The sequence below is a fragment of the Stegastes partitus genome, unplaced genomic scaffold, assembly GCF_000690725.1.
Source record: "Stegastes partitus isolate 25-593 unplaced genomic scaffold, Stegastes_partitus-1.0.2 Scaffold19, whole genome shotgun sequence".
Taxonomy (NCBI): Eukaryota; Metazoa; Chordata; class Actinopteri; family Pomacentridae; genus Stegastes; species Stegastes partitus.
The window spans coordinates 110,053-250,883 of NW_007577750.1; the positions used below are offsets into that span (position 1 = coordinate 110,053).

General features: G+C 40.0%; 13 protein-coding genes across 15 annotated transcripts in view; 7 read left to right on the forward strand and 6 right to left on the reverse strand.

Annotated features, from left to right (window-relative positions):
* Positions 1-8,402, reverse strand: part of rasa3 (RAS p21 protein activator 3) — a 55,950-nt gene extending 47,548 nt beyond the window's left edge. Inside the window, exon 1 of the mRNA XM_008292435.1 lies at positions 8,187-8,402. Coding sequence (XP_008290657.1) covers positions 8,187-8,241 — 55 coding nt within the window. The 5' untranslated portion in view covers positions 8,242-8,402. The remainder of the gene's footprint in view (positions 1-8,186) is intronic.
* Positions 8,403-21,818: 13,416 nt separating this feature from the next.
* On the forward strand, positions 21,819-38,121 carry tpp2 (tripeptidyl peptidase 2). Of its 2 annotated transcripts, XM_008292473.1 has the most exons (29): positions 21,819-22,030; positions 22,964-23,092; positions 23,233-23,328; positions 23,704-23,808; positions 23,945-24,069; positions 24,197-24,360; positions 24,532-24,686; positions 24,791-24,867; positions 24,959-25,086; positions 25,882-26,130; positions 26,243-26,358; positions 26,490-26,661; positions 26,760-26,917; positions 27,002-27,078; positions 27,178-27,284; positions 27,871-28,025; positions 28,645-28,761; positions 28,871-28,971; positions 29,051-29,147; positions 29,268-29,405; positions 29,576-29,820; positions 30,286-30,364; positions 31,718-31,756; positions 32,194-32,345; positions 32,447-32,543; positions 32,705-32,835; positions 33,392-33,641; positions 34,253-34,372; positions 34,515-38,121. In XM_008292473.1, exons 1-29 carry the CDS (start codon positions 21,866-21,868, stop codon positions 34,602-34,604), a joined length of 3,834 nt encoding a protein of 1,277 aa, XP_008290695.1. In that variant the 5' UTR covers positions 21,819-21,865; the 3' UTR covers positions 34,605-38,121. The 2 variants fall into 2 exon arrangements, with proteins under 2 accessions (XP_008290695.1, XP_008290703.1); XM_008292481.1 differs by lacking the exon at positions 31,718-31,756.
* A 1,090-nt stretch (positions 38,122-39,211) lies between these two features.
* On the reverse strand, positions 39,212-47,875 carry mettl21ca (methyltransferase 21C, AARS1 lysine a). The gene is made up of 7 exons (XM_008292494.1): positions 47,751-47,875; positions 47,523-47,674; positions 44,915-45,032; positions 44,136-44,840; positions 41,727-41,875; positions 41,519-41,636; positions 39,212-39,772 (listed from the first exon to the last, which is right to left on the reverse strand). The coding sequence occupies exons 1-7, from the start codon at positions 47,866-47,868 to the stop codon at positions 39,390-39,392; spliced, it is 1,743 nt and encodes a 580-aa protein (XP_008290716.1). The 5' UTR covers positions 47,869-47,875; the 3' UTR covers positions 39,212-39,389.
* Positions 47,876-49,946: 2,071 nt separating this feature from the next.
* mettl21e (methyltransferase like 21e) lies at positions 49,947-54,668 on the reverse strand. The gene is made up of 5 exons (XM_008292505.1): positions 54,261-54,668; positions 52,488-52,645; positions 52,276-52,393; positions 52,063-52,160; positions 49,947-51,890 (listed from the first exon to the last, which is right to left on the reverse strand). The coding sequence occupies exons 1-5, from the start codon at positions 54,310-54,312 to the stop codon at positions 51,564-51,566; spliced, it is 753 nt and encodes a 250-aa protein (XP_008290727.1). The 5' UTR covers positions 54,313-54,668; the 3' UTR covers positions 49,947-51,563.
* Positions 54,669-54,918: 250 nt separating this feature from the next.
* On the reverse strand, positions 54,919-64,571 carry ercc5 (excision repair cross-complementation group 5). The gene is made up of 15 exons (XM_008292568.1): positions 64,333-64,571; positions 64,008-64,183; positions 63,750-63,865; positions 63,432-63,533; positions 63,065-63,122; positions 62,551-62,694; positions 62,270-62,480; positions 61,027-61,974; positions 60,654-60,937; positions 59,410-59,529; positions 58,197-58,410; positions 57,312-57,456; positions 56,791-56,991; positions 56,634-56,718; positions 54,919-55,662 (listed from the first exon to the last, which is right to left on the reverse strand). The coding sequence occupies exons 1-15, from the start codon at positions 64,418-64,420 to the stop codon at positions 55,135-55,137; spliced, it is 3,420 nt and encodes a 1,139-aa protein (XP_008290790.1). The 5' UTR covers positions 64,421-64,571; the 3' UTR covers positions 54,919-55,134.
* On the forward strand, positions 62,847-84,308 carry mrpl16 (mitochondrial ribosomal protein L16). 2 transcript variants are annotated; one of them, XM_008292523.1, is made up of 6 exons: positions 62,847-62,858; positions 80,162-80,339; positions 81,757-81,828; positions 82,212-82,360; positions 82,713-83,006; positions 83,823-84,308. In XM_008292523.1, exons 2-6 carry the CDS (start codon positions 80,270-80,272, stop codon positions 84,012-84,014), a joined length of 777 nt encoding a protein of 258 aa, XP_008290745.1. In that variant the 5' UTR covers positions 62,847-62,858; positions 80,162-80,269; the 3' UTR covers positions 84,015-84,308. The 2 variants fall into 2 exon arrangements, with proteins under 2 accessions (XP_008290745.1, XP_008290737.1); XM_008292515.1 differs by lacking the exon at positions 62,847-62,858 and having other exon boundaries at positions 80,103-80,339.
* On the forward strand, positions 64,819-69,841 carry blzf1 (basic leucine zipper nuclear factor 1). The gene is made up of 7 exons (XM_008292556.1): positions 64,819-65,136; positions 65,460-65,543; positions 66,574-67,034; positions 67,392-67,591; positions 67,855-67,983; positions 68,320-68,572; positions 68,695-69,841. Exons 2-7 carry the CDS (start codon positions 65,525-65,527, stop codon positions 68,878-68,880), a joined length of 1,248 nt encoding a protein of 415 aa, XP_008290778.1. The 5' UTR covers positions 64,819-65,136; positions 65,460-65,524; the 3' UTR covers positions 68,881-69,841.
* Positions 69,892-71,707, reverse strand: trmt10c (tRNA methyltransferase 10C, mitochondrial RNase P subunit). The gene has a single exon (XM_008292545.1). It carries the CDS (start codon positions 71,526-71,528, stop codon positions 69,978-69,980), a length of 1,551 nt encoding a protein of 516 aa, XP_008290767.1. The 5' UTR covers positions 71,529-71,707; the 3' UTR covers positions 69,892-69,977.
* txnl4b (thioredoxin-like 4B) lies at positions 71,983-75,296 on the forward strand. The gene is made up of 3 exons (XM_008292534.1): positions 71,983-72,172; positions 72,274-72,425; positions 74,134-75,296. Exons 1-3 carry the CDS (start codon positions 72,041-72,043, stop codon positions 74,297-74,299), a joined length of 450 nt encoding a protein of 149 aa, XP_008290756.1. The 5' UTR covers positions 71,983-72,040; the 3' UTR covers positions 74,300-75,296.
* An 838-nt stretch (positions 84,309-85,146) lies between the features above and the next one.
* cenpq (centromere protein Q) lies at positions 85,147-89,373 on the forward strand. The gene is made up of 8 exons (XM_008292593.1): positions 85,147-85,517; positions 85,614-85,674; positions 85,792-85,903; positions 86,114-86,182; positions 87,181-87,310; positions 87,416-87,535; positions 88,330-88,404; positions 88,815-89,373. The coding sequence occupies exons 1-8, from the start codon at positions 85,419-85,421 to the stop codon at positions 88,971-88,973; spliced, it is 825 nt and encodes a 274-aa protein (XP_008290815.1). The 5' UTR covers positions 85,147-85,418; the 3' UTR covers positions 88,974-89,373.
* Positions 89,313-93,433, reverse strand: LOC103365204 (C3a anaphylatoxin chemotactic receptor). The gene is made up of 3 exons (XM_008292580.1): positions 93,345-93,433; positions 92,245-92,376; positions 89,313-91,530 (listed from the first exon to the last, which is right to left on the reverse strand). Exons 2-3 carry the CDS (start codon positions 92,368-92,370, stop codon positions 90,589-90,591), a joined length of 1,068 nt encoding a protein of 355 aa, XP_008290802.1. The 5' UTR covers positions 92,371-92,376; positions 93,345-93,433; the 3' UTR covers positions 89,313-90,588.
* A 16,570-nt stretch (positions 93,434-110,003) lies between these two features.
* On the forward strand, positions 110,004-116,871 carry LOC103365221 (ephrin-B2a-like). Its single transcript, XM_008292604.1, has 5 exons — positions 110,004-110,110; positions 110,891-111,174; positions 112,312-112,404; positions 115,045-115,161; positions 116,510-116,871. The coding sequence occupies exons 1-5, from the start codon at positions 110,004-110,006 to the stop codon at positions 116,869-116,871; spliced, it is 963 nt and encodes a 320-aa protein (XP_008290826.1).
* A 10,676-nt stretch (positions 116,872-127,547) lies between these two features.
* The window catches only part of gpc5a (glypican 5a), a 134,763-nt gene continuing 121,479 nt past the window's right edge, over positions 127,548-140,831 (forward strand). The window contains exons 1-2 of the mRNA XM_008292615.1: positions 127,548-127,735; positions 130,466-130,627. Coding sequence (XP_008290837.1) covers positions 127,585-127,735; positions 130,466-130,627 — 313 coding nt within the window. The 5' untranslated portion in view covers positions 127,548-127,584. The remainder of the gene's footprint in view (positions 127,736-130,465; positions 130,628-140,831) is intronic.

Sequence of the window (140,831 nt, forward strand, 5' to 3'; positions counted from 1 at the left end):
TATATTATCCCACTGTTAATGCTCGGCCCCTTTGATGTTTCTTAGGTAGAGAGTCAAATCAAGAACCGAAACTAAAACTGTGAGGCATTACTGTCTTTCCGAAAATGACTAAACACGAAAACATTACACCCGCGCGCACACACACACACATACAAACAGACAGGCCTTTCTCAGAGGATATTCACAGCGGAGGCTTTGATCCTGCAGTAAAATATTCCTTTGTCACCTAAACTAGGGCTGCATTTACTTCATATCACCTCATTTCCTAATCAGGTTTTTTTGTTTTATTATCTGATTACGCATTCAGATCTCATTGATACATTTTGGGACACATGTGAGAGACAGATTAAAACACAAATGGATAAAATCAGGACAGCAGACAAAAACATATGCTGACTTTTAGTTCCTGCCATGGGCCAAACTACTACCAGCATTTCCTATAGTGTGACTCAACTTCCGTCTGACCCAGCCGACCTACAGACAACCACATATTTTAAACTTAAACCAAAAATCAGTAGTGGGCTGTAAGGAAAGTTTGTCGTATTGGCACATTTGGAATTTGAGGTCACCCTTAAAGAGCTATTCACTTGAGAAATGAAAAGAAGCATCTGTAATCCAGTAAAAACACCTGAAAAAAGAGTAACTTTCTTTCAAACAATTAGAACATTATCTTACACCTCAGTGCTCCACACACCAACATAAGATTTCCATTTAAATTTAAAGATACAACTCAAGTAACTTCTCAAGACACTCGGGTTGTTTTTTTTTTCAGACAATGTAAAGCACACAGACAGCATTAGACAGCCACGCCCAATTATGAGTAAACTCATCTTTATGAGTAAACAAACGGGAGTGCCCCTTTAGAGTAGCTCATAACTGCCAAGAAAGAAAAAAGTCCCTAAATGCAAAGAGAAGCAAATGTTACATCAGGACATTAATTGCAATAATCCAAGGCAAAGCCCAGCTTAGAGACTAAAGTAAACCAATGATCAAAAGTAAGCCATAGCATCACCAAGGGGTAGCCACATTCACCGCCATGAACCGGCTCTGTCACTCATGTTCAAACCCACAATCACTGAAAACCTCTAACCTCTAGAAACCCTGATTTCATGCTAAAACTTCCACTCCGCTTCTTTCTTTTCAGCATCAAAACCTCAACCTCTCAAAGGCTTTAAAGGGGGTCAGCGCCACTGCAGCGTGATCCACTTCTCCGCTGTCCACAGACGAAAATCGCTGCAGGTAAATGTTTAAAACAGAAGTTTGCTGGGACATCACTGAATGTATATAATCGGTTATGTTTACACCTTTGATATTGAGCAGCCAAATCCTATATTTTTATGACTGCACCATAAGTTTAGATGCCGATGATTATGTGGGCCATCACACTTGGAAGCAAATATCTAGAAAACTTAGTTTGACAGATTTAGTATTTGTAAAAAGTAGGACCTATTCTCTGGATTTCAACCAATCTAGTCAGCGCTAAATGATTTTTAACGACAGTGAGTCAGCAACTACAATAATAAATTACTTTTTTTATTAAAATAAATTCATTTTCAGTCCATCAGCTGATTAATCAGTGGATTGCTCCATTGCTACTTTAAACACAGAAGTATATATCAAACCTGAAAGAAATGGCTAGAGCTGCAACAATTAATAGATGAGTTGTCAAGTATTAAATTTAGCACCAGCTTTTTTCATGATCACTTTTTAGAGGGAAAAAATAAATTCACTGATTCCAGCCTCTTAAATGTAAACTTCTTGGTTTCTTTCCTCGATGGAACTAAACAGTTTTTGGGGGTTGTGTACGAAGCAAGGCATTTAAAAACATTATCTTGGGGTTTCGGAGACACGATTGACTTGCTTATCTTTGAGACCAAACACAATGAAAACATTCATTAATCTGGTTGTGTTAGTGTCTAGCCTTATGATGTGTCCTATTTACGAGCTGGTTAAGCTAATCAGCTAATCACAACATCAGCATCTACTGCTGACTGTACCAGTGTCACACTTCTAAATGCAATGTCACTAATCATCCACTAATTATAAATAAACCTGCAGTGAAACCAGCTGAGCGGTTCCATCCAGAAGTTTCCACACAACAACAACATTTGCTGGAACAGCATCTGGACAAACACCATGGAAAAACAGGAGTTTATGGTTAAAGACTTTCTGTTCTGTACACAACCGTCTGTGTGATAGAAGACGGTGTTCGGTTACTGATCAAACTCCCTCTTTGTCCAATGCGGCCGAGAGCTAATGTTCACACAGATCCGTTAGTCTCAATGGAAAACTTGAGCTAAACAAAAACACACAACCACCACCATGCACACACACACATACACCCACCTTGATATGTAGTGAAGTTACACTGTGTTGAGAATGAAACTAAATGAAACTTAAAATAAGCTCACATCAGGGACAGAAAGTTTTCAGGATGTGGTTTCAATCTGACACACCAGTGTAGTGTCATGATCTCAAAGGCGAGAGCTGGTTTCACGATTTTCTATGGCCTTTCATCCATTTATGAAATTGTCACATTACTCGAAAACGAGAAAAAACAATTAAAGACGTACAATAACAGCTACATACACTGACAAACAGTCCTGGCCTGCACAATGCTGAGAAGATATGATATCTTTTGCAAGCACAGGAAAGGGAGAGTGGGTTGGGTGGAAGTCACTGCATGTGGCAAGTTGACATTGCTGGTGTTGCCAGAGGAGGGAAACACTGTTGCAAAACCTGATTTTATCAGCATGTGTATGCAACCACTTGCAATTGTTAAACTCTTTCTTTTCGTCATTTTCACACAACACAGAAACAACACGGGCTCTGCTTCTCAAACTTCTTGAGTTTCTCCCTTTTCTGCGGTACAGTCTGGTGAATGTTTCCGTGCTCATGTCATTGTTAGCAGGTAGAGGTCGTCCCAGCCGACTTCTCCCACGGGGCACCTGAAGGACACGCTGAAGGAGCGGCACTCTGGTCCTGTATTTACCGCTGCTGACCCTGCATGCTGGGCCTACTTCCCCCACTATTCCTAGTACTGTGCTCTCATGGAGGAACACGCCGCTGTACCCAACCCGGATTATTCCACCAGTCTAAAGTCGCCTGGACCGAAACACGGCCTGCGTCTAAACAGTCAACATGCATGTTTACAGTAAACCACTTCCCAGAGAGCTCGCCTTCTAGGACAAAATGGACAACTTGGCGTATATGTAAACGTCTATAGGGACACAATGTGATAACAGACACAAGCTACAAAGGTGAGAAACCCTTCACCTAAATAAGAGTCCTCCACGGAGATGATTTCTAACCCCTCCCTTTCCCCACCGCTCCACGTCTCCTATTCAGTCTGGACAGGAGGAAGTTTGGGAACCTCTGTTGGCCAGCTGTCAAGGGAAGGCCTCTGTCACTGCAGCTTTTTCCCTCCCAGGCTCGCCCAGGCCCAAGTCATCCACTCTGAGCTGCTTGTATTCAGCCACCCACTCATGTTTCCTGGACCCCCAACACTTGAGCACAATATGTAATCTAGTGTTTCTTCCACTGTGGTTCGCTCTGCACTGAACGCTATTTTCAATACATCCAAAATTACACTTGTATTGTTACAACACCATTAAACAGTAACAACGCGATGCTGTGCCAACACTATAAAGCCTATAAAAACAGTTCAGGTTGAGCAGCTTATGAGGAGGAACTGGTGCGAGACAGCGCTGACCTGATGACTTATCCTTGGCCAAATCGCCGAAAATCACTGCACTCTGCAAGGGTCTAAAACTTTCACTTGGAATTAAACCGCAAATTGTAAATATACGAGACAAAACCGCGGCGGCAAAATCTAAATGTTTACACTTACGACACATTAGTTCATACCTTGTATGTATCTGACGTGAAACAATACAAAATACACTTCCTGTAATCCCTGAACGTGCAGTTTTCCCTTTTATTTAACCACAAGTAGCTTTGAAGCTGCTGTAATCATTATTTTTATTTTGGGAATGGATCAAAATGATTAGGGCTCACCCTGTAGTTTCTCCTCTTCTCTATGGTGTTTTTTGGTGCTTTTCAGCTACCTTTTGGTTTTGGTTTCGCAGCCATTTGAGAACGTTTCCAGTGAAAAAAAAACACACTGAAAAGTCCCTAAAAACTCCATCAAAAAGAATATAGTTAAAGTAGTGACCAGCTGGAGATCATAGATGAGCATTTAGCAGCTTAAAAGACGGACATTATTCAAAGAATGTACACACAACTCCAAATAAATGTGAATGGTGCTGCATATCTGTTGGATGTGTGGTGCAAATAGGAAACTCTTTGCTAACAAGTTTGCCACATCCACTTAAATGAAGTCAAATATGTGGTTTACGGCCTTTTATGGTGCCTAAAGGCAGCAATTACGGCAGGTTTAAGGGTGGTTATTTCATACAGTCTGACAGCCTCATACTGTATACATTCTGCATCTGCTTCTTCTAACTTGTAATTTAATCCCTACAATGTTTACACAGCCCTTGTAATGTGCATTTCCTCAAAATTCAGTCTGACTTCATGGGTATCATGTTGTTAACAGAGGTCTAACTAACATCGTGTATAAGATGATGGGATTTGCATAATATTTTAAATCATGCAGGTTGTTTTTATATGTTTGCTAGCTTGAAGTCTTTTTTTACTGCCTTTGTTGGTGCAATGGTACATTTGTTGAGGCTTTATGAGCTGCCGGCTTGTGCGCCGTCAAACAAACAAAAGAGAGACCCATCAGTGCTACTGGTGGCCAAAACCTCCAAGGGGTACCTTGAAGTTCGGTGGGTTTGTAATCACCTGACCTTCTGACAGCGGCTTTTAAGGCAATTTGGTTTCATGCATTTCTTGAAAAGGGTTCACGGTAACCCACGGCGAGATATCATTTCATGTGTTTCATGTGTTTGTCGAATGATGTTTCAAGCGGCAACAGCGCAGCCAAATGCACATATGTTGTTGTTAATTAGTGCAAAGTCCCGACTCCAGCTGTGCCACTGAGAATTCCCATCTCTCCGAGCGCTGATAGACGAAGCACAGCCTGCTCCTGTATGTGAGACACCACCTCTGTCCCTCGCACTGCGTCTCCCTACATCTGCTTTGTATTAGCTTGTTGCCATGCAGGAAAAAACACAATTCTTTTTGTAGTCTATTCCAGCCAATCAGGAAGTGAATTGGGGGTAGTTTCCTGTTTCCTGTGTTCCCCAGACAGTGCGGACTCGGGCCCAGTAGCCCCGTTCAGTTTCCGACATTCATGTGTTCGTCCAGGAAGCCGAGAAGAGTCATCACCTGGCAGAGCGTTGCGATAATAAGTCCTCTCTCTTTCTCGCTCTTTTTCTCGAATCCAAATATGTGACAGATTTTTAGCTCTGAGTCATCAGCCAACCGCAGTCTCATGCCAAAGGACAAGACTTTGATGAAAACAATGTGATGCAAGCATTGCACAGACATTATTGCGAGCAGAGCACCATGGGGATCAGACTGACAGCGAGTACGACTGCTGCTAGGTAACAGTGCAGCATACAGAAAGTGAGGAAACTCAGAGTCTTGGAAGTGATGGCAACAGAAATGTTCTTAGTAGTCATGACGTACCGATAAGACTTATTTTTCCAGGTAACGTAAAGGCATTGTCCATGTGGAGGAATGCAACGTTTACTCAACTAGAAACTTCTGTTATTCATATTTCAACTTCAGACTTCTGCTTTATGACATTTCAGAGGCTGAGATTGTACATTTCAGTCCTCCACTACAACTTCAATGGGTTAGTCTTTCACTTACTCATTTCAGACACACTAAATTCTACAACAATCAGTTTGACATCTAACCAGAAGGGTAAAACAGCGTGAGTGCAAAATGCAATGAATTATATACATGTAAACATTGGGAGGGTTTCGCAATAAATCAATGACTATTATAACGTACAACGATAAAAAAAAACGGAAGAATGTCAAGTCAGACATTTTCAGATGCCTCATTTTGTCCAATCAACAGTCAAAAACCCAAAGCTATTCAGTGTATAACACCATCAAACAAATATAAATAGAAAATGTTCATATTTGAGAGGATGAAAACAGCATTTTCGCTAAAAGAAAAAAAAAGACTTCTTAAATGAATGGACTGTGATAATAGTTGCAGATTATTTTTTATTGCTCAAGCTAATGTTGCATCTTTGCTTGTTACTGTACAAAATAACATTTTATACCCAATAAAGACAGAGAACAGAGCATATACGAACCCTGACCAACTAAAAGTAAAACACTGCTTACCCATTATTATACTAATAATAATTCAGTAACGCAATGTAATATAATTGTGACTAGCACTGACTTTGGATACTTTTCTGTCGTGTTATGTAACATTTCAGTACATTACAATGAGGTAGTGCTACAGCATCTCGGAAAGACGGTCCTCCAGTCATTCAACCTTTATTCACATGAACTCAGATCTGCTGGCTGACTGAACGTTCATTCAGAAAGGGCAGCAAACTAATGAGGCCTTTGTGATTTAAACATTACAACCGTCCCTGGAGTCTCAGCATATTATCCGACTGCATGAGGCCGGACTATTTGATAAACTCTACTTGGGTCGGCTCAAGCTGACTCTGCAGCCAATTCCAACAGCAGGTGAGAGGAGCTTAAAAATACAACCTCACTTAGGAGATCAGCTCGCCCTGGGGAAAAAAAAACTGTGGCGACTGCAGTGTTTTACTGTCCAATGCTGAATGGCATCAACATGCAGCCCTACAGCTTCTACGTGTGTTTGTTGTCATGTTTTTTTTTTCCTCTGCTCATCCTTTCTGTCGCATGTTTGGAGTCAAAACAAACCACACAGCACAGCCAGAATGAACTGGGTGCCAGATGTCAGTGAAAAGGAAGGGAGACAGTTCCAAATGTGCCATATTGACCCGAGATAGCAGTTGGAGCACACAGAGGAAGCGATTGTCTGCTCCGAATGGTTTGAAGGGAAAAAAAATAAAAAATACAAACACGTTGTCAAACAGGTCAGACTGCAGCATTTTAGACATTCACACTGATTACACTTGAAACAGATTTCATCTGCACTTTTGATAATCGGTGGAATCTCCACATGATTCTTTGACTTCTCGGGAAGAATCGTAAGCTTTAGTTGATTCTATATGAATAAAAAATGAAAAACAAACTACTCAGAGTTGTCACTGGGAAGCCGTGATTGATATCTTTTTTGTGACTTTTGTCCACCAAATTGATTATCAGACAAGAAAACAATGTGAAGATAGATCAATAATGAAAATAATGTACATGGCAAGAGCAACTGTGTCACTAAAAAGCACTACTATCCTGTCCTGTCCTCTTTTTACTATAGAAGTATATGTACAGTTAGATGCAGTTACCATTATGTAATGAAAACAATCTTACATGAATGAGATTAAAAGGTGAATTAACTTCTTGCACAGGCATAAGAATTTCTGAATTACATTGTTTTAAAAAAAACAAAAAAAACAATGTCCCCTCCAGCAAGGCCTTGCAAACTGTACTCAGCCTCCTCATGGCTCCATTCACAAGACATGCATGCACGACATGCCTCCTACAAACCAGGGGTACCCACTGGAGACTGGAGCTACACATCTAAATATAGAAATCTGGGCTAACAATCAATAGCTAGACAGTCATGCATGAAGCTTTTTTGGAGGAGGTGGGGTAAGAGGAGGGGTAGTACAGAGGGAGAAAAGAGGGGGGGGGGGGGGGGTGCAATAACATGCTGCAGTTAAGGTGCAATAAAGGTTTATGTAGAGAAAAAAGCATCTGGATATGTGCAGATGTGGAGCCTTTATACCGCACAACAGCCTGCTAGGACTCAGTCTGCATGTGTAGACCTCTAAAAACACATGATCTGGATCCGATTGCCAGCTGCCAAATTCCCACAATCTCCACACAAGGCTTTGAATCTCTCGATTTCTGTGCCCCCCGTATTTTTTTTGTTTTGTTTAGTTTTGTTTTTGTAATTTGCGGTCTGAATCTGTGCGCTGAGAGGGAAGCGTGTGATTTGAATTACAATAATAAGGCAGAACAACACAGCTCTGGGTGCCTCCAGCCTCCTGCCCCTACACTTGCATGCCTGCTTTGCCCGTTAACATGGAGCCATCCATTGAGGCGCTCACACTTAAGGGGGGGTAGGGATTTTTTTTTTTTCTTTTTTTCTCTTACCTATTTTTATTTTAACGCTCTGGAAAACCCGGAGACCTTCCTCTTCTACCGCCATGCTTTCACTGCGGCTCTTTCTCTTGTGGCGACTAAATGAAGACGCTCCCCCACGGTGGTCGGTTCTGGCCTCTCCAGCGCACGGATATTCCAGGGGTTTTGCACATCTAGGCTCTCGCGACCACTGCTGCTGCTGGCTGGTTGAGATCAAGCGAGCGGATTCAGTTTCAGTCCCGCAGCGGCAGCAGCAGCGCCAGTGGAGGTGTGGCTCCGAGCAACACCGCCCACACCGGGGTATGGAGTGTGATCCGTGCCCTGATCGGGGCCCCGGGCATGGAGGAGGAGGTACCATTGAAGAAACTGCACTGCAGACAGACTGTAATAATGATTAAAAAAAAAAAAAAAAGTTAAATGATTGCACTGTACACACACTCAAGTGTCTTAAGTGACTTTGGAGGGGGGCGCATTATCATCACAATTATTTATTTATTTATTTTTTGCTTATGTAAAAAAATGTGCAATATTTATACTTGTGTCAATATTTCCATTCATGAAAGAATCTGTGCAATGCCACTGGCATGTGCAATACTGTGTTTTCTACAATAAGTACTAATGTGTATCTTGGTTTATTGTTATTTTTTACATTTGTGGTACATTTAACATCTAACCCTTACCCTAAATGTTTGCACTATCTTTGCTGCTTTAACTTTGCAAACAGGGCAAAAACAAACAAAAAATAGACCAGTAGAAGGCGGCTCAGTCAACACAGAAGGAGAAAGAGCTGGGAGACAAAAGTGGAGAAATAAAGCTAAACATAGTAAAAAGATTATTCAAAGTAAATTAGTACAGCAATAGACTGTTGCTGCCATGCTGCACCACAGAGCAACACAGGAAATCATTCCTGCCTATTGCAATCAAACTGATAAATTCCACACTTTAAATATGATACTGGACACGTTTTTTTTTGCACAAATCTTCAAACAATCTGCACCTTAACTGTATATCTGTGTAAATATGTTTTTTTTGGAAGTTGATATTTTTTGTACTTTGACATTTATTTATTTTATATTACCTTTTATGTATCTTTTTATTCTTTATTTTTTATTTTACTCTTATTATATTTCTATCTTTATTCTTGGGCGGTAAACGTGCATGTAACGAAAAAGAATTTACCCTCGGGGATAAATAAAGTATTTCTGATTCTGATTCAGCTCACCTTGTACGTATTCATATGTAAATTTACTATGTCATATATGTACATATCCATGTCGATTCATCATGCATGGTGTATTGTCTCTCTGAGACTTTTACTATTATATTTTTATTTTATAAGGCTTACTGTACTTTTTGTAATTCTTGTCCTGCTTCTTTTTTGTCTTATCTGTATACTGGTGCTGAAACATGTGAATTTCCCTGGTGAGGGATCAATAAAGTCTATCTTAGCACCGGCTTAAATAATTAAACATGCAAGTAAGGGAAACAACAAAGGGAATAATAATAAATTAAAAAAAGAGGATAAAGCCATAAACACAAGGCTAAATATAATAATAATAGTAAATAAGTAAAATAAATAAGTAAATAAATAAAGGGTAGAAGAGAATGAAAATGAACAATAAAATAAATGCAGTAAAAAAAAAATCTAAATCAAAATATCAAAATGACAACAAATAAATAAATACAGGGTGAGTCAGAGCAGAACTACGAAGAAAGTTTGGCCCAACTTTGTCTCCTTAAAATTTTGTTCCTACACTACTCAACTGCATTCTTAACTACATTTTGAAGAGGAAAAAAATTTGTTTTAAAATAATTTGTGATCTGGTGGGAAAGGCACCCAGTTTGAAAGAGTGACAAAGTTTGCATTAGGAGGATAAAGGTGGTGGCAAGAGCTGAAATCAGTCACTCATTCCCTACTCCCTACTTCCTATATAGAGACTAATAAATAGTGAACTAAACAGGGAGCTCCTATATAAAAGTAACACTTTCAGACGCTACTCGAGTCTTGCCGTTATTAATTACTTCACTGCTGACGCTGAATTAAAACATATCAGAGCGTTTGTGGTTGTGGGAGTGAACAGACTGGCATTGTTGTGCTAAATTTATATTATAGTAAACGTACTTTCCAACATTAACAAAGGAAAATAATTTTTTTCTTTGTTTGTGTTGTCAAGCATAGCTTTGGTTCCATTAAGCATACTAATACAAATTCTTATTATTAATTTTAACAGGCTCTCTCGTCCGTCTGCCATTCTCCTTCACTGCAATGCATGACATATTGATTAGTTAGTGGCCAACTAACTTGCATTGTGGGATATTTTGAGTGCGCTATATAGGGTGTAACAATTCTAACTTAACATTAGGACAGCACTACAAAATGGAGAACAAACGATATAGTGAGTAGTGACTGATTTCAGACACAGCTCAAGGGTTTTCATCCCGTCTCAGGATTAAGTTTTCTTTTTAGTTGCTGTTTACTTTTCCCTCGCATTGCGGTTAGTCTGAGCCACAAAAATGATGTAGTTACTTTGACTAGGTGTGTGAACTAGAAGCCGGACTTTCTCTCTAAAGACCAGGGTTCATGTTCCTTCTCAGAATTAAGTTTTGTTTTCTGTCACTGCTTACTTTTCGTATCTTTTCTGATTCTGCACCCTTCATCAGACACTTTTATATGTGAGAAGCTTAGCTACACACAGAAATTATTTGGTTAGGTTAAAGAAAAATGTTTTGGTTAAAATAAAACCCTTTCACTCCATGTTTGAAGCTTCTCCTCCATTTTCTGGGTTATCAAGACCCGCCCCGTCTCATACATGATGTTTGGCTAAAAGGAGCAGCAGTGAAGCATTAAAATGCATGGCAAAAATATGCTGATCAGAAAAGTAATTTGGATAAGTTACAAACAGTCAAACAGAAAGTATGTTTTCCTCAAAATATAATTGAGTTTGGAATAGCCAGGCATTCTTTGCATAAGCTTGACTTGACAAAACCTAAACCCTAAACTCAATGTAATGGGTATCACAACAGTGGATGTCAACATAACCCAGGTTTCCTTCATGACGCTCTATGTGTGCTCCAGTAAAAAGGGGTGTTTGCCGTGTAAATGGAGCGATAGCATGCTGCCTGCTTCAGTCAAGTGGAACAGGTTGTTATGCAATGGAGAGCTATGTTGAATATAAACAGTTATTACGGTAAAAAGCCCTGTTACTACAAATAATGCATGAAAGAAATGCTGGTAGGAAACTGTTAATTACTTAGGTTAATATATTAATTTTCCCACTCAGTGCACTCTCATTGCCTGCTGCTTATTTCTAACATGACAGCTGCTCATTAGAACTGTTAAACGTCATACATTTGAACATGATGACACAGAATTACATTGAGGTCTGACACTGTTCCATAACAAATACATGGGAGTCAGTATAGTTTTTGGCCAAATTAACATTAAAAAAAAAAAAAAAAGTTTGATAAATAGCAGTAGACTAAAACAGTTTTAAATCTGTGATCTATTAACTGCAATAGCAGCAGTGTAAAACAGACTTGGCAGCAAATCAGATCTAAACACAAAAGCATGTTTATGTATTTTCTTCATTATCAGTTCAATGCATGTAAGTTACCATGGCAATGCAGAACAGACTTGGAAAAGAGGTGGTGAATAGGTGGTGCTTCTCATAATTTAAATCCTTAACTAAATTTCAATCTTAAATTCTGTACAGAACCTCCTCAGCAGGAGCAGGCTAGATGTTTTGCATAAATTCTCAATAATGATCTAGCACAGGGGTGTCCAATCCTGGTCCTCGAGGGCCACAGACCTGCATGTTTTAGATGTTTCCTTCTTCCAACACACCTGATTCAAATGATCAGGCTCGTTATCAGGATTCTGCAGAGCTTGATGATGAGCTGATCATTTGAATCAGGTGTGTTGGAAGAGAGAAACATCTAAAACAGGGGTGTCGAACTGCGGTCCTCGAGGGCCGCAATCCTGCATGTTTTAGATGTTTCCCTCTTCCAACACACCTGAAGTCAGAAGTCTGATAACGATCCTGATCATGTGAATCAGGTGTGTTGGAAGAAGGACACATTTAAAACATGCAGGATTGCGGCCCTCGAGGACCGGATGTCAACACCCCTGATCTAAAACATGCAGGACTGCGACCCTTGAGGACCAGGATTGGACACCCCTGATCTAGTAGGTAAAAAGATCGAGACCTTTGTGACACTGAAAACTCTAAATATACCACATTATGTGATGACAAGCCGGATGGAAGGAGGAGGGACACATTGGTGAATAGTGGAAAAGGTGGTTTTTATTACAAAAACAGGGAGGGAGAGTGACGGGTGAGCCCAGAGGCAGGGGGGTGATCCAGAGGGGAAGGTTGGTGCAGGAGATGCCGCAGGGAGTAGGTGCAGGTGCTCGGGACGCAGACGCTGTAGCCAGGTGAGGGAGGGGATCCGAGGGATCAGTGCTGCGGCTCGTGAGGGGAAGGACGACTGTGCTCGGAGTGGTGCACTGCTGCTGAGCGGGTGGAACTTGTGACAGGAATCCAGTGGAGGTGATAGCTGGAGAGATGGAGGAAAACACATGATTGGGACTGCGCTTGCACAGAAAAACTCGAGACTACAAAACTCTAGTACACGACTGAGAGCTGGCCTAGACACCCCGTGAGAGGAGTTCAATCTTCTGGCACTGGGAAGCAGGAGACGCCAGGCTTTAACCAGTGCTTGATTGCCAATTGGCCGCAGGTGCGTAATCACCTCCACTGGTCGGAGCTCACTCAGCCTGCAAACACAAAGCACACAACACCTACACCAAGCACAGCCGGAAGTGACATATAAAATAATAGTGTTCCAACCAGGAACACCATACACTAACCTATTAATATTGCTTTGTAGTACACCCCTCTGGATTATTTCAACCTAGTGAATTTCCTAATAATGTGGCTTCTGTGATTTCAAGGGGGATGCTGACTTTGTATTCTTCATCTTCATTGTAGTAATTTAGTGAAACTAGGACTTGTACAAAACAGTGTATGAACAGCATAAACTGTGGAAACTGTTATGAGCTCCCAGTAACTTTTTAAAAAACTTGACTTTTACTGATGAAACCATGGATTCAATCTAGGGATCGAACAATAATAAGCCGCGTTAGTCATCAAATCAGATTCTCAGCATTCTTCAGATCATTTTTTATTTTAAATTATTATTACAAACTGTTTCCTGATAAAACGAAGTCATTTAAAAATGCACTACTTTGGCTCTGATGCAGCCGTCTTTTTTGATCTAGTTACCACTCTGTGATCTTGAGCAATGTCCTGCCAGCAGCACTATCTAAATGTCACAAGTAATAGCACACTGAAGGATAAATGCTGAAAGGTTCACTTTTAATTAAACACAAGTAAAACATGAATAAACAAAAGCATTTCAATAAAGTTTTGTGCTCTATTGTGATTGGTGGCTATGGTTAGGGTGGGTTGGGATGACTGGTTGTTACGCTTAGGGTACATTGGGTCAGACTGCAAAGCTGACCTAATCCAGCACAACCTTTAGGAACAACTTGCCATCTTATCGGCCTTTAAGTCTTTTAAGTTTAGTCTCACAGTGGATTTTAACCCCTTGCAGGCCACCCGGTGCCCTAACACATATGCTGTAACAGGAACAAATGTTTGCCCTCTTGAACAAGGTCCTGTAATATGTTTTTTTTAACCATTTTGGATTTTGGTGACATGCAGGCTGTATAGCAAAATGAGTGAAGAACAGGACAGAAACACTTAGAAGGAAGATTTAGTTGCAAAGTATCATCAGTTAAGGAAATATTTCAGCTACAAAAAAAAAATCATGTTACCAAAAATAAATCTGTTGGCAGTGTCTTGTAATTGTTGCCTCCATACAAGGCAACACAACCTATTTGTTGCACCATATAAATCAGTGCCATAAATCTCTGTATAATGAGGGCAAAGCCAGAGCTGATGGTCATCCAAAGAAAATATCTTTCAAAAGCTTTTGCCAGTGCTAAACTATGTGAGAAAGATTACAAACAGCTTTTATCAGCCTATATAGCTATCCGCTACAAAATCTCCCCAATCACTGTAGAATAAGAAAGTCTTTCCAAACACAGTTAATGAGGTCATCTGTTGAAAATATTTGTTCATATTGCAATACATATTGCAGATAAACAAAATATCACAATGCCCTAAAGAGCAGTGTGCTACATGCAACTTTATATTTCTTAACTGTGCAGAAGCAATTAATTCATCAGAACACATGCCAAGTACCATCTAGTGTCAGACCCAGTGGCCAAAGACAAAATTCCCTCAAAACTGGCAGCAAAAAATTAGCTGTGGCACTACTTCTCTCTCTGCTGCTTGGCATTAATCAGCCCTCATACATTTCTTACAGCATCATGAGAATGGCAAGTCTCTGAATTGTCAATTACTAACACAAAATGATGAATGATTTAAAATATAAAATATCAGCTGCTCGCAAAGATAGGTCACGATACTTTTATACGTCAGTATTTTATGTGTTCCTTTCTCCCTCGCTGAGTTTTGTTTATGCATCATCTCAGAGAGTGAACGTCACATCAAACAGACTGCAGACAGTAAAAGCAACAAAACAGCTTTATGCCTTTAGCTATTTCTGTAGAGCAAATTATTTTTCATTGCTCCCATGAGCTGAGCTTTATGGGCTGTAAACACCAGAGATCAGCTTTATTTTCATTACAACTGTGCTGTATGGACACTGCCAGACTGCCATGGTAACACAGGTGGACGTGATAATATGCTGTCACGTGTGAAACACAATGAGAATTTACGATTTTCACAGAGCCAATCAAGAGATATCATCTTCAGCTACGGTCCACTTTATTTCCTGCAGCTAAATTTGGATCGAGTCAGGTTTTTTTTTTTTTTGTTTTTTTACAGAATGAGCAGACATGAACAAGGAAGAAGGTCCCTTGCTACCTAAACATCAACATGAGTGTTTGTAGGGAACTTAAATTGTTAATTTGTTTGGTCATCTGTTGTTTTTCTGTTATCAATGAACAAAAACAACAGTGAGTAACAACATAAGCCATCTTATTTTCATATTTTGCATTAATTAATTAATTAATTATGTTACTGTATCTGTATATTGTACACTGAATTTGAATGCTGATTTTGATTTGAATTTTGATTTTGATTTGATTTGATTTGATTTGATTTGAATTTTGAATGTTGCTGTTTTGCTGCTGATTTTATGTTGGTGCTGTGTTGTTTTTTTGGTGTAGCAATTTCCCTGAGGTCTTGTACCGAAGGGATTAATAAAGTTTTATTCTATTCTATTCTATTCTAATTGTCTTTGCAATCGATAGAAATTGTTTTGCTCAGGAGGGGGTAGTTCAAGTGTGCAAATTTTCCCTACTTTTTTATTTTTTATTTTTTATTTTATTTAACCTTTATTTAACCAGACGAGTCCCATTGAGATTGACATCTCTTTTACATCTCTTACATCTCTTTGGCCAGGGCTGGCCAAGAGGGCAGCAACAAGGGTTACAACAAAACAACACAAAAAATTAAATAAATTAAAGGAGGAATCAACCTCAGGCAAATATCTTTGGTTTCTTTCTGACAAAGTTCTCCAGAATGCTGTTAATTTATCGGAATCACCTCCAAACTCCTATCACTATCCTGGTGACAGACAGAAAACAAAGTGAATGGAAACATAACCTCCATTGTCAGTGTAATTACAGAGCTATGGTGAGAAAATTTTGAGTCAGCCACAGCAAGCCTGGGCAGAGTAAGTAAGTGGTCCCTGTTTTCTTATTGACATTGATCTTAGGTCAAATTAACAGATGGAAGAACGAACGAGGTATCCGCTTGCCCAGTTGAAGAGAAGTCTGGACAGGATTTAAGATCCATTCAGGGGAAAGGTGCATCATCAGCTCACCCTCAAGCCTATTGGACCACGCCCCTGACATCACTGTACGCACGTTCCTCAAAATAGCCCGACTCTGGCCTGGAACGCTCTACAAACCCTGCAGCCCAATACAGCATGTGGGGCTGAAGAACAGTCGGACAGACTCTCTACCAGGAACCGCTGCAGTGCTTCTGTGTTGGGATTAGCTGTGATTCCTTTAGAAAAGCTCTAAATCTAATTAGGCTACACGTCTCATCGTCCCTGTTAGTGTGTTCAAGAACAGAAACTACACACATGACCTTACAATGCTGCCTTGCACTTGGACTTTAAATGTTGTGCTACTTATACCTCAATACCAGACTCTTTACTCAGCAGCAGTATTTGACTTCTTTATTTTCTAGCTACTTCACAGGTTCAGTGGTGGAAATTAGCTTTCTACAGTTACTGATATAAATGCACTTGCTTGGTCAGCTGAGGCCTCTTGTCAGTCCCTTTCATACATCTATAAGGTGTTAGCTGTTCCACCAAACAGACATTTCACCTCTAAACTCCGTAAAGAAAATACGGTAAAAATTTGAGAACAAAAAATGACCACAGATTAACATTGATGTAGCCTAAAGATCCGCTCCCACGGCATGCTTTGTTTGTCATGCGTATTTGTAGGCAAATTAAAAACTACTGCATGTAGTACCACTGTATCTATTGGCAAAATCTAGGATACGTCATCTTTGGAGGCAACATCAAATTTCAAGCTACGCTCAGGAGCCATAAGACAGTGAATGGCCAATCAAAATTGACAACTTGTGTCATATGTGGCGTGATGTTTCTCTCATTTTTTGTTACATGCTGTAACTTTATTTGTTCTTTCGTCTCCAATTAATCATCTCATGACCCCTCAGATTTATCTTGGGACTGTTTAAAGGGGCCATACCGCGAGATTGGGAGCCACTAGACTAAACTGCTTAACTGCATATAAAGTATTTAAAAGTACAACAGCAAACTTCTACTTCCATGATGATATGTGAGTATTATACTAATAATAACAATACAAGTAACATGCTGTATGATAATATAATTTTTTGAACAGAATGAATACTTTCACCTTGTTGTAATAATAAGATTTTCATTTCTTAATACTAAATACAATTAAAAATTAAAGCTGCAAGCAGCGTTGGTCGGGTCCTCGGTCTGTATTGCAACCTCTTGCCCGTCTGACCTCCATTTTGACAATTTATTCCCCTTCACTAGACTTTGACCTACAAATAGACAATTTTCATAGTCTCTCTTCTCAGCCTCAGACTGTCAGTGAGTCACATGACCAGCTGCACTGAGCTGCCAATCAGGATTAAAGCTGCAGGTGATGATGTTATGATGAGTCATCATTCTTCATGCCCCTGGCTGAGACAGTTACATTTTTACTCAGTTTCTCTCTCCCATACAGCCACAATTTTGACCAAATATGTGTAAAAACAGCGTATTTTTGTGGTAAATCTTGTTTGAAAGCCCTCAATGTCATTTTTTAAAGTTGTAGGACCTTTAGTTTTTTGTGTAGATGACCAACTGACACAGCATGTCTGGATATGTACCATAGACAGCCATACAAAGTATGAGCCGAGGCTGCGACAGCTCATCAACTTTAGCGACTCGTCATTCGGAAACCGGTTGAGAAACGTCAAATCCCTTCAGCACTTTTGCTCATCATGGCCTTCTCTGTCTCCTGTGTGATTTTCAAGCTGACACCATTTATGATGTCAGACAAGTTAATTTTTTTCAAACAGATGGTTTCATTCTTTTTTTTTTTTTTACTTTGAAAGGCAAATTGCGGACTTCCTGTTTGAAATAGGTCAGGGGTGTCAGCATGAGATTTGTGGGTCTCATTGAGACAAATGCTTTGGTCTTGGTTTGATCTCTGTACAACATTCCTACTGGCTGCTAGGGTCGTTTTAGTGTGGTTTTTGTACCTAGGGGGCGCTAGAGAGCCCATTTTGGGTTATTTTTTTTCATTTTATTAAATTTTTCAGCAAGTCGGAGGTGCGTACCAATTTTGGTGAGTTTTTGAGCGTGTTTCTGGGGGTCTAATTAAGGTTTTAGTGTTCATCAGGCAAATAAGAAGAAAGAAAGAAACGATTCTTGCTGCAGCAAGAAGGGGTCCTCGGACCCTAATCATGTTATCCTACATTGTTATAGAATAAACTACCCGGCATTATCTAAAGCAGTTAAAATTATTCCTAATTTTTTGACTGCGACTGCAAAGCGATGCTCACACATGCATATTATTTGGAAATGGGACACTGCCAAATGAGCATGTTTGCTTTTTGATGCTTATATTTTATCTTGTAAGCTTGACTTGTATTGGACTTTCACTTAACCAAGAGTTCTGCCTTTTTCCACCACTGACTAAATGTGCATGCTGTGCTTCAGGGTGTATTATCAGTGACGCAGTTACCGGCATGCTTTGAGTGTGTTTGACTATCACCTCAATAACTCTGTGGCTATTTTCATAGATAATTACCGTGGTGTTACCCACATTGTATGAATAAACTCTCAAGACAAGTTTATGTTGAAGGAAAGCTTGCGTGCGAACATTTATGCCACATCCTGTCAGCTGCATGTTTGTACAGTTGGTAGCAAGAGAGATGAGTGATTTGGGCTCCAACTTAATTTATAGCGCACATTTAGCACAGGATTTGCATCGAGAACTCTCTTCTTTCCTGTAAAGTTTCATTTGCAGATGTAATGCCAGTCAAATCAGCATAATACAAGAGCACAATGCAAGAGTCAAAGGTTGCCGCTGCCATGACATAACAAGCAAAGTAGTATCATATCTGCAAACAAAACCAAGAGAAGCAGAATGCAGTACTTTGTCGCTGAATGCATGGCATCACATAGGGAAATAAAGCTTTAAAGATGTTTATAACGTGCATTTATTTCAGTTCAGCTGAAGTGGCTACGCCCTGTGGTAAACCACAAGTGTGTGTGTGTGTGTGTGTGTGTAACTGCAAGTGTGTGAGGGTCTGTTAATAGTATAAAACAGACTAAGACAAGCCCCTCGCATTTGGTAAAAACAAAAAAAAAGAACAAAGATTTAAAAATATGTCCTATTAGTGTCAAATCAAACAATGATTGTGTGAAAGTGTGCATATGTCTCTTTATATATGTGTATTTTTGTACTTATATTTGCACTGCTTTTTATGTGTAAATTTCTTCTGTCTAGCATGTATGTATCTCTGTGTGTACTGCTGCTGACAACACTGTGAATTTATCCACTGCGAAATAAATAAAGGCATATCTTACGTGATCTTATGTCTCTTTGTGTATACGTGACAATGCAGAGCCATTGGCAGAAAGAGGAAGAGAAGGCAGATGCTGATTATAAGCAGATTAGTGAAAGGATGCTTGCTGTTGGTTTATTATGCACAAGTCAGCCATCAGAGCAGGGTTTGAGGGCGTTGGCACACTTAAAATAACTGCGCGTGTACAACTAACCCCTCCCCATTGTGGTTTGTGCTTTTTTTGTAGTACAAGCACTCGCTGCAACCTACAGTGTGGATAAGTATATGGATTTGATATATGTGAGACTGAGCTGAACAGATGGCGATTGACATGTGCAAAGTTAATCCTGGTATTATGGAGAAGACAAATAAAAACTCTCTGAAAACAGAATGAAACAATTTCGAACGTATGCAATGTGTTATGTCTGAGGCAGACTAATAAAACTTTAATTTGGAGTCTCTAGATGCAAAGTTATATAATAAATCAAACTCACGTGAGCAGCACCTCTTTGCTGATCATATTGGCTATTTCTGATAAATTGTTTTCACTTTCCTCCCTTCTCTGCATTGCATCTGTAGAAAATAGTACAGGGGAAACAAAAAAAAGAAAAAACTAATGAGCAACACATGCGGAAATACTACTGTCTCCATCCTTTCAGTTAAACCAGTGATTCAAACACAAGCTTATTGTTCATCTGCCACAGTTTCTGACAGGAAATAAGGATTTTCTGGAGTCAGAGGTGATGTTCAGTTTAGGTATTAACAGAAAAATACAAGCTAACAAGGAGCAGTACACTGTAGAGGATAAGTGTACCGAGCAAAGTCAACCTGAGATAGAAGTCAGATGCACAGGACTGCCAAAATACGCCCAAAACCAGCAAATGGCAGTTGTTTAGGTGATAAATCTGTGTCCTAAAAATGTAAGCTATCCTGACACTGAGAAAACATCCTTGTTTATGTTTAATTGCCTTACCATCCAAACAATTTACAGAGTTTTAGTGGTGTCTTTTTTTCATAAAGCAGCATGTAATCAGTAGAATCATGAGCTCTAGAATCAAAAGTAGCACATAGCGTAACTATATTTTCAGCTTGTGGCTGGTGCGAGCAACTTTTCCTCAAAGGCTGGATGTGTGCATTAGGACTGGATTTCACAATCCTGTTTAAAGGGTAAATGTTTTGAAACTATTGTGTTGTTTCTTGTTGCTTTACAAAACTCTTTCATTTTTAGTTGCATCAGCAGCAGCAGCAGCAGCAGCACTGTCAAGCTTTTGCCATGAATGAATTCAGTGCAACTTGCAGCAACCATGCAACTATCAGTACTATAGCACCACCCAGTGAACACTTAGTAGACAGTGAAGCCAGGAGGTACAGGATAAATGTAATAGGTCCTGTAAACCCATACAGGTGGTGTCACTTATTCTATCTGAGAGCTTGGCTTGGGTTGAAACTGGATGCTAAGAAAAAGGTAATATTACCTAACCCAAATAATGACAAAAAGTGTATTTTTCCCCAATCAAAAGTCAACAGTCATGCAAAAGAAATTCAATTCAAGTAAAGCTTTTTGCATGCTGTTACACCTCTGAGATTTCATCGAATTAGTCCACCTGTGTGGGTGTGCATTACCACCTTTATACAGATATAGCACATTTACAACAATACATATTGACTGATGTTACTAATTTTCCAAACAAATCCAATATTATTCATTATATACACTTGCCTGATTAATTTAAACTTCAAAGTTAAGACCCTACCAAATGAAAAATAATGCAAATGTACCGTACCATCTTAAATATCAGGGTTAAAAAGCGACAATATTGTGTACTATGCCAGCCACTTGCCTCGCTAATTTGAAAATTAACGTTAGATTCTACAAACATACACATGGAAAACCCATGACATCCCATGACTTCTTATGAGCAAATCTTTCTCAGACACTAAGGTGAAATGAGCAAACATCTTGGCTTTGATTGTGTGATATGCAGAGTGGATCCTAGAAGTACTTATTATCTTGTGATGATTTTCCAATATGCTTATAGTTCTTGACGGTGAAAGACAGCACAGGTGACAGTAATTGACAAAAACACTGCAAATGTTGGTACACTCACACCTGCTAATTCCCTCTACTGACAAATAAATCAGATATCGACACAAGGTCCCACAAACTGATAAAATGTAGTAACTTTATCCTGTCTATGTTTGTGGTGTTGAAGGGTCCTCATCTCCAAATTAATTTCAATTTGAATACATTTCCAAAAATCAGCTGGTACATGGTGTACCAAAGAATCCAGCTGTTAGACGAAACAGGTGTGATCAACAAAATAATGAGGTCATTCATTAGAGCACTTCAAGTATTGTGTGGAACCGATTTTTTAAAGACTAGTTGTTTCGTGTAAAGGTTACAGGGAGGTTGTGGCAGGGCAAATAACTGCAGCACTGCCCCTTTAAAGAGCTCTCCTCCCCGTCTCTCCCACCGTGTTGCTCTCTTCCCCATTTCGCTGCTTTGTTTTCATTGTCGCTCTTTTGATCATGGCTGCTCATTCTACCGAGGAACCGTTCCCCTTCCACGGGCTGCTTCCCAAAAAAGAAACCGGCGCCGCCTCTTACCTCACCAGGTTCCCCGAGTATGATGGCCGAGGGGTGCTCATCGCCATCCTCGACACCGGCGTGGATCCCGGGGCCCCCGGCATGCAGGTAAATCCGACCGGCTGCCTCGTGTTAGCTACGACCTAGTCGGTGGAAGCTAGTAAAAGCTAAAGGCCCGACTCGTTTACACGAACTGAACGCAGTCATCTAGCGGAATCAGTTAGCTAGCTAGCTTGCTAACACCCGCAGACAGACACACTAATAATGTCATTTAGGTTTATAGCTTTTATGACAACCAATTAAAGACAAAGTAGTTAACAACAAGTGTTTCCTCCTGCTGTCAAATTGTGGTTCGGTGCTAAACTAGCGGACAGTTAACTAACTTAACGTTAGCTATTAATTTGGCATACATGCTAGTACGATAGCCGGGAAGCTAACAGCTGAATTTGTTTTCCTTCAGTCTCTCCAGTGTTTACAGTTTGTCTCGTCACTCTGTTAGCATTAATAACGGGTTGAATGTTGCGACTCGGTTTGTAGTAGCTAGCTAAAATGATGTGCGGTTAGTTAATTGTTAGGTAAGTGAACCGTAACTACACTTTAACTGCCAAGTCACACTGGGATAAAGTTAGTTAGCGAGCTACACAGCACTAAAAAGGTTAACAAGAATCTGCCCGTTTTCATACAGATATGTCCTTGTCGCGGGGTTAGGTGGCACGTCTTCATACTAAATTGAGGTCAACCATTTATTTTTAATCTTGTCACCTTGCTTCAGTCATGCTGTGAAGGGCGGACACTGAATCTGACTCCTTAATTGTGAGTAAACAAATCCGTTTACGGGGAGACATTGCTGTTACAAGGCTTTGGAAGCCTTTTTGCCTTTAGAATGGTTTGTACATCACCAGATTTAAAATGACAGGCTGTGCTATTATCAGTTCACAATGCCTGCAGTCCTCCCCTGGTCAGTATAAGTTACTGAATATGTACTCTGCATCTGTTCTAGGCAAAATTACCTGATCGCTTTCTGTATTACTGCTTCTTTAGGTCACAACAGAGGGGAAGCCAAAGATTGTCGACATCATTGATACAACAGGCAGCGGTGACGTGAACATGACCACGATGGCCGAACCTAAAGATGGGACAATCGCCGCCCTCTCTGGCAGAACACTTAAGGTTGGTAGAAACCTTTTGATGTTCAGACTTGTAAAAAGAAATGAACAGCTGTCATATTCTGTTGCAGGTATTGCCCTACATCTGAAGTAATTTTGTAGTGATGTGTTATCTGCCTCACTGTGTCTTTTTATGTCTCCCAGATCCCTCCTGCCTGGGTCAATCCATCAGGGAAGTATCGCATTGGAGTTAAAAATGGCTATGAGTTCTTCCCTAAGGCTCTTAAAGAAAGAATACAGGTAGGAAGACATGGCAGTATTACTGTACTAGGTCTGCCATAGTTTTGATTGTGCATTGCACAGAGCTTACTGCTCTGTTGACATCTGCACAGTGCGAAATGCACAGAGACTGATATCCCATAAACAAGCTCATCCATGATAAGAGCTACGTAAAACTGACTTGCGATCACATAAAGATTTGAAAAGTATGGTTGTATGTTATGTTAATGGCTCCTCCTCACTAATGTTTTGGTACCACTTAAAAGAGATTTATTCTTGATAAGTTAAAAAAAAAAAAAGTGTGTACTGAATATTGCCAAAATCCTGTTGGTAAAATAAATTGAAATCTGTTGTAAGTTTCTGGATTTTAAGAGATACTTTATTATGGTCTTCTAGAAAGAGCGAAAGGAGAAGATGTGGGATCCACCACACAGAGCAGCACTTGCTGAGGTCTGTCGCAAGACAGAAGAGTTTGACCTCACTCATCCTACACCTTCACAGGTCAGACCTACAAACTTGAGTTCTTAATGTACTCATCATTGTTCCCCCTCAGTTCCCAGTAATTTACTGAATCTGGACAGGATTTTTCTGTGCTTTCTGTCTCACTTGTATCATTCAACCTGTTTGCTCTCTACAGATTGAGAAGTTGCAGAAAGAAGAGTTGCAGAGTCAGTCCGAGCTGCTAGCATCACTAGAAAAGAAGTACAGCGATCCTGGTCCTGTGTATGACTGTGTGCTTTGGCATGATGGCATCACATGGAAGTAAGCCCTGCCCTCTTTATAGCCTCTTTAGTCATTAAGTTTTTTACCTTTCCTCTTCACTATGTGCTACAGTTCACCATTTATATATTCATTGTTCATACTGTCCATTTCTGTTTGTTTCTGTCAGGGCTGTCGTCGACACTTCAGAGTGTGGAGAACTGTCCCAGTGCACTGTACTGAGCTCATACAGAGAGACACAAGAGTATGCCACGTTAGGAAATGCTGAGATGCTTAACTACTCTGTTAATATTTATGATGAGGGAAACACACTCTGCATTGTCACCAGTGGAGGTAAGGAACTAAAACACAAAATCCATCCTATCTGCAAAGAAGTGTTCATATGATTCAGTCAGTCATGTGCTCTTCTAGAGTGCATTATTGCAGATTCGGAAGTTAAGGCTGCATAATGTGTAGACGTCCAGAGTGTAGTCTCAAATATAACCTCCTTGTGTGCTTTCAAAGGCGCTCATGGGACACATGTGGCAAGCATTGCAGCAGGTTACTTCCCAGAGGAACCTGAGCGTAATGGTGTTTCCCCTGGTGCCCAAATTCTGGCTGTGAAGATTGGAGACACCCGCCTCAGCACCATGGAGACAGGCACAGGACTCATTCGCGCGGTACACTCCCCAAAGTCTCTGTCAAATGTAGATTAACTAACAGGCTGTCACTTCTCCTGTATTTTTTTACACTACTTATTTCTTTATATCTCTGTCATTTTAAGATGATCGAAGTAATCAACTACAAGTGTGACCTGGTCAATTATAGCTATGGGGAAGCCACTCACTGGCCCAATTCAGGGTAAGCATTGTGACAGGGTATTTGATTATGAAGGTTCTATCATTTGTTGTTGCACACTGTGACTGATTGTCATCATCAATCTGTCTTTCAGGAGGATTTGTGAAGTGATCACAGAAGCTGTGCAGAAACACAATGTGATATTTGTTTCAAGTGCGGGGAACAATGGTCCCTGCCTGTCCACAGTCGGCTGCCCAGGAGGAACCACCAGCAGTGTCATAGGTACCTGTTTCGATTAAACACAGCTTGAATTGGAGGAAAATTGAAAAAGATATTAATTTATTAATTGGAACTTTATTTACACTCCAAGTACATTTAGGTATGAAGGCCTCATTTACAATGTAGCAGAGTAGGACAATAAAAGATGTTGGTACACAAATAACAAACTTAGGTAGCCATAAAATAATAAAGAGTAAAGTTAGTAAAATAATAAAAACACTAATTAGAGCATTTTAGTTTTAAAAACAAACAAATGAGTTAACTAAAACAAGAGCAGCTGGAAGGAGGATAAAATGAAATAAAAATTGAAAACAAAGATTTCCCCGAAGGTTAACAGTGAGTCAAGCTTTAGATCATTCTGTATGTTATTCCAGGTTACAGGACCACAGTCAGTAAAACAGATTTTCCAAGCTCAGTAAAAACAACCTGCATCTGAAAAACATTCTTTATCATTTTTTCCCCCTAAATCTCCAATCAAGTGCTCAAACTGCATCAACCTAAAGTTCCAAAAAAACACACAACACCAACATTATTATAACTTCTAAATTTTTTCAGCCATGGCGCCACTGGGGTAGAGCTGGAAGTATACTTTATATTGTTCACAGCAGTAAAGATATAAACACACTAGCTTGAGGAACCTTGGCCATTGTGATGCAAAATATTGTAATTAGCATGTTTTTTATAAATGAAAATTCCAATAACACTGAATGTAACAAAGTTATACATTATTTAGCTCTAATATAGATGTATTCATTTTCTTTACATGTCGCCTTACTTCCTGCTTCCTTCTCTACGTAGGTGTTGGAGCATATGTGACTCCCGATATGATGGTGGCAGAGTATTCCCTGAGGGAGAAGCTGCCTCCCAACCAGTACACCTGGTCGTCCAGGGGCCCCAGTACTGATGGGGCTCTGGGGGTCAGCATCAGTGCTCCTGGCGGTGCCATTGCATCTGTACCCAACTGGACCCTTCGTGGTACCCAGCTAATGAACGGCACTTCCATGTCATCCCCCAATGCCTGTGGAGGCATTGCACTTGTCTTGTCAGGTGTGTCCAGGTTCACGGACTCGTACTAGACTCGGGAATATATTGCATGCATGAAAGTGTGTTTGAATGAACATCTGATGCCATTGTGGGATTTTTTTTTTCTTTGATAAAGGACTGAAACAGAATGGGATCACTCCCTCTGTTCCTGCTGTGAGGAGAGCATTGGAAAACACAGCTCTGAAGGTCGATGACATTGAGGTGTTTGCACAGGGCCATGGAATAATCCAGGTAACGTTACTACAGCTGCTTTCATTGATACATTTCCTTTTTTTTGTCTTATGTTGTATTTATTATAAGTATTCAAGTATTAGTTACATTTTGAGTGCCATCCAGTAATCTGCATCCTGTCTTCTTCTCAGGTGGACAGGGCTTTAGACTACCTCACTCAGCATGCCTCTTTACCCACGAGTCACCTGGGCTTCTCAGTAAGCGTGGGAACTCAGAGAGGCATCTACCTCAGGGATCCAGGCCAGATTCTTGCACCTTCAGATCATGGAGTAGGCATTGAACCCATCTTCCCAGAGAACACAGGTACAAGTTAGCTTTTGTTTGTCTTAACTGCATTTTATTTTGGTATGTGTGTAATTTTTTTTCCCATTTACACCATCTGTCTTCTTCATCCACCACAGGAAACTCTGAGCGAATCTCTTTGCAGTTACACTTGGCGCTCACATGTGCCGCCCCGTGGGTCCAGTGCCCCTCCCATCTAGAGCTGATGAACCAGTGTCGTCATGTCAACGTCCGCATCGACCCTGTGGGGCTGAGGGAGGGAGTGCACTACACAGAGGTGGGGATAAATAAGAGAAAGAGGAAAAAAGATGGAACTAATTAATGTTATTTTTTAAATCTTCACTGTGATTGTGTTTTTCAGGTGTGCGGGTATGATACAGCGGCACCTAGCTGTGGCCCACTATTCAGAGTCCCAATTACAGTCATTATCCCAGCCAAGTAAGTTCTCAAACTGAGTGTTTTTGTATTTCTGAGAGGTTTGCATGAGTGTGTTTTTGTGTGTATCAAGCAGCTGTTTTTTTTTTTACCTTCTGGTAGAGTGACAGATAGTCGTAATCAGGAAGTGTGCTTCTCAGACGTCCACTTCAGACCGGGCCAGATCAGACGCCACTTCATCACTGTTCCTCAGGGAGCCTCCTGGGCAGGTCAGTGTCTCTTTGTGGGATACTTGCAGTGGAAAGGTGGGAATGTGACAGCTTTCATGCAAGGTATTGGTGATCAGTCACAGATAGTATGACTGATGAGGATATGTGTTTGCTAAAGGCGTCCTAGTGTTGGATTTTATTAATTTGATGTCACATTAGGTTATGTGTATGAGTCAACAGTGTTCTGAAACATTATACATAGCATTCTTAATGTTAATGTGGTCGGGAGCATAAGGTCTGGCTGGTGTAGTAGTAGTAAGCTAGTCACTGAGGGTATCTTCTGCAAACCCCACAGTGAATAGATTTTCCTAATACCTTGGTGCCTGAGATTTTTTAGCTGTCAACCGGCCCATAAATCAGAACTGAAAAGATGTAATTCGAAATCACATATATGTTAAAGTTACATGCTATTAAGAAGTAGCTTGACATAATCAAAATGTGACCTTTTAATTTTTAACTTTTTCTCTTTGTCTCTTCTTCCTCCACATTCCAATGTCTCCTCTTGCTTTTCCCCCATCATCTACATTCTCTCTTCTCCTTGTTCCCCTGTTTTGTACCCCTCTCTGTTCACGTCTCTTTCCTCCAGAAATCACACTGACCTCTCATTCAGGAGATGTGTCGTCAAAGTTTGTTCTTCACGCAGTGCACCTGGTCAAGCAGAGAGCCTACAGAGCTAATGAGTTCTACAAGTTCTCCTCACTGTTGGAAAGAGGCTCACTAACCGAAGCTTTCCCCGTTCTGGTATGCGTATTTCGTTTCATTTCACAATATACAGCTTTTGAAATGATTATAAGGTTACTGTGAGCACTGTTTTCTTTTTTTTCCTTTGCGGTTTTTGGTGAAGCTGTACTTTATCTTCTTGAGATTGTAATGAACAGCCCGTTTGGAGATGACTGTTTTCTCGTCATCTCACAATTCTTTCTTCTTTAAGGTATTAATTAAGGCAAATTAAGTGATTTTTTAATATATTTTTTTTTGGAGTCACCATTATTTTTAGCATAAACTGTATTTGTAAAGTCAACAAATGATCCGAATCAAATTAATTGTTCTAAGTTACTGAGACACTTTTTTCATGTCTTTTAGAAGATGTAAATATTCACTTACTCAGTTTTGCAAAGAATACAGCAGATAGTCTAATAATTACTTTCAAATCTATACGTTTTTTTTGGCTGGGATTTTGCAGGAATGTCATTCTGAAAACGTACCTTAAACAAACCCGGTTTCATCTTTAGTTCTCTACTAGGTGCCATTGATAAGTGCCAGGAATGGAAGTCATTAGCTGCATACATATAAAAGCTGCATGTGTAAAACAAATGTTAGAATGACCGCTTATTCTTTGTTTGTCTCTTGTCTCCTCCAGTCGGGTAGAGTAGTAGAATTTTGCATTGCACGCTGGTGGGCGAGCCTGGGTGAAGTCACGGTGGACTACAGCATCTCATTCCATGGACTCAACACCTCTCCTTCACCGCTGCACATAGTACGAAAAGCACAGGCATACAGATTAGCAATAGCAGAAAAGAAGCTACTGCAATCCAGACTGTATGTACCGTGTTCTGTTTTTTTCACTCTCATTTGTCTCTGCGTAGCATGCTTCAGAGGGAGTGACGAGTTTCGATGTGTCATCGCCGCTGAGATATGAGGAGGTGTCCCCGACTATCACCCTCAAGTCATGGGTTCAGCCCTTGAGGTGAGTGCATGTGAACATGTGGTCTTACAATTATAGAAGATTTTAGTTCCTTGTTTAATCCTTGATGTTGTTGTTGTAGGCCCTTAAGCTCAAAGATAAAAGCCTTGGGAGTGAGAGATGTTCTGCCTAACAACAGACAACTTTACGAGATTGTCCTCACCTACAGCTTTCACCAGGTACTGCAAAGCCACCTGCACAACTCGTGAGAAGAAAGCTTCTCTTCAGATTTGTTTTTTTGTTTGTTTTTTTTTAACATTTTTGTGTGCATGTGAAATCTTCTTTGGTTCTGTCCTCAGCCTAAAACTGGAGAGGTTACACCCAGCTGTCCAATGCTGTGTGAGCTGCTGTATGAGTCTGAGTTTGACAGTCAGCTCTGGATGCTGTTTGATCAGAACAAGAGACTGCTGGGCTCAGGGGATGCTTACCCACACCAGGTACGCTTAGCCACATGAAAGAGTTGACCCTTCGATTGCATATGTTTTCATATTAGTAGCTGGTGAATACTGTCAGCGAGTGGAGTGTGAATAAAAAGAAGGATGAGACATTTCTGGTGTACACACAGTGAGCTAACAATCCCCCCCCCCCCTCAATTTTACCTCTCCAGTATTCTCTGAAGCTGGAAAAGGGAGACTACACTGTACGTCTGCAGGTTCGCCACGAGCAGTCCACTGAGCTGGAGCGCCTTAAAGACCTGCCGTTCGTGGTTTCTCACCGTTTATCCACCACCCTCAGTCTGGATGTGTACGAGACACATCGCGCTGCCCTCATGTCCAAGAAGAAGGCAAACTCTGTCACCTTGTGCCCGGGGGCTACCCAGCCTTTCTACGTCACGGCCCTGCCAGATGACAAGTGAGTATATCTATCAAAATGATTTTCTTTTGTATTGCATAGTCTTTAATTTACAAAAAAAATTGCCTTACTCAACTGGTATGAGGTTTCCCCCTAATTGCACAAAAGGAGAAGCAAAAAAGTATTTTTAGTTTACTGCCAGACAGGAGACAGATTGAATTTGTTTTGAGATAAAGATTGCATCTGAGGCAAATAGAAAAAAATTGGATCATTGATCAATTGCAAGGCAGAGGTATTTTGGAGTTACGCTGGGAATGAGCGATGTTTACTCGTTTCTCAATGTATTCTCCTGAGACACTTATACCCCAATAATCCACTATAGCTAAACCACTGAAAAAGATAATCTTTATTTATCAAAAAACAATCTTCGAATATATGTTTTGCTATATAAATGATGTCAAATGTGTGATAGTTGTCTTTATGCTCTCTGTTGCTGTCTCTCTCCCATTGCTTCTCCCTTTTCAGGATCCCCAAGGGAACGAGTCCAGGATGCTACCTATCAGGTTCTCTCGTTGTACCCAAGAGCGAGTATGGCAAGAAAGCTGTGAGTGCCTCTTTTTTTTTTTTTTCTTAATCCCTATACTGCAGAGCAGTGGTCAGTTCTACTCATCAGGACCTAAAGTTGTGCTGGTTTTCACATTTGCCAAATCGGTGAATTTTACACATTGTCATGTTAATGCAGAACGCATCACGATTACTTTGGCCTTGTCAATCATGAAAAATCTGACATTGAGTCTTTAACTTTGTAATGCCAGAAGTACTCATGGTCCTGACAATTGGACAAGACCGGTAGTTGGCTACTCTCAGTTTTTTACTTTTTAAAATTCTCTGAAATGTATCACTCATCAGCTTCAGACCGAAGCTGGTCAGTCGGGTCTGTTGCTTGTTAAACTGACTGCTGTCCTCTTACTTAATGCATGACCCTTCATATTCTTTTTTTCTCATTTGCCGTTGTCCATGCTTCTGTTTCAGTCCAGAAAAAAAACAGCTGACGTTGCGAATGACAGATCAAACACACACTGGATCTGATTTTGCTGTTGTGTGATTAGATGAGTAATAGAGCAATATTAGAGCATATCTTTGGTTGTTAACATGGTGAAGTTGAAACTTCTAGACCACGTTTTTATTATTGGACTTCAGGATCAAAATTTGGAAAAAATATGAATTGAAAAAGATAAAGCAATCTTTTAGTTTATATTCTGTCTATTTTTTTGTCTCATGAGACTTGTTACAAGAAGCTTGAACAGTATTTGCTGTTTACTTTAGGGCCAAAGGGACGTGTTTGCCAAAAAAACACAAATGAGTAAAATGTCTGTAAAAGTCAACAACCAAAATCAAACATTTACTTTTATATGCACTACAATGGCAAATGTTTTATTTCCAGAACCTAAACTTGATGTCTTCCTGGCCTGTAAGGGCCACATCACTAAAGAGCTGCTTCTGTATTCACTTCTTCATATTTTTCTTGTGTGTTTGTGGCTTTGCTCTGTGGGTCCAATGCAAAGACCTTTCATTTATTCTTCAGCAGCTATTGACAAATTGACATTTTTCACTTCGTGAAGAAGTGTGCATTGTTTGAGCTCTATACACACAACAGTTTTATTAACCTTAAGGCAAATTTTCACTCTGAATCAAGTGATTATTTTCTTTTTTTTTCTCACACAAAGTGTCCTTGGAAAAAAAGTAGATTAAATTTGTTTGATGTGAAATCTGAGCTTGTCAGCAACAAGGATTACTCCACTGTTTATCACTGTACCGTGTGTTTAATAGGTGACAGGTAGGTAGGTAGACTCTCCGAGTTTCTGAGTGAGGATGAACAATAAAATGAACAAAGAGAGAATCCTTTTTGGTGTGTTTGTGTTGTCTCTTCCTTACTGTGTGTTATTCTGACCACCAGGGGCAGGCCTCTGCAAAACGACAAGGAAAGTTTAAAAAGGTACTGGATGAGCTAGAAACACTGTACAACAGAGCGTCCACTGCTCTCCTACCATCAGGAAATGGCTTATTCTTTACCTTAAGATGGGATTTGTAATATCTGCATTAATCATGTCAAAGCATGTCGATATTTCTGTACTGAAATATGCAACAGTCTTATCGTAATCGTTATTCACTTTGATGGAGGAGTTAAAGTTTTCTGGTGGTCAGTAAAATTACAAATTTATCTATAAATACAACATAACTTGATAATGAGCACTACTTTAAGCTTTTATAAATGGATAATAAACAACTTTGGTGTCTTAGGACATGACATTGTTAGGAAGAGGGTGAGCATTTGGGATGCTGATACAGAGTAGTGAAAGCGCCCATAGCTTTAGTTAATTATGTCAGTTACTGGATTTTGACTTTGACTATTTATTGTGTGTGTTTCTTTAGGATATTGTTCCAGTCATCTATCACTTAATTCCTGCTCCCAACAAAACAAAGAATGGAGGGAAGGAGAAAGACAAAGAAGGAGACAAAGAGAAAGACGTCAAAGAGGAATTTGCCGAAGCCATGAGAGATTTGAAGATTCAGTGGATGACAAAGTGAGCACAGTTTCTCATCCGTCTTGTTCTGCAACAAATTTTTTGCTTTGCCTTATTTTTCTTAATTTCTCTGTCAACCATCTGTTATCTGTGCTGTTCAGGTTGGACTCCAGCTCCATCTATGATGAACTGATGGAAAATTACTCTGATTACCTTCCACTACATGTGCAAAGACTACACCAGCTGGACTCAGAAAAGGTAATGGTACACACCAGCGGGACAAAAGGGAAATGGAGGAAGCTCTGTCAGCATGAAATACTGGGAGAATTACAAGTGTTTTATTCTGGGCAGAAGTTGGAGTCTGAATTATGCAACCATCTTTGCTCACAGTCCTTTCTCCTGATCCTGTTTTTGTCAAGGAGCGTGTAAAACGTCTCAGAGAGGTGGGGTCGGCGGCAGACATCGTCATCTCACACATCGACCAAACAGCCTTGGCTGTTTACTTCACCATGAAGACAGACCCACGGCCGGAAGCTGCTTCTATCAAGACGTATGTCGCACTGAAAGACAACATTAATAGCTGAACAATGTTTGTTTATAAAGGATTCTGTATCATAATGAAGCATGAACTCCTAAATACAGTGGTAGGGTTTCCCTCAGTAGTTTTTATGCGATCCTGACACATCTCCCCTCGTGATTAAAAAAAAAAAAGAATATTTGACAGCCAATATAATAGCAACAGTGATTGGAGTGGCGTTTTGTGAAAGAAGAAATAATGGACTCTGTCTCTTACAAAGGAAAAGTTGAATTTATGAGCAGCGAACACACCTGTACTCAGTGTCAGTCCGCACCAAAATTTATGTGGCATGATGTTAGCAAACGCTAGATAACTGCTGCATAACTGACATTTGTGAGTTATTTTGAAGACTATGTGACTCCTGTCTACATTTGTTACTACAATTTAGCATTAAGCAACATTGAGTAATTGCTACTTGTGACCGCAGTGGTAACTGTTCAGGAAAAGTCTTAGTCACATTTGAAACAGATTCTATTTTCTGTATGAATTCAAGCCCCTAATTTTAACTTGTCTTAAATTTGTGTTTCAGTGACATGGAGAAGCAGAAGTCATCTCTGCTGGATGCTCTGTGCAGGAAGGGCTGTGCTCTGGCTGACCAGCTCCTGCTGCCTCCTGCATCACAGGACGGCGCCAGTGCTGTTGCCACGGGACAAACAGCAGCAGAGGAGGTTGTGGAGCAGGTGGCCAGCAGCTCTGACGACACCCTGCAGAATGTAGCCAAAGCACTCACGGATGTGTTTTGGGAGGTGCAGAAGTGGGCGGAGCTAACTGACTCCAAGGTAAGGAAAACGTTGTCAGAAAATGAAGAAAACTAAGTTGATAGTAAGCTGTAAGCATGCTGATATATATATATATGGATGTTCCAGTCTGACAGTATTCTTTATATATGTTACTGTCAACAAATACCACAGAAACTGTGTTTGATCCCATTACTTTTCTAAATTTCCATCCTTATCTGTGACTGTCAGCCTCAGGCTCATTTGTTCCTGCTGAAGACAATTCTGGATAAAAAATGTTAAATATATCACTTTTTAAAGTTTTTATTATTATTATTATTATTATTATTATTATTATTATTGTTTATAATAATAAATACTGCTGAGAAATGTAGGTTTAAGTAAACTTTAATGAAGCAGGAGTAAATGGTTCATTTGTTGAGGGCTGTTGTCACCCACTGATTCATACACATTGGTTGCAGTAGATTTACATCTGCTGGATGGTTTAATGATTTTTCATCAGTTTAAAAAAAAAATTATAATCAGTTAAATGGACCATAATTTTTGATGGTCTATTTCTTGGATTTGGTAGATGGTTTGTATGTTGTAATAAAGCTCTCTGTTAGTTCAGTAAACCTTATATATGTTTGTTCTGTGTCTTTTCCTTTGTTCAGGTGTTGATGTTTTCATATAAGCATGCTCTGGTGAACAAGATGTATGGCCGAGCCTTAAAATATGCGTCAAAGATGGTGGAGGAGAAGCCCAGCAAAGAGAACATGAAGAACTGCATCCAGGTATGAGAACAACAATGGTTCATATCTGTTTGACATAATGTTAGATTTCTTTAGATATTTTTGACTCCTTACTTTGCAAAAGCTATGTCGCTTTTTCCATTGAAATCATCTCTTATTTCTTGTTTTGTTTTGTTTTTTTTAGCTCATGCGTCACCTCCGATGGACACACTGCGCTACCTTCAGTGAGAACTGGCTACCTGTCATGTACCCCACAGACTACACACCGTTCTAGACGCAAACAAACAAACACACACACACGTGCATGCATAGGCAGCATGGCGACACACGGTCCATTACGTGGTAACTTTGATATCATGTCCCTCAGGGTCACATGGTCTATGCATCTGACCAACCAGCTGCCTCCTGAGACTTTTTGTTGTTTTGTTTTGTTTTTCAAATACAAACGTGGGTGAACACCAAAATAAAGGATAGCACCGAGTTAAAATGGTTTATTGCACTTGACACCTTGTGAAGTGGAGGAGGTTTGTTCAGAGGTTACCTGTAAATGTCTTGCTGAGTGTCACAGCTCTCTGTCTCAGCTGTTCATTTGAATGTTGCCAACAGAAAAACAATAGTCAGTTAAAATGTTTAACGCTCTAAACTCACCGAGACTAGTTGACACTGTAGCGGTGGTGTCTTTGTTCGGTGTTGTCCTTTATTTTGTTGTCATCTACTAATTTGTAGGCTTTTACATCCACCCATGCTCAACTGTCCAGAATCCATATCATATAAATAACTGTAAATACTGTAAAAAAGGGCCAGTGTGGACTCCAGTGATGCATCCCAAGTCTTTAAAAAGTAACTGTGACCCCACTTATGAAAACGGCAGAAAACTCAAAGCTAGTCATTATGATACTGCAGTGAGAAGACAGGAGGACTGGCTGCTGCAAGATGTTCTGACATAGGAGGCCATGCCGAGTCTGCCTGATCCCTGAATTAAAAGGGACAGAACGTGATCTCCTTTTTCTTTCTTTTAAAAAAAAAAAAAATTCCCAGCCAGGCGGGGTTGATAAAGTTTAGTCTTGTCTGTCTCACGTCACAAAACAGTGTTGAGGTGCCTTTCTACATGTACCTTACATTTTCCGATGGGATGAAAAACAGCGCAAGGGTTTAGATCGCAGGAAGCTGCGCAGTCAGTTGTGTCCGGCAACAGTCTGGTTGACTGTTGACTTGCAGTCATTTCACCTATCGATCTTCGGTGTCGAATGTGGTTTCAAAGCTCAAAACCGGCAGCATGATGTGTCCGTGCACTGTATGCAGGCCGTCAGTGACTTGTTGGGTAACAGGAAGCCGCACTTTGTTGGCTCCCTCTTACTTCCAGAGGTGTTGGCCACCTGCTTCACGCTGCAGTTACCTGAGCGGCACGCTTGACGACCACCTAACAGACCTCACTAACATAATGATGCAGTTGTGGGCAGCAGTGAGATGTTCAGGTCAGATTTCACAGCCCAGTGTTCACACAGTATTAGAGATGTTTCTGTGCAGCATTCAGAATGTTGCACTTGTACACAGTGTCATAAAAAGAAAAAAATGTACATACACACGTAACATACAGAATATTAAGATGCAATAGGTATATAATACAAATATTATTCTAATTGATGTATTTTGCATATATGCATGTCTTCTAGGATGTAAGGAAAAATACTTTTATGTGGAAGCAGATTTTAGTTTGTTTCAATTTGAAAGATTTTTAATCTGAGGCGAGATACTGACAATAATCCACTGTTATTTTCATGGGTGTGTGTTTGTGAATGACTTTACATGTACTCGTGAGCATATTTTCTGTACGTGAACATTTTTCCCAACAGAAATGAAACATTTAGATGGGGGAGGGGTGGGTTCTTCAGATACCTTATTTGCTTTAGAGGACCGCGCAAGTGTTTTTGCCTGTTTTCACTCATTTAACACAAATCACATACACTTTACATCACAGCTATTGTTTAACGTGTTATGGGATTTTTTTTTTTTTTTTAATGACTGATCCATATGTGCAGGAAGCCATAATCATTGTTTCTTTTATGTGTTTGCAAGATCTCAGTTTAAATTTCTGGCCAATACCAAGTCTTGTCAACATGGCACCTATTATCACATTGAAAATCAACAGCCAAGTGTTTGATTCAAGAATCAGGTTTGTTGTTGTAGTTGCAGCTTGATCCTGAGAGAGCCGGTTTCAAAGGTCTGGTTACTTCCAGATTTCTTTCATTCTTAAACCTGTCAATCATGGTAACAGTTTTAGAATAGCAAAAGGCTGTATATAACTTTGTTCCATATGTTTTCTCATATGTGGCTATTTCCCAAAACCTGTGAAAAGGCTTTGATGTGTATAATCTGTGGTGTTTTCCCTGTATTTCTAGTTTTTGGAAATTCATGAAAGACAATCGCTGTACAGAATCAAAGGTAAAATGTAAAGATAATGCATGGTTTGCAATTGAGGAGTTAAAACTTTCAAAAGCACCTGTTTGGTCCTATAAAGTACTTCACCTGACTCTTTAACAAATGGGGACGACATAATCAGTTTTTATCTTTTTTATATTCATGATTTTTCTCACTTTTAAATCGATAAAGCAAAAAGTGTGATTTTCTGTCTCATCTGTATCGTTATCAGTTTAACCAAAGAATGATTTTTAGTGTTAAGCTGGTTTAAGTGTCAGCAGAAGCGTGAGGGCATAACAAATTTGAATAGAAGAAGAAAATAGGTTCTTCTCCAAGGATGAGATATCAATGTGGCTCTAGTTATCAGTTTCATCTTACACTGGTGTTGTTTTAAGCCCTCTCACCAGTGGAAGGTCCATGCTCAAGAATGTAAAAGCAGCTGCTTTGCAAGCCTCCCGTCCTCATGGGAGTAAAGAGTCTTTTCTTGGAGTGAAACGGGGTGTCACAACTCGTGTTTACTCGGGGGTAAGAGCTCCCTGTGTTTCTCGTATCACTTTCGGTTGCAGCCCCAGCACAAGCCTCTCCAGGTGCGCAGGGGTTTGCTGGGATTAATCGAGTTTCGACAGAATTTGTGCACTTCTTTTGTTTTTTTCTTTTTCTTCCTCCTTGCTGTGTTTGGGTTTTTGTTCAGACAGATCTATCTCCAGTACACGTTGCCAATGACAGTCTCTCCGAAAATGGCCTTAACTTTCACCACGGGACTTTTGCCGTCCACTTCTGGCACCAAACAGACTTCTCATATCTGTCGCTCTCGCTCTGCTGGTGTCAGGAAAGACTTCAGAAATTGCTTCTTATGGATGTTGAGTGTTTATATTTATAGTCATAAAATCTAGTAAATGCCAATATTTTAAAGAATGTTGCGAGAATAAGGTTGTATGCTCTTAGTATTATTTTATACCCATTCTTCCACAGTGACGTGGGAAAGACCCAAACTGCTGTCACACTATTTTGTGGTCACATGGAATTAAGTCACAAACCAGAAACAGGACACTGAATAAAAATGATTTGGAAGAATTAAAGTGTTCACGGGTCGTCACTTGTACGTACGGCGGATAAGATTTTTAGGAGTCAACCCATCTGACTGCAATTTCTGTGCTTTGTTGTGTCTTGTAAAATAAATTGCACATTGTGTGTTGCAAGATAGTGACTGGTCAAGAACATGCTGAGACAAAGGGTTTTCTTTAAAGTTATTATTTATACCTGTGTGTAGATATAAAAATGTTAAAAAAAAAAAAAAAAATTCACATGCCAAAAATTGACAGACATTTCATAACGGACACAGACTCAGTGAGATACGGTTACATTAGATTTTTTTTTATATTTTCCCACAGTCCAATGTTTCTTGTTCAGATGGCTCATTTCATCCCACCAGCTGTATTTTATTTACTGTCATATATATATAGCAAAGAAAAACTTAAAATCCTCACATTTGAGAACCTGGAGCCACCAGAGGTTTATCATCTGTGCTTGACAGAAACAGCCTTCTATAAAAATTCATTTCCTGGTAATCAAATGATTCGCTGTTCAGTTGTGTACTGACATCATTCATATGACTCAAATAAACAACAAACAGTGAAGGATGACGAGCAGCCAAATGGCACATCACACTTAACTGCAGGATCCTTCCTTCGATTAAAATCATCTACACAGAAAGCCTAAATCTAGACAACAGCTAAACTAAAACTGGTTTTGTGCTGCCCTCCTTGGCGCTGGAACCTATCCCAGCTGACTTAGGACAAAGGCAGGAAACACCCTGGACAGGTCACCAGTCTATCACAGGGCTACACTTAGAGACAGACAACCAAGCACACTCACATTCACACCTACGGACAATTTAGAATCACCAATTAACCTCAGCATGTTTTTGGACTGTGTGGGAGGAAGCCAGAGAGCCCAGAGAGAACCCACGCTGCACGGGGAGAACATGCAAACACCACGCAGAAAGATCCCGGTGTCCTCTCTGCAAAACATTTTTCAAAAAAAACATCTTCAATGCAGGTAGCATATCTATTAAGCAGAACTTCTCTACTGTCAGATATTAATTGCTCTAACCCTATTCAGGACTTTTGGGGTCTTTTGGACCCCAGGTCATTTGGTTTAGGTGACGGGTATTGTTTTTTATTTTTGAAGATTTTTTTTAAGTAAAAAAGAGGGACATTTGTCATGCATTTAGAACCAAAAATACACCAACTTATCAGAACATTGATTTAACATAGTAAATAAGTCTTTAATGAATACCAACTAATATTTTGCACATATTCTTTCTTGGAGTCCAATGGACCCCGGAAGACCTTCTATATATGGCAACATGAAAGTCCTGAATAGGGTTAAAAATGTTTTCTGTCTCCTACATTCGCAACTGCCCGAACCTGTCCACCTTCAAATCACTCACCAAAACTCATCTCTACAAAAATACTTTTAATGTGTGATTGTTTCTAAATGCACTTAATGCTTTTTGCTTTCTGCCGTTGTTTTTTTTTTTGCATGTTGTTTTTATTTCTTGTTGTTTTTATTCACTGTGCAGCGTCTTTAAGCGTTTGGAAAATCGCTTTATAAACAAAATGTATTATTGCTGTTATTATTACTTTCTGCACGTTGCCATGAAGATCTTCATCTCTTCGTCTTCAGCCAGTAGACTCGTGTGAAAGGCCTTTTTAAAGTTATCAGTGAAAGTCAGATCAGTCACAAACCTTACTCTGTTGGCCCAGATAATAGTGGTTCCTGGTTTGCAGAAATGCTTCATGGTGGCCAGGAGCTCATCCAGGAAGTCATGATGGTAGACCACATCAGCAGCCAGCACGTAGTCGTACCTGTAGACAGATGAAGGGTGGGTGCTCTCCAAGTCGTAGCCCCAGGACAGAGTTGCCACCTGGGGAGTGTATCTGCAGCCCTTGGTGTTCCTCATCACGTTGGCCCGGAGGTTACTCAGCACGTCTGGTAAGTCTGTAGCTGTGACTGAAGCTCCTTTGGATGCAGAAATACGACGGTGGTCACCACCAACACTACAGTAGGACAGTTAGCCTGTGGGGCCCCTTTTGCAACTTTTACTCCCACAAAATGGCATAATGTTACTGCTGCAGCTAATGACCAGACCCTAATGTATGACTCTCTTTTGTAGTGTTTGATATGTATGCAGATTGGGATGCGTGGTCCCCTAAACAGGACTGTATCTTTTGGATCCTGACTGGAGCAGCTCCCAAATCCAGTAGATGCATAAGGGGACTAGAGGGATGCAAAAACCTGCTCAGCTCGACCTACAGGGCAGCTGTACGGGGACTGGTTTAGACACAGACACTTAACCTGATCTGCACACACACATCCATCCATCCATTATCTATACACTGCTTAATCCTCACTAGGGTCGTGGGGAGCTGAGGCCTATCCCAGCTGACTTAGGGTGAAGGCAGGGGACACCCTGGACAGGTCGCCAGTCTATCGCAGGGCCACACTTAGAGACAAACAACCAAGGACACTCACATTCACACTTACGGACAATTTAGAATCACCAATTAACCTCAGCATGTTTTTGGACTGTGGGAGGAAGCCGGAGAACCCGGAGAGAACCCACGCTGCACGGGGAGAACATGCAAACTCCACGCAGAAAGATTCCAGTGCCCCCACCGGGACGCGAACTGGCAACCTTCTTGCTGCGAGGCAACAGTGGTCACCAACTGCGCCACCCTGCAACCCTTGCACACACACAGTATTCCTTTAATTAGCAGCATTGGGGCACTGTTTGACAGTCCTTTGGGTTTCAGGTAAGGTATGCTTTAGCAGTGAGGATTTCTTTTAGGCGACGCATTGGAACTCTTATACTGAAAGTCCTTTTTGGGTTACAATAATTTCTTGAAATTCTCACATGTCCTCAGAATGTGTATTTCAATTACTCAGTTCAAAATACTGCAAAGATTCCTCAGTTTACCATGACTATGTAACTCCTGGTTGTAGCCTTGTTCTGAACAGGCTGCATTTGCTTTAAATAAAGCTGAGCTGCTGCTGTCCACGCCAATTTCAGGAAGAATACTCTCTCTGCATCTGTGATGGACAGCACAGAGCAAAACAGTCGACTGCAAGGCTAGCATAGTTGAGGGAGAACTTCCTATTGTCCCACCTTTTTTACACCTACGCGTTTATAAGATGCAAAACACAATAACAGTGGATTTTCACCATGTAGGACTCAAACATCGTAGACAACATTGTAGTTTGCCTCACTCAGCTTAGTTTCGTCAAGTGCTAAACTTCCTTTATTAACCGAGTAGGGTTGTAACACATCGATTAGACAGAAAAGGTTTCTGTCATTTTCTATATGATCAGAAATTGTGAGAATCATTCGCTATCCGAAGAGAAACAACTAAATCTAAAATGTATTGATAATATGCATTGGAAAATAAACAAAATAACTGATATTTCAAATTGGATATATGGCATGTTTGACTGTTATTTTTTATATTTTATATTTATATTTGCATCCTCTATTTTTTGGTTTCTTTTTTCTATGTTATTGTTGCACTAACCAACCAGAACAAATTCCTCATATTGTGTAAACTATACCTGGCAATAAACCTGTTTCTGATTCTGATTCTGACATTTTTAACATCCACTCACGTGCCGCATATTAGCACTTCCTTTTTTCACTATATTTAGTATATGTGTTGGCAGTAAAGGCCCTTTGTGCCCTACTTTGTGGTCCGTGCCATGATAACTGCTCACCCAGCAGACTGGCCACGATGGTCACCAGTCCTGTTCCTGCTCCAAGCTCCAGCACCGTCCTCCCCTGCAGGTCCACTAAGTGTCTGTTGTTATCCAGGAAGGAGCATAAAGCCAACGCCTGCAGGCCAGACAAAAAGAAAAGATAGTCAGGTGAGGTTTTGCAACATTTGATCATTTTTAAAAAGTATTTGCTCTCAGAAACACTCACAGCTGGCCACATCACTGCTCCGTAGGAGTCTATGGATTCAGAAATTGCAATCTCCTGCCCTACGTAATGATAGATGTCTCTACCAAAGCTGCTGATGTGGGTGGGAGTCCAGTCCAGCGGTACAGTTGTGTGTTTCATGGACTCCTGTCCTGTGGAAAGAAACAGAAATGAGCTGCAACTCAGTCAACCACAGTAAAGAAAACAAAATATGAGATGTCATACAGTTACATTTCCCATTGTAGGATCAAACATGCTTAACTTTAAAGGTAAATAAATTAGTAGTTAAACACAGAGGTGAGAAGTAACAAAGTACAAATACTTCATTACTGTACTTAAGTAGATTTTGCAGGTATCTGTACATTACTTGAGTGTTAATTTTTCTGACGACTTTTTACTTTTACTCCCTACATTTGAACACAAATATCTGTACTTTCTACTCCTTACACTCTCAAAACTGGCTCGTTACTTGTTTCAACCTCTGCGGATGACGACATGACGTAAAAGATGTAACAACAAACATCTTTATCTTTTCCAGCAGTGTGCAATTTGTCACTGAAGCTCAGCGCAGCCCTGCCTGCCTCAGCTGCCTGCGAGAGGCTTTTTAGCACTGCGGGACTGATTTTCAGACCCAAAAGGGCATGTCTTCCTTCTAAGAACTTTGAGAACCAGTTTCTACTGAGGCTCAATAAAAGATTTTGGTTGTCTTGAAGAGATAAGTGTTTCCATGTTGATTATGATGTTTAATGTTAATAATGTTGCTGAAAGGGAAAACTGTCCAGTGATGTTTTTCTCTGTACCAGCACTGTGCAGGTTCTTAAAGGATGAAAATAATCCTATTTTGTCTGCTTAAAACTTTTTTTCATTTTGCAAAGTTATCAAAAGAGGCATTGCATATTATTGAAGCTAAATATTCATTTTTACTTTTTACTTTGTACTTAAGAAAATTTCTGAACCTGTACTTTGTTACTTTGTTTGTTGTTGAGTATTTTTGCCATCTGTAGTTAAACATCAGTACAGGTAAAAATGTGGCATCGTTGGACCAAATATTCTCATATGTGGACCAAATATTCTCACTGCAATGAAAAAAATATGACTGTCTCTTGTCCTTCAGTTTAATTCAGTTCAGAAGCTCTACACCAATGGGCGCAATGCATCAGCCATCTGGTTTCAGTGAAAGTTTGAAACAATTTTGGCTTCACCACCTTTTGGCCTTGACATGCGTGTCTCATATGTCGCATCTCAGATTTAGTCATCCCACTAGTTTTGCCAGTGCCATTTAAAGTCATGAAGCTGTTATTTCACTTAAGAGACCAACCACAAGACAGCACGGACAGCTGAAACTGACCGATTTAAAGACTGCAAGAAAACAATTGCTGTGCCAGTTAGTTCCCCTAAATGTATTTTGCTGTCGCTTAGTGGTTAATTGAATTTCCCTTCTGGGATAAATAAAGTATTTTTCATTTCATTTCATTTCATTTTATTATCTTGTTATGCAAATAGTAATGGGAGGTTGGCAAGGTTTTCGGGCAGCTGCCTTTAGATTTTTAAGCACAACATTTACACAATGGAAATTCATTTTGCCAGTGTTGTCTAAATACTAAAAACGCAACTATGAATCTGCCTTCATGCTTCTGCTTCTGTGAGGCTTAGTTATAGTGCTGCTTTGAACTAACTTCTAATATCAACATGCTGCATGGCATCACTGAAAATGTAGACATATTGTGACATAATGTAACGTTAAGCAGTTATAATGTTCACTGTCTTAGTTTAGCATTTGCATGCTAATATTTGCCATCTAGCAATACACTCAATTTTTAGTTGAGACCAATGTAAATCTTATCAATTTTGTAGAAATGACGTGAACAAAGTGTTGGATGAATTTACAATTTTGATCTTGATGCATCTTTGAAGTATTTCCAAAAGTGAGTGGAAATTATTTTTGTGCCAGATTTTCTGAGATTTCATCCAGCACTTGTTGATACAGTTCACCTGTGGAGGGTTCATCATCTGGGAACCATGAACGTTTGTACAAAATGTCATGCCAATAGTTGTTGGGATCACAGATTGTATACAGTCTGTGTAGAGGATCAACACACTGACATCCAAAGAGTCTTGAAAAATAAATAAAAATTCAACATCAATAACTTGTTATAATTAGTTTCCTTGTTTCTATGAATATTTTTCATTACAACTACTTTGAATTAAAGAAGTAGTTCCTATGACATCTCAAAAACTCTCTTCATGTCTGTTTAATTTGAAGCAAAGTAAAGAAAATGTCTTTTTGGGGGCATATTGGGTGAATTAACCCTTTAAGTAGAAGCAAATTGGACTTTTATGCTTGCAATAGGCAGACGCAAATACATGTGTTGATTCACAAATGTGCATCTTTGCTGTTAAATGGAGGATCACCTGCTATGTCTTCTTGTCCTGAATCTGTGTCCTCTGGTTCATCCTCATCCTCTTCATAGTCATCATTTCTGAGGGCCACCATCTTCTCCATTTCTTCCTTTTTATCCCTTTTTTCAGCCTCTAACATGTCAGACTCCCGTGTTATGCCGCTATTATTTTCTTTTCCTTCACATTTTTGTTCACAGTCGAGCTCAGCCTTGTTGTGTTGTTGCTCCACACGCCTTTCTTCACTCCTTTCATCCTCAGAATCACCACTCTTTTCTTCCTCCTCCTTTCTCAGGAGATCCTGGATTCCTAAGCCTGCATCATCTTCTCTCTCTTCTTCTCTGCATGTTGCCATGAAGATCTTCATCTCTCCATCTTCAGCCAGTAGACTCGTGTGAAAGGCCTTTTTAAAGTTCTCAGTGAAAGTCAGATCAGTCATAAACCTAATCTTGTTGGCCCAGATAATAGTGGTTCCTGGTTTGCAGAAATGCTTCATGGTGGCCAGGAGCTCGTCCAGGAAGTCATGATGGTAGACCACATCAGCAGCCAGCACGTAGTCGTACCTGTAGACAGATGAAGGGTGGGTGCTCTCCAGGTTGTAGCCCCAGGACAGAGCTGCCACCTGGGGAGTGTGTCTGCAGAGGTTCCTGGTGTTTCTGCACAGGTTGACTCTCAGGTTGTTTAGATACTCTGGGAGGTCTGTGGCTGTGACCCAGGCACCTGAGGACAGTGGGAAAAACTGTTATAACCTTGCAGGTTTGTATTTAAACACAGGTTTGTCTCCTCGTACATACCGAGGAGTGATGCTACAACAGACACCAGCCCAGTTCCTGCTCCGATCTCCAGGACTGTTTTGTCCACAAGACTTGGCTGTTTACGGTGAGTGTCGAGGTAGTGACAGAGGGCCGAAGCCTGAGGACAACCAAGAGTATTGTTACAGTGAGTGTATACACCCAGCACTGTGACATTTAGTCACTGTTATCTTTATGGTGAAGATTAAGGTTTGTAATGTCTCAGTTGCTTGTACTTCAGATGTGAGGAGCTCAATGAAGATAAATAGCCATGTCAGCCATTCATCATCATGTCTAAAGTAAAAATCTGCGAGGACTCAAAATTTTAAAATCTATAAAGAAGACCTCCTAAAATAGCAGTTAAACTAATTGCAGACAAATATATACTACTACTATAAAAATGTGAAATACTGCAATGCATTTTAAACACAGGCCATTATTACATATAATTTTTAATTGATTACAGCCACTTTTTTGTATTTTTTTCTAAAGTCTAGTTTTATTTATCAATACCAATTGTTTTTGTTGCCATTATATTTCATAGTGACACTTCTCATGATGAAATTAGAGTACAGTTATTCATATAATTGACTCTCCTCTCACACAGAGTGAGGCACAAGCAGATTTCATTGCATTAACTATTCCAAATGGTTTGCCTGTCATTATATGTTATACTAATTTAATGTCATATATATATATATATATATACAGCAGTTCAGATTCTTATTAGTCACACATTACTATCAGTCAGATGTTTGATGGGTCCCAAATTCAATCTGCAACAACCCCAAACATACATTCAAAGTCATGAAGAACTATATTTAGCAATATGGAGAACAAGCAGTCCTGCAACACATCATATGGCCCCCACACAGCCCTGATCTCATCATTATGGAATCAGTTTGAGATTACATATGGAGACACTCAAAGACAATAAATCTACAGAAGAACTGTGGCAAGTTTTCTAAGATGCTTGGAAAAATCTATCTGCCAAGTATCTGAAATACTATCTGTGTAGATTCTCAGTCATACAGGTCATGGTAATCCTAAGAGCTGTAGTGAAAGGCAAATGGACCTCTATTTTTGGTCCTTGATGTTTCATGATGCTCCGTATCTCATCCAAGAGGCTTTTTCAGTTCAACCTGATGCCTACCACCCGCTGGAGCATAAGCAGGGTGTTATCAGAACCTTACAGCACTGGTTGAGAATTCTTGCTGGTGACTACTGCTTTTTTTCTGAGGTTTTGGCTTTTTCTTTGATGGCTATTCTAACTTGGTCTGTTCCAGAAAAACAAGGCAACATTGACCAGGGAAGAAAAGAGCAACAAGCGGAATAACATTGTCGTTCCCTATGTAGCTGGACTGTCTGAGAAATTTTGAAGGATTTTCCCCAGACACAATGAACTGCACATCAAACCCAACAACACTCTAAGACAAATCTGGTTCACCCTTAGGACAAAACAGGCAAACACAAGCTGAGCAACGCTGTATACTTCAATGCAGTAAGGAGTGCACAAACTTGTATGTAGGGGAGACTAAAGAACTGCTCAGGACAGGAAAGCAGCTCATCAGAACAAAACTCAGCAGTCCACCTGAATCCAAAGGATAACGGACACTCTTTTGAGGACAGCAATGTTCACATTATGGACAGACAGTTTGAGAGGAGTGAAGGAAGCCATCTATATTAAATCGGAACAGCAACATCTCATTAGAGATGGGATCTATGACACCAATTATCGGGTACATATAATGCAGTCTTGAGATCTCTCCTGAGAAAGTTTCCCCACCACTAACATCATGACTCATCCCTCATCTGGTAGTTTCAGAACAATTCACACCTCGAGGCATGTGAGTCTTGGTACCCCTGGGGTTTGGGGGATACAAGACATAGCTGGGACTCCCCATGAGTCAGTTAGAACTGGAGAAACCTCTTGGAGAGCCAAAAAGAAAAGTCCAGTTGCCCTTTACTGATGATCTCAGCATTACCTAAAATACTGAATGCATGAAGTTAACTGATAAACTAAAAATACTCATGGGATTATTTTTGAAAGCTTCCTCACTTTACGCTCAGAGCCTAAAACCTTTCCAGTACTGCATGTGGAGTTAAAATGGAAGTTCATTGCAATCAGGAACCACTGTCTTTTTCCTGAGCTTTCGACTCATAACCTCCATCTGCTGATTGGAGTTTGCTGAGTTGTCATGACATGATTTCATCCCTGACTTCACTTTTCAGATTCCTCAGCAGTGTTGGCTCAAAAATTAAACAAAAGAAATACAAATCGTGGCTTGCTTAAAATGTTATAACAGCTACTGAGCTCATATGTCAACTCCATCTAACGGGATGACAAAGACCATGTAATGTGGTTGAAAGCTTATATTTGTCAAAATATTGTAAAAATGCTGGTCAATGTATGTAGCAAGCTGTCTGATATGATAAAGAAAGTGTCATTATATAGCTTTGAGTTTTCAGAGGTCTTGTTTGCATTAGTAAACAGAGAAGTCCTTCAAAGTAAAAGAGTACTGACACTTTCCTGGTGCACAGGTCCTTTCCTGAATATTTTGCAAAAATTAATAGATAGAAAGTTTCAAATCTCAGAAACAGTGCTACTCACCGCTGGCCAAATCATGCCTGCAAACGAGTCAAGACCCTCTTCGATCATGATCTCCTGGCCGACATAGTTGTACACCTCTTTACCCACTCTGTAGTAGAAACATGGAGCCCAGGCTGGAGTTTGTTGCTTCACGGCAGCTGAATCCTCTGTTTCTGTATCATTTGAAACATATACATGTCAGATGTGTACAATCAGAGTCAAACGTGGAACTGCAATAGTTCGTCTTACCCTTTTCCTCCTCTTCATCTTCGTCTTCTTCACTCCTGTCAACCTCCTCCTCCTCCTCCTCCTCCTCTTCATCCATCATTAAAGTTTCCTCCAAAAGGCATTTATACAGAGTATCCATACTAAATGCTCTATAATGTTGGACAGGCAGATATTTGCAATTAAAATGGGTGGAGAAAAAAAGGAAGAAAGAAAAAAAGAAAAACTGTGTTAAGTGCATTAAAAATTAAAATTCATTTATAGATTCTTTTGCTAAATCATTATTAAAGCAAGAATACAGGAATAGAAAGGAGGCATATAGGATTATATACTATATAAGATGTTCTATTCATTTATTTTGATATTTTGTAACTTCCTACTGTGATTTCAGCTTTTTCTCTCCACAGTGTTGTTCTGTTATATTTCCTTGTTTGCATGCATTTTTCCATAAAGGTAGCACAATAAAAACATGCACAAACTCACGTAAAGAATATGTAAAGATTGCATATTTCCAAAATCTATATTGTCATTATTTGGTTAAAAATTCAGTTTACAAGCACTTCCCTCCTTATTTTAGCAGATATAGTAAAAACTTCAAGTTCAGACTCACCACATGTGACCTTTGATCCACCTGCTGCTGCTTTACTTTTCAGTAAAAGATCTCGACAGCGATCTAACTTCATCTGGCGACCTCCGGCTGCGAGGTTATAGAGACTCAGCATCCTGCTGGACACACCCATCATCATCACAAGGGCATGAGGGTATTTTTAGAGCCTGTTCCCCTGAGAAATAAACACAAGCAAGATATGGGAGCACAGCGCACGTAGGTACCAACACGCACAACAAAGATGAGTCGTGGACAGAGCCAGAAGGAGAGAGAGAGAATGACGGGAATCTTATGATATCAACAGCTATGCATCTTTGCTTCCAGTTGTTGCTTATGGACTTCTGTGCTGGTTGCTTTGCAGAAGCCTACACGGTCTGTAACCTCCTACTGGATATGATATGAAATCATGCTTGCATAAACTTGATTTTGAAGTAATTCTGCTGCAACAATCTTGAACTGTTCATGATTTGGACACGACTGTGGGTTGAAATGAGTCCACATGTTGCACATTATGCTGGTAATGCATCAGTTATCCTTAGTAGTCTACAAATAGTCTGGGGACTGTACAGGGAAACGGAGGGATATAAGCCGGATTGAAATGCAGGCCGGTATATGATTTGTGTTTGGCCTGAAAGCCTCTTGGCAGAGAGCTGCTGGATGTGAGCGTTAAACAGTTTAAAACCTAAAAGCCTCACTGGCTTCAAAACACTTATGAAGTAGTTATTGCCTGTATATGTGCATTTAGTAAAACATTTATACCACAAGCTAATTGTGTGATTGTGCATCACAAAGCTTTTATTAAATGCTTAAAATAGGAGATTAAGGGCAAGTGTCACCTTGATTTTAATCACTATTAAGCAAGTGCCACTTCTTCTGCAATTCTTGAGAGGAGAGCCCATCAAAAGTCTATTTACAAATGACTCACTCAGTCTGGAACGTGTCTGTGTTGTGCTTACTTGCTCTCTTTTCCTGCAATGACCTCGATTGCTTTACCAGAAATGGGAAGTAACAGGATCGTGCCAGCATGCAGCCCCCGTGTATCAAGCCCCTGTGAAAAGAAGGGAGCTACAGTAACATAAAACTCAATTAGACCTCTCTCAGTTACATTTCAGCAGCCTCCAACCATGAAGTATCAGCCCCCAGTTTCAGGTATCGTCAATCTAAATTCACTCACATCACAAACCTTGAAATCCATCCAGGACCCCAAGGTGCCTTGACACGTTAATGAGGAACAAGCAGTGGTTAGGTCATTGTGGTCAGCTGTGCTTCTGATGTGAAGTGGCCTTATTTGGAGAAAAAGCTGGGAGTTTTTAAGCCTGATGACAGGTAGCATATTAGCAGTGTCTCTCAGTGGAAGGTTATTTGTCATTACGAAGCTGTTGAAAGAGCGACCAAGTTAGCTGATACTTCTCCAAAGCCACAGACAACTTTCAGCTGTTGAGGATTTGTTTGTCTTGACAATGGTGGTGACATTCACTTTGGTATCCTCTCTTGTTCCTCTTTAATCCAGCTTTTCACGGCTCCTCTCATTCTGTAGCCAAACAACACATATCCTCCACGCAAGCAAACAGACGAGGAAGGATGAGACAGAAAATGACCCTGAAAATGTTGAATCATAAATTAGATATCAGATTTAATAGGTCACATTAATAGCAAGTAACTCTAACTTACTCCTTCCAAGATAATCAAAATAACTGGTGAGCTTCCAAAACATGAGACCTTTGTGTGGGACACCAGTGTTCGTGTTACTGAATATGGATGTGACCTCCTTAGAATGTTTTGCTGGTGAAATGTTCCTTAAGGAAGTTTTATCTAAGTGTAAATAAAAATAGCAACAACAATAAGTTATATGTTACAAAGAAGGTATGTGTTTAAAGAATTTGTTGTGGTTAAAGTTTTAAATATGCAGTTTGATTATTATCTTTATGCACTGGTAAATTTGGTTTAGACTATCTTGCTATAATGTTTGGGCTCATCATGCATGCCACAACTTGTAAGCATAATAAACATTGACTTACGGTTTAGTTAAAGCACACCTTTTTGTGCTTTTATATTGTGTTGCTGTCTCAGCTATTAAATGCTTTAATAAAATAAAATTTAAAAAACATAATTTAATAGCCTAGTCTATTTTCAAGCAGTCATCTTGTTAAGCTTTAATGTTAAACCTGCAGTAACTGCTTGTTTTGGGCACTTAGGGACAGTGGGTGAACTACATTGACTTAACATCACTATTTAAGTTGACAACTCATAAACAGATGCTATATACATCCAGCAGCTGCTGAGCAACAACATCATTCACATTAGTCATGTAAACACAATATTTACCTTCTTTTTTGCTCCATATTTGGCTTTTTTATCAGCTACATACTCCACTATGTTCACCAGCTAACTGTGGTTTCCTGCTGTCAACTGATGGACAAGTAGTCCACAGAGGATTTTTAGAGATTTTAGGTTGAAAATGACATCATGAGAACAGTCAGAGTGAACCAGAATGGCAAAGTTGCTGAAACTGAATGATCGGCTGAAACTCAACACAAAGATTCGTAACAGTGACTCAAGTGATAATTCTCTGGAGCTGAAGGTTCATGACAATGACAGTGACACTGCTTTCACATTGTTATTTGATACATTATATGAATATCAATTATGGCAGCTTAAAGAAATCAGAAAATGAAAATCTTTAGATGTATGAAAAATTGCAAAATGTGGCAGTTTTTAAACAATTACCATAAACTGTAAAGTCTGGCATGAGGGTCGCACTTCTGTTGTCATCGTCCCCTGAGGATTTATCGTAAGAGAACCAGCCTGATTGTAACTTTATAGGCAAGCCTTTCAAAACTGACTGCGATACTGACACAAATGTTTCTTCAGTCTCAGTGCTGAAACTGGCACTTCTGGCTGTAATAAAACCTGAACGTGTTGAACATGTGAAGTCACACAGCAACAGACTTATTTAAAATCTACTCTGTCATCAGAAATCCAGTGGAAAAATCCAGAGCCACATTTGACCACATTATAGTGTTGTGAGCGCACTCAACCAAAAACAACAAAGTGAGCCAAGAGCTCAAGTGAGCATGTTGTTGATGGATGACATCCAATTAGGAAGAAAAAACACAGAACATGACCCTCCAGTGGTGATTCTTGACTATTTTACATATTTGGCCTGATTGTCAAGTCACTGACACACAAACACACAACAAATATGCAGAATTCTCAGTGTGTTCAGCAGTTCAGGCAGCAGCCTCTATTTGGTCTTTTGTCCACTTGTCCTTCCTCCAGGCCCGGTACAATTTGATACTCAGACTAGGGAGGTCATACAGCTCCTCCACGTGGAAATGCTGCCGGAAGCGATCCACAAAGCTGTTTTCTGGGTCCAAGCGGAAACGCATGGCCCAAAGGATCTGAGTGTTTTCCTGGCACAGGTGGTCAAAGGTGTCCATCAGCTCTTTCAGGTAAGGGTGAGCGTACACCACGTCAGCTGCCAGTATGTAGTCGAAACAATGTGTGGCCCGAGGGAAACGCTGATGCACCTCCTGACCCCAGATAAGCTCAGTGACCTGGAAACAGAGATAAGCATTAAACCAATAAATCACATCCAGAAGTGACACATTCTTAAGGTGTTTTATTTTTTTGTTTTTTTTGTAGAACACAACGGATTTTGCATGTTTTTCCAGTCATTGATTATATTCCATTTGTTATCAAACCTGTAGTTTGAAATATAAAACCTACCAGAGGGATGTACTTGCATCGGTCCTTGGTGTTGCGCAATACATTGTACTGGAGGTTCCCCAACACATCTGGGAGGTCAGTGGAGGTCACCTTAGCACCTGGAGAGAGAGACAGTGCAGCTGAGCTTATGATTAAATGAGATATAAACAGCAAAAAGAAAATAATTAACAGATAAAAATCAAAGTTAATCACTGGATTATTTAGTTTTAGTACCTAACAGGCTGGACACAATGGTGACGAGTCCAGTTCCAGCTCCCAGTTCGATAACATTTTTGTCAATCAGGTTGTATTTGTCTCGGTTGGTCTCTAAGAAATGACACAGCACAATTGCCTGTTTGGGGGATATAAGTTTGTAGTTCAGTGACAGGGCTCACAATTAAGAAGATGCACTGCAGCTGAATATTAAAAATGGAATTTAGACACACTGAAGGCCAGAGCACAGCTCCATAGAGGTCTGTGGACTCTTTGATGCGGATCTCCATATCAGAAAAGATGTATCCCTCCCAGGTCTCCGTGCCGATGAGAGACGGGGAGAAACGCCGAGCCATTATGGCCTTGGCTAGCTCTGCATCCACAGCAGCGCCTGCATCCACAGGACAGACAGACAGACAGTGTATTAAAACAAAAATCCACTTTTATTTTATTTTCTTTTTTTTAAGTGTGATGTTGCATATTGAGCAAGTAAAATGCAGAACCTATAATACCAAGAAGTGTAATTAATCACAACAATGGTTCAGTTTTATATAGGAAAGCCACTTACAATCCCTAGGAGGCACGTCTAAATGGCAATAAGCTGTAAATAATGTTATCAGCACCTGTCACTTTTTTGTGATGACAAGTTTTGCTGTGAAAAACTTTGTTAAGACCCAATAAACATCATTTACCAAAATGACTCACAGTGTCATGGTCTCCAGCAAATAATAGTTTTGTCAAAGATTGGAATGTTTTTTTCTGGTATTTTCTGAGATTCTGTGTTTGTTGGTGAAAGTCAACTATTTCTCTTTGCCACGCCCAGATTTTTTGCAGAATGAGATTTCTCCCTGCCTCATTATTTTAAGACCTTTCTCACTGATGCTGCAGCAACATAAACAGCACCTTCCTCTAACCCTTGATTGTCTTGTTTTACTTTAAAAAGCCATTGATTTGATGCAGTTGGTTGTCATCTGACCTCCATTTATTTATACTTATTCTAGTTTTAAGCACTAATTATATAATTCACTGCCTAAATGGTCACTATTTAAAAAAAAAAAAAAAAAAAGATATAATAAAAAAGAAACTCCTAAATCATGCTGAATCCTAAATCATTTTGAAAAAGATGTTTGTGGCACTGAGCAGTGCCGTAAACATTTTTACCAACTCTGATTTAAAGACAGTTGCTTCATTTGCGCTAGAACTACAATAGTTCCAATGAGATGTCACAGTTCACAATGAAGTCCGTGAATCATCCAGATTAGCAGGGATGTTGAATCTGTCAACTCTTTTTTCTAATGCAAATGTTCAATGTAAGCATCAACCAAAATGTAATGTCTCTCCATTGTAGAAGAGCAAAAGCAGAAATCTCATGAATATCTTTTTTTTTTGTAATTAGGTGAATGAGTCCTTTAACAATCCAACACGCTGTGGTCTCACAGTGGGTCAAAGGGAAATTGTATTTTTTATGAGAAAATATCAAACAGCAACAACAGGCTAGCATTGCAGGTGTTTCATTGATCTTTCAAATGGCACTAAAGTCCTCCGGTCTTCATTTAAACAGATGAGTAATCGTACTGTTTTTCTTTCATATCACATTACAGGTTACATTTGATTCTGTGCGCTATAAATTCAGGCTCATAATGCCTCTCTGATCCTGCTGTGTTTTGTAACTCCAGCCTTGTGTCACTCAGCGCTGATGGCTGTGCCACAACTTCAGTTATGTAATGCCAGTTTGGAGAAAAGGTCAGGGGAGCCCACAGAACGACAACGCAAAGGTTGACTGAGGTCAGGAAGCTCAATTCCTAGCTTTTTTCTCAGTTTGTCACTAATTAACAGATGTATGCAGAATAGAAATACTTCAAAACAGACATTTCTTACAAGATTTCATTCATTCTCAGCTGATGAACAAGATTTACAAACTTATGCATGCATACTACTTAGTAAAGCTACTGTCATACTAGCTAATGCAACTGAATTTTCTGTTTTGCATTACTCCAAATTCTCACCTTTATCTTCGGTCTTGGAGTCGTCCATTCCCTTAGACGGCTGAGCCTCCATGTCTGAAGGAGTCCAAGCACAAAGGCAAGGACACCCAAGTCGGGAGATCTAAATCAGCACACTGCGGTTCTTGGTTTGTGGTCCAGAATGAAGTCCTATAAATTTAGGTCATCGTAGATCCTGATCTCTGGCAAGCTGTGAACGGTCACCTTCTGTGGTTTTAAGTTACACGAGTTTTCCCAACTTCTTGTGCAACAATCCCCCCACGAACCTCAAGTCCACCAACACATTTTTAGCTCTCGCTGGGCATGCCTAAAGCACCATCTAAAGCAGTAAGGCTGACTGACAGCAGCAGCTGCCATGCCAAGCAGCTGAGAGGGAGCTGGAGAAAGGAGGAGTGATAGGTTTTAAATTAAGCTTGTCAGAATGCAAAAATACCCACACTTGAAGTTAAAGCACAGATACCAAAATGATTTAGTATATGCAGAAGCTTAAACATGCTTGTGTTTTAGGCAGGGTATGTGTGAGTAGATGCAGATGTAAAAGATGAGTCCCTAAAAAGAAATTTAAGGGATGTATGGTGTTGAAGATTTGCACTTCTCTCAATTATGCTGTTGACAAATCAGCGCAACAAATGCCAAAAGATGAGAAAATGTACTTCAAAGATTTTATGAAAAATGCCATTTTATTTCATACGTATACCTCTGCACAGGAAAAAATATTTTCAATGACATCAATAGTTTACAAAATTCATGTTCTACATCATAGCAAAAGCTCAATTCATCAGTGAATCCCATAAATATCAAACATAATTTCACAGACATTTGAGGGTGCGTAACATGTTTTGCACTCAGTGTTACAATTTATGTTTATGTTAAGTCCTCACAACTTCTTCGCCCTGCCCCTTCCTCTCGTGCTTCCTCTTCCTCTTGTGCTTTTCGCTCCACGGCCTCGTCGGCTGCCCTCAAACACAGATCTGGCAGTAACCATAGCAACCTTCTGACCGCCATCGCTGTCCTCACTGGAGCTGCTGCTGCTGCTCCTGGTCCTCTGAGGTCGAGTCTTCGTAGACTGAGGTACAGTCTTTGCTGATATAGACTCCTGGCTGCTGTTGCAGCTGCTGATATCCTTGAGAGACTTAAAAGGAGATTCAAGGACTACCTCCGAACCTAGAAACCCTCCTCCTGCCATAACCCTCTCCTCTCCCTTATCTCCTTCTCCTTTCTTCAGATTCTCTTTCTTAGATTTGGAAGGGGAATGCATTTCTTCCTCACTGTCCTCGTCTTCCTCCTCTTCTCCTTCTCTCTCCTTTCTCTTCAGGCAGGTCACTGCTCGGCGGAGTCGCTGGCTGCGGATCGCCTGCTTTTCCTGTTGCTCCATGCGGAAGAATGAGTCTATACGCAGCTGAGTCTAAACCAAAACAGAGACAGACAAGATAGAAATGGTGCCAGAATATAAGGTGGTTTTATTTCCGCCATTACTGACTTTACTGACACACAATCAAGGTGGGGATATTCAAGAAAGTGCAACACAGAATAAGAAACGGGGATTCTAGTGTGCTTACAGGACTGAAGATATCTTAGGATAAGATAAAACTTTAATAATCTGGAAGGAAATTCTTTTGCCAGATATTGCTCAGAAAAGACTAAATGAGAAATCACAAGAAATGCAGTAGTTAGTAGAAAAGCAATGATATAGGTGCAATATATTACTGAAAATAAAATAAGCTAATAAGTACTATCACACATGATAGTGAAATATTGCACATTACATCCACATATTGTGCATGAAAGTAAAACTTTGAAACATGAAAATGAAATTTTACACTTGATACTGAAACTGATATTGCACAAACTATTGAGAAAAGTCATATTGCAAATGATATTGATATTATAGTTCAGATCCTAGTGCAGCTGTATTAGCTGTCATTTATTCATTCATATGACAGTATTGCAGCCTATACTGTTACTTCTTACAGCCTTGTTTACCAATGTGGTGGTTAGAAGCTGCTAATCAACACTATTAACAGCAGTAAAAAAATAAAATTAAAAAAAAAACAGACATTGTTTCAGGTGTTTGAAACACCTATTTATCCACTACTTTTAACGTGCAACCAATAAAGCATGCTTTTAACTCAGTGTCACAACATTTCTGCTCACTTCTTTATTTGTCACAACTGAGTGTGGGTTGATGGCCTGTATCCTGGTTATTGGAAACATGTCAAATTTTAGCGTAACACTATTTTGTAATCCAGTTTGGCTGTTCACTGTCCTGCTTAACACAAATATCTGGCCTTTTTTTTAAAAATTAAATTTAGATTTTTCTATTTTGAGAGGTTCCTCTTTGGATACAAGCATCCTTGTTGAAAATTTCTCAGTTACCTGCTGAGTGTTGAGCTGCTTGATCACAGGCTGAAGAGTCTCCTCTGTTTTCCGGCTGTTCCACCCAAAGCGACTCAGACAGAATGTAGAAGACTGGTTAAAGAAACTTTATAAACTTAAGAACAAACACAAATCCACGCATATTGAGGAAGGATATTCTTTGATCATGTCGAGCTGTGGGCGTCCCCAGCTAAAGGAGCTGTCCGACTGGTCGACAGCGGGTTGCAGATAAGCCTGAGCCACTGCGGGGTTGGGAAAACCGGGCTGCAGTTTCAGCTCCCTCAGTTTCTTCTTAACCTTTGAGTCCCGAGGATCAGCGACGAGACGCTTTTTCTCCTGAGCGTCTGACCACCAGTTACTACAGGGAAGACACAAAAACCAGACACTGATAAGCCTTTGGAAAACAAGTAAGAAATGCAATATTTAGTTAAAAATAGTCATTGTATGTGAAAAAATATTTTACTGTTAAATGTTTAAACTGTGGAGGTTCTGTAGATTGTTTAAAGTATAGGATTAATTAGGATAATGCCATATCAAGAAAACACTTTGACCAGGAAAGTATTTATCTATTAATCCCATAAAAATACAATATCAACAACCTCTATTAGCTACTATTTAAAAATGCACTGTTCCATCTCTTGACCAAATTAACCTAAAATGCTAAACAAACCCACACACCTGAACTGTGTTAGTGGCTCCAACCCCGGCCCTGGAAACTCATTGAGAATCTCCATGCCAGTCACATATCCAACCCCCGGCACGCCCTCCGTGTAGTCGCTTCCAAGCAGGTAGGCCAGATTTATCATTTTGGTCCTGTCCAGACCTGACAAAGTGAGAGAGGGGAGAGCACAAGAGGTGAGCTTACAGGTTGTCAGAAGGTGAAACTGACGAATGAGGAGAAGGAGAAAAACAGATTAGTCCTTGTGCAATTTGATTTTGCTGACAGGTTGTCAGCCATCACCAACACTGACACCTGTCTCTGACATGTGTGATATTCGTTTATAAGATTCCTGTTGTGATGTGTTATCCTAGCACTATTTCAGCACTTTGCTCTCCTGTTTCAGTGGACAAAATAACACCATCTGCAGCAGCGGCCATGTGAATGAGAATAAGGCTAAATAAATATATAGTCTGCAAACACCGTCAAGATTTTATATATATATATATAGGGAGAGAGAGAGCGAGAGAGAGAGAGAGAGAGAGAGCGAGAGAGAGAGAGAGAGAGAGAGAGAGATGTACGACAGTCTGCTGAGGCCACCAGAAAAGATATTTTTGCTGTAGTTTAGTGTGTTTCTACTTTCAACAGGAACTTGAGGAGTTACTAGTTTTTATTATAATTGATTAGACCTGAAGCAAAATAATTTTTAAAAATGCTGTATACTTTCTACATGTTTTTGCTACCAAAAGAGAGAAAATGTAATTCATGAAAAGTACATTTTCAACTTCACTGAACCTTCTAGAAACTAATGTAAAACCGAGACCAAAATTTTAAACGAGACCTGATTTTCGGCCAGATAAAATCAACCAGTCGTATTCAAACTCAGATGTTGGAGGTGCACTGACCCAGCTGGTTCTGCAGGTCGCTGTACTGGTAGTGTTCCACATATTTGTTCTGGCTGAAGAAGTTCTTGAAAACGTGTCGTCCTCCAAACAGCCACACGTCCGAGTCGTCTGTGATGGTCCCGTTCGTCTGGTCGGCGCGATCGAGTGCCGCACACTGAGCCTCGGCCTCCGTCGGTGCCACCATGAACGGCACGCCGAACAGCCGCAGAAGCTCCTGGTTTCAAACACTCTATTACTCACAAAGAAAATGTCGCACAACCCCCAACATATCATAGCTGATGATCTGTGCTTCCATCTGCTCCCAGCAAGGTTACACTGTTGTTACTTAGTGATTTTTTTAATAACTTTATTCAGATTTCTTAATGATACTGACACTATTTTACAGGGTTTTAAATACGTTTTGAACTGTCATCGCACAGTTATACACCTTTTATCTAAACAGGCTTTGGGGATTATCTACACACTACTGCAGTCATCTGAGAGATTCCTTCCCTCTTAGCAGATCATTATCAAACAGCTGATGAGATTAACAAACATCAGCCACTTTCAAGGTTTTATATCAGTGGTGACTTTATGAAGCCAAAATGCTGCGATTTTTGAGAGTGTGAGTGAACTGACCACCACATGCAGATGCTCGCACACAGCCTTGCAGATTCACAGGAAAGACTGTGAAGTAACATTGATGGAATGGTTCTGGGAATGTCTGGCAGAGGCACCTCAGGGAAATGTAACCCCCAATCAGTCTTGCACCTGCTCTGGGTTATCAGACCTCAGTCCAGTGACAGAGCCTCTGCATGTTGATTTTTAGTTTGTTGTTTCAGATACAAGCTCAAACATCAACGACAGCCTCTGTTGTTTAAGTGTGTTTGTATGTGTTGGTGTGATTTTATAGTGGTGATGAGTGATCCTTCACACGCTCTGTCCTCAGAGTATGAGTGGTTACCTTTTGGAAGAAGGCTCAGAGTCCCACGCTGCCGATTGAACAGATTTAAAAATTCATTTGTTCCGGCTCCATGTGGACTATGTTTTGGACTCATGAAATTAAACTATGATATTCATTTTTGTTCTGCTTTTACCTGATGTATGTATCTAGCTATTAACTGTGTTTTCCCTGTTTGTGTCTGCTTGTGTTGACTGCAACATGGGTGAAAAGCCAAATTTCCCACACCTGGGACAATAAAGTTAATCTTGAATCTTGGTATAGTCAGTTTACCTGGCTTTCCAGGTACATCTGCCCGGTGACTGTGTTCGCCATTCTCTCCTGCTGCTGTTTCTGCTCCCTCAGGTTGCTCTGCTCCACCCGTAGAGAGCTCTCTAGAGCCTCCAGCTCATCCTGAAGCACATCATCAACAACAACAAAAAAAACACACGGCATCAGCCCTGCCTCATACATGTTAACCTGTTGAACAGCTCTGTCTACAATGCAGGTGACGAGTTGAAACATGTCATTCAAAGATGTCTATGATTCCGATTTGCCATGTTGCAGCTCCCTGAAACATTACGTAAATGGTGACTCACACAGAAGAGTGGATTCTGGTTTTGTTTGTTGTTTTTTTTTTAACGGTAGCTTCCACTCATGTCAAGTTACCCTTAACTACAACTAGACTATCGAATCAGGAGGCCCATATTAACATACTGCAGATATACTGATATTTCTGTATGTGATCAAACAAGTAAGTAAATAATAAATGTGTCAGTGATATGTTAAAAGTAATGTACTATTTATAGTTGCCACATCACCAGAAAAGGTTACCATATTCATTTTTCACCTGGCAAATTCTGGTCACAGTCCAGACCTCAGGCCAGCAGGGTAAATAATCCTTTCATAACTATTTGTTTTCTGTAATAAAGTCCTATCACTGTTCTTAATGGGCAATTTCCTGGTTTTACAAAAAGTGTAATTTCTCATTTTAGTGTAAGGTGGAGTTTTCAAATCCACCTCATTGTGGAGGAAAATAACTGAAATTGGTTTGAGGTGCACACAGCACTAAAAACGTAAAGTACAAGAAAAGTTTAGACAAAACTAGAAGTATTGTCAGAAAGTATAATTTGTATAATGTTTGGCAACTAATCTTTTAAAATGACGCATCAAAGTATAAATTAATGAGCTCTAAATAATATGGTTGCTTTATGAGCACCATAATGATTATTTTCCATATCAGATATTCTGACAATTATTTTGTAAACTTAATTGATTAGCTGTTTGGTATATTAAATGCCAGAGGATACAGAAACATGAGCATTGCAATTCTCCATAGTGACATGAAAATAACATTTTTGAATTCTTTGTTTTGTCTCACAGGAAGAACAAGTAGGTAGTGTCAGGCATTTTTGTAAGAAAATGACTTGAACTTTTACTGGATGACCCAAAATAGCTGCCGATTAAGTTTCTTGATATTAACTAATTGATTAATCAACTAAAAATTTCAGCTCTACAGCTGTGACCGAGATACAAACCACATCAATGTGCTCCCATTCGTTGATCACTGGAGTTTCCGCTGCTTCAGTCTCCGTCTCCGTCTCCTTGTTTTGCTCCTCATTCTGTCTCTTTTTGTCTTCCTCTAAATTCAGAGCAGCAGCTGGATGGCTGAGAGTCTCCTTCAAACTTTCCTCTGACTTTTCTTCAGTCTTCATCCCATCATTGTGAACTTCATCTGTTGGTTCTTTCTCTACAGTTAATGCAACAGAACCATCTGTATCCTCCTCTTTAAATTCTTGTTCTGACACCTCAATGAAGCTCTCTGAAAACACACAAACAAGCTCATTTCTAACATCTACTGTTTTAAGACGTTATGAGTAGAGTGTGATTTGAAACCAACTGTTACTGTACCTTCTGACTCGCTCTCCTCACTGCTGCCTGGCTTCACATCATTTCCATTCCTCTCCTTTGGAGCTTCAGTGAATTTGTTACTGTTCTGCTCTACAAGCACAGGATGAATTTCAGTTAGTGCACCGACAGGTTTTTCACATAGCTGACGAGAGAGATGGATGGATAATCTGGGTTGACTGGATGCAGCAGCAGTAGCAGCATGCTGTGGATTGTGGTCTGAATCTCTTCTCACAAGCTCTTCTTTCTCTATTTGTCCCCTACTTTTTGTCCTTAAATCCTCTATCAGCTGTCCTGTCTTTGTCTCTTCTTCTGACTCCATCACTGTCCTGGTAGGTTGTTGCAGCGCTGCGGATCGTAGCGCTTTACTTCTCTGTCCAATCACCTCCTCCATCTCATCCTCAGAGCTACTAACTAATAAACTGTCTTTGACATCTGAACTTTGGCCAGCTGGGTTCCTCTTAAAACTGGATTTTCTTTTAGGTGAACGTTCTGTCTCTTCCTCTGAGCTGTTGATGACCACTTGGGGCACCGGGTGATGAATATTTGCCTTTACTTTTGTGGGTAAGCTACTTATTTGGGTCACACATTCAGCTGTTCCATCATCCTCGTCATTCAGAGCTTGTTGGATTGCCAGCAGCGTACGTGGGGACACACTGCCATCCTCCTTATCCCGGTCCACGTTCTCCTCATCTGAGCTATTGTTCATAGCAGCCTGGATGGCCTTAAGTGTCCGAGGCGAGGGTGGTGATGTGTCTTCATGAGCTGGTTTTGACACAGATGGTTTGGAGTCTTCAGAGGAGGGAGTCACTTCCTCGTCCTCCTCACAGATAGGACGCCACAGAGGCTTGGGTCTGTCCGCCACCCGACTTCTGCAGCCTGACAGGGAGCTGCCAGACCAGGGTGAAGCAGCAGGTTGGCTCTCAGGGGCAGCCTCGTTCTTTTTGGAGCCTACGTAGACAAAGTGGAGAGGTATTTTGTATGTGAAAACAAAAACAAGCTTGCATTTTTAAATTTCAGGCAATAAAATTGCAAATTACAACAACCACTGTCTAAGACACACCATAGGGTTATAGATTTATTTCCTTTCTTCCAGGCAACTGTTATTTTCTATAGATTTCAATAAATTCACTAACATACAAATGACAAATACAAATTATGTAAGAATTCACAAGACATCTGACCACTATAACAATGTAAAAATACTGTTACAGACTGAGTAAACATGACATCATAGCCATCTCACCTTTAATAAGAATATAATGCGAATGGTCTTCTGAAACCAGTCGATTTGCCTCTACGCTCCGGTTTTGCTGATCTCCATCTTCTTGGTTGAGCTGTGGAACGCTGCCTGCACTTCGCTGGCTCATCTCTTTCTCCACACCTTCCAGACGCTGGTTCAGCTTGTTCCTCTGCAGTAGGCCGGCCAGCTGGTACTGGGAAAAATCTCCCGAGTGCTGCGAATGAGTGAAGTGGAGTCAGTGCTGAGAGGATGCGACGAGGGATCGAAATGGGGGTGAACGGTACCTCTGGAGGTTTGTGAATCAAGGTTCGGCGCCTTTTGGAGAACTCTTTCATGTCTTTGAGTATCTCATGTTTCATTTCAGGAGGCAGGCTCTCAAACTCCTCTGAGTTGATGTCCACCGAGCTTGTTTCTCCACACAGTTCTCCCTGAAACACAACGAACAGTTTGACTTCAAATGTCTGTTATCATAGACGGCATTCATGCAAAAATAATGTAAGAACACAGAAATAATGTGATCATTTATTGTGAACTTGACATACAGTATAGTTTCGTAACAAAACAATTTGAAATAGCAGACACTTTGTTTTTGGTTTTGTTGATTTAGAAATAAACTGTATCGTAACACAGTGTCACAGCCAGAACCACAGCTGGTCGAACCAACGTTAAAACCCAAATCCTACGTAACATCTTACCTCTTACCACCAAAATTATATTGATACATCACCCTTCAAAACAAACTATTGTGTGGTTGGAATGTTAAATAAGTGAATGCACTTGAGCATGTGATTATTTTACCTGATACATATAACTGTCAGCTGTCTCCTCCTCCTCACTGTCTTCCACCTCCTCAGAACTACAAGGAGAAAGGACAACATTGAATTTATTATAACGCCAGTATGTAAGGTGAAATCGTGTTGAATACAGTAATTTAAAAAAAAAAAAAGTTAAAATAGATGCTGTCATGCACAGTTAATATTACCTTGTTGTTAATTCAAGAAAACGAATGTTTAGTTAATTGTGTACAATTAACAGTACTCTTAAAAGCCATTTGTATTTATAGAGCACCTGACACTACAATCAAACACATGTGGTGGATGGAAATCTCCGGTGCTATTATGGCTGAATTTTGTGTTACAACAGCAACATTTCCCAGCCAACTGACCTGCTTTTGTCCTTCTCCTCAGCAGGGGGCAGGGCTGGAAGAACATACATGTCGTCCACCTCATCTCTCCTCACACTCGAAAGGCTGGGCAAAGGATCCTTACTATAACAGGGAAGAAATGTGGGATATCTTAGACAAAAACCACAGAGACTATAATGATTCTACTAGGACAGTAAAGTGTTTTTAAATGCTCTATTTAGACAGGAGGTTGGTAGACACAAGACAGAGCAGAAACACAAGTTGTTTTGAAACTAGTATTGGGATGTCAAAGAGGATTACTTAGCTGTCCCAGAGAACAAGCCTTCACCTGTCCCTTACCTACAATCTCCAAGTGCCGCTTTGATAGCTTGTCTCTTCAGGAACGTCTTAAGAAGCTTCTCATTGGTCTGTTTGGATTCACGGGTCAACTCCTCCTTCCTCTGCCTCCTCAGAGCCTGCAGCAGAGCCCCAGAGAAAGCAACATTAAATGACAAAAGAGAATCGCACACTTGTGATGGCAAAATTCTGATTATGTTCATTTTATTTAGAATCCACTAGATAAGAATAATGTGATTCTTCAGCAACCATTGGGCTTACCAGGGTCTGCTTCTTCAGCAGAGGTGCGTCCCCATCAAACACAAACACTGGCCTGATGCGGAAGAAGAGCAGCTTACAGATGCGGTGGAAGAGAGTGAGGAGGTGGGCATTCTGGACGCTGTTGCCTTCACGGTCCCTCACCCCCTTCACTGCCTGGTTCAGCCATATACTGATGTCTGAGGGTGTCTGGTTAAGGTTACTACTTTGGCTTAACAGAAATTAGAAGCACCAATACAATACACGGATTAAATAAAAGTGACAAGACAATACATTTACAATGTTAGACAAACAGAAAGATTAAAAGATCTTCTTCAGGTCAGGATACCAACAGCAAGGATCTTTCCCTCCAGTGTCTCAGGGTTGATAGGTTTCCCTGTGCTCTCCAGCAGTCTCCACAGTCCGTGAACTCCCATCGAAGCAGCAGCAAGGGTCCAAAAGTCACAGAAATTCAATAACTAAAATACACAACAACAAGTTCAATTTGCTCCACTAATCTAGACAATTGCTCCAAAACCATGAGAGTAGTAAAAGAAATCATCACAGTGGCAGTTATCTACCTTCGTTGTAACCGTATTTTTATCCGTAAAGCAAATACCGACTGCGCACAAAGGTTCCGCGTTAATTTAAGTCGGGTCTATTTGCCTATTACACCACCGGCTTTCGTTAGCATCCATGATCTGATTTCTAATCAGTTCTAACTGTGGTTTCTGTTGTGAGTATGACAGTAGATAACACAAAAACCGATTGCAGATCAGTACTGAAAAATGTGAAGGAGCATGGGGTTTTAAGCGACGTAAAAGGCGGTATTATTTCCGGGGTAGCGTCTGTCAGGTAGCCACGTATGACGGTGCTGTCTCGACAAAATCCGTACTTTATGGATAATCTTACAAACTCTAATGTTTCAGGTTAAAATATGGACTCTGGGTTTGATTTAATAACAGTGAATCCCTTCCAGCTAGTAATTTTGCAAGAAAGCAGCGGTGTCTTCACGGAAGAGCTTGTCTGACAAACAAACAGCAGGGCAAAACAGCCTTACAACTCTCGTGAAAGCCAACTGTGTCCGGTGACAAAATAAACAGCCCGCTACCTACAACGAATTAACCGAGAAGGTTGGGCGCATTCTCACCCGGTATGTTATCTAATAATTAGTCTGAGTCCATGAATTAGATCCCATTATAATGAGAAATTTATTTTGTTAACATACCCTGATATTTACTATAACTTGTGTCGCTAAATGTCCCGTTAACTGATCCTTTCGATCAACGCTGCTCAGGGAAAGCCCTAACGCTAGCAAGTTAGCTTATCAGCTAGCCGCCGTTATCACGTAACGTTATCACTACCTCAGCTGTTTCCCCTCATATTTGACTAGCGGCCTTCTTTGATCACAGTGACAAACAACATGTATTACACAGAATAACAACAAGACACTTTCCCCATTTGTAACTGTCACAGGAGGAAGACTCGCCGCGGTTTTACCTGAACTACAGACTTCCTTCTTGACTAACACCACCTCCACAATGACTGCCGCTGTGAGAAGTAAGTATTATTTGTTGAATTTTTAGTATTTACAATTTACACGCAATTTTGTCTGCAATAAAGCTATGGGCAATCGTCTATACAATGTCTACCTTGTGTGAGTAACCTGACTCCGTTTGTTCAGGACATACCCTCAGTAATCCATTGTCATACATTGTCTTCCTTTACTTTTTAACAGAGAATACAGTTTGATATTTGTAAAGATTGAAAACCAGGGAACCGTTGGCTTCTTGCCCAGCTTCATAGTTAGTTAATGTAATGCTTCTCAGACTGTTTGGCTACTGTTAAACAAAAAAGAGAAACCTCTGCACTCATCCAACAGCATCTGGCCTGGGATTAGATGATCTTTTATACTTGTAATCAAAACCATAATTTTGTCTACCTCACATCAAGGTATCTCATCATTCTTCTAAATAAAACAAACCAAATTCTCCCGTGTTTAAAGTTGTCTAAACTAGAGCTGCAATGATTAGTGGATTAAATGAAATGCATTCAACTGTAAGATTGGTGGTCAAGTATTTGAGTATTTTTGTAAAAACAAAAAAAAAAAAGTAGAACGATTCTAATTTCATGTACCTAAATGTGATTTTTTGGGGGGGGGGTTCCTTTACTCCGCTACGTCAGAAAGATGTCATCTTGGGCTTTGGGAAACAGTGATTGACATTTTCGTCATTTTATTTTATTTTTTAACATTTTATAGACCAAACAGACAGAATTGACAGATTTACCAACAATTAAAATAATCAATGCAGCCCTGGTCCAAACACAATTGCCTGGAGACACAGCATTATAAAGCTGGAACAATTTTGATTTAAATCAGAAATGTTATGCAAGATTTTGAGTCTGATCAGTCCTACACATTAATAGATATAGACTGTCAAGACCACCCTTTGACATCTGCTTCACACCATACACGATACACACACACATAGGAATTATCACACCTACATTTAGGGTAGCACATTGGTGATTTGAATACTCAGAAAACATTTAGGTGCAAAGCATAAACACTACCTTATATGTCTTCCAGATTCAGCCAGTGTTCCTGTCAGGGGTGCTGGCGATGGCATGGAAACTGAAAAACCAGCAACCACCCTAGAGGTTAACACGGAAGCATTGCCACCAGGTCCATCTGAGATTCCCCTCCTGAAGATAGCTAGCCCAAAGCACAGCCCGAAATCTGTCCATTCTGCACCCCCTGTGGCCCCCCAGCCTCTCGGGGTGCTCCACCTGGGCAAGGTGAGTCGAGAGGCCTGTACAGAGGTGGAGGCTGTCAGGATTGTCGTCCCTCGTGCTGCAATTAGCCGGAGCAGCCGTACAGGACCTGTCGAGGGCAAAGGTGAGGCAGGGCAACAGGCTGAGGAACAGGGTTCCCCTCCGCTGCCTCTGGTGGAGGACTGGAGAGGACAGCTGGAGAAGCTGCAGAACTCTGAACGCAGGCTGCTGCAGGACAAAGAAGGCCTTTCCAATCAGCTCCGTGTGCAGACAGAGGTAAGGCCCTCGTGGACTTGTTCAAATATAAGACATACTGGCCTTTGCACAGACATGTGTTGCTGTTTCATTTCTGAAAATATGCAGAAAATGCTTTAAAATTCAACACTATTTATCTGTAACATTATCCATGAATTTTAATGTTTCATGTAAAATTTCTTGACGTTGTATGGATAAATCCAATGTGATCCTTAACACAACAAAACATGACTTCTTTGGTTATGTGGTTGTTGAAATAAGTGTTATGAAAACTTTTTTGTGATAAAGTCTTAAAATTAAAAATAAATCATTCATTTTCTCATCCATATCTTTAGCTATGAATAAAGCTTTTATTGACATATTTTTTCTTTATGCCAGGTAAACCGTGAGCTGAAGAAACTGTTGGTGGCCTCAGTGGGTGATGACCTTCAGTACCACTTTGAGCGTCTGGCACGGGAGAAAAACCAGCTGATTTTAGAAAACGAGGCTCTGGGCAGGAGTCTGGCACACACTGCAGAGCAGCTGGAGCGAATGAGCATCCAGTGCGATGTTTGGAGGAGCAAGTTTCTGGCCAGCAGGTATGAAATGTACAAAGGAATACAGTGATTTTAAAAATAAATAAATAAAAGAGACTAGAAATTACAAGGAAAGATGGAGAGGGATGGGAGGTTTTATTTCACTGCCATTCATCTCATTTTTGAAAAAAGCATTTATGAAGGACATTTTAGATTAGCTGGAGGAAAACAAGTAAATACCAAACATCATTCTTCTAAAGAGATCAATAAGAAACGATTATGTTTTTCACACTTAATAAACATTTGCATCAATGATGTGTTTTCAGAGTTATGGCAGAGGAACTGACAAATGCTCGAGCAGCTCTGCAGAGACAGACAAGAGAGGCACAAGGAGCGATTCAGGATCTGCTGTTAGAGAGAGAAGAGTTCTCCAGGGACATGATGCTCACCCACAGGTAACATAACCAGTGACTCATAACTAAATTGAATAAAGTGTTTGTTATAATAGATCACAAGCTTAAAGCTTAGACAGCGTGCACTCAAACTCAGTAAAATGAACACATAAGGTTCACAGGTATGACATTGATACTAAAACATAAATAAAAGAGTGACAACCAGCTTTGATGCTCCATTTAGGAAAGCTACAATGTGAGCCAGTAGTGCCAATAAGGTACAACTGAAAGGCCAAATGTAAAGACTGTTCAAGGGTATATGTACCCCGGTTTCAGCTATGTTGTTGCACAGATAATGATGAGACCCTGTGTTGACGTTGCCTGCCTTTGTGCCATCAGATCTCTGGAGCAGCTTCTGGTGTCTCTGCAGTGGGGCAGACTGCAGACGTACTACCCCAGCGCGCAACCCCTCAGCACAGGAGAGATGGCTGCAGCAAATCACAAGCTAGCAGACGCCATCAACTCCCACTTGCTGGGCAAGGGTGGTGGCGGCGGCGGCAGCAGCGCGGTAAAAAGCAGCAGCGCGGTGAAAAGCAGCAGCACAGCAGCCGAACACCTCTGCAGCACACCAGCCGAGAAGATGGCTGAGAAGGTACCGAACCTATACCCCTGTACAAATCTTACTCACATTTTAAATTCCACTTACTATAATGTAGTGATATTTGTAGGAAAAATTCTGAGATTCACAAATGCGTTACCTGTTTTCTTTATCAGGTGCTGAAGATTTTAGATCCAATATCCTGCTCAGAAAACAAGGCAGAAGCTTCGCTTGGCGACGCCACAGCTTCAAACTTTCTCAACAGCAAGAAGAGCATCGGCAGGTTCCACCCTTACACCCGCTATGAGAACATTACTTTTAGCTGCTGCGAACGCTGTACTGGAGACATCCTGGTGCTGTAGTAGTCAAAGAGAATCAAAACGTCCTCTTCTGACACAAATGCAGCATTGAGGCTTATTTTAAATAACTGACTGTACTCTGGGTGATGTTAATGCTCTGTGTTTAGTGATTTTTTCATCGAACGGCAGGCAAAAGTTAGCTGCTCACATCAACTTGCTGTTTGTTGTTCTGTATTCAGACTTGAAAAAAAGATAAGTGAGAAAATGGACTTGATGTTGAGGAAGCATGATGAGACAATAATGAAAGCAGAATGCTTTTGAGAGCCATTGCAGCACGGTTTAAACCACGGAAAGTATCAGTGGAGTGAGATATCAGGGTCAATCAGTGTTACCAGATGAATAGACACTGTTATGGGGTCTGCTTAGTCAAACTTGAACTTTTGCTTGTGTGTATTTAGTTGTATTTGCACATGCCGATATTCATAATTTACTGAGCAAACAAGCTGTAATGAAATGTGTGAGACACAAAATAGCCTCCAGTAAGTTAAACAAAAGATAATGGCACTGTGACAGTACACAAAATTAAGTCAGGATGCCTCCCCAATTTCTCTGTGTGATGGTTCTATTGTGTTTTAAAAACATTTTGACTATATTTTATGAATATATTTTGTATATTACATACTGTAAATGCATAATATATGTTCAGTATTTTAAAGGTGGACTGATGGTATAACAGATTATTACTGTGCAGTGGTGTTACTGATTTGTTTTTACTGAATCATGTCATTTGGGTAATTATTTTATTTTATTTTATTTGCAATTCATTATTTAAAAGAAAAACCTTAAGGACAATGCTATACTTCGTTTTCAAGCTTTTGGTTTATATCAGGAACTATCTGAAAAAGTTTGCTCTGTGCAGTAATTGCAATGGTGTCATTAACAGTGAAAGCACACCATAAAAATATTTATGCATCATTTGTTTCAGTGTAAAATAAAGACCAAAGTAGTTTCTACTTTTTTAAAATGTCTCTTGTTGTTTGTAACTCTGTACTAGAACTCACATATTACACAGCACATATTACAACATTTTATTCATCATTTCTCAGTTTTCAACATTTCCTCAGACAGTGGTTCATAACAGTTAACAGTTTTTGCTGGATTCACTCATTCTGCCACCTCATTTTGTTTTTGCCTGCACTTTTTCTCGTGTCCATGTCGCTTTTAAATGATGTCCGTACTTTGGGTGCAGCTTGTTTGTTTTCTTTGTCACCGGCCTGTCCAGCCATTCTGTCCCCACCAAAGAACCCAGACTCGTTATGGGACTTGTAAGTACTCTGGGTTTTAAATGTCCTTCCGCTGTTTTTATCTTCAAATCTCATAGACCTGTTGGCTCCATCTCTTTCTCTATGATTTGTGACACTTGTAGCTCTGTTATTGGTCATTTGAGTCTGTGCTTCCTGTTGGTGGAAGCCATCATGCTTCCTTGTAGGCACAAATGTCAGTGCTTCCTCCCATTTCCCCGTATCCTTGAGTGTGAGCAAGATGCGGATCATCTGGTCCAGAGTCAGATTTTTGGCTCCCTTCGCCCACTGGAGGAACTCATCCAGTGGCAAGCGGGCTGTGGCCAGCTTCAGACGCTTGGCATTCGCCAACGACACGCCTGACTGAATCGTCCGGTCCACCAGAGCTCCGACGATGTAGACCTTGGTGTGGTCAAAGGTGCGGAGAACATTGGGGGAGTCTGCAGTGAGGTAGACGAGCTGCTCACGTGGGAACACGTTGACATGCTGCTGGTCAGTGCTGGTGATCAGCAGGCGGTCCCAGGCCTGTGCACCATATCGTTTGAGCAGCTCCTGCTTGTAGGGCCCATCTGGTTGTAGGTTGCAGAAGTGGAGGTGGAAGGGCTCAATGGAACGCCGGTTCCAACTTTCTGCTTCTGACAGCTGTTTCACTGTGTTCCTCAGCTCCCGCCTGGACATTTTGGAGTCATAGCTCATGTCAAACACCAGAGGCTGACCGAACTGCATGGCCTGAGCAGCCTTCCAGCCCAGCTGTCTTTCCAGAGAACGAGTCCAGAAGCGAAGGAGGAACACGTTTTTTAATTTGCATCCTTCCTCGTCATCCTCGTAGTTGTCTTCTCTCTTCTCCTGCAATGAAGCTTCCTCTTCAGCCCTCTTCTGCTGCTTCTCCTTCCGGGCCAGTTTGTAGCGCTCCTTGATAGCCAGGTACTTCAGGTAGCTCTTTGCGGCGGTCTTGGTGGCAAGCTTTTCCAGCGTCTCAACCTCCTCATTTGTCATTTCTTGAGGTACAAACTTCCCAGCTTGCCTCCACATGATAACCATGTCCCTGGTTGCCTCCAGTGAAGAACCATCCTTTCGATCACCTTCTGGTCCTGCCAAGTTTTCACCATCACCGCTTGCTTCCACTTCATCGTTGACTTGTTTCTCCTCAAATGCAGCTTGAGCTCTCATGACAGACTTCCATCCGTCCAGATCTAGTGTCTCTATTTGCTCGGATGTGTCTGTTTTTGTCTGGAGAGCATCTTTCCCCGCAGGATTCACTGTACTGAAGTGGTGAGCAAGGATGGTTGGTCTACGATGTCTGAGGAAACTGCTCACCGGCCTCTTGGCAACACCGGATGCCACAAAGTGACTGCATTTCCAGAGTACGTTACAGCCACGAGTAGTGAAGAGCCGTAGCATCGCCAACATTTACTTAGAACTGCGGTTGCGTCAAAATAATAAAACTAGGAAACACAGACTGTCGCTATGTTTTGCAGAAACAGAACAAAGTACGTTACCACCGCGGTTTTCCGGGGTCAGAAAAATATTACTGTCAACAGCAGCATCTTGTTAAACGTCCAAATACTCTCCAGGTTGTGTTCACGCGTGGCTATGTTCAAGTTTGTCAAACGTTTGGGGGAAGGTCACGTTGTCACACGGTGTCACACTATAATGCGTCGTAGTGAAAAGCAATACCTTGCTAACTGTCAGGTGCTAAATGTTTAGTAGGCTGAAAGTAACAACATGTTTCCACCAGTAAAATGTCAAATTAGCTTCCGTTTTCTGTTAAATATCGATATAAATTATAATAAAAGCACTTTCATTTCCGTTAATTTGTGTCGTCTCCGTTTCAGGCGGAGTTTTTCCTGTGTGGCAAAGCCTTAGTGACATAACTTCCTCCTGGTAGTAAAACGAGACAAGCTAACTTGTTAGCCTCGAAAATGAGTTTGTTTTTGCCCAAATTAACTTGCAAAAAAGACATAGATGAAGTCATCAAAGCGGTAGCAGAAAAAGTGGTCGTTCTTAGGTTTGGAAGAGACGAAGACTCAGTTTGTCTGCAGCTTGATGAGATTGTAAGTCGGACTGTTAACGTCTGTGTTAACAAGCTAGCGGCTGCTCAGTGATAATGCGACAACTCTGCTAATGCTAATTTGTCATTTCTGTCTTTTTGTAGCTGTCAAAAACTTCTCACGACTTAAGTAACATGGCGTCCATCTACATCGTCGATGTGGATAAAGCTCCCATCTACACGAGGTACTTTGACATCAGTTACATCCCCTCCACGGTTTTCTTTTTCAACGGCCAGCACATGAAAGTGGATTATGGGTGAGTAAACGAATAGTTTGTACTGTCAAAATGCTTCAAAACAGGATTAAAAATGACAATCGTTACTATTAATTATTCGAATAATTGTTTGGTCTGTTAAAGAAAGTCCACCTCATTAGATTTAATAGCTGAAACCAAAAGAAATTGACTGAAGGTGTTATAGATTACTAATTGCCAATTTATATCGATGACCAGGTTGATTATCAGAGTAATGGTTTCAGCTGCTGTGGTCTATGAAATTAAAAATCAGTGGAAAATGTCCATCTCACTGCTATAGACCTCAGTTTACTAAGTGCTTGCTTTGTCCAACCAACAGCCCACACCCCAGAGCTATTTAGCTTATGAAAGGCCAATGTTTGTATTTTAAGAGTTTGCTTTTGCATGTTTGCTTATCCCTAGAGCACTAACGCTAAAATTAGTAATACTATCACTAACGCCGGGTATATTTTACCCGATATAATAATCTGGATAAAACCTAGTTTTCATAAATTTTTGTAAAAGTACAACACTGTATGACAAACTGTAGTACTCTTCTTTAATTTCCCAATATACAATATCATATAAAATTTAAAAAAAAAAAAATGTACCATGGGGGACCCTATAAAAAGGCAGCAAAATTATTGAAAAATCAGGTAATCCTTATCGAGAAATTTCCAAACAGCAAAAATAATGGAGCTGGGAACTAGTTCTTTGTTCCACCCATTCCTGGGACATGTGAGCCTTGTCTGGTGAAGGCACAGTCTTCCTGCATCACTGACAACTGTGGCAGAGATTGATGAAAAAAGGCAATTTTTGAGAGGGGAAAAATTACCACATTTTTTTGACTACATGAATTTCCTTAGACAGACAACATACCAGAACCAAACTGTGCCTTCACCAGACAAGGCTCACATGTCCCAGTCCTACCATTTGTCATACAGTGTTGTACTTTTACATAAATTGATGAAAACCATATTTTATCCGGACTATTATATTGGGTAAAATATACCCGGCGTTAGTGATGGTGTTACTAATTTTAACGTTGGTGTGCTCAGTCAGGAATTTCACTGATTTTCTGGACATTTCTTTTTTTTTCCTCTGAGTGCTACAGCTTCACTTGTAGCTAGCTAGCTAAAAGCTTAGCTTTAGTAGAAAAAAAAAATCTGCGTAGCTAATGATTGCAGATGTAAATGAACATTAGCTACATGTTAATCACTTGTTAGCATTGCAGAGAAACTAGGCCTGTGACAGGATGACAGCTGTGGATGAAATGGGGCAGAGGATGTAGCCTGAATGTTGTTTCCCTTGAAAAGTGCAAAGAACGCCTGATTTCAACACACAAACACGAACATTGGGTAAATTCCACCCATAAAATATGTTACCCTCTATCACTAACGCCAGGTGAAAATCACCCGAACGCATGCCTCTTGAAAAAAACATAGATGGGAGGTGGGAAACAAACTTACCATTAATGACATCAATGAGCAGCCTGAAGCTACCCAAGGACCCATGCAACTCAGACAGCAGCAACACAATGAAAATCACATGACAAAAATCGTGCGGGTGAAAATCACCCGGTGTTAGTGTTCTAGGGTTAAAAGATATTTTTCAGAGTTTTTTTTACTACTTAAATATAGTACTTGAATAAATGTACTGCGCACCACTGGTAATATAAGAGCCATAGTCTCCTTCTAATGCTGATAATTCTTGATAATTCTTTGTCTTCCAGCTCCCCGGATCACACTAAGTTTGTTGGCAGCTTCAAGACCAAGCAAGATTTCATAGATTTGATTGAGGTGATATACAGAGGAGCCATGCGGGGGAAAATGATTGTCCAGAGTCCCATAGATCCTCAAAATATTCCCAAATACGACCTCCTTTACCATGGGATTTAGAATCAACACCTTCACTATGTGGCCTTATAACCAAAATGATTTGCATGGACCACCACTGGTTGATTAACAATTAGAAGTAGCTCAGCCACGAAGCGACTGTTTAAAGACAGTTCGATATGAAGTTTAAGTTCCTCAGATTTAGAGGCTTTAGTAAAAATGCTCATCTTCATATACAGAGAAAATTACTAGCAGTGCTTTGCATTTTACTTCTTGTCCTGCTGATAAACGTCCCTTGTTGTGTTTTTGAGCACTAGTGCTTATACTATGGAGCAGTATATTCATGTGTGGGCCCTCATTTTGTATGTAGGTGACATTCAAGCCAGTGGTTTTCTACGAGTCCACTAATCGACAGATAGCATGTCAAAATCACAAATGTGAAGGCACAATGCGAGCAAGCTAGTAAACATAGAAGTTACCAAACAAGTTGCAAACTTTGAACAAAAAGGAGTTTTACAAATGTTTTATGAAGTATATGCATTCAGTTAGACCTCAGGCATGTGCACAATTTATCCTGTCTGTTTACACAGACTATAAACAACCAAATGACTGTAAATCTAGTTTGTTTACAAGAAGATGCTACAGGGAAGTTTAGCATTGTTTTAACAGCATGCAGGAGTTTGGCAGGTTGGAAAATTTGAAATGTTTTCAAATTTAAGCTGTGTTGACTTGTGATGAATACACACCATATAATTGACTTTGTCATATATTCCATGCTAAAATTTATTCACAGCAAGACATTTTTATGAATGAAAAATATTCTGATTTTTCCACAACTCTACTGTTTTCTCAGCCCTTCTCCCCTTCTCTGTCATAGGTTTGATAAACGTGGCATTCTGATAAACAAGGTCCTGCAAATTCATTAAAATATCTTTTTCTTGTGAAAATGTCTAGTGCCAATTTAATGTTTCCCATGGAAAACAACTGTAGTTCTGCAGAGAGATGTAACTTATTTATCCAATGTACATGCCCTGCTGTTATAATAAACTTTGAACCATGATTTCTTTTTCCTTGTTTTCTTGTAGGCTTCATATATTTTGCAGTGGTCACCTCACAGCAATGTCATTGAGTTTTAAGGAATCACACTCAAAAACCAAAATCAGAAAGACCTTTTGGTATATCAAAATATAATTTAATAGCACCACAACCACCAAAATGACCAGAAAGTAAGATTGACAAGATTTATTGCAGCAATGTTTTGAAGTTTGTGGTATGGCAGTTTTAGCTTGGTGTATATAGTATAAGCATAATAAGCCAAGGGCTGCAAGGTGGCTTTATGGTTAGCACCGTTGCCTCGCAGCAAGAAGGTTGCTGGTGAGGACACCGGGATCTTTCTGCATAGAGTTTGCATGTTTGCAGCGTGGGTTTTCTCCGGGTTCTCTGGCTTCCTCCCACACAGTCCAAAAACATGTTGAGGTTAATTGGTGTTTCTAAATTGTCCGTAGGTGTGAATGTGAGTGTGCTTGGTTGTCTGTCTCTAAGTGTGGCCCTGCGATAGACTGGTGACCTGTCCAAGGTGTCCCTTCGCCCTAAGTCAGCTGGGTTAGGCTCCAGCCCCCTCATGACCCTAGTGAAGATTAAGCCGTGTATAGATAATGAATGGATGGATAATAAGCCCAAGTTCAGTCTTAGATGATAAAACAACAACCAGAACTCCTTGGATTCATACATTCTGCAGTTCATTCATTATCCATCATTCTGAGTCTAAAGGTGTATTTCCACATTTACACCTGCATCCACACTGTCTCTTCTCTCCTCTGATGAAGGCCTGGGTGCTGCATCTTGTAAATGAGCTGCACAGAAAACAATATCATCTGGTCGTGCTGATGACTTGTCAGTGTTCCCATTCCTTTCTTTCATCCAGACTGCATACAGAGAGTTGGACCTGTAGTCAAACTGTATTTAAAGACAGATGCATGGGAGTGAGTTAGAGGTAATATGATATAGTATAACAATAATAAAAAGTCATGGCTCACCTCTGACTGTTTCTCCTCTGTCTTGGTTTCTTTTGTTTGCTGTATTTTCTCTAAGTAGAGATATTGTGGTTATGCAAATATATACCTTTTCATGATAGATGTGACTTAGTTATCATTTTCAAATTACTTAAAATGTGTTTGCTCATAATTAATAAGAATTCTTACCTTTGCATTTAAAAGCAGCTGCAACACTACCACAGAGCAATACAACACTGATGACACCCAGAACAGGCCACTGCCACTGGATGCCACGACTTGTAGAGTTGTCTATAAACCCAATAAGGGAAGATATCTTGTTCACACCCAGCACCATGATATATACAAGCACAAGTTATCAGATGTTTACATTTTTTTTAGAATTATTTCTACCTGCAGCTTGTCTTGCTCCACTGTTCATGGTTCCAGAGCAAGGAAGACTGTGTTCCTTGTAGCTGTAACCCAGACTCTGAGTGTCCCTGCCCCAGAAGTAGTTGTTGGTGCGTAAAGGGAAAAAAGGAGCCATGTAGGCCTGAGCTCTCTGGGCCGGATGGACCTGGTCGCTGTCGGGGTAGGCCGCTTCACTGTGGTTCTGCAGCCATCTCTCGAGGAGCCTGACACCCATTTACACAGCACAGAGGACAGCAGTGAACTCAAATACTGGCTGTGAAGAGATTACTAAAGTGATTTTATTACAAGTGGCAGAGGACACAATCCAGAGTCATAGTTTTTGTGTAAAAATGCATTTCAAAGCTAATATAAAGCATTAGACTGACTTCCAAAAGTGCAGTTATATCATTACTACTTCCTGCTTTGTATTACTGTTCCTCTGCTGTACTTCAGCAGGTAAACACTGCCAGAAGAGGTTTAATACTAAGAAATTGTACCTTTGGAATACACCCACTCTGTCTAACACAGACTGCAGAAGTCACATAAATGCAAACCCTAAAACACATTTTTTTTGCACTAAACAAGAGCATTGTATCAAATACAGTCAAAACACCTGAATCCATCATTTATGACCTACTTGTCAATGAAGCTGTGATGCAGCATGAATATGGGGTCATTGGCTGCAGTAGGGACCAGAGACATTGTGCCATTCAGGTATCTGTGGACCAGGTTATGCATTGATGCATTCAGGTTCCGGGAATCACTGGGAAACTCAAAACCTGAAGGTACAGAGGAGCACCTTTGAAGTAGATCTACAATTTATTTGGCCTGTTTTTTGCTTATTTTATTACTGTATGATGTAAATACCTGACTTCTAAAAAAGGCAAATTGTTTAAATTCTTGAGGCAGAGATTAAATTCAAAAGACACATGTTATTAGTAAGAAATATAATTAGTTTAATAGGCAATTGAATCTACCTTCTAGCTTGTTCCGGAAGCTGTTCCTAGAGGTTTTGTCATATGGAGGGGTGTCAAAAAGCAGTGTTGCCATTGTGTCTTCAACATCAGCAGCGGTTGGGAGTGTTTTGTACACTGGATCCTTTCCGGGGTTGCGGATCAGATGAGCAGGACCAGCAGCATCAGAGTGAATACAAATTATACCAAGACTCTCCTGAAAGGGACATATGGTCTGTGGGGAGAAGACAGAGGAAGACATAAGTTAGAAGAAGAGGAAGCTTAAGCAACTGGAAAAGACATTGAGGGAGATCACACCTTCCATTTTGAGAAGAGGGAAGCGCTGTCTATGTGTCCGTCTTGGCCAACTCCCCCAAAGTATTCATTGGTGCAGATGTTGCAGTGGTTGGATCTGGTCCAGTCCCAATATGGGATGTAGAAATCCTGGTTCCCAGTGAGTTCCCTTATCTCTCTCTCAATAAAGAGTAGAAACACCCGGTGCCAGAAGATGAAAGCAGGGCCCCGGTGTGCAGCATTATTTTCAGAACCAGCGTAGCTCTTAGCAGAGTAGTAGTGCATCCATACATACAGATCATATACACTTGTGTTGTGAAATATATAGTTCCCCTCCACTGTTGTGTCATTGCTTGTAAGGATCATATAGTTACTGCTGGGGCTATGTTTTGCCTGATGCAGACTTGAGATAAAGGTCTCCCTCTCAGAATCATTCAGATCTGTTATCTCTTTCCTCTCCACATGGTGCCTTTGCAGACACTGGGGTCCTCTCCAGCCAGGGAGGCACTGACCACAGTCATATCCATCGTAGTTTCCCCAGCAGGTACACACTGAATCGTAAAAGACACGAGGCCAGTTCACCCGGTAGTCCACTGGTTTTGGAAGATCTCTTGCCGGATGTGGTGCACAGACTCCTCGCCCTGAGCTAAACCCACAAGGAGACCCATTCCAGAGGGGGCAACACATCCTGGTCTGGAGAGCCTCAGGTGTTGTGCAGGGACGTGGAAACTGAGCCTCCACCCCTCTGAGGCTTGTCACATATAAGAGAAACCAAAACAACTGGAGAAATAGCATCATGGTGTGGGAGATGGATTCCTGCACCACCTAAGTCCCCATAAAACATTAGGAGGACACAGCAAACTCACCAGCCTGTCAGGGACAGCTTTCTTTTAAAGGGTAAATGTCGCAAGTCTCCGATAGTACAGCTGCAATATTTGAACAAGTGGAATGTATGGACATTTCTGTGACGTCTCTGACTGTATATTTCAAAGATCTCTTACACAAGACTATGTGTTATATAACTGTATGGTCTGAGTGGTCCCTGTCCTCCACTATGGACACTGTTTTGTGGTTAATTTTTAAATTTACCTAAAAGTGCATGACAAAGTTTGTTTCACTTGTGTCAACACAAGATCCAAAACTTTATCTGGTTTGGTCAGAGTCCTGTGTGTTTGTGAGTGCATAACAAAGACAAAGAAAGATAAGAAAGAAAAAGAAAAATGTAACACTGGACATTGTATCCTGTGAAGGTATTACTCACTCATGGAGGTGAACAGCAGTCCGTTTCATGAACATGTTTCTAAACTGTCACTCACCATATGAGGTCTATCAGCATGTTATGGACTACCACGATGTAGTGGGCAGTATTACTGGTGTGTATGTTTTTAATGCACTTCATTCATGGCAGGAAACTTATTATCAGTTGCTCACTGTTGCACTTCAAATTCTCTCACATGTTGATACATATTCTTATTTTTATAACACAGAGGCTGTGCTCAAACCTGGATGGTAATCAGGTTTTTGTTCAAGAAAGTAAATTTAATCAAAAAAGAAAATGTTCACTTGCCTGACAGTTGTCTTGTTTTAAGTGGTTTTGGCTGCCCAGTAAGTCAGAGTTGTGTTAGATTTGAATCCATAACCTCAATTGCAATTGTATTGTACTTGTTACTTTATTTTGGGGCCCCAGTTTTAAAATTGCGCACCTGTTATTTTTTCAAGCATCAATAATTATAAACTTGGCGTCTGCTGGGGCCATTAAATAATGTGCATCTGCTGGAAACAGTTGTGTCTGTGCCCTCAGTACAGTTGTATTTATATATAGGTTATATTTGTATATTTCTTCCAATATCTGGACATAGAGAACACTTCAGGCTGCTTCCCGGGTTAGGTGATAACTTCCAGTTCTGAAAATATTTACAATTCTCAGAATTTATCTAAAATGTTGACATAGAACACAGTTTTGGGTAACTAATTAACTAAGTTTGAACAAATTCTGATTGGGTGGAGGAACACTGCTGTCTGAAATGACATGGCCTGAACCTGGTCTTTTGCATTACAATCAACCTTGGCTTTATCTCAATGACATAGTGGACATATGTATAGAACTGCATTGTGCTATATTTGACATTTTGCAACTATATGTGACCATTCATCATTGCATCAACGAAATTAAAAACAAAACAAAAGCACATGCTTTTATTGTGAAAAACCCTCCTACAGGCAGCATCTCTTCAAGTGGCAGGAAGCAGCTCAGCGATGGCAGCGACCTTGTAAAGAGCGTGGTGTTCGTAAAAACTTATCTAGTTAGCCGGCTAAAATGCTCTTATATGAGCCAGTCAAAGTGACAGTTTGGTGTTTATAGTGGCTATTTGAACGTTAGCATCATGTTTTCCCTCATGAAGGCAGCAGTCGGAGGATTGACCGGAGTGTGTCGAGTCCACGGTCACCAACACGGTAATGTAAGCTAGCTGACGTTAGGGTGACATTATTAGCTACTAAAGACAGTTTAGACAAAAATATATGTTTAACCTTCAGTCTCAAGAGCCATACTGCATAGTTACTATAAAAGAAAAAAAGATAACATTTAAAAAAATATAGTTTAAAAATGTGAAGAGCAGTGCTATAAAAGGATTAGCCTGAGCATCAATACATGACATAATGATAGTTACAGTTACTAATTGAAAAACAATACATAGAGCACGCAACACATTGGTTTAAAAAAAAAAAACAGGACATTGTCGCACTAAAATGGCAAAACTGCAATGGAAAGGCTACAGAACGACACACTGGTGACAAGAAAACAAGACAGGCTGAAGATAGCAAGGAGAACTTTACATCATGACAGAGCTGGCCACTAATAAATCATTTTTCTGCACTATTCTCGTAGTTTAATCGTAGCAACTGGACTTGCTTGAGTTTCTTGAAGACGTTTCACCTCTCATCCAAGAGGCTTCATCAGTTCAGACTGACTAGTTGGGAGTTCCACATACTTATATTCTTTAGGAGCCATTAACACTTGAGAAGACTTGATTTGACTTTAAGAAACTCAAGCAAGTCCGGTTGCTATGATTAAACTACGAGAACAGCCATGACCTGGATTACTGAGAATCTTCACAGACATTTTTCTGCATTATTCTTTGTGGAGACATACAGGTTTGAAAATGTCATTACACCACCTTTTTTTTGCAAAGTGTACACAATAAGCCTTTGACAATAAACTATATATATATATATTATGGTGGTTTAAAAAACAACAATATCTTTAAAAAGAAAAGTCTTGTAAAAATTCAATAAAAAAATAAATTATGTTTAAAAATATGGTGTCATGAAATGGAAAAATTCACACTAGATGTCATGTGAATTTTAGCATTAACTGTATAAGTCAACAGATAATCTAAACTGCATTATTACTTAACAGTGCCTAAAAGAAAAGAATTGAGAAGCATCTGTCTTGGTGCTTAACCAAGAGGGATACAGTGAAAGCACCATTTCAGACCAGCTTGGAATCAGCAAAAAGCTGTTTATTTCAGCCTTAAAGAAGAAAATGCAGTATGCCTCCACCACAAACCACAAAGAAGCAAAAAAAAAAAACCCGGAAAACAGGGATCACAGTGGTCAAACAATATTTCCAAAGCTGTAAAAGCATCAGCCTCAGACAAAGACAAGCAAACCTCGGATTTATATTTAAATAACTGTCTGTATAAGCTTCAAAGCACACATGATTAAGAGGTTTGCTTCTGAGTGGCAAAAAATTACACTGCAACTTACAGTTAGCAGCATTATATTGGTGATAACAGTTCTACTTAAGGCTGAGTTTTTCAAAACATCGTTAAAAGATGTGTCAAGTAATGTTTTTTTTTTTCCCACACAGGTACTTTGCACAGCCATTTGAAAGTCCTTGTTGCAGGCCTGAAGACAATTGAAATCCCTCCAGACTACAGTGGTAAGTATTCATCTTCTTGTCAGTCACTTGTGACTACAAATTTCTGCAATTTATATGTGTGGAGTTTGCATGTTCTCCCCGTGCAGCGTGGGTTCTTTCCGGGTTCTCCGGCTTCCTACCACACCATTCAAAAAACATGTTGAGGTTAATTGGTGATTCTAAATTGTTTGTAGGTGTGAATGTGAGTGTGCTTGGTTGTCTTTCTCTAAGTGTAGCCCTGTGATAGACTGGTGACCTGTCTAGGGTGTCTCCTGCCTTAGCCCTAAGTCAGCTGGGATAGGCTCCAGCCCCCTGGTGAGGATTAAGCGGTGTATAGATAATGGATGAATGGATGTTTATCTAATATGCCATGGTTCTTGATGATTTTTTTTTTTCCTCCGAAGATGTGGTGCTGCCAGCAAGACCCAAACTGAAGTTTTTGAACAAGGTGCCTAACTTAAAGAAGGCCAAGAAAGAAGCGAAGAAACTGTCGGATATTCGAGGCCCAACTACGGGAGCAGATACCTTCATTAAAGGACAATATGCTATTGTGGTGAGTGTGCCTGCAATCTGGGGCGTTTTGGGAACATCTGTAAATTGTAACGTCTATCGATAAGCAGATGTTCAATAAGTGATGCGTTTTTGCCTGTGACAAGGTGGGAGATGCTACCAGTCAAAAAGTTAGTCTGGAGCCCTGCAAAAAATCTTGATGACCTGTGAGTCAAATGTTATATAACTAAGATAATAACCTGACTTGTGAGGAAACTATCAGCATCATCTTTCCATCTAGCTTTCTCCTTCACACGTCTTCTAACTGTATTGGCAAGTGAAATAAACAAAGTAGTTAGTCAGACCAAAACATTTGAAGTGACTTCCCTCTTCCTCTGTTTCTTTCTGATGCTCAGGCCATGGGAGGGGGCTACCTCCATTGGGGTCACATAGAGATGATCCGTCTAACAATCAACCGCAAGATGGATGCCCGGACAACATTTGCTCAGTGGCGCATCAACAGCCCATATAAGCCCATCACACGTAAAGGTCTTGGTCAGCGCATGGGTGGTGGCAAAGGAGCCATCGACCAATATGTTACACCAGTTCGTTGCGGGCGTTTAATTGTGGAGGTCGGAGGAAAGGTGGAGCTGGGGGAGGTTCAGCATATCTTGACTGAAGTGGCAAAGAAGTTGCCCTTCCCCGCCAAGGTGAGGTCTCAGATACAGGCCACGTTCAATACATCTGTCGCTGTCTGTAGTGTGAAATGAGCTGCCATGTGTCTGTGTGCTACTGACAGCCTGAGCTCCTTAATACTCGTGCCAGACACTGTGACGTCTGTATTTGGCATACCATGTAAGAGGGTACTTCAAAAAGTCCTCAGCCTTTGCCTTTTTACAGGAGAAAGATTATTCTTGCATTATTTTTCAACATAGTCTCCTTTAACTTTAATGCACTTGGTCCAGTGATGTTAAAGCTTCGCCATCCATTTGTGGAGAAGGTCACATCTTGAGTCTCAAGATACTCGTCAACATCATGGATGTCGTCATCATCACTATAAAAATGTCGACTTTGCAAGTAGGATTTAATTCTGGGAAACAGAAGTTAGACGATGCAGGTTGGGTGACTAAGGTGCATGAGAAAATGACACATCAACTCGTGTATAAAATAGTGGTTAAAAAAAAAAGTAACCTATTAACCTTTATGACAGTAGGACCTATTGTGGGGCTGTTGTGTTGGACTACTTAATTTTATCTGGATTTGACCAGTAAACTGACAGCAGATTGTAAACAAAAGTTCAAGAAAGACTGAACCAGGCAGGGACATTTGTGGAATTCTAACTTACTCTACAAGAGAGATGACTTCCTATAATTCTCTGTTGAAACCTCTCAGCAATTGTTCTTGTTGCAATTAAAATGCTTTAGTGCCACTTTAGTTGTCAATGATTTAACTGTTTTTCTTTTTTCTTTCACCATAATTCCCTTGCGTTATATTTCTACAGCCTTAATGTTATTTCTTTATTTCAGGTAATGACCAGAGAGAGTCTAGCAGACCTGCAAGAGAAGCAGGCTGATATGAAGCAGAACAACCAGAACCCCTGGACATTCAAGCAGATAGTGCAGGGCAACATGCTGGGTATCAGGAGGGTGCTCAGCCCCTTCGACCTGAAGAACCATGGACGATTCTCAGGCAAATTTCACTACCCATGGAGGGTGTGACAAGCCTGAGGGACAGAATACAGTATTATACTGTAGACCACATTCAGACCACACCATCGAAGAGACAACCAGAATTTTGAAATGCTCCAACTTTCACTCATATCTGGAAATCTTTTTTGTTTTTCATGCAACCATATTGATAGGCTCCAGCCCCCCGCGACCCCAGTGAGGATTAGGCGGTGTATAGATAATGGATGGATGGATGCAACCATATTTTGACAGTTTATTAAAGCGGTGTGTTTGTTCTGTTTCTGCTTATAAAACCAATAAATTCGATTATGTGTTTCAGTTTCACATGGTGGTTTGAGTTATTGAGTACGTGAGTTTGATAGTCATTCTGTCTAATCAGCAGCAAATAAAATGTGGAAAGAGTGAAAACTGTACTGTAGCTGTATAGTGCGTAAGAAACAAAAAACTAAATTGCTTAAGCATTTATGCTTTCTGTTGTAAGTTACATAATTTTATACCAGCACAATGCTGACTTGTCATTTTCCATGTAAAAACTAATACTGTATGTATACATACAGTATTAGTTTGTTGTATAGTTTGTATACAAACTATACAACAAAGACAGTAGAGAAAAGGTTTAATGCTTAGAGATTTTTGTGGCAGTTTCTTATTCCAAAAAGAATTTCCTTTGTGCTGTACTCAGAAATGGTGTTTTGTAGATATAAAGACTTTGTACACCCGTTTAAACACAGCCAGGTTTACATCAGCATTTCTGCCTGAGTCTGAAGCTTATACTAACACTATCATGTCATTGCTACAAAAACACATGGTTTCCAGAAAGTAAGGAGGAAACGGTATTAAATTGAAAAAAAAAAAAAAAAAAAAATCTATGTCGTTTCCTAAAATGGCTACAGCGACAGATGTTGAGTTAGCCCTGCATTCCTGTTGCAGGTGAGTTTTTTTCTTTTCCTTTTAAATCTTAGCCGGTGATTCATTTGAGCTATTCTTTTTTATTTGTTGGAGGGCCGCCATGTTTCTCGATATGCAAATGCGCTGATGCTTTAGTATCTGTTTGGCAAGTTTGGCTATAATTATGATGGCAATTCTCAGTCTATGGGCGGAACAGCTGCCTGACAAGCGTTACTCCGGGTTGAATTGCTTTTTTAACGCATGCGCATTGTGGACGTAACTTCGAAAACAGCAGCGCGAAAAGCAGGTCGGCAGCCAACAACATTTCTACCTTTGGAGTGTCGGTACCAAAATATGTCATATTGGAGTTTTAACGTTATATAACGTGTATTTTTGTCCCATGTTGTCACATTTAGAAAGCTTCTGTTTTTTTTAGTTTTAGTATTTTCGGTTTATAAACGTTAGCTTAGCCAAACGTCGCTGCTTTGCCTTAGCTGCATTAACGTTACCTTTGTTATGTATTAACCTTAATGCTAACTAGCTAATATGAAGCCTGCTCGAGGGTCTAACCGGGCCCCAACAAACGCACCTACGGTCAAAAACAGGAAAAAAACTGATAATACACAGGAAACAACAGCGAATCAGGTAAGATGAGGTAAACTCTGCTGTTGTCTGGACTGCTCTGTAGGCTCAAGTTAGCCTGTTGCTTCCTCCAAACGCTTAATAAGGTTTCTACTGTAGGACCAGAAGCCCATTAACGGTCACAGTGCCAAGAAACCAAAACCAACAGAGAAGAGAAAAGGTGAGGACAGCTCTTGTAGCTTTTTAGTGTTCCGATCTTAAAGGGATAATATGCAGCAAACTGTATGATTTGTTCCTTTCTGTTTTCTTGTGTTGCTCCTGTCCCTAATTCTGATAGCTGAAGACAGCTCATCTTCAGTCCCCAAGAAAGTCAAAGCTCAGGACAACTGGAAGCCCATGCTCAGGTCCTCGATCATCGCTCTGGAGAACATAATGGACTTAGCAATACTGTGAGTTCACTGTGTTAATTTATAGCTGAGCAGCTGAATTCCTTGTAGAGCTGCTATTGAGACTGTAGAAGCAGTATGCTCGGATTTATAGCACATAATGTGAACTGTCATTCATTTAAGCTTCTTGTTGACAAAACATGGAGCCGCTACACTTAGTCAATGAGTCAAAATTTGCCTTGTGAGGAGACTTTCTTTTTAATGTGTTCACAGTGCAGCTCTTCCTTTGAGGCGGACAGAGAAGAAAGAGAGCCAGGAACATCTGAACATAATGAAAAACAGGTGGGCAATAGGTCTGACATTATGATGAAACTAAACCTTAGTTCTTTATATCTAAACATTACTAACCTTTATGTAATTAAATCAAATTAAGTAAAATCTCAAGTTTACTATTTTACGAGACTGTGATAAAAATCTGTGGACCCAAGGATGCTAGTTGGTAAAGTGCTTTTGGTCCTGTTGTGCATATTGCGCTGACAAAATAAGTGTAGGTAATCAAGCCTAAAACTCTCTGAGCCTGCTGATTTTCAATTTACATATTGCACTAATTTTCCAGAACAAAATGCCCAGAATCAAGAAATGAATTTACATTTCTAGACACAACTGAAATACATACTTAATCTTCATGGAACTTAATTCATGACAGCTTAATTTATTGTGTGCCAGAGAACACATGTAGGTATGTGGAAAGTCTTGTGCACAAAAAACATATTTTATCAATTTCCTGCATTTTATTTATTTTTTTATTATCGACTGGTTATAGAGCTGCATCACTTTAAGAACTGGACTTTATCAGTCTACACTGGAGAAGCTGGGCATGATTAGATGTGATAATGCTTGATATTTTTGGGGTGGTTGAATGTGTTTAGTTACTGTTTTTTTGTGCAGCTAAATAAATGTTAAGCTGCAAGTAACTAAAGGGCACTAATGTACTTTACAGTTCTTGTGTGGATTTAAGTTATCTCAGTAGCTTTTGTCTCTTCACATACCTTTGTGAGTCATTCCTGACTTGATGGTGTGAAGATAAGAGCTGTTTGTGTGTGAGTGGGTGTGCGCTTGCATGTGTGTACATGTATGATACAATTCCAGTGAAAGTTGATGAAACACATCCAAGTACTACCCAACTGTCCAAATCCTCATTTGGGTCCTTTTCTTGATTCAGACATCACTTTTTCAGATATTAATGAAAAAATATATTTGATTGTCAAGAAATGTCAAAGTTGCAATTTGATTTTAGTTATTTTGTCTTTTTCTGATATATTTCCCAAACCTTTTTGCAGGTTCCTTGGTCAATGTGCACAGCTCAAAGTTCCAGTGCAGAAACAGAAAAATCTGGAGCATTCATCTCAGCGCCATCAGGAGGAGACAAAGAAGTCAGTGGTTGGAAAGAAGACTCTGAGCACCCTTGAGGTGAGAGAATCTGTAGGATTCGGGTGGACTGTGATGCTTTCACTGTGAATTTTCAAGATTGAATCTGTTGGATAATTTTTACCAGATCATTTTTTGTGTTTCCAGGAAGATTTGAGGGCTGTAGTCAGTGCTCTGGAGAAGACAGAAGAGCAGACTGTGTCATTACAGCACTCATGCAGTATGCTTAGAGACCAGGTGGAGGAGGAGGAGGAGAAAGCTAAACAGGTGCAAAACATTGGCACAAGCATTCAAAAGTAAAAATGGTGTTATTTTTTTTTCTTTTGTGAGTCCCACGTCACTATGCTGCTCTATAATTGGTTGTAATAGATGTAAACAAAGTTAAATTAGATTTATTTGTTATAACTGCAACTATTGTAAAGAGTTTTTAAAATGTGTTTGGATTTTAAAAAAAACAAAAAAAAACTGAAATGAGTGGAGAAACACAACATAATGCAGATGGCTTCCTCACAGGTGCACTGCAGTTAAGCTATTAACATCCAATCTACTCTATGGCATGTATAACAATGCTGAGTAGTAGGCCCAGCATATTGCCATTTTGTATCAAGATGGTAAGAGAAAAATGCTTTTTTTTAGCGTAACTCTAACTCTGAGAAAGGTATCCATAGGATTGTGTCCCATTAAATAGACCTTTTTTTTTTTTAAAAAAACTGCTGTTGATGTCAGAATTGAGGTGACTCAATAGCAGAAGTGGTACACTGCATTTCTCCACATTAATTTCAGGCAGTTTGACATAAGGGTGTCTAGACATTTTCTTGCTAATTTAGTTGAACAACTTGGTGAAATGTGGCTGCTTGTGGCTATTCTGTGGAACCTGGCATAATGAAAGCTTGAGAAGTTAAGCCAGAGTCCTAAGCACAGGAGATGTCAATTAAATATTTCAATGAATAATGTCAAAACAGGTATTTGTAGTTTTTCATTAACCTCAACCTTTAGATGGAACAGGTTAGGGTTAGGAAGATATAAAATTACTCAGTTCCTGTCTTCCTGTGTTCACTCAGATTTTACAGACAATTGAACAAACAGTTCTCAACCTCCCCCGTCTTCCGCTACAGAAAGATGGCATATCATTGGAGGTAAGCAGAGCATAGCACAAAACACACTTTCACAATATCTAGCATCTGCTTGACTTGACCACATTGTGCAACAGCTACTGTCACTATTAAAGGCATTTGTTTCATTCCAACAGTTTTTTTTTTTTTTTTATGAATAAGCTGTGAAAATGTCTGAGTGAGCACTTCCTCTGTAATGCAACAGGGAAGTCTAAACATGCTCTGTGGTGCAACTACTTAGTTACATTGTGAAAAAAATATGAAATGAGTCTTGCAAAATGCATAGAGAGAACATGACATTCAAGTTTAGTGTAGTCTTGTTGATCTAATCAACTACGCCACAAAGCTTTTTTTTTGTTTTAGTTTCAGAGAACATTTTACAAAACACTGACACAAACCTCCACATTTACTATACTACTTTCTGTTTTCCTCAGGCTAGATTGAGAAAGATTATACCAGACAGTCACTCTGAGACCACTGCCCGGAAACTAGGAGAAATCCTGCAGAAATCGGAGGCAGTTCAGGATGACCAGGTGCTGCTTCTACAGGCACACAAACATGCTGATCAGCTCTTCAGCCAAACTAAACTGTGATGCAACCAGTTCAGAGGGGATGCAGCCAAAGTTGTCCTTAAACTAGGTTACATTTTTTTTTAAAAAGGAAATTGACTAATGAAAGTAGTTTCAACTTTTCACACCTAGTTGCTTTGATGTCCGGAGCACTGTTTTCTTGGTATTAACTCTACTTTCACTTGTGTGGTTGCTTTTGTGGTTTATTTCTGCTTATAGTGCACAAAAAGTTATTCTCATTCTGCATCCTGTTTTTCCCTTATGCTGCCTTTTCACAGCTTTAACTTAAATAAGAATGGACTGGTCCACTATGGATGCATTTGTCTTGCAATGAAAAGAAAGCTCAGGTGTCAAACTTCCCTGTTGTCATTTGAGGGTAAATACCAGGACAAAAAACTTTATTAAAAAATACTGTACATGCAAATAAAGACTCGTTGCTTTTTCAAATGAAATTATACACTCTGTAAACAAATATAAACTGAGGGCTAATACATGTCTCAAACACATCAGGATACATTTTTAACAATAAAATACTAGGCATGCTTGTATAGACAAAAACTGTGAACAAAGACAAGTCCAGTCATTGACCTGGTACATTCAAAATGAGATAAGCATCCTGCAACACATTTACTTCATACTCGTCATGTTGTGAGCCTACAGGCTTGCAGTACATTCAGTGGGTTATTAGGTACAACTAAATTGAGATATGTAAGCAGTCCAGACATAAAAAACATTTTCCTGCCTCAGCAGTACTCAAAGCGCTTTGCAGTGTTTTTTTGTTTACCTTTTCACACTCACACATTGGGAGGAACTTCGGATTCAGTATTTTGCTCAAGGACACTTTGGAATGTGGTCAAACCACCAATCACCAGTATGCAGGGTATTAACAGACTGAAGTATCACTTGCGTCTTTGGACCTGGCCCATACTAAGACAGTTCATGCAAGCTAATGATGCATTAACTTCGAGGAATCCATGTAAAAAATGTTACCTTGGAGCCAGGAACCAGGCAATAAAATGATGTCATTGGTTTATATTTTACCATGAAGGTTTTTCCTGCCTATGGATCAGTAGACAAGATGAATTAATTTTTGTTGCACATTAGGACCCTGCCTTTAGCATTCCCAAACAGAAGCAGTTTCTTGTTCTAGATGAAAGAAGAAACCTGGCCTGAATCATTTTTAGAGGAGTTATATGTTCTTACTTTTGCATTTTTGTGTCCTGACAAATCATGGGATGTTGTCTTTAAACTATTATTATTTTTTGTACAAAGGCTTCCCCATCAGAGGCAATCCCCATACTCAAAGTGCTTGCTCACTAAAGAAATACCAAGTGTGTGCAGTCAGAGATCCAATTAAGATCACTGTATTTATAGTCAAATCACTCACCATGATCACATCTCTACTTGTAAAAAATGAAGACAGCCATCTATTTCTTGATGGTCTGTGACTTTCAGGCTCATTAGGAAAACATTGGCATGAAGTACAACCGCTTTCCCTTTTAATAACATCCATATTTTATTTACACAGCTCAGTTTTAGGTGAGTTGAGGAGTTTGCACAAACTGAGAAATTGGCTATTTCAAAGTAATGCTGAGTTAAAATTTGAAATCAAAATATCAAAACATTGTGGACATTTCTGCTACATCTGCGAGTTCTTAAGTGACTTCCTTCGTATGGAGTCAATGGAGTCGTCATTAAAAAGTCGTTCAATAGTGGAGACAACTGAATCTTTGATTGCACGGCTTAAGCCTCTGGCAGCAAACACATACAGCACTGGGTTCAGAGCACTCTTTACGTACACCAAGAACAGAGATATGTATTTGCCATAAAGTGCTGGTTTATATAGTGCAGAATCTTGTTTGCTGGCCAGAGCCAGCAGAAACCGACAAACAAAATAGGGCACCCAGCAGGTAAGGAAGAGGAGCATGGTGAAAAAGAGCACGTGGTACATCCTGGTCATCCTGCGGGTATTTGAAGGGGCGGAGGAGGAGGTGGGTGTTGGGGGCACTGCTTGCTTAATGGTGAGCAAAACAGCCAAATTACTTCCCAGGAAAACCAGCAGGGGCAAAATGAAACCTGCTACAGTTTCTGTGACAAACAAGCCCGTGTTAAACGTGTCACTCTCCAGGCACTGGTGAGTCCCATTGATTTCCTTCAGGACAGCGAGGTGAAGGTAAGGGACAGACAGGATGGTAGCTAGCAGCCATAAGAGGCCACAGGCGAGAGGAACAGCCCAGGAGGGCCGTCGCAGTCGAGCCCACACAGGCCTCAGCAGGCACAAGCATCGCTCCAGAGCCACAGCACAGAGGAGGAAAGCGGAGGCGTACAGTCCAAGGCCCCGCAGGAACATAATCAGGTGGCAGAAGACTCGACCAAACGGCCAGCTGTAGTTGTGAATGACGTAGCCCAGCATAAGGGGGGTCCGCAGGAGCAGCACCAGGTCAGCTATTGCCAGGTTCATGACGTAGACGCGGAAACTGCTGGCAGCACGTGTTTCCTCACCACTGCCTCTACGCACCAGGTGACGGCGACTCCGCAATCCAAGTGCCCAAACCACCAGCCCGTTCAGAGGTACGCCCACCTTCAGGTAACAAGAGAACAGCCATCAGTTACATTCAGCTTGACAGGATTAAAAGCAATAGCTTGACATGTAACACACTAAGTTGCTTTCTTTTTCCCCTAGTGAGAAGTGAAAGACTGATACCATTCTAATGTTTGGGACCAAAGAGGAAGTTACAGCCAACAGCTAACTTGACTCTGGTCACATGTATAGTCATCCTTAACTCACCAATTAACATGTTATATGTCATTTATTTGGCCAGTCTACAGGAAATAACTGCTCTCAATCAAGAGATGGTCTCACACGTAAACCCCTGTAAATCAAGGGATGAGACAAACAAGGTGTAACATCTTAATTATTTTCACTTTCGTGCATTTTGTGACCTTTGGATGGGAAAAGGCTGGCTGTTTCTCTCTGCTTTCCGTCTTGATGGCAAGATAACCAGCTTATATGTGTTGAACTCTACCTTTAAAATAGTAATAGTACATTCATTACATTTATTATAAAGATTATGTTGTATATTCAGAGATTCTCCCCAAGTTCAACTGACAGATTTAATCAGTGGCCCTAAATAAGGATTATTTCCAATAACACCCCATAACAAACAACAATACCCCAGCTAATTACTATACACCATTATGCGGCCCCCTTTGTCAGTGTTTCAGTCCTATGTGCAGTGATAGTTTACAATATTTCTGGCACAGACTGGCTCTGGAGTCATGCAGGATTTCTTACCAGGAAGATGAGCAGGGTAACTATGATTTGAACTACTCTTGAACCATCATTCTGCCAGGAGCTGCTGGAGCCACTCACGAGCTCCTTTGCTGCATGTGTTCCATTCATATCAGCCATTGAAGTCATGTCAAGCTGCAGATGAACAGAAACACAACAGACATTCACCTTATGTCACATATACACAAATGCTGTGGATTTTTTTTCTGTGTAAAATTTTGCTTCAAACGTGTGACGCAACAAAAGAACAACAATCCATTTTGAAATCGACAAAAACGGAAGATATGTAACATGCATGATTGCATCTAAATATGTGTTTCACATGTGTTTCTTGTGAAAAAATGGAGACAAGCAAGTGTCCACATCACATACCAACATGACACCACAGACTTCCTTCCTACCTACTAGTTCAGCTTTCATTATTGAAAATTGGAACTGTTCTGTGTTTGAGATAACATTAAAAGATCACATTTTCAATTGGTTTTATACAGCAAAGCAAGTGCAGCACTGCAGTCGTGTCTCATCAGCACACATGTTTTTGTCATTTAAGAAGACTTTAATTTTTATTATTTACTGAAGCCCATAACCACAACCTGGCTGTCTGTAAACCATATTCTTACAAAATCTAATGGTTAACCATGCAACGGGCAGCTTTTTGTACCCACGCAGTTTGACCATGTGATGGTGCTTCTGCCCCATAGCGTGGTTAATAAATGCACTCACTCATAAAAACACAACAGCACCTGGGTCAGGTGTTCTAAGAACAATAATGATGAAGGAGACAGGAATCTGTTAGGTGAATATTTATGCAGCCTCGGGGTCCTGCCTGAATGTACATCTAGACCAGGCCTGTTTGTGGGCAACATTAATACATTCCTGTATGAATCAACACACCTCCTTTAGTCCACACAGAACAGCAGCACGGACATGTGCCAAAGTTGCTGATAGCAGTTGGGTTTAGTGATTCAAATATCAAACTTCCCCAGAATCTACACTAACCAAGAAGTTTAGGAAGCAGGATTTACAAGCTGTGTCACCAAGGCAGTGCTAAAAAAAAGCTGCTTCCCACTGTTTAAAGATAATTTAAATAGTTTGCTTCTTACCTCCTGTATTTGCCCTGTGTGTGGAAGAAATGGAGCTGCAGATAAAGTCAAAGGGAGTGCCTTCTAGCTGGTATAACTCTGACTGCTATAACAATAATCTCTCAATCACTCTCTCTCTCTCTCTCTCTCTCTCTCTCTCTTTCCTGTGTGTGATTGCAACACACACTCCTTCCTATAAGCATATCTGCAAGCATCAGAGACTTTAGTTTCGTTGATAATATTTTTTATTGCAAGGTGAATGTAATTTCCGCTTTATCGAAACAGATTTATCAGATGTTCTACACGTAAGAACTGACCGTTAGAATCATGAAATGGCAAAGGGACCCGAGATAACTTTAAACTGATGTAGGATTTGTTTCACCTCAAAGCTAGTAAGCATTTAAATGTTCAAGAGGTAAAATTTTTTTTTTCTTTAAGATTTTAATGATTTCATAAACAGTGATTCTGTATGCAGCTGGGTAACTCGTGAAACACATTCATGTTCTCTAATTTGCTACTTTATTCCTGTTCATCTAGTTCCACATTATTTAAGCAAAAAAAAAGTAGAAAATAGATGTGACAGGGAATTAAAGAAAAAGGGTGACATTAGCTTTAGCTGTCTTTGAGTGTAGGATGTTTGCATTTGCACATTCAGTATCTTAGACTCCAATAAGCACCATATTTACCTAATTTGTTTTCAGATATATGACTCTCCATTTATGTCTGCCTCATTGTTTTGCACTATTGCAGTTCGGGAAGTTAAGAGTCAAGGATGACATAATCAGAGTACGGAACTGTTTTAAACACCAGAAAGAAGTGCTCACACTCGAAGTTTTAACGGTCGGCATGCACTTAGATTATAAATACACTTACAGTCTTTAAAGGCATAGTCGCCATTACAGCTTGATCTGATCATGTTGAAAGCATGTATGTACACACTGACCAAGACTGGATGTAAGTGATATATAGACAGCGACAGTGAATGTCTAGTGTCTTATCTCAGACGTGCATTATGCAAAACTTGCTGGTTGAATAATCCTGAAAAAACGCTCTCTCATCTTGCCTGTACTACTGTGTATGTACAGCACAATGACAATAAACTTGATTTGATATATAGCTGAGTCCTGTTTTTGATGTCAGATAACTTCAAACAAGATGGGATCCTTGAGCTATTCTGGAGCAGGTTTTTTGCAATGTGGCAGGGCATATAGTCCTGCTAGGGGATGCTGCTGAGATGTCCCTACTGTCCTTCTCAGACTTGATGATGAAATATACATCATGTGGGCCCTCCGCAGACCCTCGAAGAAAGCATGATTTGGATCTTAGTATTTTTTTTAAGAACCCCGTTTGATGTAAAAACAGCCTCAAGATAAATGAACTCCACAAGTTTGTGCAAAACTCCGACGGTGTTCCAAAGAACTTTTTGTAATGTCCACAATGTTAGTCTTTCTCCGTCCTCAGATGGCCCCATACATGTTCAGTACAGTTGAGCTCTGGTGACTATGAGGGCAAGTGCATAATAATCAGCACTCCTTGGTCTTCAAGTACTTCTTGCAAAACTTTGAGGTGTGTTTGACATCATTAACCTGCTGCAACATGAATTTGATTTGCCTGATAGTGCTTTGAATACAACTGATCCAGCTTCTGCAAACTGTTTTCGAGAGCCAGGCACTGCTTCCTCAGAAGCTTTCAGTCTATCCATTATCTGAGGCTGAACGTCCTCTTTACTTCGAATAACACCCTGACCTCTTGATTCATTCACTTGGTTGAATGCATGCTTCCTAATGTCACAATGCTGTTGAGTAATCAATGTTCTGCTTTAGATTTCAAGGTGCAGCATATTCACAACAGGTGAACATTGGCCACAAGTTGATTTATATGAACAAGCCTGTGATAAGTACACTGAGTCATTTAAACGCCGTTTCAGTGGAAGAGATAATAATCAATGAAAACTGATCTTTGGTGATCAATGCCACGAATTTGACAGTTTACCCTAGAAATTGTGCAAAATCTACAATATGTATTCTTTCTAACTTACTAATTATTTGAGATTTTAAAATCTGTCTGAACTGATAATTTCCAGGTTTTTCTGAAAATGTGTCAGATTTTCAATGCAGTCTCAAACTTTCGAACACCTGTTTATATTGCTTCAAAGTGATACTGACTTTGGAGTTGAAGCTGAATGATTAACTTGTCACAAATATATACAGGTGAAACCAGAAGTTTACATACAGTATATAAAAAGACACATAACTTTGCTTTTCTCACTGTCTGACATTAAATCAGACTAAACTTTTCCTGTTTTAGGTCATTTAGGATTACCAAAATTATTTATATTTGCTAAATGCCAGAATAATGAGAGAGAGAATTTTTTTTATTATTACTTTTTTTCAAAGCCTGAAGTTTACATACACTAAGATTACTATGCCTTTAAACTATATGGGAAAGACCACATGATGATGTCATGACTTTGGAAGCTTTTAATAGGTTACCATCCCAACTGTGAAGTACGGGGGTGGCAGAATCATGTTGCGGGGGTGTTTTACTGCAGGACGGACTGGTGCACTTCACAAAATAGATGGCATCATGAGGAAAGAAAATTATGTGGAAATGTTGAAGCAACATCTCAAGACATCAGCCAGGAAGTTAAAGCTTGGGCACAAATGGGTCTTCCAAATGGAAATGACCTGAAGCATACCACCAAATAAGTTACAAAGTGGCTTCAGGACAACAAAGTCAATGTTTTGGAGTGGCCATCACAAAGCTGTGATCTCAATCCTGTAAATTTGTGGGCAGAACTGAAAATTCCTATGGACCAAGGCGGCCAACAAACCTGACTCAGTTACACCAGTTCTGTCAGGAGGAATGGGCCAAAATTCCAGTAAACTATTGTGAGAAGCTTGTAGAAGGAAACCCAAAACGTTTGACCCAAGTCATATAGTTTAAAGGCAACGCTACCAGATACTAAGGAAATGTATGTGAACTTCTGACTTTCAAGTAAGTAGTAAAAAAAAAAAAATCTCTAAAAAATTCTCTGTCTCATTATTCTGGCATTTAACAAATAAAAATAATTTTGGTTAGCCTAACTGACCTAAAACAGAAAAAGTTTAGTCACATTTAATCAGGTAGTCAGGTAGTCAGAAAAGAGGTTGCATGTCTTTTTATACAGTATATGTAAACTTCTGCTTTCAACTTCATCTTTATTTTTAAAGAACACAATTTCCTCAGAAGTGTTCATAGACACAAGATCATGTATTGCTCTAAATGGATATTTTTAAAATAGCTTTGGACAACAATGGAGCCCCTGCTTTTGGTTTTTACCACAGAATCTAAGACAACAATGTTAAAATGATCAACAGTAAACAGTTTTCCAGAGGTGGAAAGAATACTGTGTTATGCCCCAGCCTAAGGGAACCTGGGGCATAGCATGGATATTGCTCCACACTAGTCCCTCCACCTCGAAGAATGCCAGCCACAACAAGAAGTCAAGTACAAGTACTGTTACAGGGCTGCAGGGTGGCGCAGTTGGTTAGCACTGTTGCCTCGCAGCAAGAAGGTTGCCGTCCCGGTGGGGGGCACCGGAATCTTACTGCGTGGAGTTTGTATGTTCTCCCCGTGCAGTGTGGGTTCTCTCCGGGTTCTCCGGCTTCCTCCCACACAGTCCAAAAACATGCTGAGGTTAATTGGTGATTCTAAATTGTCCGTAGGTGTGAATGTGAGTGTGCTTGGTTGTCTGTCTCTAAGTGTAGCCCTGTGATAGACTGGTGACCTGTCCAGGGTGTCCACTGCCTTCGCCCTAAGTCGGCTGCGATAGGCTCCAGCCCCCCCGCGACCCTCGTGAGGATTAAGCGGTGTATAGATAATGGATGGATGGAAGTACTGTTACATTGCTTAAATTGTACTCAATTACAAGTAAAAGTACTGGTGTTAAAAAAAATACTTAAATAAAAGTACAAAGTACTCTCTCAAAAACTACTCAGAGCATTGATTACTTTTTAACCGATGGATGTTTCATTGCATCGTCAATAGCAGGCATTCGAATCGATTCACCTGTATAAAATATCTACATTCAAAGAACATTTCTCAGACGAACAATGTATAGAACAATTACACTAAGGCAATTTGTTTTGTCAACAAATGTGAATAAAAAGCAGGAATTTTGTTTGTTAAAAGAATGACAAAAATGTTTTTGAACCTGCATAGAACAGTTTAAACTTTTCCCAATACACTGCAAACAACAGGCAGGTAAGTGCCTTCAACTCTTAGACATATTAGCATTTCTGTCACACTTCACTTTCTGAACCTTTTGATCAGTTTCAGCAGGAGCTGGTTTTCTAAGTTAACAGAGTCTCTTCGGCCTCGTTTGGCTGTGAAGAGTAGACCAGCACAGGTAAAAAGTTGTTCACATGCAGCAGAGGCAGGCAGAGCAATTGCATCATGGTCATCAATATGATCAGTCAGGTCAAGAGCATCTGGGTCTGCTGCTTCTTCTGCATCATTTTGTGCCCCAAACATGTCGAAGGCCTTGATGAAGTTGGATCCACTATCAGTTGTGGTTCTTACAACTTTGCCTCTAATCTTGGATTGGCAATGGAAATCATCAAGAGCACCAGCAAGCATGTCAAATGTGTGAGACCCTCTCAATCTTTTGCACGCTAGTGCTGCAGATCTTCTTTCCAGGGACTCTTCCTCTATCCAAAGGCATGTGACCCCAAGGTAACTTTTCTGATGAACTGACCAACAATCAGTAGTTGTAGCAACAAATTTGACTTTATCCAATGCTGCAACCAAAGTCTTTTTCATATGATCAGCAGCTTCACAGATTCTGGCACGGAAAGTGGGTCTGGAGATGACTTTGGCTTGAGGTTGTAATGTGGTGACCAATTCTTTGAAAGCGGGCTGTTCTACCACTGCAAATGGCTGTAGACCCTCATATATGAAATTGATGACAAGCTTGTCAACCGTTGCTTGTGGGACATGTATGTTTGCAGTGCTCCACATCATTTCTGGTAACTTGGCTTGTTTATTTGCTGAGAGCTTGTTTGCTGTGGCTGTGGTCTTCCGTTGACGAGATGTTGCTGCCACAGTTACGTCATGGAACTGCTCAATCTTAAATGGATGTTTTGTCTGTAGAGATAAATATTATCACACACCAGTTTCAAGCATTACTTTATCACATCACTGTGATTAACACCAAAGGAAAACACATTTTTAAAAAATCATTCAACCAGAGTAACAATTTGAGCTAATTATAGAGTTATAGAGTTATTATAGAGATATATTAAAGAGTGGTAAATTTGAATGAGAATATCCTCCAAAGGTAGAAAATTTGTATTCCTGTAAATAATTGTGCCTGATGTTACTCATATTCTAATTTCTGATTTTAAATAAAAGGTCATTTGCACCACCAAAAATTTTCACCAGCCGCCACTGGATTGGAGTGGATGTGTCTGTAAAGGGATAACGTCTATCATAAGAAAATATTTTCATTCAGGCATCCTGAGCATAAACTTGAAGCACTATTTACTGACAAGCTATCACGACATGGTTAACTTTCAATGGACGGCGCCGCTATAGCTCACCTGGTTGAGCTGGTGTCCCATGTACAGGGCTACAGTCCCGATGTGGAGGTCATAAGTTTGAATCCCGCTCATGGCCCCTTCCCCCATTTTTCTCCCCCACTTTCCTGTCTCTCTCTCTCTCACTGCTCTAGCAAATAAAGGCACAAAGGCCAAAAAAATAATTTAAAAATAACTTTAAAAAAAACCTTTCAATGGATGTAATTTGTGTTCTAGTTTCATATAACATAGCGTCACAATATAGGCCTGTGAGTATTAAATGACTAAAGATTTAATTTATTGTAATGACGATGGTTGTCCAAATATTAAGATAAAACATTTCTAAGATTTGTAGCTCAATTATGCATGAACACACACGTTAGCTAGCTCCGTCTTATTTTAATATCAGGCTAACAAATGGCAGTGACAATGTCTTTGCAGACTTATTTTAGCCAAACTAATAACCATAACACACATGAAAAATAAGAAAGCAACGTCATACAAGTATAGGTGTAAAACCTCTTACCGCATGTGTTGTTTGGGATTAGACGCTGAAGTCTAATATGACCGTAGAGGTCAAACAAAGTTTGCACTGCATCTGGACGCTGTCTCCCTTTTCCCCTCTGTTCATGAAAAATTCCTCCAGGTACGACCACGGGCACTCCCGCTCGTCCTCCGTCTTCATCATTTTCACTGTTGACAGTGTTGTCTTCTGTCTCCATTTCGGCTTCTTTGTCTCCAAATCTTCAATCCATAAGCTACTCTCCGCTCCGCTGTGCAGGTCCGTTACCTCCAGACACCTGCAGTTGTTCAACCTTACGTCATAGATTAATTGGCGCGGTCGCGATCGAACGGCCTTATTGGCTACAAAGATGCAGATGAAAGGTTTGAATATTAATTCAAATTGTGGACGTACTCAGTAGCGACTTTTGGTTTTAAAAGAAGCGAAGTAGATTACATGGTGTAAATTATACTCAAGTATGAGTAAAATTACACAATTGAAAAATATACTCATAAAAGTACAAGTACCCAAAAAATCTACTTAATTACAGTAACGTGAGGATTTGTAATTCGTTACTTCCACCCCTGAGTAAACTCTCAGGTCGGTGTTTTCTTCTGTGGCCACAGACGAAAGCCACATGGTCGATTTAGCTTTTGTAATGCAATAGTCAGATGTCACCAGTAGATGGCAGTGCTGCTCCCTCCTACCTTTACAGTTCTGGTAAACAGCAGGGAAGTCTGAAGTGTCTTTTTTGGAGTGACAGTTTTTTTTTAGCACCATTTTTTTCCTGACACGAACATAAGAACAGCTTTACATGTCTAGAATAAATTAGGAAGTTGCTTCAGTCCTTGTCACCAACTGTTGATTAATACTGAAATATATTTTCCTCATTTGTCTGTCGAGTTGCTCCTAAGCTGTTTTTGTCAAGATCAGCTTCTTTATAGCCAATTCAAATCATGTGAATACAAACAGAATATAAGTGATGATTTGATGATAGTTTAAAACATTGCAGTTTCTTTTTATCACTGGAATCAGCTCACATTCCTTTCCAAATTAACAGAACAAAGAAAACGAACGCAGCAACTATCACAGTGTTTATTTTGCAGCCAGTGGCACCATTGGACAGCAACTGTTTTTGTAATTATTTATTTAATTAAGTGACTAAATACATAAGTCAGAATGGAAGTCTTATTCAATCTATTTCACACCGATCATGATTTTTCAGAAGCAGAAATGGACTAAAATGTTTTAGAAGTCAAACTGATTATTTTAACAAGTTTTAATATGGAGCCATATTTGATTTAAGGATATGTACACATTCAATGAGACACAGTCTCTTTATTTTTAGTGTGCAATTATTTTATTTTCCTATTTTAAATGAATGATTACGTAACAAAAGCTGATTTAGCCAGTCTGAATACCGTTTATGGGAAGAAAACACTAGAAAATGAATGACACGTGATAAAACATACCAGAAAAACCAAACATAGATTTCTACTATACATGTGTATTTTGAAATACAAGTGAGAATCCAAAAATGTTGTCCTTTTGAACAGATATATTTAAACTTAATGCTGTTCTCACAACCTTTCTTTGTATTTGATTTAACTTGTAAAAACACTTTGATGGTTGTTCACCAGTCAAGGGAACAAAATAAACAAAAACACTAAATTAATGAACAAGCTTTCTTTACTGTACAAAAAGAGATGGCTCAAATGATTAAAAGCAGTTTAAATGTTGCCGTGATAAATAATTTCAGTGATATCAGAGTGACCAAAGTCATCATTTTTTATTTATATGTTATATACATGTTACATCATATATGCTAAATCATTTACCACAGCAGAGTTGAGCAAGTTTCTTGTCTTAAATCTTTAAAGGTGGATGTTCCTCTGCTCAAAGACGTTTGTAGACCTCATGACACGAATTTGTAATGAACAGTATTGAGCTGTACACAGTGCGAGGTGACAAATTTGAACCTAAAAACTCAAAAGTTTATTTTCATTGTTCTAAATAATTTTTAAAAGAATCTTTGCTGTAAAGTTCCAATTTCCTAAACTCTTTTATCATTCATTCACAATTACAGTCTAAATCATTTCAGTCTGGTTGAGTATGTAGGGGTTTATGCATTAAATGTTTTCTCATGTAGAATTTTTGCAAATCACATTTGTATGCGTTAATTGAAATAGATTTTTTTTTTCTCACTTGTTGCAAAACATAATTAGGCTTTTGGGAACACTGCGACACTGAGTTTACTTTAGCTTTCAGCTTGTACAAGACACAGCTGGCAGCGTTATGGACAAGTTTAAAACTCATACATGGCAGCAAACCTTCCTGGCCGTGGCAATTAAAAAGGAGCAACATTTCTCCAAGGGGAATCAGACATTTGGAAACTATAGCTGAGAAATAAAATATTACTGCCAAAGATTTGGAGGGGGAGCGGATAAAGGCAGAAATCAAAGTATCAATACAAATTATATGGAAATCACAGAACAAGCAACAGCTTCATCCCTGTAAGCTTGTTGCAGTCTCTCTGAGCAAAAAACACATAAGAGTCAGCTGTAATGCAACAACAACATGGATAAGACTGAAGACTTCTGGGAGTCTGTTTTACGGCGTGATGAGACTAAACTGGAAAAGTGTGGATCAATGACTCACTTGAGCACGGAGGTGGGTTTGTCCTGTTGAGGGGTGTTTTTACTACAGCAGTGACACCCCTGAACATGACGACATGCTTGATTGCTGTGAAAAGAGTGACGAGTAAGACAGGAATAAAGGAAATGAACACACAATCTAAAATTGTAACATTGTGCGCTAACCAACAGAGCCAACAAGCCACAGATCTGAGAAAACACACAGAACTGCCTTATGTTTAAAAACAGAGGGACAGTTGGTACTCACTATTACATATGAGCAATTTGCATTTGAAGAAGGAAAAAAAATGTACTTTGGTGCAATGGGGTCCCTTGGTGGTCATGGGCACGCACGTACATAGTCTGAATTTGCAATAATCTGCTCTGTGGTTGAACAATTTGATCACCTGTACTTGTCCATATAGTGTATATACATACAGTGGAGACTTTTGCAAACAAAAATATGTATACCTAACTATTTACAGAGCTTTGGAAATTTACTGTTGTAAAAACTGGGTCTTACAGCTTCTAGTGTTTCAGTTTGACGTCACATGTTTGGGAAACTTCTTTTTAGTTTCTGTTTTTTGACAGTGGAGGCAGTTTATAATCCTAACCTGTCATGATGTATAGTACGTTGTGTGGGAGTTGCTAACAAACCGTCCAACAATGTTAGCTAGTTGTGAAATTTGTTTGCACAAGTAGTGCAAGTCTTTAAGTTAATATTCTGCTCTAACATTGATTTTCACAGAGATGTGGACTAATAGTTCCAGTGAATTAAAGACTGCCAGAAATTGCGTATATTTAAAGTAGTTTGTGGAATTGAATCATAACCGGCGTTGGTCTTTCCACTTGTGAAGCTTACCCACGCTTCCTTTAAACCTGCTAATTTTAGACTCAGGGGTTTTGATCGGGGGAAACCAAGTGTTCGTATGTCACCGTCGCTTGTTCTTGATCATTGTTCTTGTCTGGATACTAATCGTGCAAGACTGTTTTAAAGAAATAGTATCTTTTATAGATGGTCTGATAGAAAACAAAATGTCTCTTGAAGCATAAAAAAAGAATAGAAAGAGAAGTTTAAAAAAAACTAATTTTGTGTGGTTCTTTGTGCCACACATGTCGCACGCTGAGGATTCACAGACTGAGACAGGATGACGGCATAGAGGAGATGGAAATGTTATTAGATCATATCAGCTGTATGTCTGTCGGCTCTCTCATGCATATCCCACATATGACAAGAAAACAGAGTGAAGTCAGAGACCCGGCTGCCCATGTGGAAACACTCGACTTAGCACTGTAGAGACAGAGAGAAAAAGAAAGTATCTTTTTCTCAGGAATGAACAAACATGCACACCAGTTTTATTTTCTGATTTCCACCGTAGTAGCTTGTAAACTAATCGAAAGTATGTGAGGTTAAGAGGGAAGGTGATATATATCTTGACAAATGTGATGTTTTGTGCGTCTGTGTAACCTAACAGTTCCACTTTCTGTCTCTCAAAACATGTGTTTTGACATTTCAAACATACACAAAAAGTAAAATGAAAGGGGAAACTTGTAAAGTGACTCCTTTCCTAAATTTGTAAGCCAGACAGAAGAAGTGAAGACACATTGTGAATTTCCAGTACGCTGAAGGGGAAAGGGGGGGGTCCCCTGCTGAATCTCTGCTCCTTCCCCCACCTCCGCATGTACTTTCAACCCTTTCCCTTTAACTACTACATCATCTGTCTATGTTGTCTTTTTCACCTCTGACACGCTCACAGGAGTGTGATGTATATGACAAAGAAAAAGAAAAAAAAAAAAAAGAAGTTCATAAATCCAAAAGTTGTGCAGCCAGCAAGTCAACCGCTGCTGCTGTCGCTGCTGGAGACGGTCGGGTGGGGTGGTGGTGGGGGGTAGCGAGAAAGGATGGGGCGGCACCTGTCTTCCCCGAAATCAAGCAGTATGACTTGGTTACCACGTTACCACAAGCAAACACTGCGGGCAGCGAGATTCTGGGCCAGTTCAGAGGTGGCATCTGAGATATGTAACGAGGATTGTTTGCAGGATCACAGTCATTTAGTGGAAAAGGGTCTCTTTCAAAATCCCCACTGGTGACACTCCCATAACTGACAAACAGAAATCCAGTTCATCTCAGGACACTGCACAGTCATAACGTTCAGTTATCGTACAGGTGGCTTCATCTGACAATAAAATGAAACTGTTTTGATATATCTGGAAATGATAACAGACACAAAATGTGTTAAAATTATTTGAGGAGTTTCTTCTATTCAAGTTAAAAATCTCACAAAAACAAGGACAACCTGAATATTCCTCTTCATGAGTTAAATATTTGTTTTTTTTAACACCATAGCTCCAGATGATGAATCCACACAACCATGCAGTCAAAGTTTTGACCGATCCAGTGAAATATATCAGCATGTCTCGGATGTGCCGACAGAAAATGTGTACAGATGTTCATGGTTTCCAGATGATGTATCCAGAGATGATTTTCTGACTTTTCCTGCAGCACCACTGGGTTAATAGTTGTGGTTCTGAGAGATTTTGGCTACAGTTGCTGAGTAGATTTCCATAAATTTAGCTCATGCATGTTCTCCTCAGGACAAACAGTAACCAAATCAATTTTCTAGTGCCATTTTCGGATCATCCGTTATGTCTAATACTTTGTTTTATTTTTAAATACCTTCAAAACTAGAGACATTTCCATCGACCTCAGCTACATTTTGCTAATTAGTAACTGTTAGCATGCTAAGATGACGAACATGAACATGAACATTGTATCTGCTGAACATCAGCATTGTCAGCACATGAGCAAGCGCTTAGCTCAAAGCATTGCTGTGTCTAAAGTGCAGCTTCAAAGAGTTCCCACCATTGCTGTAAACTAGTGCAAAATGTCCCAAATCCATAACACACAGGCCTACCAATTCTATAACAGCTTTTTGTTTTTTTCAATATAAAGTGTGGGAAAGTGATGGTAGAAAGTATACTTGAACCAGACAGAAAATACAGTTGATTTTTAAGTGAGGTGTTGATGAATAAAGTTTTCCATGATGCAAAGGAAATACAGAAGCTGAAGACAGCTGGAAATAAAATAATTTGCTGATGGGGATGAAACAGCTTCAGAAAGATACCGGAGAGCAAAAACTAATCATTCCAAAGAGGCTGTTTGGTAGTTAGGCGTTAAAGTGGTTAAGTATGTTTAATTTTTTATACACACTGCTCCAACAGTGTAGCGTGACGACTGGTATGCAGTACATACTGTATAGAATTAATATGTAGAGTGGATTTGGGTCACAGCTTCAGTCTTCTTTCTTAAGGGAAAGCAAGAAATTACCAACTGCTGCTGTGGTTAAGTCCTCTTTATCCATCCAGTCTAGTTATTGAAGCAGTGAAGAAAAGAAAAAAAGCTCTGGACAGTTTGAATTAATAGAGTTTTGGTGTCACAGGAAAAGCTCAAACTATCATATATATGAAAGTTCATTTATTGTGTAACTGCCTCTGTGGTCATGCATTTTGCCTAAATTATCTCCAGCTTTATTAAATTGCTCAAACCGTCACATTTAAAATCCTTTAACATTAGTGGGGAGATGGGGAGATTCAGCTTTTACATGTTGATCAAACTCAGTAGTTTTGTCAAACATTTAGGGAGTCACGCAATTGAACTTTAAACTGAATTTAAAGTCATAAACTTCCATCACCTTCGCGTCAGCCCGTGTTGGCGTCATCACTGTGGACATAACAGTAAATAAGTCGTTTTAATCCTTGAAACAGATTTTTATTTTCTTCCGTAGGCAGCATTTACATAAAAGTTAAATGGCATCTTTACTGCAAATTTGTTGCGTGATCTCCTCTTTCTTTTTAATAGTCATTCTGTTCGAAGGGGATTTTTACATGACTCACGCTCAAGTATATAAAAGAGACATGTAAACCCACATGCTGGTTTACTGTTCAGCGGGAGAGGGAGAGAGCGAGAGACAGACGGTGAAGAGAACACAAAACGAGCTGAGCGAAGAAGGAGAGAGGCACCGTTTGCTAAAAGAGGAAGTGTTGACGATGCAGAGACAGGTCAGTAGCTGCCTATCTACCATTATTCTGAACACACACACACACTCACACACATACACTTCCTGACAACATCTCAGCTTCGAATATTATCTTGATTCTAGTCCAGCAGCACCTGTTACATCCTGTTATTGCTCACAGTGTCTCTGGGGAAATGCAGCAGACATAAAACCTTTTCTGAAAGCTCCAGCTGCCCCACATGTGGACTCTTTCAGTCTCTTAAAACTTGTCCAGGTAGCTGATGTAACTCCATTCTTATTCTCTTTCCACAGACTGTTTAGATTGTCGGAAACTTGCTTGAAGAAGTATTGTGGATTTCTAATGATGACAGACACGTTAAGCTGAGATAGGCCTAAATAATGCTTCGATGCCTACGTTTTTAAAGAAGAAACATATAAAAGGAGAGAGTTGCTGTTAAAATTCACTTTGTATATTTGTTTTCTAATTGTTTTGTTGCTAAAGTTAAAAAAAAATGACACATGAGTCATGACAAACTGCCAGCACATTCTCTCCAACGCCTTTTAAGTAAATAAGGGGTCGTTTTCTTGTAATCCATCCTCTAAAATCTCTCCTATCAGTTTAAATCTTGGTTTCCACAAAGCATGTGCAGTTCAGTGGTGAATAAAACACTCTGTCACCCCCTGCAGGAGGCCATGCGGAGAGGCAAACATGGCAGCGATGGAGCAGCCTTCAAAGTTGAGTCCCAGGTTGAGGTTAATGCTAATCGTGATAGGGGTTGTTCTTTACCTGACGCCTAACATGTTAGCATTAGCTTCACTTTGGGAGATCTCACAGGGACCGAATGAACTGGAGACTGCTGCTGCTGGTGATACAGGCAAAAACGACACATGATGCAGCTGAGAAATCTGATGCATAAACAGAGTCAGAGTGAAACTTTAATGGACACACTCTTGAGTCACATCCACACTGTGTCAGGTGTTCTGTTCTCCGTCAGGTTGGTAAGACGCTACAGCTGTGGCACACAGCTTAGATTTGATTCCCATTTGGGACAGCTGCTTTTTTTTTTAAAGTTACAACCTTTTCATGTTTTAAAAGTTGTAAAGTCTAAGTTCGACCTCTTCTCAGGCGCTCCCTGCTTGCACTGACTTTATGCTTCCACTGAGTATTGCTGAATTAAAAGAGATTTCATTTATCGCACTAGCTCTTTATTTCTCCAGAGAACAAGCAACCGTCAGACATATAAGAACAATTTCCTCCGCAGTATATGCAATTACATGGTCGAAGCAAAATTGCAGCATGGGTCCATAAATCTGAGAAGAGGTCTGAGCACCAAGAACAAACAAAGAGGTAGTTGTATTCCCATTTCATCCTATATTTAAGCACGGTGCTGCAAGACTAATTCTAAGAAAGAAAATAATGTCCTCATACTGGGGACACTTAAAACAAATCTTGCAGCTTTAATATAAGTCAAATATTGAGTTGAAGGTGATTTCTTACTATTTTTCTGTGTCTAGTTTTGAATATTTCAGATTATGTAATATATCATGGGAATAAACCATTTCCATCAGAGATAACCTTAGAAAATACTGCAGCAGTTAGAGTAAAAGGAAAAGTAAATCTCAGCCACTGCTCAAGTGATCAATCCTTTAGCCAGTTCATCATCTGGAAAATTTAATTTGCATCAAATTGGCTTTATTCTGAATAAACTGTATGCTTTTTGTTTTTACTTAATTGATGGCCTGAGAAAGGCTTGAGAGAAAAACATGGATTCTCACTGCTTTGCTGCTGTGATACATGAGCTTGTGTTATGTTTGGAATCTCCTTTTAAATGTATGTGGGAAGCTGAATGCATGACAAGAAAATAAAATCAATCAAAAACATCTCACGAGTGTGCGTCTGAAGTTTGTTTAAGCAAAACCAAAAGTCAGACTTGTATGATTTTGTGTTTACACGAGAAAACATTTCTGCCCCTGCGTTCTCTGCACGGTGCATGTCGAGGTTTAAATGAATTATAAATATGGAAAATGTTGCCAGCACTTTGAACACATGCAGCCCAGTCTGCTTCCAGACAGAAACGCAGACATTTCTGTGCAGTTCAGCCGTTATTTGTGCTGCTTTAGTCTTGTGACAGAATCCCTGTGTAATCTTTTAAACCACTTTGTCATTAGTTCAGACTCCTTGAAAATGAGGGGATTACAGCCTTGGCTCCTTACATGCAGAATATACAGGAAAGAAAATCTGCTTCCATCCCAACCCATCCACAACAAAGACTTTTAATGCATTGATCCATATTGACATAAAAATCTTTACAAATAAAACACTAAGCCCAGGATATAGTAAATGATTCCTGAGATTCAGCTGTTTACAGTTATAAAGAAACAGTTTTTTTAAGGAGTGCGTGGTCATCTGTATGACCTGATCTAATTACAGTCTGTGTGTCCTGGAAAGAGAAGGTTCATTTAAGGAGATCACTGAGTCAGAGCTTTCACTCCTCTTTGTATTCATCGCCACATCTGTGCTTCCCCCAAAACACAAAGTACAAGAACCTTGCGTAACAGTTTAAAACTGTAGTTCTTTTTGAACTATTTGCTATTGTCCACATCAAAAATCATTATTTCTACAAATGATAATTTGTGCTTTTACATCATCTGACCATAAAAATGCTGCAACTTCTACTGTATTTAAATCATCCAATAATGTTGTTAGTTTACAGATGTTTGTCTTTATTTGAAAGAAAAGTTATGGAATTTCAGATTGAAAAAAGGGAATTATTTTTATAATTATTACGTATAGATTTTTCCTGTTTTGTCAAATTAATATCTCGCAGAAAATCACAGAAAGAAAACAACCATTTCTATGTTGACTGCAATAAACTACTTGGCCAAAACTGCAAATAATGTCCACATCATAAATCTATATATTTTTTACGAATGGTAATTTGTAATAACATCACACAATTTTACTGTATGTAAACCAGCAGAAATTTCATTAATGAATTTACAAAAGCTAATTTCAGTTTTTTAAATTTTTTTTTGACCATAATGACATTCCAATGTTCTAAAAGTATTTTTCTGTCATCCTTGCTGCCAGATTTTTATTTTATTTTATTGATCATTTTATCATTTTGTGATCATTTAGATGTGTACTCTCTTGTACAAAACGTCATCATATGGTTAGTCAGTAGGGAAGAAGGAAAACATTGATTCTGGGATATGATGAAACTGAGCTAATTAATGTTTTGTTTGTTTTTTGAGTGTGTGTCCAGATATAAGAAATTGATTTATAGAAACACATCCTTATTGCAAGTCAAACATTGTCATGGATAAAAGAAAGATATAATTAAAGGCAAATATGATCATTAGATAAACAACACAAAACAATAGTAGGTTTCTAGATGCACAAAAGCTATTGATCACCTTCTGTGCTGTAAGTCAAGTTAATTTTCCCCAAATCATACATTTCACAAGGGGCTTTACAGTTTGTTAGTCCTTAGACCCTTCGTCCAGATGACACAAATCCACAAAAAAATAAAAATAAAAAAATATAAAAATAACAAGAGAAAAACTGCAAATAATAAAAATCTTTTATCCTTATGTGTATCCTAATGTGTGGGAAATGTACCAATCAATGTGCCAAAGAGCTCCGGTCTCTGTTACGCATGAGCCTGTAGCCTGTATGGGCGGACCGGTCAGTCAGCTGATGACTAAAATGCTCCACACAATCTCTGTCCTCAATACATGGATTTCGTCACACGAATGATTTTCTAGCCAATTACGCACAATGTGGAAAATTTCACACAACCGCAGCAGGAGGAGGAGGACTCGCTGCTTGTTGGGATTTCGCTCAGGAATGTGTCCTCTGCGCGCACCTGGAGTCGCCGGAGACATGCAGAGGCGACACATTTCAGCCGCTTTCCACTCTGTTTTATGATACCGAGCCGCCGCTTTGTACCTGCCATTTAACTCCTGTGATGGGGAGAAGCGCATGGAGCTGCGGTGCCGTGATCCTGTTGGCCGTCGTCTGCTCGTGTCGTGCCGCCACTCTGGAGTCTGTCCATTGGAGCAGCTCCAATGCAAAGTAAGTGCATAAGTCAGATGAGTGCAACTTTTTGTGCAGCTGCTTTGTGTGTGCAAGTGGTGAAGTTTAAAGAGAAGACCCTCCTTGACTGGAAATCAAGTGCTGCAGTTTCAGCCTGAAATGATGAATTGATTAACTGGCAGAAAATTGGTGAATAACATATTTGAGCAAAAAAAACAAACAAAAAAAAAAGCCAAACCTTCTCTATGCATAGATTTGCTGCTGCTTTATGTCATTTAAAAGTAAATAGATTATCATTCTCAGGTAAAAATCATTTAATCTATGTAATGTTAGAAAATATTTAAATTCCTGAAGCCCAGAGTGACTTCTTCAAATGGGTTATTTGATATTCAGTTTCCCATCACACAAGACAGACTAAATCCTCACAGAAGCCGACAGGATGCTTAAAAATGGCTCAAAGGATTACTCACTTACCAAACTAGTTGCTGAATAATTTCCTGTTGATCCACTAATCAATTAATCTTCTCAGCTTCAAAACTGAATATCTTTTGGGGTTTTTTGGCCTGTTGCTCAGACAAAAACAAACAGTTTAAGGCGGCACCCTGGGGTTTTCTGAATGTAAGAGAGGCCTTTTTTTCTCGTACCATTTTCTGAGTTCTAATCCTTGATCCATCCCTAAAGATTTGAGAGAATTTAGAATGAAAAGATGTTGCTGAAAAGCTCAAGTTCCACAGTCAGAAGGGATGTTTCTGTCTGAATTGTTTAGGTTAATTTTAAGGGTTCTTTTTTGTTTGGTTTACCCATCTGTCACCCTCTTAGATTTGCTCCAGGTCGGGGTCTGGTCCTGTATCCTCAGATAGGAGACAAGATGGACATTGTGTGTCCTCGCGCTGACGCCTCCTCCGGGGGAAAGGAGGAGTTCTACAGAGTCTACCTGGTCTCCAGAAGTCAGATGGCGAGCTGCACCATTGACAAGACGGACACGCCCCTGCTGAACTGTGACAAGCCTCACCGGGATGTAAAGTTCACATTCAAGTTTCAAGAGTTCAGCCCCAACCTCTGGGGTTTGGAGTTCCTCAAGGGGAGGGACTATTACATCACCTGTGAGTTGGCGAAGCTGTCACAATGCTGCCAATGAACATGTGCAACAGCAAAAAATCAGTGGGACAGAGACACAAGCTGCTGGTTCTAACTGGTGGAGCAGCGTTTTGAATCAAAGCTAGCAACAGTTTTTTCATTTTTTTAAAAGCGGTAAAGAGGAGGCCTTCATCTTCGGCTCCCTCTCAATTTGTCAGCTTGCGTGAGAATCAAAAAAATGTGGCCTCGTTATTGGGCCGCTGTCGGTTAAACCAGCATCTTAGTGGCAAGTGATGCATGAGATAGAGAGCAAGTCTGACCGTGCAGCCTCACCCACCTCGCCACGCTCTGACAGCACACTTCGCTCTGGCAGGCCAGTGTGATTCCAAGGGCTTACATGCCCCAAATCACACAAGGCTTTTACAGCATCAGGCAGATTTGATGGGAGCTTTCATGGCAACGTGGCTTGTAGCCTGTGAGATGTTATCTGACCTAAATGCTGCTAACAAGTCTACGAGTGTGACTGACAGGGGTGAATGAGAGTCCTTGCCGTGTGTGTGTGCGTGTTTGTGAGTTTTTGATGAGTTACTGCGATGTCAGTTATTTGTTAAAAAGGATAGCCAATGAAATATGTTTTATTCTTGTCATTTGTTATACCCATGTAGTGGTAAAAATGGTAAGCTGCTTTCAAATTCTATTTTATTAAGTACACCCTAGGTACATTTAATGTATCCTAATGCAACAATTCTGCAACAGATCCTCTCTTTTTGCAGGTTTTAATGTTCAATTTTTGTTGAAACTGTTTTAGACTCATCTTTGCCATCCGTTTGGAGATAGAGCATGTAGTAATGTGATCTCTGAGGATTTGTGATTTGACGCAAAATCAAGTATTCTTTGCTTCAGTCCTGGTTGCATCTTTAGTGGCTTTCATGTTGTTTTTACGTGTGTTATTATGTACAGTTTATGCAACATAATTTGTGCTATGTGCTGCATTTTCTTGCATACGTGATGCAACATTTAGCAACTCGCTAAACTGTCTGCGAAGAAATTCTACTGAACCTATGCACTGCTTGATAATCTTAACTATTATGGTGATTGCGTGACTATTATAGTTATTGCGTGAAAACTTCAAAATGAAAAGTTTCCTTCTCTCTGTTCATCAGCCACCTCGACAGGCTCTCTGCAAGGCCTGGATAATAACAATGGAGGGGTGTGCAGGATCAAATCCATGAAGCTGGTGCTGAGAGTCGGCCAGAGTAAGCATTCCATGTTTATATGCGTGTGCCAGCAAGTGTATAAAGCCGTGAGTGTGGATGAAGAAGAGACGCACACAAACGCAGTTATATCTGACAAACGATGCTAAAGGAAGATAATTGTTTTATTCGTGATATCACACGTTTAATACAATAATTTCACCGTTTCTCTCCATTTACTAAGTAGTCAGATAATCTCGATCATCCAGTCATTCTCTTGAAGAGAGATTGCCGTCATGAATTATTTCAAATCCCTAATTCAAACCACTGGCAGCTTAAAGCAGTCGGTATTATCTCGCATGCGACCATTTAAAACAGCTGTGGCAGTCAATACTTTTTTATTCGTATTAACATCCGTATAGCCAGTGGTATATTTTTATCATTTTTTGCTCTTATTACTCACATTAAATTTTAATAAAGCAGGCGCACATATTCTCTCCTTCCTTACTTCAAGTGCCCTGAAGACAAATCACTGTGTAATACAGTATTCACACAGAAACATATCATTATGTTATTCCTATCAATACCACTTTCTAACGGGGAGCTTAATCGTTTTACTTGCATCCTGATACATATGAAAAACAAGAAGTTATTGCGTGCTTGTTTAAAAATGTGTTGTATCAAAGTGAGTTTCTGCATGTTTTGCTAAAAACCTCCAACTCTGAATCTATTTAAAGGCCCAAAATGTAATTTTTTGACCTCAGAAATGTGAAACATTATTTCTATAAATTATTCAAGCGCTTGAGAGGAAAGAGCAGCATTTCGTGTGCTTCTCAACTGATCATAACTGAAAATATTAGGCTGTTTTCCCACTGTGCTTACAAACACCAGTGGTGTAAACAAGCCTTTCACAGCAACAGTAAATATTAATAACTCAGATTTGGTTGTAATCTTGTTTTAATCTCTACGTATATTAAAAATCCCGTCAGTCGTGTCAGATTTGGATTTACACATTTTGCTTTTAAAACTGAAATCACAGTGGATGTGATGCGAGTACATTTAAATTAATGCCAGTTTGAATGAACGATGGCGCACTGAAGCAAAACTTAAAAGGCTGCAGTTTAAAGTAAACTGTTTGGATGAAGACCGGAACATGTTGAATAATGTGTGTCGTCCTCACAAATCAATAACTGAAAGAAATGGAGAACATTTTGTTCAGTTTATTTGTTGCTTACTTGAAGGCCATAATATGGGCATCTATTGCAATAGATCTCTTGGTTGCATTTGGGTAGGAAACTGCTCAGTGCCACTTTGCACATGTAATGTGAATGTGTGGTGTTAAATTCAGTTATTCTGGGATTTGTGTTGTTCTTGACTGTTTTCTAGAAGCCTTTTATTGTCCCTTAAACTCTCATCTTGCTCTGCTTTAAGAGGCGCTGCAGAAATTTAGAATTGAACTTTTACAAAGCTGAAAGACTTAAAAAGCAGCAGCGGAAGAAATATTCACATGCTTTAACTGAAAAGTGAAAGTACAGATAAAGCCATATTAGGGTTTTATTACTGGCACATCAGCGTGTAAGCAATGGTTTTTTTGCTGTAGCTGGTCCAGCCAGTTTTAGCTCATTTTTGTACAATTTGTCCTGTGCTTTCTAAGAGTGACAAAACGAGTGATGATGAATCTTGACATCATTAATGGAGTGATGAGGAAAAAAGATCTGCAACACAAATCTGCTTTAGGTTTTTGGCCTTTGAATACAATTTTTGCTTCGTTGTGTACACCACTGAATTATTTGAATTATTTGACCTCTTTGAGCCTCTTTAGCCTAAACCATGTTTGAGGTTAAGAGTGGAAATCTGTTACATTAAAAGGGTTCAGGTTTAAAGAATCAGAGGCAAAAAAGGCTGGAAACTAATCTTCAACAACGCATAGTATTTCATAAGTTTGTTCTTTTTTTTATTGAAAGTCTTCATGTGACAACTAATGGTAGCGATCAGATATACAAGTGGCAGATATTTTCCTCTGAAATGCAACAAACTTTCTCTAGCATTCTTATATACTTTGATTGAATGAATGTGCCTGCTAACTTACTTTCCACCACGTTTAGTAACCGTGCAGAGAAAAAGGCCTGTTAAAATCAAAGCACAGACTGCTTTGATTACTTAAGTGCTCTCATTTGATGTAATTTTCTCAGGCTTGACAACTCTCCTTCAGAGCCACAGAGGAAAATATGCAACTGTAAAACTGCTGGTGTGGAATTCCCAAAATTTCTTAAAAAAAAAAACAAAACAAAAAAAAAACATGAAAATATGAAATGGCTGCATTCAGTTATGTGTTCTGCACCTGTAGGAAGAGAAAGTGAATGAATGAGATTTTCCAGTCAAGAACTGAAATGAGAGTCCCAGTCATGACTCAAAGCAGAACTTTCTGTGGTCTGATTTGGTTAGAAAATGCTTTCTCTCCTTCTCCTGTGGTGCGTTTTTCCCCTAATGACTGTTACAAATGATTAATTGCTCCAAAAAAAAAAAAAAAAAACAACGAAAAGACAGAGGCTTCTTTTGCTTCGATTCTGAGGGGCTGACATCAAGCACTAATGATTTACTAAGCACCATTATGGTTTCATTAGAAACATTTTGACATAACCCCACCCACACAGTGAAACTGAGGAGATGTATGGTGCTTATATCCATATGCTTATATTCCAGACTCTTCAGATCCACCTTCAACACTTCAGGAGTCCCCCACCAGATTCCCTCCCACACGACCGAAGTCCAAGGCCAAGGACGCCTCCACGAGAGAAAAGGATATAAAAAGTAAAGCCGGTACGAGCACCAACCAAAAATATTGCCTGCAGAATTATATGCAACAGTACCCGTTGGCATTTGACACAGATTTTGCAACCTTTAGAATAATAGGACGATAATTTTGCTGCACAGTCAGCCCTGCAATAAATTGAACTTTCCTGAAAGTGAGGGAGTGTTTGTTAAATTTCATTTTGTTGAACTAGCTAAGTTTATATTTTGGCTGCGTCATTTCTAAATGGGAGCAGGAAAACATTCAGCTTGGATTTATTGTATTTAACATGAGTTACCACACACATAAATGTTAGCTTAAGTGGCTTAATTTTTATTTTTAATTTAAAATGAATCTGCTGGACACAAGGTGTGTATAACTGCATTGTGTCCAAAATAGGTGTGGAATGAGAAAACCATTCTGTAGAATTTAAACTTTGTTGCTGAACATATTCCAAATTTTACTTAATCTATTTGCAATTTCAATTTTCCTACAGAATACTACATTAAAAAGGCATTTTAGGATGCTTTACAAATGGCTGCTAGTCAACTTGATTTGAGCTAAATGGGCTAAAATGTCCATCCATTATCGATACACAGCTTATCCTCACTAGGGTCACGGGGCGCTGGAGCCTATCCCAGCTGACTCAGGGTGAAGGCAGGGGACACCCTGGACAGGTCACCAGTCTATCGCAGGGCCACACTTAGAGACAGACAACCAAGCACACTCACATTCACACCTACAGTCAATTTTAGAATCACCAGTTAACCTCAGCGTGTTTTTGGGCTGTGGGAGGAAACCGGAGAACCCATGCTGCATGGGGAGAACGGTTCTAGCTGCGAGGCAACGGTGCTAACCACCGAGCCACCTTGCAGCCCCAGGCAAAAACATGCAAAACATTATTATAGTCCATTGAAGATGGATGTTTCTGGATTTCAACTTGTAACTGTTACGGCTTTGCTCCTTTTAGGGAAGGCCTTAACTTCCTGTTGTTTGGTGTTGTATGAATCTACAAACAGAATTAACTTGAAAAGCATAAAAAATATCCAATTTGATATTACAAGAAGCTTCTAACTTGTACTCAAACCTCCAGTGATCATGACTCGCGGTTATCTGCCAGAAAAAGGCACCAGGCTGTTTACCAGTATGACACTAAACATTAGAGCATATTCTCCAGTGTCCGGCTTTGAAAGTGCTTTTTCATGTTAACACATACTGATCGGGCTGTAGCAAGGCATGAACTGAGTGAAATTGTTTTGAAATCTTTGTGTCACATGTCCCGATTTGCTCCTTCATCTCAGTTTCTTTCTTTTTTTTTTTGTTTTCGCTGTCTCTCCCTCATGATGATAGACACGGGCTCAGACGCAGGACAAACAGACCCTGGCGGCGGGGACTCTGAACCAGGACTGTTGGTGTGGGTCATCTCCGGGTGTGTGATCCTCCTTCTGGTCATCGTGGTGGTGCTGGTCGTGCTGTGGAGGTACCATCGGCGCTGCTGCGTCCCAGATAGACAGCAGTCTGCCTCTATGTCCCTCAACACTTTGGCTGTTCCGAAGCGCGACAGCATCAGCAGCGACAACAACGGCTCAGACCGCAGCGATGTCGTCTTTCCTCTGCGGCCTTCTGACAGCATGATCTGCCGTCACTATGAGCGCGTGAGCAGTGACTATGGGCCTCCTGTGTACATAGTTCAGGAGATAATGCCCCAGAGTCCCACCAACATCTACTACAAAGTCTAATGTTTACTGCTTTGTTGGTGATCGTAAAATGCAGCCACTGTGGACACACTCAGTCTCCGACACAATACTTCCATGGGTGAAGTATGAAGAAATGCGGGGAGCTGATCTGAGAACTGAGCTGCCCTGTTCATACACTTTGAACAGACAAATGCTAGTTGAACTGTTGCAGCAAGTACACAAGATGTTGTTGAACTACTTTGTTTTCTTTATTTCCTAAAGAGACAATCAGAGAGGCCAGTGGCGCGCCCTAACATCTCATTCAGCGGTCGTGTTTGGTTTGTTTTATCAGATACATTCGAAAGCAAATTTGTTTATAAGAAAACAAGAATTTCTCACTGTCATGACACATAGCAGCTTTAGATGTACATTAAATGTGTAATTTATTTAATTTATTGATAAATGAGGGAAAAAAATATTGACATTGCACTCCAACACACTTAAAATGTACACGCACCTAAAGATATTTCACAGTTTGAATTGTGTAAACTTTGGTTAAAATGCTGTGAAGTGAAATGAAAATCTTGATTTTTGTGGCTTTCATTCAAGTAAAACTGTTTCAAGAGATTCCACATTCAGTCTTTCTGATCAATTCAGCTTCTGGTAAAAGTTTTGAACAAGTTTCAGCATCAATTTTCTTAGAAAAAAAAGAAAGAAAAAAAAGAAAAGATGAATAAGAAATCTTAATAGAAGAGAAGTATCTGTCTTCTCTCTCTGCAATGTGAAAAAGTGAGACACACAGGCAGAATATAAACAGAATGCAAAATAATAAAATGAAAGTTTGCAGCACAGTGCATGATGACTCCAAACAGTGGTGGGTTACAGCTGCATAACTATTTGCATGCTTTAGACCATCACAATTATAGCCACTGTATTACATTTAAAGACATTTGTTTGGGTGCATACTTTAGCTGTGCTTCATGTTGCGCTTATTCTAAACAGTTTTTGGAATGATTTTTTTTCGAAGGGTTGGATGCGCTAAATTAGCCACTGAGCAAGTCTCCCCATTATGCTTCTAATGGTGCTCCTGGGATAGAGACTGTCATTCTGCATTTAACACCGTGGTGAGTTTTAAACCGCATCTTACAAGGTTGAATGGGCACAAAACTGACATGAAGCAAACAACAGTTTTATATAGTTTATTGGAAAATGAAAAGTTACCTGGGATGTTTAATTACCTCTCCAAACAGTTAAGTGTAGGATTACATGACGAGAGTAATCTTATTCATAAAAGGGCGAAAATCTTCTCACCTATGAAAGCATGTAACAGCTGGGGGCCATCTTTGGAGGTCAATAAATTTGTCTATAAAAGTATCTGTAAAGGTAAAGAAAAATCTATCTCTGTAAAAACACTCAGTGTTTAATTGTCTCTTGGTCTCTCCTGTGGCTCTGTGCGAGGCATCCGTGGGTGAACATGTTTCATGCTCCTTCAGCCACATCATACCGCACATTTTCAACCTGTCAGCTTCCATGAGCTTCCTCTCCACCAGGGACACTGTTGCCTCTCAAAGCAAGATGCCAGACTGGAGGATTTTCAGGACATGTGCTCTGTGTGTCAGACAAGGAAACTGCTCAGCTAAAATTAATCAGGTCCTATGCTTAAAACAAAAATAAAAAAATTGTAGCCTTACTGGTGTTAGGCTATATTCTCCACGATACACCACTTTTCTTTTCTTGGCCTCATGCATGAACCTCAGTTAAGAGCTGCAGATGGCAGACGGCCTCATTCTTATCCTGCAGCGAAATGTAATTTCCCCTCTGGCAAAAGATGTATTTAAAATATCGGAGGGAGAATTAATAGAAAATGTGTCAAAGATTACTTCATTACTACTTTCTATAATTGACTTCTTTAATAGATCCCAACCAGTCTGAACCACTCATTTTTCTTTCAACAGGGATGCACATTATATCCTGACCTATACTCTAGGATGCCACGCTGCATTTGATCGTATCTGAGTCGCACTTTGAAGTACTCGCGCATGACTCTAGTGTCTCTTGCTACATTGTGAAAAAAAAAACAATATAACGCAAATTAGCTTCTGACTCTGGAACGCCGTAGATTGCGTCCGTTTGTCTGTGTGCATGTCTTCCCACCCCCTCGCTTGGAGTGATCCCTGCTCTTGTGAGATGTTTTTGTCCTATGTAAAGCGTCACAGCTGAATGGACCGTGGTCGGGCGAGGTGAGTTCAGTTGACCTTGGGGTCACGCTGAGACAATGGTGGCCAGGCTTCTAAAGGAAGAACAAAACAGAGACCCCCGTGCTCATGGCCCCTGTTGTGGGAGGGGCTTGAATATGGTAGGCCATTTTAAAAAAAAAAAAAAAAAAGGGGGTGGCGGCAGAAGTGGTTCTGCACCAGAAGGGATGTTTTAAGCCTTAAGTATGGCTCAGTGCTACCAATGAGGCGTTTTAAGTTGTGCTATTTTACCAGCAAAGTGCTCGCTCAGATTATAGTGCACAAAAATGTTACTTCTCCTTCATCTGTATCCCAAATAATACAAAAAATACTATATTAAAAGTGACTCTAAAATGGTATTTGAGCTGATATCTGTTCTGGTAGAGAAGTCCATTATTTGTGCACAGAGGTGGAAGCGAAGGGGGAGGTCTAATAAGGAGAGCCTTAAGCTTTTATCTGACCCCATGGGACGATGTGAAGTCTACAACCTCCCTGTGTCCTCCCACCCCCCACCTCACTTCCATACGCAGAGGAACTACTGGCTTTGTGTGGGGGGTTGGGGGTCACGACTGAGCATTCCCACTCCCACAGTGTGCCCAGAGAAGTGGAGAAGGACACCTATTCTGGTTTGGAGGGTTTTCCAGTCATTGGTCAGTCAGAAAAAAAAGAGGGAAATGAATCTGAAATACAACACACACCTTTTGATAAAGTGAGCCAAAAAAGAAAAAAAGAAAACCTTACACCATCTGTGTGTGAGGAAGTAGAGTTTAATGCAGCTTCAAGCACACGTCACACTGAGTTTTCACAGTAAACAATTTGAAATGTTGAACTTATTATAAGCTGCTGGTCGCAAATGTATCTGTCTTTTCTCTGGCTCTCTGCAGGATGTGAAAGAAGCTATTTTTCTTCTCAAACCAACTCCAGAAACTACAGTGATAGGGAAGTGGCCAGAGCTTCCTCTTACAGTTGAAAAGCAATCATGTCATTATAGTACAGTATTCAGTTTGCTAGTTCCCTCTGCTGGCCGGCTCCTATACTGTATCATATGTTTGTGATAATGCACAGGATCCAACATATTTGATCAGATCATGGGAAACATGCAGCAGAATATGTTTTTCAAAAGGTATGTTGCTCTCAGCACATGTGCCTTGGAGCAATTAAAGAAAGAAAAAAAAACAAAGAATCCGTCAGCAGAGGGAGTCCAGAATGTTACACTGAAAACTGAAGAGGTAAAAACATTTTTAAGGCATATCATGAAACCCCCAATAAATTCTTAACTCCTCAGTGTTGAAGGAAGGGAAGGTAGTGATGAATTTACAAGCATCCAAAGTTAAAGGGATCATTCCTTATCCATTGTTTCTTTGTTATCAAACTCCATTGTACTGAGTGATCCTAAAAAAAACACCTCTTTAGCATTTATTTAACTTCATTTACATGTTTCTATTGTGAACAAAGACATCACTGGAATAAACATCTTTACTGTTTTTTTTTTCAATCTTAAAGCTACAGTGGAAAGGTAAAATTCTAGTTTTAGTGGTCAAAGAAGAAATAAAAACCTACCAGTAGAACATTAAAAAAGGAGAGAATGCTTCTTTAGGTTTTGAAACCATGTGTAAAGTTAAGAGGGGAAATGTCTCTTGAATGGGACTGCTAACAACTATGAAACGTGTTGTGTTTCTAATCATCTTATCAGGCTTTTGTTTTTACTAGAAAGTAATTAGTGGCTACAGCTAATGTCGTGGAGTAAAGGAATCACAGTTTTCCTCCAGAAAATAATGGAATTAGTGTAACATAAAAACACTCACAATCACTCAAAACTGTACTTAACACTAGTTAAGAAATTCTACTTAGTTATTCTCAACCTGTAGCAGCTTTAAACCTTTTCCTGTTGAAAATGCTGCAAAAATAAAGGAGCAATTTGAGTTACACATTGTTTACTTAAGTTGAAAGAAAAGTAGTAGAAGTAATTCATATTGACAAAGGAAATTATCTTTATGATTTTTGTCCGGTAAAAATCCAAAATCCTTGTCATTCAAATCATAAACATATGAGAGAACAGCAAACATCTAAGTTTGGTAGCTTCTATTCAACATCATTTTAACTGTTCACAAATGACTGTAAGTTCTGTGATGCAGGAAAGCAGGTAAAAAGCATTTTAACAATACTTTAGTTTCACACATTGAAATGAATCTAATCTTAAGGCGCTCCAGCTTTTAACTAGATGCAGGGAAGCTGTGGAGTGTTGAGTCTGGCTCCTACATCCTGTCTGAGGGCCCTCAAATTGTTGCAGCACTCGACTGCTCTTCTGTTGTGGTTTGATGCCTTCAGTCGTGAAGTCGCTCAGACATCCAGCCGTTTTGTTTTAAATCTGAGAAGAAAGCAGGACCAGGGAACGAGCCGTTCTGTAGGCACCAACGTTTTATGAACCTCGATGACTTCAAATGATTTTTCACACAGTTCAAACCAAAGAGCTGCGCTTTCCATCATCTGGGTGTTTTTTTTTTTAAATTAAAGAACCTGTATATTTTTTCTTGAACTATTTTAAAAGCAAAATGCAAAAAAACATTACTCACACACAAGTGTAAAACTGTTTTCCTAACTTAAGACTATTGTTTTATTTACTTCTAAAAACTTACTTTTGTCTCATTTTCAAAGCTCATTTATGCTCTGTTTAAATTGTTAAAACATCAAATTGTTATTTCAGTAGTTTTAAATGAGCTTCTTTTTTTGTAAAAACTGTATTAACAATTTCTGTGGAAAGTTTGGTTGGAGAGTTAGTTTAAACTAATTAAGTAAAGTTAACCATGGAAGATAGTTAGGATTTAAACGTGTTGTTTTGTCACAATAAATCAATTTAAAACATAAAGAAAACTAACTTTTTCATAAAATTTAGTTTTTTCTAAAAGTCCAAAGAACTGTAATCTGACACCACTGTTAGCCTGTTTTGGCTTAATGAACTAAGTAATGCATCTTTACCTTTTTAAGAACAACTTTACCAAACTAATTCTTCTCTTTTTATCCTTCTGCTGACAACTCACACACTCTGGGTTTATGATTTGCTTTAAGTCATTTATTTTTCTTTAGTTAGATATATTTCTTTGTTGCTGGTTTATATATTGCCCACAATCATTAACGTTTTTTTTTCTTTTTAAGAACAAACTGAACCAAGAAAATAGAATTATTTGTCTCTGTGTTTTTAACGGTGATTCCAATTTACAAAACTCTTGAATTGTAAAATATGTAACATTTCAGAATGATAATTGAAAAAAAGATCCATTGTTCTGTTTTTCCTCGCTGAGAAAAAGTTAACTAACACATTTACATGAGCCACGAGTCAAGAAGGTGAGAACAACACGGTGTAGGCTCATTTCAATGAGACAGCAACAGGTTAATTAGTCGCTTTGTTTTTATGTTTAATTCATGCAGAACACTTTAACAATAAAATGTGATCATTTTGAGCTAGTTTTGCAATTTAGCGCTATTAAAAAAAAAAAAGTTTATTATTCCAAATAAATAAATCCACGGTGTAAGATTACATATAATTTCGTCGTGTTGTAAAACTTGCCATAAAAGCTGCATAAACAGGCTGTTTCCCGTAATGCGTGTAATATAAATTAGTATTAATGGTGCTGAGAGCAGCAGAGATCCCTGCCTGTTTGCCTCTCCTTCCTCGGGAGAGGTGGAGGCTGTTTGGTTGGAGATGTGGGTCGGAAGTACCGTAGTTTATGTATGCTAATAGGGGAGTTGGGGGTTGTAGCTAGATATTTACGTTCAGTGGGAGCCGCCCTTCATTCACCCACATGGTTACCAACTGGTCGCCTTCGCGCCACTTTCCTAACCCCGCAATCATTTTTAAGCAGCGTATCTGGGCCATAAATTGACTCACAATCGGCTCGGATTTCACTTTACGTTCCGTTTTTGTCAGCCGTTAGAAAAGTTTTCGGAATAGTTACGTATTTATTTGTCTCTTTTGTCGGTAAGAGACTACACGGCAGCCCAAGCAAGTGAGCGAAGATGGTGGATTTCGGCTGGTGAGTGTCTACCGAGCGCATGTTTATCGGCAAGGAAGTCGGGTTTTGGGTTATTTTTTTAATCTCTGTTTTAGTGAATGAAACCCCAAAAAGGTGTGTATTAAGCCTGTTTTTACGTGTCTTTATATCGAGCCGGCGGGGGGGATACGCAAACATTAACACATAAATGATATGTTGGCGATGAAAACAGTGTAACGTGAGGCGCATGGCAGCCCCCTCGGCTCCACCATTGAGGGAATGAGGGAGATTTGAAAAGCTGCTCGGAGGTTTCTCCGCTGCGCTTTAGCAACTAGTTGAAAAATATCCGGCCTTTCGGTAACAAACCCCGAGTTCGTACAAACATGCCGGGGAGATATTTGAAAAGTTAGTTTGTAAATCTGGTCAATTTGCTGCTCAGTCTCGAGTGCAGTGGTGTGTGAGTTAAAGTGCCCCCCAGAACAAAGCAGCAGCACATGGGGCAGTTTTAGGCCGCGCGTTTTAGCTTAGCTAGCTTAGCCTAGCCGCAGGAACTTAAGAGTAGTTTTACCGAGTTACCCCAAACATAACATTATTAAGGCGGGAGTGCTACAAAGATATGGGTTAGACGGACAAGCTAACGGGACAGATGTGCCGTTCGTGTATTTTTTTTAAACGTGTGCTCGTTTGTTGTTGGCTAATGGCTAATCAGTATCGTCAAACTCAATTCCAGTTTTATTAGCTTGCGAAGCAGATACAAGAACGAGCGAAGTGTTTTCACAGAACACACAGCCATTGTGCCATTTCCACTGGTAGTTTTGGGCCAAGAGCAGCCGCTTTTTCTGCCATGTTTTCATGAAGCTAACAGCCGCGGCTAAGCTACATTGCTCGGGCAGCGCAGCGCACGGCTGCTGTTTGCTGCTAGCCTCCGCTCCCACACGGACAGTAGCCTTGTTTTCTAGGACGTCCGAAACCGCGAGCCGTGGCTATCCCTGTGGACAAACGACACGCAGCGGCGGATTTTGGTCGTGTGCCACGCCACATTTGCGTTTAACTGGGTCGGTTTAAAGTCGTTTATGCTAAGGTTGGCGCACTTCGAGGCGCCATGTTAAAAAGGTGGGGGAGGGGTGAACAACAGTGGTCGGTGCGCAGGCGCTGCCGTGTCGCAGGGAACGCGGGCCGCAGGTTGTGTACTCATTCATGTTTTCACTGACCTCGTGCTGCTCAAATACACCAAAACATCTTGTGCCATAAGTTTAATGGTGTGTTTATCGATTAACCAGCGACGGTGATGTACAGCTCTGACGGAGGGACAGGCCAAAACCATGTTTTAGATGTGATTGCAAGAAATCCGTTACACGTGCGCACACAACAACCTGCATGTGAAACTTGTTGCAACGCCACAAAGTCTTACTCATTGCCTTTAATCATCAACCATGCCGTTTTTTGTTTTGTTTTTTTCTCGTTTCCAGATCCACCATGAGGTGCAAGACCACCAACTGGTCACGGAGCAGTGTGACCGTCTTCTCCGTGGTGGAGGGGCACTGATGCTGTAATCCGTCCGTGTATTGTCAAAGTGCTTACAGTGCAGGTAGTACTATGTAATACCTACTGCAGTGGAGGCACTTACAGCAATACCCTGACACTGATGTGCACACACTTTGATGTTACATGTCATTTTTGAAGTACTGTCTTTGTGCTAAGGTGCATCTAGTGCAGATAGTGAAATAGACTAGCACCTACTGCCCTAAGTGCTCCTTCTGGCATAAGGGGCTGTGATATGCGCCACCAGACCATTTTTAATCTCTAATTGGGCTCAAATATCTTGCAGTTCTCTGCTAGTTTTGCATAGTTGCACTACAAGAATAGATGAGTTGTGCAAATCTATGCAAAACTGATGGTGGCCTGCTTGCTCTCCACCTGTTTAGATTTTTGGTTTTGGGGGTGTCACATCCAAAACAATATTTGATTATATAACACACCAATAACACTGTTCACAAACCAGGAATATTTGCCAGTTCTCATCTGGTGACCTCAGTTTCAGCAGTACTAAAGTGCTTATAGTGCAGGTAGTGTTTTTTCCTATCTACTGCAATGTAAGCACTTGAAGTACTTCTAACTGCATCTTTCCGAAGCCAGACGTGTTTAATCATCAAAGGCGAATCTGTTAATCATCACTCGGTCAGTTTTGCTGGTTTGCATTCAGCTTTAACGGGTGTTTGCTGTGCAAATCCATGCAAAACTGACTAGGTTGATGAGCTATATTCCCCATTGCTTCTCATATTTTTTGTCTTTCACATGGTGGGTTTTTGCACATCCTTGGATGTTTTGGAGACGTCCCTTCCTGTGCAGGTGGGGATTAGTAGCAATGCTGTGTATCTGGAGGTATTGCACTTGTCCCGGCCTGTGGAGGATCGAGGAGATGGAGCTGACCTGGATCTTGACCTGAATGTTGATTTGGAAAACTGTTTCACAATGTTTTGGTCTGATATTGGTGTTTGTTTAAATTGGTAATTGTAGTGTTGCTTGAAATGTATTAAATGTGTTATACACTTTTTTTTTTGGTGTGTGATTTATTATTTGAATCGATTTAATAAGATTGCAGTTTAATGTGTTTACACGCATCATGTTTTGAGTTGTTGCCTCTCAGCTGGATTTTAAGTGGAAGGCTTTAAATTATGCCATTTCACTTTACAATGCCACCATGTCAGAAACTGAATGTGTGACTTTACATTACGGATGACATCAACCATCAATTTTTCAGCCAATAACCTTAACTTGCCTCCACACTGCAATCTCATTAAACAATTTACCGACATTATACTAATTGGTGTCATGCTGGCTGCTTTTGCCACAGGATTGAATTGCATGATGTTTTCCAACTAGGTTTACATGCTTTACATTTTAATCTACTAAAGAATCAAGTTTTCTGTCTGCAAACAGTGCTGGTGTCAGTTTTATCAGACTAGTTCAAATTCAAGGAAAGTATTGGTACACACGGAACAAGAGACAGTGTACCTATGCACTAATCCTGCATCCTAAATATGCATTCAGGAAATAATGAAGTGAGCTTTGAACACTAGCATGAAATAAGCTTGGGTTAGGTTTTTGGTACAAAAACTGTTATAGGGACAAAACTACACATTCAGTTGACTTGTAAGCAGACCCTTTCAAATTTAATAAACACCAGTAGAAATGCGATTAAAATTATAACATCAGATTTAAAATAGGATTTTACACTGCGATTAAAGATCTAAAAACTGAATGTTACTATTTACAGTAGTAATTTTGGCTGCAACAGACAAATTCAAACTTCCCTAAAAAAAATCCACATAAGATCTCCTTATCAGCTAATAATAATGATAAAAGGAAGAAAGCAGTTACTGAGTAGGTTAGTATTTAAGATAGATGTAATTCTGGCTGCACTAAGCACAAAAAAAGTTCCATAAAAGATCCTCATGACCTTCTGTTCAGCTGGTAAAGATGATAAAAGTAAAGAAAATTCAGAGCTGAATAGCCTACTATTTAAAGTAGTTAGATGTGCATTAGGCACAAAAAATACAAAGTTTCATAAAACAAATCCACATGCAACCTCCCTGTCCCTGACATCAATGTTTAATGCAAAAACAAATAAAATAAAAATTAAAAAAATAAAAACAGGTCACTATTAAAGGTAGTTAGATGTAATTCTGGCTGCATTTGGCAAACAAAACAAAAACAAGGTACCATAAAAAGATCCAAATGCAACCTTCTTTTCTCCTGATATCAATAATAAAATAAAAACTATTTGGATTTAAAAGTGTGTAGGTTATTAAAGGTAGTTAAGATGTAATTCTGGCTACATTAAGCACAAAAACCAAACCAACAAAAGAAACTTAGGTCCCCCAAGAAATCCACTTATAACCTCCTTGTCAACTGATAATTTTTATGAGAGTTTTTTTTTAAAAGAAAGAAACTATTTGATTTAAAAAAAAAAAAAAAGAAAGAGTAGGCTACTGCTTCATTACTTGTGATGTCATTCAGGCTGCATTAAGCTCGAACATTTTCAAACTTCCCTAAAAAAACAAAAACACATACGACCTCATTTTCAGCTGATTTTACTGATGAAAGTTCATTTTTATTGAGGCAACTTCTTCAGATTACATAATTTCTGGAGCCCACATAATGTTTTAATTGCCATTTAGCGTCAATGATAAAGCGTAAAACCAGAGCCCAGGCATCACCCACTAGATGGCGCTGCGTGGCTGCTCTTCCGCAAAGGATCCAGCCGCGGAGTGCAGGTAACATTACGGTACCGCCTCTGCTGTCGGTCCAACCAACTTGGCCAACATGCCGCTTTTAAACAGACAAGTCACACCGCCGCAACTTTCCATCTGCGTCTGGATTTAAAGCTTCATCCGGAGCGTTTGTGTTTTCTCGACAAACGCCACATGGTCGACGCTGATTCCTGACATGCGGACTCACCTGATACCTGGCATCAAGGTTTAGGAGGAAACTTCCGAACGGGCGTCATTATTTTTTTCTGTCTGGAATCATTAACTTGGGATTTTAATAACATGGTTTCGCTGTGGACGCACTGCGTTTTCTTCCTGACGTGCTGCTGTGGATCAGGGTTTGGAAGCTCTAACAAATGCGACGAAGTGCGCAAAGTTTTCCAACTCAGGCAAATCGGACCAAATCAGTTGCTGCCTTTAAGTCCCAGACCAGGTAATGTTGAGAGATTTTACTTCCAGAAATGAGCAGATAAAACCCTCACAAAACCAAGCAGCGTGTTTATTCATTCACATCTTCATAGCAACCAATCAACAGCTCCTCTGATTGAGAGAAACTCGGCTACACCTTGCTTGCACAGCTCATTGACTGCTTTGATGCCTTTAAACCTGTCATTTTCTAGTTTCTGCAAGTGCTCCTTGGCGTCACAAAACACACATTTTAAACACATTTCAAGGGCGTGTGTATGTGCAGTTATGATAATGACATAGACAGTGCAACCTGAGGACTTCAAGTGCATCTTTAAATCAAGATATTTGGAGGAAATCTTGTATGTATCTACAGTTTCTGCAAGAATAAAACAAATACATTCTTCTGTTTGACTCTAATTCACGTTAAACTGGATGTCAGGTTCATAATGAATGTCTGTACTCTGATTTGTGAGTCTGTAAAACATCCTTCTTCATTGTCTACTTCCCTGTATCACCAGCAGTTCAGGGTTTCCTATAAATCAAGTTGTTTTTCATTCTATGAAACCAGGAACTAAAGCAGCTGAGATTTCTTGTTGGTCATGATGAAAAAGAAAGAAAAAAAATCTCTCCTCCCTCCTTTGGGTGTTTACAGCAGATAAGTGGCTTGCAGGGATAAACAGGAATTATTTTGTGTAAAGTTAGGTAAACTAGGCCTCACTTAACTTCATGAACGCCACCCATGGTAATTCTGTACAAGACTGGAGGAGGGAATTATGGGTGTGGATATTTCATGCAGGCTGTCATTGACTGGATGGCTTTCTGCTGCTCTCTGTGCTCTTTTTTTTGGGAAAAAAGTAAATCTTAATGGTGTTGACTGCCATCCTGCCACAAACTGCTCCCTATAAACTTCATCGCCCTGTTCCCCTGCTGCTGAGAAGAAATGGACAGAAAAACCCTTAAATACCTCCTAAACCTCTAAATAACCCTTATAATACCATCACCATCTCCTGCCCCCTTAAACCAGCCTGTGTGGAATTTAAGCCTCTGCGCTGTTTCAGTGCAGATTTGCAAACTGAGAGGTACTTTCTCTGAGATAAATTGTGTGCATTGGGGGGGGGGGCTCCTTTAGTTTAAGTGATGATAAGCTCCTGATTGAGTGGGCACTAACCCTGTAAAAACACTTGCTACTGTTTAAATGCACTACTGCTGACCTTTCTGGCACTGCTCAAAGGTTTTCCCAAGTCCAAATGCATCTCGAAAGATGTAAATCGTTTCCTTGATGGATTCAGATTAACGTCCTGAAATACATCAGATAGTGTAATGGGAGATAGCGAGAAGTGTAGTCGTTTGCTTTTTTTTGCAACTTATCTATAATTGAGTCTAGGTTTGTGAAAAATAGCCCCCAGAAATTCCAGGAATCTGAGAGAGAGAGAGCTGTTTCCACATTTGCCTGTCTGATAAGAAGAGCCAGACAGCTTTCCGTTTAGGTCAGAACACAGCAAGTCGGAGGTCTATCGCCTCGGCTGCAAAAATGCTGCAGTCTGTTGTGTTGGAAGTGGCAAATAGTTCTGGGAAGCATTTAGGTTAAAAAAGCAAGACCTGGGGCACTTTCATGTTGTCTTATCTGGGAGGGCTTTGAATTTCCTCCATTGCTCTGCTCTGTTCCCTCCTCACTCTTGAAGCCTCACAGCGAGCTGATAGCGTCTCTGGCAACAGCCCCTGCACATTGCCTAGACATGTCAGGAAGGGCTTTTGCACAGTTTTGGGTCGCTTTTAAGATGTTTTGATTGTCCCGTATGTGTGCAGACAGCCTACATTTGTTCATAGTGGAAAATTCAGGACATCAGTTGAGTGGAGGTGATAACGCTTCCACTCAGATCTTCCCTCAGGATTGAGATGTTTTGGTTTTCTTGCTTCACTCAAGCATTTTTTTTAAAAAACCTTGTGCCCCACTAGAAAAACATTATTGTCCTGTCTTTAACTCATGTTTTAGGAATGTCTACCACCATTTTGGCTTTGAAATAATTATCAGAATCAAACGCTGAATGAATGAATGAATGAATGAACGTTTCATTGTGATTGGGGGCATATTTGCATTCCAGCGTCAGAGCCTCACTGAGCTGCTAGTATCTTGTTCCCTTGTTGATTAATGTTTCTAAAGTTAGGAAAGCTTCTTGTCAGTTTTCGCGAGTCTGTCATGCAGATAATGCAGAAGATAGTTAGACACGTATTCATGCCTTCGGGCCATCTAGGGTGTCAGATGCACCTGATTTGCTATTTCTTTGGAATGTGTAAAAGAAAATAGAGCACCCTAAAGACAACATGCAAATCTCTGCACTCACTTTATGCCTTTTGTGTTTTAGATTCAAGTCACAGAGAAAAGTGTTTGTTCCTCTGAAAAATAAATACCTGGTGGTTATTTTAGAAAAACACAAAATGCCCCTGAGAGTATTTAAAAAACCCCAAAGACATTTTATCTGGATGAGAAACTAGTCTGCATGATGAAAGGATTTGTAAATCACAATGCAATCTGTTTCCTCACTCATACACATGGCAGCTGGGAAGGACACTTGTCTTCATGCTTAAATTACACAAGGTGCACCAAAATACAGAAATGTTATCAGATATATTTGACTACATTTGCTTTATATGTTGTACTTTATCCCATCTAAATTGAGTTTTGTCCCATTTTAACTTTGGCTGCTGCTGTCCACGATGCTTTAAAATCACAACATTTCATCTTGATGACTCTTAGGTTCAGACCTCCAGGTTTGTGCGTCCAAAAATCTGACGTGCTGCACGAAAAAAATGGAGGAGAAGTACCAGGTGGCGGCCCGGAGAGATATCCAGAACCTCCTCCAGACGTCCAGCTCCAGCCTCAAGTTTCTCATATCGCGCAATGTGGCTGCTTTTCAAGGTAAGCTTTAACCGCTCTCTGTTTGTGTGTGCATCGCCGTTGTAAATTCATAAGCGCAAATGTTTATCATGATAATACACACGTGTGGATGTTTGTGTGTACTTCTGAGCTCTGAGTAGACACTGAGGACTTTGGGGTTTGTGTGGGTGCTGTAAAAACAGTGGCTGAATCGGTGAGTGTGTAATAAGGCTCCACTTCAGAGCAAACAGAGCAGGGTCTGTCCTCCTTCCACATCTACCACTAGCATCTGATCTTCAGATTAGATAAGTTGGCTGTTCCTGTTAGAGGCTCGGGAGGCCGCGTGTAGGGGTAAACGTCTGTCAGGGATATGTACCGGGGCTTTTACTAATAACCTCTTTTTCTGTGCAAGGTGTCCTGCTGCATTGTATTCCTGAGAATACAATGAAACCCTCAGATTTAGACAACGGAATAACAGTTATCCCATCACGGACGCATCTTCAAACAAGCTAAAGTGGGCATCCGTCTGTGCACATGTGTTGTTTCCATTTCTCTCCATCCTTTCACTCAACAATGACTTGCAGGTAGCAACTTGCCTCTGTCTTGAGTGCTTTTCCTGCCCAGTGTGGGATGTTTCTCCCGCGGTGGCTGATATCTGTCATATGATGGCCAGAAATGGGTGGGCAACAAATCCAGAGCTTATGACTTTAATGTACAGTCTCAGACATATCATTAAGCCAATTCACTTTAACGATGCCTCTCAGTTTAAAAGACGTGCTGTTATCCTCCTCCTCAGCTCAAATGATTTATGGGAGAGTCTGGCGTGATCACAGTGTTTTAGTTTTGCGGTTTTGCAGGGGCAATGCCCTGTGTTTGCTGTCAGATGTTTGATGTGTCTGTTCAGGCTCTGAAGTTGACATAAAATCCTTGTTGCAAACATCATCAAGGTCCAAGGCTTCTTTACCTTTTCTGTAGTTCTCATCACTGATCTGATTAGTTGCTACTGACGATGTAAGCTCACAAAGACATAATTTGACTTAACTATATCAAACTTCATTACTCACAGAAAGCTACAAAGTGCATTTGTTCAGGCTTTTTTTAAAATGCACATTTAGTGATCAGCAGGAAGGTGAATCCATGATCAAACTAAAAATACACCACATTCAGTGATAGGAAGGACAATGGAGCCCTGTGGCACAGAGGAATAATCTGCAGTATATTAGTCTTTGATTGCGCAGACACTACTTGTTGGTGGAATAAAATCATAGAATATTGCCACCTTTATCCTTTTTAATGTGCATTTAGACTCCTGTTTAAATTTCTCTACGTGTATTTTTCCTTCTACCCCTTGAAGTTCTGGTTTAGGTATTGAGACTTTCGGTCACGCAGGGCAGCAAGTCAAACAAGGCTGCAGGAGCTGGTAGCTGTTTGAAAATTGCACACAAAAATGAGCAACACTCGCACGGTTCCGTCTGTGGAATGGCAGCCAGTGTGCACGACTGCCAAACCAAACAGAGTTCCCTGTCAACATCGTCTCCCATCAGTCAACAAACATTGGCGGCTGCTTCCAACATCCAGCCTGCTGCATAATGCGAGTGGCAACAGACGTTCAGTCATTTAAGTTGCGCCTTTAAGAGTCACAGCTGTAGCGTAACTGCTCTAAATATCATATTTATTAAATTGTTCTGTCCTGTTGCAAGGCTGTGATTTCTTTTTTATTCAGTTTTTTTCAATTGCAAATGAAACCAGGCAGTTATTTTCATTATTTGGTAATCTGATCAACACTTTCTTGATTAAGTCTAGCAAACAGTCCAAACCTCTGCATATATTCATATTTGAGAATTTTAGTACTGTTGCAGGACAAATGATTTAAAATGGTTATTCTTGTTATATGTGAAATAGATTGAAGGTCCCCAATTTTAGGTTTGCATTCAGTGTTTCTTACAGATCTAAGAAATTAGAGATCTAACAATAGTGTTGACCATATTTGCTTCCTCATAAAACATTTACAAAGCGGATTTTTAGTCACTGAAGTTCTGCATTGTTTTACGCATTTTGTTGCTTCTTCACCTTTGGTTGCATTTGTTGCTGTATTACTGCCGCAAAGGGTCAATCTGGGGAATATCGTAAAACCAGCGGCAAAACTGCCTAGCAACAAGTCGAAGACCTGCTCATTGCTTCATAGCGCTAATCTAAAACTCGGATATTTCTACTTAAGACTCTCAGCTGTAATCCAAACACATCTTCTCTTGTTATTGCTTAGATTACTTAGAGATATTGCTTAGCACGAGCTGATAAACACCAACTGTGACGTATTTGGTATTCCAACCAAATTACATGTGAAAATAGTGTTTACTACAAGCCAAAGTATTCCTCCCCACCTGTTGAATATTGTTTGCTCTGCTCTTGAGGTAAATCTGCGCTGATGAAAGCTGATGCTTGTTCAAATGTTGATGCAGACTTTTTGGCTCACAGTCTTCAGTGTCTGTTTACACACACACACACACACACGCACACATGCGCGCGCGCACACACACACACACACACACACACATGCGTGCGCACACACACACGCACACTAGAACCACCCACGTGGCATTGTTCTATTTGGCTGTAGATGTTTTCACAGCCTTTGTCACATGGAGAAGACTCACTGTAGCACAATATGTATGGGAAGCACGGAGGGACAGAAATGTCTGGCAGGTTCTTAGATCTTAACAGGGTAGGAAAAAAAGGACTGTTTTTGCTGTTCATGTGCAGACATAAAAGAATCACAAGTCAAGCATTTAATCCGTCGTTCCTATCTAGGGAGTGTTCAATGATGCTGAATTAATATGAGCAAACTGTTCCTCACTCATCTTGTGTGACTGTGGGTTTTGTTTTGGGTGTTTTTCAGATTATAATGGAGGCTGAAAAAAAAAAAAAAGGGGCCAACAACCTTACGGATTGTTTTTGAAATAAGATAACAAAAAAAATATTGCATTGAGTGGCTGCCCTCAACACTTTGTGTTCCTGTGTTCTGCTTCAACATTCACTTTTGTAATGTGCAGGAGGAAAATAGACAGGAAAGATTTATCTCCTAGTGGGTGGGTGGGAGCAAGCAGAACAACAAGTCCCATAGATTTAGTCTCCAAGTGATTGGCAGCCTGCACTGTAATCTGAGAGACAACAGACGACAAGCGGAGTGTATAATGCATTACAACCACAGACAGGAAGAGGGACTACTTAAAAGGGGGTAGGCTAATGTGGTCATTTGTTTTGTGCAAAGCCTTCAATTAGGCATCTTTATATGATGCAGCTGAGGAAGAGGGGGATGAAGAAACAGAGGAATGTAGCTGGATAACAGTCTGAAACACTCGGGAGACACCAAGAAATAAAACAAACCCATAAAATGCTATTTAGAATGTTTTTTCCTGAGGGACTTGACGCTCATGATTTTGTGCTTGTAATGGGCCACAGTTCTAAAAAAAAAAAAAAAATCTTCAAGGGTATCTTTTATGTAGCAAAACCGCTCAATACTTTAACATAATCAGTAACGCAAATAAGTGTAAAACAAGCGCTTGAGCTGTTAATTATAAGAAGAACTTCAAAGTCATCCCGCAGTCATGGTTCATCACATTTTTCTCTTTTCTTGGGAGAAATGTGGTGCAACATTTCAATATGTTGTCCTTAAATGAGCCTAACCGCTGCCTTTCTGGCTATTTCACAGCCAAAAGATAGCCGTGATAAGGAAAAAAAATAGAAAGAATAGAGAATGAGTTGATAGCATTCTGTCAGCGGGAGGCCCTTTGAGCTTTCCAGCACATCACTTTATTCCCTGCAGCTCCTGGTCTGTCAGTGAGTCTCTCAGGACTGTATGTTTTCATTCAGTGGTTGTGAGGTTTGTGCACTTTGCCCGCACAACGCGCAAATATGCGGCCTGCTGAGCAAAGCTTCAGGGGAGATCTTTTTTTTTTTTTTTCCTCCCCATCCTGTGCAGGTTTGTCTTACATCCATGGCAACCAACCTGTGCAATCCAAGCACCCTGTGGGGCAGGAGTCAAATAAAACTCAAACAGAACTCACTGTGAATCAGCTGTTGAGAAGCCTGAGAGAGTGTCTGAGGACAGCTGCTCAAATCATAGCAAAACGGTCTGAGATCACCATATCAAAGACATGCCATCCTCTGGGAGAAGCACTGATTTTAGGGAAAAGCAGAGCGTTGCTTTGTGCCGACTACAGAAACTCAACGATGCGGCAGTTTGTGTAAATAATATAATCGGGAATCTGTGCTCACTCCCTGCTGGTGTGTCACGGTGTCAGTGATAGTTCAACTGAACCTGAACTCAGCTTTAACTACATTCATGCACTTTTATTCATAGTTTCCAGTTATATCACATGTGAGACAGAGGAGTCTTTCTGAGAGGTTGCCAGGGAACCAGTGGAGACTCCATCCCAGCTGTTGTCCTTTTCACATTTGTTTGTTTATGGATTAAACACACAAGATACCATGAGTTAATTAGTGAGCTTTAGAGGTGATTTGAGCCTGGTCAGCAGTTCCTCTGTTTCTTTATGCTAAGCTAAGCTAATCATCTCCTGGTTCCATGCATGCACAGGCATTAGACTGGTTTTGGCCTTCTTTTCTGCCTCTAAAAAACAAAATAAGTGCATGTATGAAAGCTTTTCGTTTAAAGAAAGTACTTGTGCTGTTTATGTGATTCACTTCACAGCCAACATGCCAGCAGTATTTCATAGGAACAAAGCCAAAAACATCAACAACATGAGAACATAAAAACTGGACAAGGGTTAGTAAAAATGTGTTTTTAAAAAAAATATACGACAATACTACATGACCACTTGATGAGCCAGCTGAGACAGGCTGTTATAAATTTAATGCTTCTGTTGCTTGAACGTCTGTAGCATGAAGCTGTTGTGACCATTAACACTCTGTGGCTTGTGGCCGTCTTTCCAGTCAGTGTGTCATTTTGGTTTCTAGCCTGGGAAGGGGAAAAAAAAGAAGTTCTAGTCAACATGAGACACAGGAATCCAGCAGACACAGTCAGCCAGCCTTTGCTTTTTTTTTTTTTTATTTGCATCGCTTTTAATTGCGAGCTAGTGTTTTGTTAGGAGCCCGAGTGTTGCTGATGAATGCAAGATTAAACCGGCAGGAATGACCGCTGGTATCACTGAAGTGGAAAGCTAGCCCGTTGTTCTTCGGGCTTGTCATTTCTGCTCATAAATGCTAATTGTGTTTCTGTTTACCAGCTTTTAAAGGATCCACTGCCCATCGTTTGCTCTTTGAATTGAAAAAGGAACATAGTTGAATGGCAGTGGCCCCACAGCTTGACTGAGAGGAGACCATAATCAGCTGTCAAATTAGTAGAACGCACTCTGCGCCCAACAAGGAGCTCTCAGTAAGGGGGATGTAAAGTTGTTTTGATTGCTGCTGATTAGACAGATGATGTAAGTTTATTTTGTGTTTTTGTGGGGTTTTTAAAAATTTATTTATTTTTTTGCAGCAGAGTTTCTATTTCAGTGCCTAAATTATGGTTGAGTCCAGTAAAGTCACCACTCAGTTGGCTAACGCCCATGTACACCACAACATCCTGGGTTTGAATCCTATAAAAGAATATTTAAAATTTGATTGAAAAACAGACAAAATGAACATGTAACGGCTAGTCTGTGAGTTCAAATAGATTTCAACTTGGGCTTCTGAATGTGCTGACTTCTGAGGCACATCGAGTGGTATTTAGAATTGCTGCAAATAAGAAACGAAAGTTCAGTTTTGTGAAACTCTGGAATGTACAGACAGGAAACAAATTAAAGGGGAAAAAATATATCATCAAATGACTTGGTAAGGTGTTGCGTCACAATGTGTCACCAGAACAGCTTTAATGTGCCTTGGCATTGATTCGTCAAGTCTGTGGAATTCTTCTGGAGGGATAAGCACCAAGATATTCCCTAATTTGGGGTTTTGGTGATGATGGTGGTGGAGAGCACTGTCACACATTGGTCCAAAATCTCCCATAGGTGTTTAGCTGTACGAACACTGATTCCTATCATTTTCATATTATGAAATCATTCATTGACCTATCATCCCCTATGGATGGGGCTATTGTCATCCTGGAAGAGATTGAGAGATAGAAATGTTTAATCATAAGACTCCTACAACGAGCTCTAGAGATCAGATGTTAAATATTTTCCTTTAATTTGTCACCCCTTTGTATAACTGTTTACTGTGATCTTGCCAGAACTTATAAGTCACAGGCAAATATGAAAGAATGTTGATATCACGTAAGATGGCTTCCCTATGACTGCATGTATCTGCAGGTTTTTATTTTCAGCTTTGTGACTTTGTATTCAGTGTGCTTTCAAATGGTTTATTTGTCTTAATAAGGGGGAGAATTGTATCAACCCATCAAATTCATCATTCTGTGATGAAAAATTCTGCAAAGTTGGAGACGCATTGCTTTTTTTGGACGGCAACATACCCTTTATTTACATATTCCACATTCAGATCAGAATGAATCTTAGCCCCCTCTAGCTTTTAAGAACGGAATCCTTAATTTGACTCATTATTTATATCACTGTTGAATCTATTTAGATTATTTACTTAGTGTGACTTTCTCATGTAATGTGCTTTGGGTTGTTGAAAGCCTGGTAAGAGTCTATAAGCTCCACTATAGCCCCCAGAGGCGAGGTTGGATTACCAATTGGGCAACTTTCCCTGGGATCCAGGCCCCTTGGGAGCTTGTGAGCTGCATATTCATCAAGTTTGTTTGGGCCTTGATGGCATTATTTTTACCTGTCTTGCAGAGAGACCTTGTTACAAATTACATGGCATTGGACCCTGCCATCTTTAGAGCCCCTGGCTAGTAGTGGAAAAACAGGAGGAACAACCAAAGTAAAACTTACATTTATTATCTAAGGGTACATTTAGGCTGAAAATAGCACTGTTTGTCTTTACTTTGCTAATTTAATTCATCTTTTAGGTGAAAGCAGTTGGCAAGAGGTTGACAACATTGAACTTACTGTGGCTGTCAGTGCTCTCCATAATTAGTTTATAGTTTGTCAGGTTGCACTCGTGTTCTCTATGCTCCAATTTTATGAAACAAGCGTGCAAGATTTACGTACATACAACATTTGTATCACCTTGTTAGTTGATGACATTTTCAGATATTCTGCTATTGAAAATGAGCAAACCCTACCAAAAAACTTGTATTGGAAGTAGTTCTTTGTTAAATCTGCAGAAAAGTGCAAACTCTAATGCTACTAACTCACATGACTTACTCACACTGTTGAATAACTGCTTCACAAGTCACCATTTTAGTAAATACACTTTTGCACTTCCTTTAAATAATATTCCTGTGTGATTACCGGGCAGCTCTCTTAGAGACATTGTGGGGGGAAAAGGTGTTCTAAAAGCAGTGCTGCAGCAGCAACCACGCTTAACTGCTCTTTTGCAATCGATGTTTCTCCAAGAATTTCAAGTTTCAACACAGTAATTTCCTACCAAGGCCAGATATTGTGCTGTGACCAACCCTGAGCAGTGCTGCATCACTGACTACAGTAACACAGTGTTTGCTTCCAGTAAAATTTCTATGTTGGTCACAAATTGGCTGCTCGCCTCAGTCAGGGAAAATATGCTACTTTTTATAGGACTATGCATTTTAGGATCTTTTGTCTTTGAAATGAACATTCCTCTTGCTACTCTGGAAAAACAGCAGGCAGCCTCACACAGAAGCTGCTTTTTGCTTTATGATGCCGCAAATGATTTTGAAAGAACACCTAGTAGTACAATATAAGAGGTTCAACACATTTAAGTATTTGTAGACCTTAAAGCTATTTAGCCATTCTAGCTGGAATGGTGAACACGTCTGCTCTACTGCTTTGGTCCAGACTTATATATCTCAACAACTGCTGCATGGACTGACTTGAAGTTTGTTCAGGTAATAATGCTGCAGTCAGGATGCCTTGACTTTTCCTATAACGCCACCATAAGGTTGACAGTGGTGTTGCTGAGTGAGCCTGTGCAGAGCTTGGATGAGTTGCTGTGGCATTTGTTAGACATGGTTCCCCTCAGGATGAACTGAAATGACTTTGACGGTCCTTTTTAACTTTACATCTAGTGCCATCTTCAGGTCAAAGTTTCAGTTTGTCCTTTACTTTGGTTTATGATGAAATTCCTGCAAAATGAATGATTCTCCCTTAAGCCTCAACAGAACATGCTAATGTGCTAAATTGAGATGACTGTGGTGAACATTGCACCTGCTTAACATCATCATTTTTATTTTGAGCATGTTAGCTTGCAGATGTTGTGCATTTACTTCAAGTCTCCTCGGGTCTCTACCTTTGTTTGAAACTCTTGAGTCTTGTTTTTCCAGCAAACCATTAGTCCCCCACATGAGGAGTAGTCTCAGGTCTTTTTGTCAGACATTAAAGGTTTGAACATATCTTTCTATGTGGGGAATAAAAGATGTGAAGGCTTAAATTTTAGTAAAAAAAGACCAGTTCCAGTGGTCCAGCCTTGCATGCTTTGCAAGATGAATGCGTGATGAATGCTCGCACAGATTGAATATCTTGAGTGGTGGTTGGGTTTGTTTGAAGATTTCATAGGTTAATTCTCACAACTGGCCTTCAAATCTTTTCCAACCTGCTCTCCGCTTCTTTGTATGGGACCTTTCATTTAGCAGACTCTTTGTCCGTCTTTGTTGTCAGTCTTACAAGGGGAGCGTTAGTGTGTGCGTATATGGTGGGTGTGTGTGTATGTCAGCCATCGCAGGGGCCTCTCCTCGAGATTCCCACAGAATTTGAGCTTGGCTTTGTGATTCAAGGCTGGACAGTTGATCCAGGGGAGGACAGAGGGTGAAAAAGAATGCGAAGAAGAAGAATGACCGACTGAAGGAGAGAAAGTTGGGAGGATGCCAGATTCTATTGAAAGTCTTTGCACAGTGTTTGAAGTCAGAGGATGAGGATTTAGAGGGAAGCAGGATTATTCAGAGTCAATACCCTTCAACAATCCAGGCGTTTGGGCTGCTGCAAAGAAACAATGTAGTCAGACTAACTGTGGCTGTTTTTCCCTCTGTCTTCCATTGCGGCTCTTGTGTCCGACATGCCGGTTAGCGTAGCACTTTTCTGGTCTTGTTGCCATTTTCTGTACTTGAATTGTTTGACATTTTACAGAATACACTTATGCGTCTTCTGACAGAGTTGGATGAGAAGATTGATACCAATCTTGTATCTGTCAGTGAAACATGAAGCTATAACCAGCTGCTGAGGGTATAGCCTGGAAACAGAAACAGCTAGTCTAGTTCTGTCAAAAGTATCAAAATCTACCCTGCAGAATTTATAAAGCTCAGTATGTCACAACTCGTTTGTCTTGCTCATTCAAAAATCGAAGAGGAAAAATGACATTTTTGAGGGGGTTATGTGCTCTATGTGCTCGACCCTTTTCTGGTCTGGAAGGAGTGTTTTGTTGGAGTCCCAGCTGGTTTTTCACAGCCAAGAAGTAGCATGACGCATAGCCTCTCATAAAACTCCAAACTGTCGACTGTATAATTTGAGTGACAAAATAAAAAAATAAAAAATTCAAGTTATAACGTGTTAATTTGAGAGCTTTAGAGCCAGGCGAACTGTTTGTGTCTGCTTCCAGTCTCTGCCACAAATGAAGCTGCAGGAGGGCCAGCAACCAGCACAAACAGATATGAGGTTGGCATCAATCTGCTTATTAAGCTCCCAGCAAGAAAGTGAATAACTATTCCTTTAATGGTATCTTTTATGTGAACATGTCTGTGTAGATTCCAAGTCTTCTAGGCCATGGTAATTCAAGGAGCTTCAGTAGAAAGCGCTTGACCTTCTCGTTTAGGTTCTTGAAGATGTTTCACCTCATCTCATCAAAGAAGCTTCTTCAGTTCTAACTGACTGATCATGTGAATATGCCTTCATTTATAACAGTTTCTCTGAAGGATCATGTATTGTAGCTATAGTTCCTCTATTTCTAAACTGCCATTTAAGTTTAGTTTTTAATACCCTGGCCCCTCATCTCACATTCCAATAGAAACTAAGATTGTTATGTTTGGTCTACTGGATCGTTTGGATGAACCTGATGGCATTTTTGCCCCTTTTGTGAAAAACCTTGGTGTGATGTTTGATAGTTCCTTCAAAATTCAGAAACAGAACAGCTCAGTGTTCCAAACCTTTTTTCAGATAAGACTTTTTTTTTTCCAAGGTGAAGGCCTTTCTCTGTGCAAGACTTTGAAAAAGTTATT

What these genes read in the sequence shown, in the direction of transcription:
- tpp2 (XM_008292473.1), top strand. Translation starts at nt 21,866, where the DNA reads ATGGCTGCTCATTCTACCGAGGAACCGTTCCCCTTCCACGGGCTGCTT. An exon ending in CATCTTCCCAGAGAACACAG is followed by an intron (nt 26,662 to 26,759) that starts GTACAAGTTAGC and finishes CATCCACCACAG; the next exon opens with GAAACTCTGAGCGAATCTCT. An exon ending in CGGAGCTAACTGACTCCAAG is followed by an intron (nt 33,642 to 34,252) that starts GTAAGGAAAACG and finishes TCCTTTGTTCAG; the next exon opens with GTGTTGATGTTTTCATATAA.
- mettl21ca (XM_008292494.1), bottom strand. Translation starts at nt 47,868, where the DNA reads ATGGATACTCTGTATAAATGCCTTTTGGAGGAAACTTTAATGATGGAT. An exon ending in AGATGAAGAGGAGGAAAAGG is followed by an intron (nt 47,675 to 47,750) that starts GTAAGACGAACT and finishes CAAATGATACAG; the next exon opens with AAACAGAGGATTCAGCTGCC. An exon ending in TGTTGTAGCATCACTCCTCG is followed by an intron (nt 44,841 to 44,914) that starts GTATGTACGAGG and finishes CACTGTCCTCAG; the next exon opens with GTGCCTGGGTCACAGCCACA.
- mettl21e (XM_008292505.1), bottom strand. Translation starts at nt 54,312, where the DNA reads ATGGAGGCTCAGCCGTCTAAGGGAATGGACGACTCCAAGACCGAAGAT. An exon ending in CTCCAAGACCGAAGATAAAG is followed by an intron (nt 52,646 to 54,260) that starts GTGAGAATTTGG and finishes CTGTGGATGCAG; the next exon opens with GCGCTGCTGTGGATGCAGAG. An exon ending in GATGCAAGTACATCCCTCTG is followed by an intron (nt 51,891 to 52,062) that starts GTAGGTTTTATA and finishes CTCTGTTTCCAG; the next exon opens with GTCACTGAGCTTATCTGGGG.
- ercc5 (XM_008292568.1), bottom strand. Translation starts at nt 64,420, where the DNA reads ATGGGAGTTCACGGACTGTGGAGACTGCTGGAGAGCACAGGGAAACCT. An exon ending in GAGGAGAAGGACAAAAGCAG is followed by an intron (nt 63,123 to 63,431) that starts GTCAGTTGGCTG and finishes TTCTCCTTGTAG; the next exon opens with TTCTGAGGAGGTGGAAGACA. An exon ending in AGATGTACCTGGAAAGCCAG is followed by an intron (nt 58,411 to 59,409) that starts GTAAACTGACTA and finishes GTTTGAAACCAG; the next exon opens with GAGCTTCTGCGGCTGTTCGG.
- blzf1 (XM_008292556.1), top strand. An exon ending in AGCAAGTTTCTGGCCAGCAG is followed by an intron (nt 67,592 to 67,854) that starts GTATGAAATGTA and finishes ATGTGTTTTCAG; the next exon opens with AGTTATGGCAGAGGAACTGA. An exon ending in CCGAGAAGATGGCTGAGAAG is followed by an intron (nt 68,573 to 68,694) that starts GTACCGAACCTA and finishes TTTCTTTATCAG; the next exon opens with GTGCTGAAGATTTTAGATCC.
- trmt10c (XM_008292545.1), bottom strand. Translation starts at nt 71,528, where the DNA reads ATGTTGGCGATGCTACGGCTCTTCACTACTCGTGGCTGTAACGTACTC.
- txnl4b (XM_008292534.1), top strand. Translation starts at nt 72,041, where the DNA reads ATGAGTTTGTTTTTGCCCAAATTAACTTGCAAAAAAGACATAGATGAA. An exon ending in GTCTGCAGCTTGATGAGATT is followed by an intron (nt 72,173 to 72,273) that starts GTAAGTCGGACT and finishes GTCTTTTTGTAG; the next exon opens with CTGTCAAAAACTTCTCACGA. An exon ending in CACATGAAAGTGGATTATGG is followed by an intron (nt 72,426 to 74,133) that starts GTGAGTAAACGA and finishes TTTGTCTTCCAG; the next exon opens with CTCCCCGGATCACACTAAGT.
- mrpl16 (XM_008292523.1), top strand. Translation starts at nt 80,270, where the DNA reads ATGTTTTCCCTCATGAAGGCAGCAGTCGGAGGATTGACCGGAGTGTGT. An exon ending in AAGGACAATATGCTATTGTG is followed by an intron (nt 82,361 to 82,712) that starts GTGAGTGTGCCT and finishes TCTGATGCTCAG; the next exon opens with GCCATGGGAGGGGGCTACCT. An exon ending in AGTTGCCCTTCCCCGCCAAG is followed by an intron (nt 83,007 to 83,822) that starts GTGAGGTCTCAG and finishes TCTTTATTTCAG; the next exon opens with GTAATGACCAGAGAGAGTCT.
- cenpq (XM_008292593.1), top strand. Translation starts at nt 85,419, where the DNA reads ATGAAGCCTGCTCGAGGGTCTAACCGGGCCCCAACAAACGCACCTACG. An exon ending in AGGAAACAACAGCGAATCAG is followed by an intron (nt 85,518 to 85,613) that starts GTAAGATGAGGT and finishes TTTCTACTGTAG; the next exon opens with GACCAGAAGCCCATTAACGG. An exon ending in ACCAACAGAGAAGAGAAAAG is followed by an intron (nt 85,675 to 85,791) that starts GTGAGGACAGCT and finishes TAATTCTGATAG; the next exon opens with CTGAAGACAGCTCATCTTCA.
- LOC103365204 (XM_008292580.1), bottom strand. Translation starts at nt 92,370, where the DNA reads ATGACTTCAATGGCTGATATGAATGGAACACATGCAGCAAAGGAGCTC. An exon ending in TTACCCTGCTCATCTTCCTG is followed by an intron (nt 91,531 to 92,244) that starts GTAAGAAATCCT and finishes TGTTACCTGAAG; the next exon opens with GTGGGCGTACCTCTGAACGG.
- LOC103365221 (XM_008292604.1), top strand. Translation starts at nt 110,004, where the DNA reads ATGGGGAGAAGCGCATGGAGCTGCGGTGCCGTGATCCTGTTGGCCGTC. An exon ending in TGGAGCAGCTCCAATGCAAA is followed by an intron (nt 110,111 to 110,890) that starts GTAAGTGCATAA and finishes TCACCCTCTTAG; the next exon opens with ATTTGCTCCAGGTCGGGGTC. An exon ending in GAGGGACTATTACATCACCT is followed by an intron (nt 111,175 to 112,311) that starts GTGAGTTGGCGA and finishes TCTGTTCATCAG; the next exon opens with CCACCTCGACAGGCTCTCTG.